The following is a 144,179-nucleotide window of genomic DNA, read 5'->3' as shown; positions in this document are numbered from 1 at the left end:
ATTTTTCTGTGGTGCTAACTGGGAAATCAATCTTATATCTTAAAAAATGCCATAGAAATAAAACCTCTATATAAACGTGGGGAACTGTCAAGTAGGGTAATTAGAGAACTTCTAGATCTGTGAAAGACAAATTCTACTTTCTATGTAGCAGCACAGAATTCAACAGTTAGCAGGGGATTTCTGAATTGCACCATGTTTTCACAGCTGAGATTCCCAAGGAAGAGACAAAGTGAGACAGATCCTTGTGTTGAACAAACAAACCAAACAACCAAAACCCCCTGAGGTGATGGTTTTCATCCCAAACAAGCCCCAATCAGTGAGGAAGTTGTGTGCACACTTGATTTTGGTTGAATGAGTGGTCAGTTAGGTACTGGAGCCAGGCAAGTGATGGTGTTCCTAAACTGAATTGGGATTTTTTACTGGTTTGCACCTATTACAGATATTCTTCATCTCTACTGTCTCTCCAGCCAGGTAGTTGGAGTTACAGATGCTTCTGCTGCATGTTAAAACCTATTGCTGTGTGTGGCCGAGCAGCCCGGTTTATATATCAGCTGGAAGCACCTGCAGGGTACAGCTGCATTTCCCATTGCACATCATTCTGCTGTGCTGTGAAGTATCCCTCAGATTTATTTTTTTTAATAAACATCACACATATGGGAAAAACTGCACATGGAAAATGCTGCTGTTTTCATTTACGCAGCCTAATGCAGTGACTTTTAAGAGAGAGATAAGGAAATTGTACCACTGTGTCAAAACTCAGCTTGGTAACAGAATCAGAAAATAATCACAGTTTAAGAGAGAACTGCATCAAATTCCGGGAATAAAGGACACCTTATTATGAGCTGAAGGTCTATGAATAATCCATTATCTGGAATCTGCAGAGGATTCAATAGGAAAGCCATTGCTGTATTTCCTTTATACTTGCTGGAATTCAATTTCATTTTGTATTCTTCTTTGACGTTAAAATATTGATGTTTACATCACTGCTACACCCAGATGCCAAAACTGGTAATGGGAAGACAGTGGACTGCAGATAACATGAAAATTAGGAGAAAAATAAGTTCTCTTCTGTGAGATTTATGGCTCCCCGTGGTTTCGTGGTGTGAGGTGGCTTGTACTGCTCGGGAAAGGAATCCTATGTTTTTACAGCTCAGGACGAGAATCTGTTCAGGATTTTAGACTTTGACTGAAAGAGCCTTGCACTCTCTTTTTAATTTCCTTATAGTCAAGGTTTCTGATCAGGATAGTCCTTGGATTTACAGTGCTAGAAAGTGTCATTGTTCTGTCAGAATAAATCGATTTCTGAGTGACACACATCAAACCTTCACCAGCCACTTCCAGGAAGCTCAGCCATGCCATGGGGAGGATGTGGCCCCTCGGTGCTGAGGTTCACCCCAGGCACTTCACAGTGGTCCAAGCCTGGTCTCAGGCTCCCATATTTCCAAAGGAGCCTGTTGCAGGGGGCCCAGCAAAGAGGAGACAGTCCCCAACTGAAAAAGAGTAGGTTTAGATTGGATATTAGGAAAAATTCCTCCCTGTGAGGGTGGTGAGGCCCTGGCACAGGTTGCCCAGAGAAGCTGTGGGCACCCCATCTCTGGAAGTGTTCAAGCCCAGATTGGATGGGGCTTGGAGCAACCTGGTCTAGTGGGAGGTGTCCCTGCCCACGGCAGGAGGTGTAATGAGTTGATCTTTGAGATCCCTTCCAATCCAAACCATTCTGTGATTCTATGACCTGTAGTCACAACAGCACCCAAGTCAACACTTTCTGACCCTAAACCTGAGCAACTATGGGCATTCAGCACATCAGTTCATCTCATCTTGATTTAAAACCAGGATTTACTGAGAATTTCTGATCACTTGTTGCAATGGTGAAGTGCCCTAGATGTTAAAAAAAATAAATTTTAATAATTTTATTTCTAATTTAATTTTTGCTAAATTCAACTGGCAATTTAATGCCTTTGCCTGTTAAAGAATCCTCTTGTATCAAATGTTCTCCCTATGCAGGTACTCACAAACTGTGATTAAATTGTCTCCTAATCTTCTTTCAATAAGCTTAAATGAACAGCGATATCAGTTGAATCTCCCAAAAAAGGCCACCTCTTGATAACTGATTTTCTGAAGAATCTTAAAGCCACAGGAAAGTGTTCTAATTCCTCCCTCTTCTTTTTATTTCTGGCCTCTACTAAATAAAAAACAAAATATGAGGCAAGGAATCTGTCTTCTGCCTGCTTAGTTGAAGCTCATTTCTAAGGCAGGTTGATGATATGACAAGTCAAAACGTGAGAAGTCTTCCATGGTGCCAAGGTGCTCTTAGCACTGAATTAAAAATGAATCTGAATAATGAAAAAATAGAAGGAATTCTGCAATATGTGGATAGGAGATATCCTCAAAGATATCTTGGAAGAGCTATTAAATGCTGACTGGTTATCTATTACCACTTTCACAAATTATAGCTTTTTTCCCTCTTTATGGCTCTTTTAAGAGACTGCTATTTCCCTTCCCTGGCAGCAGGTGAGCTCCTGCCAGGTGCTCCTTCTCCTTGCCAACAGCCAATGCTGCTCATGGGCCTGTGGAGAGGTGGGAGCATCTTTCCTAGGATCAGGAGCCCCTCCAAAACCCAAGAAGGAATCCACTGGAGACGTTCCCATGCTGCCCAGCCCCTGAGTGCTCATTTCATTGCCCCCAGCACCTCCCCACCTCTGCCTGGGATTCCCTGGCTGTGTGTCAGAGAGGGGCCATGAGCCTCCAGGAAGTACAAGGGCCAAGAACAGAGCTGGAATTATGGTATAATCCTGAGTTTTGTGATGTGGCAGGAGCTAATGCCTGGTATTTTATGCTCCATTTCCTCAAGGACTAGGAGGTGCTTTTTCTTCTTTTTGCCTGTGAGACCTTTGCAAGAGTCTCTGTTTCTGTTGGCACCGTAAGCGACACCGAGGCATCAAACACTCGGTGTTCCTGCCTCTGCAATCCCAGGGTAAGTGAGCGATGGGATCAAAGGGTATGTAAACATCAAGAGAGCTTCTATTCTCAAGACAGACAACAAAGCTCAGCATAGATATACAGTTCCCAGATATACAGTTTTGTCAATTGTTTTATTGACACCTCAGGAAGGGGAGCAGCCTGCTGACCTCTTCCACTTACAATCAATCCCACATCCCACGGCTTAAAACACAGAGTCGTTCAGGTTGGAAAAGACCTCTGAGTCCAACCTGTGCCCAATCCCCACCTTGTCAACCAGACCAGAGCACTGAGTGCCACGTCCAGTCATTTCTCTAACATCTCCAGGGATGGGGACTCCACCAGTTCCCTGGGCAGCCCCTTCCAATGCCTGACAACCCTTTCCATGAAGAAATTTTTCCTGAGAAAGAATCAACACTAGAGGAAAGTCCCCAGCCTGGCTGGAGGGCTGTGAGCTCAGTGTGCATGAACACAGCTGATGCAGACATCTTGGAAGACTTTTTTTTTAATCCAAACTTTAAATATTCAAATTTTTCTCCAAATTTTCAATTTTAAATTTCACAGCAATAGTGGTACCAAACAAATGAGAAATTTAGGAGCAATGGAGAGCTAAAGCCTGGATGTGAGCTTTGCTTTTCTGTTTCTTCTGCTGCCTTTGTCAGTCATTTTGTCAAGGTGTCAGAAGTGACAATGTCAGTGTATGTGTGAAGTCACACCCGCTCTCACACGTGGATGTCTGATTTGAACACCTTCACTGGGAATCTGCTTCCCTGTGAATCCCTGCACTTACAACCTCCTGCTTCAGCCATGGGTGGGATCAGAAAAAAGTATCTGCATGAGCTTTGAACAGATGGAAAACACTACTGTCACTGTCTCAACTCTTAACCTTCTGTGTGTTCCCAGTGATTGCTGCCATGAGCACATTTGCCTAATCTTCCAGGTGTTGCTGGGTTTTGAGTTCTTAGTTCTGCAGAGCATTACTTGGAGAAGCCAATCCTTTATAGTTATTGGTATTTTCTCTTTGACATCTTAACTGCTTCCTAAATCTCCAATGTATGAATGTAAATACATCCCCCAAAAAAATGTCTCTTGCTCTTCAACTACCAGTTTTATGTACTGACAGAGGCCATGCTGTGGGCCATCATCAAAATAAAACATTCATCGCCAGGAGATGTTTTCAATGCAAAAGCTTTGATGGAAAAGAAGGTCCATGGAACTACAAGTCTCAAGGTCTCACCTCTGTGTAGTCGAGGGGAGACTCCCCAGTTGTGCACATCACCACAGAGCAGAGAACACAACCTATAATCTGGCTGTATGTGGTGCCAAGTTGACAAGAAATTGCCACATTACAGCAGTTGCCAGGTCAAAAAGACTGTACTTTGGTGCAGATCTTCAAGAAACTCAGAGGGTTATCAATGAAACTGCTCTTGAGTTTAATATTTGGCGTGTGCTTAACTGGGCCTTACACTGCAGAAACGGCTGTAAACATTCAAAAAGTCAAAGATGTGCTGCTCCAAGGAGCTTAATAATATTTTGAATAAATTTCAGGAACATATGTCACTGCACATTGGTTTCCTTTTTTCTTGCTAATACGTTTCTTGTTGCCCATTCACCTTCTAATTAACAAACTCAGTGAGATAAATCATTGTTTCCAGCAGCTTAGTGAATAGTTCTGGGGACAATGGACTGGAAACACAGTACAATACTGTTTATCAGCTATTTCCCATACTCTGGCAGACAAACAAAGATCCCTGGAAAGTGTTGCTGTTGGTGTTCAGTAAAGTCTTTGCCCACTTCTTGGGGCACTATAAATGCCGAATCACCCACGCTGTACCTCACTGTTGGGCCTGGCAGGAGCTGTTATGGCTCCACTACTCATCCTCACCTATGGGCATAGCGATTATTTATACCCCAGCTGCCCTAAACCTAAAGCAGTTGAGAAAGTGAGGGAGAAAAGCAGTATTCCCAAGAGAATGTCTGAGAATGTCCTTCAGGAAATGAGTATTTGAACCTGTTATTCTTAAGGGAAGCACCTAATCACAAGCTTAAATTGTTTGCTGGATTTTCTGACTGAGAGGGAAAAGAAGGTGGGAGGAAAGAAAACAGCATCGAGGAGTCCAAAATAATAAAAGAGAAAAAAACAGTAAAGCATGACACACAGAAGAAATAGAGCTGCAAGGAGAAATGAAACATTAGGCATTAAACTGGGAGGGGAAAAAGGAGAATTCAGACTTAATTGAAGGAAGACAAGAGCAGCACAGGCCAAAAAGAAAACAACTCCCCAAATTTGGAAATAAAAATCAAAGACAATATATCCCTGTCTTAAACTTGAGTTAATATTCTAGTGAGTGAGAATAAATTATTTGTACTCTACAGCCCATTTCATGTTTTCCTGATATGCAGCTGGAATGTTTATTACTGTTATTGTTACGAGGAGTAGTTGGTTTCTGAGGGAGTATTGACACACCAGGTCTGTCCTTTCCCTTTCTCCTTCGTGCTCTGCCTCTGCAAGATGAGTGTGAATGAAACCAGGGCTCCAGCCCCAGCAGTGCCACCCACAGCACCCCGGGATGTGCAGGTGTGGCAGGTGAGGTACCTGAGTGCTCTGGTGCCTTTCCAGTGCTGCTGTCAGCGGGAGCTGAGCAGCCACTGCTGCTCCTCCCTGTGCCACCCATGCCAGCTAACTCAGGATGGATGTTAAAATCCCATCTGAGAGGAGGATGTGCTGCAATGTGCTGCTCTGTGCTGGGCTCGAGCTTATGCTGCGCTGCAGAGCAGCAGCGCACGTCATATGTGCAAACCCAAAGAGCATGAGCTGTAAATATAGTAACAGAGTTCTTATGCCTTATGTTCAAACACATTTCCAGGGTAGCACGTGCTGTGGGGTAGTGGAAGTTGCATAGATGGGATATTCGGGGATGTAGCAAGGGAGGAGAAGACACCCATTGCCTGTGAGGGAACCACATTATGGAATCACAGAATGATTTGTGTTGGAAGGAACCTTAAAAATAATCTTGTTGCAACTCCCTGCCATGGGTAGGGACACCTCCCACTAGACCAGGTTTCCCCAAGTCCCGTCCAACCCGGCCTTGAACACTTCCAGGGATGGGGCAGCCACAGCTTCTCTGGGCAACCTGTGCCAGGGCCTCACCACCCTCACAGGGAAGAATTTCTTCCCAATATCTAATCTAAACCTACTATCTTTCAGTTTGAAGCCATTCCCCCTTGTCCGGTCACTCCAGATCCTTGTAAAAAGTCCCTCTCCCTGTTTCTTGTTGGCTCCCTTCAGGCACTGGAAGGCCACTCTTAGGTTACCTTCTCTTCTCCAGGCTGAACAATCCCAGTTCTCTCAGCCTTTCCTCATAGCAGAAGTGTTCCATCCCTCCTCTGGAATCATTCCAACAGGTTGATGTCCTTCCTGTGTTGGGGACAGTAGCTCCTTGCTCCTGTTGGAACCTCCAATTGCCTCAGCAGTGTCTTACCCAGCAGGACACAGTGCTGGTGACACACTCAGCAGTGTGGAGAGAAGAGCTGCATTTGGCCCTGTGATTGCAGGGCTTGGGGGCAGGAGGGGAAGAGACATTTATCCCAGGACAAGAAAGTGCTTTATTATGGTCTTGAGCGTGTTCTGCTCTAGCACACACCAATTCTTCACTGCAGGGACCTGCTGAGCTGTAGGACTCAAAGCCTCATCCACAGCAAGCACACCTGCTACTGGAGTCTGCGATGCCAGAAAGAGTTTCTGAAGTTAGGAGGAAAGCAGATTTTCAGATCTTTTGCAGTGCCCTGTCCTGCTGGTTCTCCTCAGTACATCTGGGCATCCTAGGCTGGCTCTGCACTGGGGTTTATCTCCTTGCACCAACATGAAAACTCAAAAGGCAGCAGCTGTAGTTGCAAGAGGTTCAGCCCTGGGTGATCAGCACATATCCCATCACCCCAGAGGAGAAGGGAAAAGAAGATGTGTGACCTACTGAGGACAAGCTGAGCACAGTGAGGGGATGTGCAGGCTCCAGGCAGAGGAAAGCAGAGCTTGTTTTGGGAGCAGAAACTGAGCAAACCTCAATCAGCAGCACACGGGAGCGAGTAGAGGCAGCTCCCTGTGTCGGAGGGTTATGTATGATCCTCCCGTTGCCAGGCTTGAGGCTGGGGAATCCAGGTGGCAGAACAGCAAGGGAGCTGAGTCTATTCAGTTATTATTCAAGGACTCCCACAGCTCTGCAGGCTGCAGTGCCACAGGCAGAGAGATGCCTGCAGAAGGCAGAGAAGGGGGACAGGGACATAGAGAGGAGCCCAGGCACGGACAGTGCAGTGCAGAGCCAGGGAACTGCATTTCATCCTGAACCTTTAACCTTCTGGTGCTGTGCAGGGTCTAAACACCGAAACACAACTGGGAAAGCAGCAATTACATTGAATAAGGAGCTGTCCCCCAGAAGCCTTGGATCTGCCTGGAGCAGCCCCCACTCTCCTGTCTCAGAGCACCAGTCAAGGTAGAGAAACTCTCACAGAGGCTCTTTGCCCCAGGGAATGAGCAGAGAAGGACAAAGGGAAATGTTCCTCTAAACCTTGCACACTCACAGCCAAGAATTTAATTACATGCCATCTTTTGAGTCTGTCCCATACATTGCACCCTCAGGGGTTTGCTGATTTCTTTTCTCATTGAAACTAATCCCAATCACTTTGGATGGTTTAACTCCTTGGCTGGCCCAGATGCCTTATTGCTTCTGCCAAGATGCTGTTTCATTCTAAAATTCATGTTTCATGACAGAAGACTCCTGATGATACAGATGATTTTCCTCAATGAACAAGAGCAATTGGGAAATAAGGAGGACCAAACAACAGAAAAGAGAAGTGTCAGATGGGTCACAAATCTGGAGAATGGCCTGTTTCTGGATGTCTGTTTTCTCAGAGGACCTATATTGTGATGTTAAAGTTCCCTGGGTAAAACAGAAAGTCACGTCTAGGAATGTTTCCCTTCCATTCCTGGGGATTTGCAGTTATACTTCCACAGCTGTTGGGAAATAGCATCTTGTGAGCATCTGCCAATAGTGACAATCTGCCAATCCCAGCATGAGGGGGTGGGTGTCTGATGTCAGGGATAGGGGTAAAGATGCACAGATAATCTTCAATACGAGAACAGATCTGGGAGCCCTTTAGTGGTCCCTCATAGGCCAGAATTTGGGGCTATCCCCAATGGAAGGACTTTGGATTCCAGCTTCTTTGCTGCCACTTGTGACCCAGTGTGGCTCAGAGACATTTATTTCTCTCAGGGACATTGCTTTGTTTCAATCATTGTACATTTTATGTCCAGCAATTCTCATTGCAAACCCTGCAGGACTGCAAATTTGTTTTTGTTTTGGGTTAAAAAGTAGAAACTTAAGCTCTGACTAAAGAAAGGAAGCACTTGGAGAATTTTTCTTTGGGATCCATTAGTGAGCTCTTTCCAAGTGATGTCCTGGGTGGATGTTTAGTTCTCAGCCTAGTGTACTAGTCTGTGTGAAACTGGCTTTCTCTTGCCCTCCTAGTTTGGTCCTGGCTGTCCCTTCATTCATCCTCTACTCAGTCAATGCAGACTTCATTACAATCCTGGCTTAGGCTTCAGGTTTTGCTACAACAAGAGAAAGTGAAGGGAGACAACAAAAATTATATCCATGGGCCAGGGAACACATGTGGCCCTTGTGTTTGTCACAGCTGCTTAAAGAAGAGGGTCTTGTTTGCTTCATAAGTGTTGCAATATTCTTCACAGGTGGCTAATGCATTCCACCATCACAGGGAAGAATAATTGGGTAGCCACTTTTTTAAGCTGTATGTAACCAACCATATCAAATTTATCACTAAATGTCACATTTTATCATAATCTAATCACCAGAGAGCAAGAAAAATGAGCATACTTGTCTCCATCAATAAACAAGTGATTACTCAGACAATAACTAGGTTTATTTTCTTTATTTCTGTAAATGTTTGAAGTCTTATGAAGATGCTCTGGAGAAAGGATTATTATTTATTTTGGCATCCAGACGGTACAGTGATAGGAGGTTTAGAAAAGCTAAATATGTTAATTTAGAAATGCTCCTAAAAGTCTTACTCATTTTCATTCTGTGGAAGGAATTTTGGACATCAGATTATTTATCAGATTAAAATGCACTGCCTGTTCCATCTTGTACCATGCAAGTCCAATGCACAATCACATTACTGGAAAGCCAGTGACAAGGAAAGAACCAAAATTTCTACTTTAGCTTTTATTTTTAAGGTAACACGGGTGTTCTCCTGCCAATTGGCCCTTCTTCCATGTCTCATTTTTGGAAGCTACGTAGTATCAAATGCTGACATTGCCAATGACAAACCCTCCACAATAGTAAAAATAGTTTTGATCCACATCAGGGGAAAAAAAAAAGAATCTATAAAATATGACCTCGAGTCTCTAGTATGTTCTAACATGAAGGAAGTTATGGCCTGTCCCCAGGGGGATGACAAACTGCATCTCTGGTGGCTGAGCAAATCTGACACCACGTGGCACCCGTGCGCCCACCCGTGCCAGGGGACAGGTGTGTGCTGCAGTATTTCACACAAACAGATGTCCTCAGCCAATGCACCGAGCTGCCTGAGCCTCCTGTGAGAAAATAGAGATGTCAAGAAAGGAAAACAATTTCCTCCATGATCCATTTGCCTTCGCAGCTATTCCTCACGCCTCCAGACTCAAGAGCAAACATCTGATGGGCGTTCGGGCGGCGGCGGCTCCGCGGTTGTGAGGAGGAAGTGTATGAGGAAGAGCTGGAAAATATTTCTGTGACAGAAATAGCAATACATCAGCTTGAGTGAATGATAAGAGATAAGGACTCGTTTTCCTCGCTCAAGTGGAAATGCTAGCGACATCAGTCCAGGGAAGCTTTGCCAAATTTGGCTTCCAGAGTCCACAAGGTGCTTGCAGGACACTTGTGGTTAAGCAGAGAATCAGAAAATGGTTTGGGTTGGAAGGGATGGTAAAGATGACTTTTCTCTTTACCCGCAGAGAGCTACCAGTCTGAGAGCATTTCCCCTCGATTTCCTTGGAAATACAGGGGAGATCCCATGAGACAAGATCTTCTCTGTGAGTTCCTCATCCATCTCAAGTGTGTGTTCAGGGTGACAGACTGAAATCCCTGAGCAGGAACCCAGGAGACCTGGCTTCAATACTTCTTTTTCTCTTCACAAGTTCTCTCTCCTGCCCTGCCCTTTGAAGCTGATGCATCTCTCTAGACACAGCTTCCCAGCTTTATTGATGGGGAATAACCAAAATGACTCTTCTCTGTCCCTGCTCTATTTTATCACACTACACAAGAAGTTCCTAGCAACAACAAATTTGGATCTTTTCAGTGCTGCTCTAAAATAACAAGAAGACAGCTCCACATATTTCCTCCTAGGGTTTTTTATGTGACTTTCTGTGTCTCTGGTTCTCCTGGAAGAACCAAGGAAGGACTTGAGCTAGAAAATAAGCAGAGCCATTAGTCCTTAAAAAAAAGATTAACTGAGAACTAAGGCAAATTGAAATCTAGGTCTAGAGAAGGATTGTGACTTCACGGCTTGGGTCTGTAGCTGCTGGAGATCTCCTTTGAATATGTCCTTTAACCTCTTTCAAACATTCATTTTAAAGCCCCTGTTAGCTGACATTTCTATAATATGTCACTGCAAAATATCTTCTTAACAGTTGCTGCCAGCTCATGGTGTCTTGGTGACCTAAATGCTGCTTTTGTGCAACAGTGACCTGCAAACAGCAAATGCTGTGGATTATTTTGCATTTCTTACAGCCCTGCTGTTGGGAAGAGGGGAGGGGGAAACAGCAACAGCAGGAGGGACAGGCAGTGGGGGACAGGAGGCAAGGGACGAGCTGGAGAAGATGGATGGGGGTTCAAGAGGTACCGTTTCTGTGAAGAGAGAGTGCCCTCACTGCCCCTGGCAGCTCCTGCCCTGCTTCTGCCAGTGCCCACTCAACATCCCCTCAGCACCTTGGGCAGACCCCTGCTGTCCATTCTGCAGCAGTTCTTCTGCAAGATGAGATCTTGGCCAGCTACTTTTCCACTTATTTAACTGTAATTAAGCTGATTAGACCAGGGAGCCCAAGGAGAGCTCAGTCCTCTCCATACCTGTCACAAGAAGCAGAGTTTGAATCATGGGGCATCTCTCCTGGACCAGCAGAACAAAGATCAAGAGGATTTTTGTTTTCCCCTTTTTAATTCTTTCATGCAAAATGAGCTAAATATACATTTGATCTTCCTAGTGAACAATGCTTTTTAAAAAGGCAGATGGTGCTTTCTTCTTACCTTTTTCAATTACTGTTTACAATTATTTTCTGCTGCATTTATGAACTACTTCAAAAGCTTTCTTGGAATTCATACAGCCCAGAGTCATTTGGATGTAGTACAAACCAAGCAATCAAGAAAAAGGGGGGTGAAAAAATAATAATAATAAAAAACCCCTACTTGCAGGTTAATAAGATTTCAGATGGTAGAAAAAAAGCAATAGTTCAGAGCTGCTGTGTGAGAGACTCTGAACCTATTCATTTCTGTTCTCTCCCTTCTTATTTTAATGCATCACAGTTGAATTAGCCTTAGCAGAATTTACAGCCCTTTTAGTCTATTGGGTTTGCTGAGTCTTTAATGTCCCAAGTGGTCCTATGATCTGTTAATTACCTTATTGCCTGCAAAGCTCTATAGGGCTGTTTCTCCACAAGAATTCTTTGTCAGGATCAAATTAGATCTGGGGACCCCTTTCTGTGTGATGTTGAGTGTCCTCAGCTCCATGCAGGGAGTGTAAGATCCTCTGCTCATGGCAGGATGCATTCAGCCCTTCGCAGGATGAGACAGTGTGTGAAGTAAATGATCAAAGTGGCCCATTAGATAAATCCATGCTCTCATCATTAACCACTCTGAAAGTTGCAGCAGAATGGTTGACATTTTTCGTTCTGCATTAAGGCATCAGGCTTAATTTTGACATTCCCTCTCTTTTCAGGGACAGTTCTTGTGCTTGGCTCTGGAGGGCTGGACAGCAGGGAACAGCTGAACCGGGGCAGTAAAACATCATCCTGATTCTTCCTAATCCAGAGGAATTGTCATAAGCAAAGGCATGTTTTGAATGAATGGTGTTTCCATAATGGACAGCCCCATTCAGAAGCAATTAGTGAAAATTTGAGGTGCTGGAGCATGTCCAGAGGTGAAAACTGAGGTGCTGGAGCAAGTCCAGAGAAGGGCAACAGAGCTGGGGAAGAGTCTAGAGAATCAGTCCTATGAGGAGGAGCTAAGGGAGCTGGGGGGGATCAGCCTGGAGAAAAGGAGGCTCAGGGGAGACCTTCTCACTCTTTACAACTCCCTGACAGGAGGGTGGAGCCAGATGGGGGTCGAGCTCTGCTCCCAGGGAACAAGGGACAGGGCCAGAGGACATGGGCTCAAGCTGTGCTCAGGGAGGTTCAGGTTGGACATCAGGAAGAATTTCTTCACAGAAAGGGTTGTCAGGCATTGGAAGGGGCTGCCCAGAGAGGTGGTGGAGTCCCCATCCCTGGAGATGTTCAAGGAACAACTGGACGTGGCACTCAGTGCTCTGGTCTGGTTGACAAGGTGGGGATCGGGCACAGGGTGGACGTGATGATCTTGGAGGTCTCTTCCAGCCTTAATGACTGTGATTCTGTGATTCTGTGAACAGCCATTGCACCAAATAGTTCAGAGAGATTGGAGTTCTCCCTGTTTATACAATATCTTTCACCCCTGCCTAGCAGAAGTACCAGCGGATTAGGGACATTCACTTTTCCATCCCCCAAGCCCCATGCTAAGTTTGTTTGTCTTCACCCAAAACTATTGTCCATGACCTTCTAACATGGCAAAACACAACAAGGACCAAAACATCCTAACACTCTGCCCCTCACTGGAGTCTCTCCACCCGTGCCATGACCACACCTTATCTTCTCTGTGTCGGCTCCTTCCCACAGCACATCCCTCCTGGTGCCATCACCATAGCAATGGGCTTTCACCAGATGGGAGGTAAATTATACCAGGAATAGAAATGGGTAGGATTTTTCATGACTTTCCTTAAGGGAAACAATAACTGCAGTGGCATTCATAATAACAATAATTGTGCAAAGTTAAATACTGGATTCAGTGCTCATACATACAAAGAAGGACTATTCAATTCCTAAAAAAGAGGCCAATCCCAATTCTTTTTAGTAGCAAATCTGGAATGATGTGAGTCTAATGGCTAAAACTGCAGACAGTTTCTTTTTTTTAACTTCTGAAATACATAGGAAATACCCAGAAACCAATGTGGGTACTAATATACCCTTCACAAATGTGGTGGAGAACCATTTAACAGGATATTAGGAGACACTGAGAGAATTGACTTCTATAATCATTTAGAAGCTCCTCAGAAGGAAAAAACTGCTAAGTAAAATAAAATTAAGTCTTAATAAGCTGAACTTATAAGTCTAACATGCCCAGTATGGTGAAGGGAAGAGGTATATGTATGATATTCAGATGCAAGAGTAAACTGGACAGAGCAAACAGAAGGATTAGGAATAATTCACAGTGTATAACATCACAGTTGAGAATTTATATGAAGATATGTTTCATGATGACAGAAAGGTCAGTGTGAAAGATGTGTGAGTGCTGCAGAATTGGAATGTGTAGGGATAGTGAACTATATCATAGATGGACAATAGACTAATTGGTTCTAGTACCAACACAAAATGAGGACTATGTTGTAAATGAGACACAGGCAATGGCAAGAAATAGACAATTAAAAGAAGAGCGGGGGAAACAAAAACAAGGTGGTGTTTCCTTTTAAAAAAAGTGTTAAAAAGTAATGTGGCAAATTAAAGTCTTGTCAAAGCTGGATTGAAAGAAGAAACTACAAGTATAGTCATGTCTGTAGCAATATGCAAAAGAAAAGATAAAAGGTAGAAAGATGTAATCCCAACTCTGCAGACATGCTCCAGGGTGTATTAGTGGTATTACAGGAGGATGTGCAAAGTTAGCCAGAGGTGGGTATGAAGCACAGTGTGACAAATGAGGCAGGACTGAGCACTGGACACTCTGCCAGTATGAGCTACGTGTTACACTGTGAGCCTGACAAAATGATAGGGAAATAAGAAGATAAGAATAATGGAATTTCTTATTCATTGCTTCTCTTAAAATATTTCTTACAGGCTTGTAAAAAAAGATGAGAAGTATAAAAATTGTACCACTTAGAATCATAGGATCATAAAATGATTTGGGTTGGAAGGGACTTTAAGGAACATCTAGTTCCAACCCCCCTGCTGTGGGCAGGGACACCTTCCACTAGACCAGGTTGTTCCAAGCCCCATCCAACCTGACCTTGAACACTTCCAGGTTTTTTCCACTTGTTTTCACACATCTCAGCTCTCATGAAAGAGGTATCACACCAGACAATGGAGAAACTGGATCTACCAAGACTTTCTGAGAGCTGTACTGATGGCTGAGTACCCAAAACTTGGAGGAAAGCCTTTAACAGGATTTCTTGGCTTGCCTTGACCTGTGCTTGTGACCCAGTAACAGTCAGGGACTGATGATGACGACTTCTGTGTATGTCATGGTAGTGACACAGACTGGAAACACTGCACATTTATAGCCATTCCCTTTGTTCCCAGTCTGGTGATTAGACTCTGCTTCAGCATCTGGAAATGCCATGCTCAGCAATCCATATTTACTGGCTGGTACAATTTACTACAGCCTTATCCTCAAAGCCACATTTAGGAGCCTATGGAAGGTGCACAAACGTCTGATTTATAAACAAGAGAACCGTGACTGCATAGCCTTTGTTTGGATTATAAATATCAGCCGAGTGCTTTGAGGGTCAAGGCTTCCCACTGCATCCCTTTCTGAAAGGGACTCTGTTAAATTATAGATGTGCTTGTATAAAACTGGCAGCTTTTGCTGCAAGCTGGGGTAATAAATAGGTATGTGGTACAGCTGCCTGACTCACTTTAAAGGGTGTCACCTTGTCGTGCAGAGTCACTGAAAGCCAAAGCCAGGATCATAGGGGTCAGCTTGGGCTTGATTCTTCTGGGAGTGGAGTTTGTGCATTTTCTGTTCAGCTTTGAGTGCACAGCATTTGCAATTGCAGTCCTGGGGCTGTGATTTAGGGGTAGGATTTTAATTCACTCCCCCTCTCCTACCCATTTCATAACCTTAAGCTGTGCCAGGGGAGGTTCAGGTTGGAGATCAGGAAGAATTTCTTCATGGAAAGGGTTGTCAGGCATTGGAAAGGGCTGCCCAGGGGGGTGGTGGAGTCCCCATCCCTGGAGGTGTTTAAGGAATGACTGGATGTGGCACTCAGTGCTCTGGTCTGAGTGACAAGGTGGGGATGGGTCACAGGTTGGACTCGATGATCTTGGAGGTCTTTTCCAACCTCAAATGATTCTGTGATTCTGTGATTCTGTGGTTGGTGCTGTTCACAGCCATGTCCAGGCCCTTTAGCTTTGCCAGACCTCCCTCACTCTTGTCTCTCAGGTGGTCAGGGGTCCTCTCACCCTCCACCCACTGTGCTGCAGGCCCAGGAGCTGTGATACAAATACTGATCATGGTTATTGTTTGCTCTTTCTGCCTTCCTGAGGTTTCCACAACAACACAGGACGGAAGCACTTGATCCCCTCTAAAACACCCTCTGTTTGAAGGATTAAAGACAAGTCATGGCACAGTTCCCTGTCCCTCCTCCTCGATCTACTGCAGTATCACAGCCCAGTATGCAGATCCCATGACAAGTGACTTCTTTGGGGGGTGATTCCACCACTTATCCGAGGGCTGAAATACAACCTCCACAGGCAAGGTCATGTCCAGCCTCAGAGGGATAGGCAAAGCAGGGCAGGAATCTTCTGCTCTTTTGATTCTCCCTGGTACCCCAGTCAGAGCCCAGGCCATGTCCTGCCCACCCCTCTCCATCAACAGGCTGCCCTGGGGCTGCCACTGAACCCCCAATGTTTAGACAAAGGGTATTTCTGGAGCCTCATGAACTTCAGAGAAGCACAAATGCTTTTTAATATCCTGTATCTCATTCTGATTAACAGCTGGGGGACATTAGGGCTGATACAGTCTCTGCGTGGCAGAACAAAGGCAACAACAAAAAAAAATTCTTTCTCTTATTCCTAACCCCCCGCTGGGAGTGGGTGGAAAGCGCTAAACTTTCCGGTACTTGGAAAAAGGGAAATGGTGATATGAAAAGGAGAGTGTCAAAGGAACATCCTCCATTTCCAGCTCCTCCTCCGACTTTGTACTCCCCTCCACCGCCTCCTCCCCACACACGTGCTCTTGAGCACAATCTTTGAGAACTTTCAGACTTAAAAAATCAACTGTGCTTCAAAAAGAAGTAGTGGGAGGTTTTCCCAGAAAAGTGTGGCACCAGGCACAGAGGCTGGGACTGCACATCCTGGTTTGCCAGGGGAGCAGGGTTTGGGAAGAGGAGGCTCCACAGACTGGGAATTCTCCTCTGGGGAACACAACTGGTGAAGCTCAGTTTGAGACTCCCATGGCTGTGGCAAAGAGCCCAAGGTCAGAGGAAATGTGTCATTTCAGGTCACTTCAGGCCTCATCAGCAATCCTTTAAGTGCACTTTCCCTGTGGAATGCCAGACATTTAACCTCAAACATTAATGTAATTAATATGGGATAAAAGTGTTTAGTCTGGTACCTTGGTGTTTTGACAAAAGGTAGGTGCTGAGGGTAGAGAATAAAATACTTTAATGAACAGGAGGAATAATTGCTCTTTATTCTAAACCTCCCTAAGTTAAATAATTTCTTTTCGGTTTGCTTTGCTCCTGAGCAGGAAAATTGCTGAAAATGGACAAGACTATTAAAGAGAGTTATAACTGGCATAAACAGACCTTCAAGAGGAGAAATGATGGGACTATATTAGACAAACATATTAGTGCCGTCCAGTTTCAGTTTATATTGTAATTTTCAAAACCTTCAGGTGACTGCAGGAATACAGACAGGGGAAAAAAATCAGTGGTGTGAATTATTAAAAACCACAGGGCCAGATCTTCCATTAATATGAATTTGCTTGGTCCTTAGCATTGCTAGGATATATAGAGAACTACAGGGGATTTTAGCAAGACTATTTTGAAGGGCAAGACAAGAATGAGACAAAAACTCTCTCATTATAATTTAGGATGAGTATAGTATTCATTATTGGGAAGGCTGGGAGTAAATCATCCTGACTATTACAACAAGCTGAAGATTTTCTTCAGCCACTCTGCTCTGTCATATAAATTGTGTGTGGTAAATGCTTAACTAAGAACAATTTTAAAAATGTTTTAGAAAACTAAAAATACATCCTTTGTGCTATTTACTGCTAAACCCTAAAGTGAGGTTTCTCAGCATCAGACAGAAATCAAAGAAAAGCATTTGAAACACCTGAAATTACTTAAAAATAGTCATTTGGTACCTGAAAATTACCTAAGAAGAACTCTGGGATTCTAAGTCAATGGAAGATTTCCTTCTGATCTCCACACATTCAAGAACTGTGTTAAGGTAACATTCCCCACTGTGGGGACCTGGCACAGTGATAAGTGAACAGCAGCTACTCAGGAAGCTGAGACTCTCCCCCTCCCACTGGTGTGGAGATACAGGGAAGCTCATTCCAAAGAGTTCAGTTCCCCCATGATATCATGCCTAATTGTGGCTGTTCAGGTCTTCTGAAAATCTGGATACCCCCTTCAGAACTGAGAACAGCTGTGGGATAATTGCCTGGAATTATAGTGGGGTTTCTTGGAGAAAATTCCCCATTTCCCTTGTGAAAGGAAATTCTTCCCTGCAAGGGTGGTGAGGCCCTGGCACAGGTTGCCCAGAGAAGCTGTGGCTGCCCCATCTCTGGAAGTGTTCAAGGGCAGTTTGGACAGGGCATGGAGCAACCTGGTCTAGTGGGAGGTGTCCCTGCCCATGGCAGGGGGTGAAAAAAGATGATCTTTAAGGCCCCTTCCAATGCAAACCATTCCATGATTCTACAATTCTATGAAATGATGGCATTTGCAGAATTGGGCAGGCACTCCTGCCCCACCAGCCACGGGGACTCAGGGGGGTGGGACTGATGCCTGTTTTCCTTAAAGCTCTCAGTGGGCTTTGCCTTCACACAAGGAAAGGAAACTCCCCAGGAGCTGCCAGGCTGAATTCAAATCAGGGAGCAGCATGGAGCCAGCTGCTGGAGTGTGTAAGGACCGTCACCAAAAATCCCTGGGCAGCAACACTCCTCTCATGCCTCAGCAGTCACCACCCACCCATTTGCCATCAGAGCAATTTGGAGGTGGGATTAGTTTGGGATCCGTTTGATAGCCTTGGCAAACTCTGTATCCAGGGGGATCAGACAGTCACATCCTCTTATTTCTCTACAGAGCCATTTGTCAGCAGGTGCTCACATCGTTCTGGGTTATAGAGTATCTGGTCTTTTCTACAGTACACACTCATTACATTGATAATTAATCCGATAATGCCTATATGTCTGCGGTTATCTCGGAGGAGCACACAGCCTGAGCAGGGAGCCATTAACACACCTCTTTGTCTTACAGCAACAACAAAAGCTCCCCTATGCTTCCCTCACCTCCTTCCAGCCAGAGTTTACAGTAAATGCAAAATGATACAAAGGTAAGAGAGGTTTAAATGTGATTTTTTTTTCAATTCTGGAGCCAAGCCTTGTTCTTGTGGCTGGTGGTGGCATTCCCAGTCCAAGTGGATGGTATCCCAGGTTGAAAGATAAGTGAGAGATCCCTCTCCTTCAGCTTCTTGCTGTGAGCAGCCCTCACCAGCTCTCAGAACTAAAGTGATGCCTCTTGCAGCCTGGACAGGGGACATGTGGGTTGAAATGGAAATAGAAATGGTCTCAATAGATTTATTTCATGTCTCACAAATATTAAAAAATTAAGTCAAAATTAAGAAAATCCAGTCTCAGGTGAGATCATTCAGTGGGTCACTCGTGATCTTCACCAGGGAAAAGATGCCATCCCTGTGCCTGGCTTTAGGAAAACCCCCGATCAGAGCACCCAGCCCCCTCCAGGGCAGTTCACCCTGTGAGATCTGGATGAGCCACAGATTTTCTGTGCTTTCTCATTCCATGTATTTGAAGGAATTGGTGGCCAGGAGGCCACCTGGTTGTGACTGACAGGTGCCCTTTGCCTTCTGTTCCTTGGGCTGTATAAAGTCCTAATACAGGAAAGGAAAATAACAGATTTAGGAAACAAGGGAAGGGCAGCACAGAAGTGATTTCTGCTGAAACAAATGAAACCGTGCTGCAGCTAGGGAGGAAAATCAATTGGAAAAAAAGGAAGGAAGAAAGAAAGAAAGAAAATAAAACAGAAGGAGCATTTAATCTCAATTACAATGTTCTTCTTTCCAGTGGAAGCTGAATTGAGTGGTCTTCAATCAGCCCACAGAAATATAATTCAACTGGCACACTGAGGATCCCACTGCTGTGGATGGAGGGGGATCAGCCATTGGCTCTGCTCGCCTCCAGCTCCTGCTTGTGTTCCCACCCTGCCTTTCCAGAGGGTCTTACAGACCCTGGGAGCCAGAAACAATAATCCCTCTGGCAGCACGAGCCTCTACCTCTCCCTTTAACCTCGCGGTGTGTTTCTTCACCAATCAAGAACAACTGTGGCATCAGGCTGTTGTCCTAAATGGCTGTGATGAGGTTTATTTCTCTCTGCAGGCAGCTCCCAGACAAAAGCTGCATTGTAGGTAATCAGGGATCCCAGGACAGCAGCCTCACCACACCAGCTAACTTTCTCTCATCTTTCTGCCCAATTACATGTTGCAAAATGCTCTCCCTGAAAGTAATTAGGTTGTCTTGTTTAGTGCCTGCACAAGTGATTAGAGAGATTCAAACTTCTGTGAGTGCTGAAATTACCCACAGCAGATCCAGACAAAAGCACCCTCACTGCAGCCTTGGTGCTATTCAGGAGTCTGTTTGTACTGTTTGATTTTAAATACACACCAAAGCTTAAGCTCGTGTCACTTCAGTGCACTGCACTGTCCACACTGCAGGACACCTCCCTGCCTCAGCAGCTCCTAATAAGCAAAGGAGGACAACTGCCATTTGGTAAAGGGAAAAAAAAAAGAGGAAAAAATAAAAACCACCAGAAATGAGTGCACCATCATTTAAATGTCTGTAATCCCATGGGAGGCAGCAAATGTGACTCAGAGCCACCCAGTCAAAGGTTGTGGGGTGACCAGCATTCCTCACTTACAAATGGCACAAATTGACATTTTTTTGTTCCCATCTCAGGACTTAAGAACTCGTGTCAGGTTAAGGAGAGGGAGAGCCCCTTTCTAAAGGCAGAATCCAGGCAAAGGAGAGAGTGGGCTGAGTTCAGACCTGAGATTGAATACCCACACACATCACACCTGAGGTTCCCACCACACAACCAGATTGCCCAGCTGAAGTTCTCAGGCTTCAGAGTTGAGCCTCAGGGACACAGAAAGTAGAGCTCCAACAGCACCAAAATAAAGGCAACTGGTTGGGTGGGACACAATTTCTTGTCTGGTTTATGTATTTAATAATTGTTAGAGCTCTTCCTGACTGGGGGTCACCTGATCCTCCCCCTTCCTGGGGAGCTCTGGGCACGGGGGTTTTGCTGACAGCAGCTGCTCCCAGACTTCCCCTTGTGCAGGGCTGTGCCTGCTCAGCTCTGTAATCACTGCTCAGGCTGTATTGACCAAATATAGATATAAAGCTCTAAATACCATCCTGTAGTTGTTCTCCACATAAACTTCCCCCTTACCACCACTCTCCTGCATCTCGCTGTCTTATGTCGATTTTAAAGGGTCCCCCAGGTACAATTTTATTACCCGTGGCAGAATGGAGGCAGATTTAAACACACTCAGTCGAAGCTGCCACTCAGATTCTCAGAACAGCCTTTCTCCCCCTCATGGAGCTGTGGTTTCTGTTTGCAGGGCTCTCCCCGACGGCCTGGTTTCGGTGGGATTTGAGGTGGAGTTAGATAACAGAGGACTCTGCTGTCTGAGCATTATATAGAGCCTTTTTTCATAGATGTGCACACTTTAAAGGGAGGCAGGAAGGGAGGGAGGGAGTGGAAACCACCGAATCACTCAGATCATGCTTGGCTGTTCAGTACGGCGCTGAGGCTCAGCCCTGGCTGGTGAGGCAGGAGTGAGTGTTCAGCCCCACACGTTTCCACACAGATTCTGGGATGCCTTGGAATTGCACCATTTCTAGACCCCCCACACACACACTTTGTACAGGCAGTGAGGCTTTGCCAATGCTGTGTGCACTGGGCTGTAGCTGGTGGCAACCCATGGCTCACACAGACTTTTTCATTTGCCTTGGACAGAAAGGATGAAATAACCTGAGGAACAAATGGGAAGGCAAAAGGTACTGGAAGTGCAGAGGATTTGCCAAGTCAGGAGGTGAAAAGCTGCCGTTCCCCTCAAATAACTGTGTTCTGTGCATTTTAATCAGGTGCAATATTAGCTGTGCTGGCAGGGTGATGACCAAGGAAAATAGTCCTGGATACCCTTTGCTTTCTGAACTGACACTTCCATTCTCTTCTTGCCCAGAGACACACCATGACCTCAGGTACGTGGGGCTCATTGTTCCTGCAGAGTTCGTTCTCTCCTTACAATATTTGACCACCACAGTCACTGCCATTTGCTGAAGAAAAGGACTGAAATAAATAAAGCCTTGCTGAGACTCCCAGAAAAACCGAGAGGTGTGGACACATGGTGCCTCTCACTGCACAACTCCCCTGGGGCATTGAGCAGGGAGTCCTTTGTACAGCCACAAATCCTCTGGGCTTTAAAACCAGTTCACCTCCAAGAGGACTTTTCCCTGCCCAGTGAAAAGTGTCTGGTTCATGCTATGAGTTTGCTTTCTCACAGTCCTACTGCATTCAGGAATCACTCAGCCCTTGAGTGAGTTATTCCCCCTCTGTGCAGGGACCCACCCACCTCTGCAGTCCCCTTGTTCTGAGGCACTGCCTTTTGCCACTGTGTTCACAGAGGTTGCACAGGGAAACCCTGAGTTCGGTTAAGACTGTCATGTTTTCCTCTATGAAGCTATAAAACATACACAGGCCCCATATAAAGCCCATTTCTTTTGTAGCAGTAAATCCCCATTGAATCAGAATTAATTCTGGCAGGTGGATTATGGCTGTATGTGCCTTGAAGAGATAATAATATTAATGATATATATATGCATATATATGTATATATATATTTATGAAATATAAGATTTTACCCTTCACACTCCCCTGCCCCATCCCTGGAAGTGTCCAAGGCCAGGCTGGACAAGACTTGGAGCAACCTGGTCTTGTGGAAGGTGTCCCTGCCCATGGCACACATTAATATGTGCCTGCACAAACATCAACAGCTTCTCCATCATGTACATGCAAAATATTACTGGAAATAAAAGGGCTGAAGAGACAGCCAGGCATCCCTTTTTTATAGGCAGTCACTGCTGTGCAGATTGAATGCAGCAGGGAAAAGCAATAAACCCAGAGCTGAATAAGGCATGGAATAGATTTTTCACCCCTTCTTTGTTTATTTAGTTTGAGGAGGTTAAAGTGCCATGTCTTAGTTGTTTTTTTTAAGAAAAAGCTTCACTGATATTTTTTTAAGCAAGGTCAAGACAGAAGTGAGCAGATCGTGGGGTAGGTTGCAAGGAGGGGGGACAGGGTGGATGTGGAGCATGCAGAGATTAATGTAATTTGTATGAATCAAAGACTTTAACATCTTAATTACTCATTTTAGGGTCTCAGTGATTATGCCAATTGATCAAAACCATCAGAAAAATGCCTTCTCCAGGGATAACATGGAGCAAGGAGGGAATGGTACATCTTTAAACGCCAAGTGACTGCAACACCTCCATGAACTGGAGCCTGAACAGCGGTGCTGGAGCCCCACGGGAGCCACTTCTGCTGACAATGCCTCTTCCTCAGCAAAAATCATAAACCCACTTCTCTCCCTCTGTTGTTCTTTCCTAGACCTTCAGCCTGGGGATCAGACTGAGAAAATGGTTCCCCTGAAATACCCATTACTTGAGGTATCAAACTAAAACTCCACTCAGATGAGCTTCTGCACCCTGCAACCTGCTTGTAGCCATTGTCACCCCAGAGCTGTTGAGGGGGTGTTTGAATGCTGGTCCTGCTGAGACGTGTGGAGCAATCCCTATCCCCAAACCACTGCCATCCCCATGGATCCACTCCTGTGGCAGGAGCACAGAAACAACCATGGTGCCTCCCCCCAGCCACGTGTTGGGTGGACAATGACCACATCATTAACTGAATTTATGAAAACATATCTGGAAAAGATGGGGGGGGTGTTTCACTGTTTAGGTACCTTCATTTCTACCACCGTCATTTCAAAATTCCCTTCACCTATATTTCTTTTTCTTTAACATTCAAACTTGTAAATTCCCAAGGATTCTCCAGCTCTACTACAAAAATGCTACTTTTAGCAGAAGAAATCATCTCATTCCTCCTCCCCCCCACCCTGCAACAATTCCTTTTTTTTAATTGATGGTAGGCAGAAGTTGTTTTTACAGTGAGCCAAAACTCCATAATTCACACAGTAATTCAAATGGCTGCTATAAAAATAGCCCCATCTTCCCAGTGGATTAAGCTGTCTTGCACACCAGACTAGCCAGTCCGGACTGCTGCCAAATGCTATATTTACATTTCCAAACTAGAATCTGTTTCTAATACATTTTTATGGGGAGTTTTGACCCTTTATATTTATTGTTAATGAGCTTTCATCTCTATAATAGCATTTCATCCCAAAGGATCCTGAAGAGTAATTGCAATAACCTGGCATACAAAATATACACAGAAATCAATTTACCCACCACTGAAATGTGGCCACAACCGGAGGGGCTGGGAGCAAGTGAGTGTTTTGCAGAACCCTGGGCTGCTGCAGCTGCTTCCACCACACAGGGACAGGCAACCTGTGCTGGCCCTGCTCCAGGTGAGATATGAAGAAGATATTTAGTGACTGCAAGGCTTGTGAGCTTGGATTTGGGGGCTGTCCACAGGCCATGGGGAGCTGCACACTGACCCAGCAGGGACATGGCACTGGTGGAGCCCCAGAAACAGCCCCTGCAGGCACCAAGTGCCACCACCACATTCAGCAGTGGCTGGGAAGCTTCTGGCAAAGCTGGAATTCCTGCTGGGATTGCTCCTCTTCCTCCAGCAAATCCTCCCTCGGATTTGCACTGTGCAACCTGCGGGCCTGGACCTGTGGGCTCCAGAGGAGAGCTGGGCTCGCTGTGACCTCGCAGCCCCTCGTGGCATCAGTGTGGCTCTTTGTAGCCCCTGGGACTGCAAAGGGCTGATTCTCCTTGGCCATTTGCAGCTGGCAAACACTGGCCTTCCCCAAGCCCTGCTGATGGAGGAGGGCTGGGGAGCAGTGAGGAAAATGCCACCATCCATCCCCGACTGCCACGGGGCAAAGCTCCACACCTTCATTCGCCTAAAACACCACTGCCCACATGGTGCAAATATTTCATCACTGGCTGCTCAGTTTGCAGCGTTTTCCTTCCTGCTCACCCCAGTGGTGCTCACGCTCTGTGTTATCAGCAAGGGAAGTCACAGGGCAGATTGTTTCTGCCCCCTCCCCAGAGCCCTCGGTGGAGGGACGTGATGCACATCCCACATCCCCAGCAGATGGGTCCTGCTGCGGCAGTGGGATCAGGCTCAGGCAATCCCGTCATGTCAGGGCACTGGCCAAGCCAGGATGAACTGTGTAACCTGCTGTTAAGAGGCTTTTCCATGTCCTCTCTCTTTTTCCCAATCATCATCTGGCTGCTGCAGGACAAAAGCCTCTTCAGCACTAATCCTGCCCAGCCTTTCCCGGGCGAGGAGCGGGTCAGGCATAACACCACTGCACTTCCCATCCTTCCTGTGCTTACCAGGGATTATTTTCCAGGAGGGAGCAACCCACGACCTTTCAAATGACTTGTCATCCACCCTCCTGAGTAAAGTAACATTCTCAAACAAAAGGATTTTACCTCTTTTGCCCCTCAAAGGGCACCAGTCCAGGTGAGCAGGGGAGCTGAGTGACACAGACCCCCAACTTTGCTGGGCACTCAGTGTTCCCCGTGGGATCCCTGTAGTGCCCCTGCCACTGCTGGCAATTTAAAAAAGCAAAGGCCAAAGAGATGGAAGAAAAGAGCCTTTTCTTCCCCCATCCCTTCCTATAAGTCATTTTCCCTGGCCTATTTTACAGGAACTGAAAATCTATTAGAGGAATAGCTTAATCCGGTTTGACTGTAATAATTAGGGTGCTTTAAAAAAACCCTGACTAATCGTATAAAATGTGATTGTAGACAGTTCAGTGCGTGACCCTTACACTTATCACTGGAAGTATTATTACAAACCAGAAACAGCTGGCAAGCACGGAGGGGGATAAAGGGAATAAAAAAAAATCACACGTAAAGGGACAGGGAATGTTACTTTTCTGATCTGGAACCGGAGGCTCTGGCAGCACCTTGAGCTGTGTTTAGATCCAAAGCCCCAAGTCACCTCCAAAACCCTGTTTTGGCAGTGAGCCCCCCCAGCCCTGGGGTCCTGTCACTGGCACCTCCTTTCCTCACCCTGTTCTTGCAGGCAGTCCAAGATGACTGGAGTTCCCCTCAGGGCCCTGCAGTCAGCAGAAGTTTGGAGCAACAATGGGCGGCTTTTCCAAAACAAGACAGTCTGTGTCAGTCAAGCAGGATGCAGCGTTTTAGGGTCACTGGGTTACAGCAGAAAAGCAACTCTTGCTTCCATGCCTTGGCTGGTGGCAATCTCGTTTTCTCTTGCTTCCAGTCTTTTTCAGGCTCCAATAGCCATAGTTTCTTCCTTCACTTCCCAAGCCGAGACTGGGAGCAGCTGAGTTCCCACTATGGCATCACCACACCTTTAGTAAAGTTGGGGTTTGTTTTCCACGTGTTCTGCCAGTCATTCCACAGGATTGCTGCCTGTTCAGGATGCCCTTTCCCCACAAGATGAGCTCTTTCAGTGCTGACACTTCTTGTTCCACCCTTCCTACCACTCCAGTAGGACAAACAAACAGTCCAGGCACCCACCCCTGCATGACTGTCAACTCTTCCAGTCCCAGTGGTCCACAAGCATATTTTGGTGGGGAATTCATACTCTGAGCCCACTGTAGCACTCTAATATAATGGAGAATATTGCCCAAAGGGACTCCTGCTTCACCAGGGTCAGTCACAGATGGAGAGGTTGGAGCTGATGTTGGCAGAAGCACAGGGGAGGCTCTTATTCATCAGTACCACTCAGAGCTGAGCCTGAGCCCTCACCCAGACACCAGCTCACAAAAACACTGTTCTCTAGAGCCCATCAAGAGCTTTAGACTCCACAGAGAGATGACAGCCAGGATGAGTCTGTGCTATCACCAACACGCTACTTTAATCAGCATTGAAACATATGATCAACCTTGAAGGAGGCTTTTAAAGACTGAAATAATAAGATGATGTACTACAATTCCAATTTTCTCTCTCTCTCTCTCTGTAACTGTGATTAAAATACATGGTTGATCTTGGAAGCTCTACTGCAGTTTGTACAGAAACTGTAATAAGAACATTCACAGTGATGAAATTTGCAGCTGGAGTTGAGTTGTTTGGTTTCTTTTGCTCTCCCATGAGTCTTTCTTGGGTCTTTTTTTTTTCATTCTGCTCCATACAGATTTTGATCCTTCCCTTATTAAATAGGAATGGTTATCCCCACTGATTCACTTATCTAATAGAAGCTAGAACCTTTTAATTCAAATTATTTGATTCCTGGGTTTTTTCGATTAAAGTAAACGTACAGTTAGAGTATTACTGGGAAACTGGCAATAGAAATCCATGGTCAAATTATCCTCTGACTCAATCCTGCAAAGCACTGGATCCTTTTTAATACATTTTACAAGTACTCAGCAGTGACCTCTAACACCAGAGTGATTCCTCTCCTATGGTAGCTCAATTTCACAACTCTGAATACACTTTTTTTTTGGAAGGAAAGCCATCCAAAGGTTTTATAAAATGTTCTTTAGCCTTTGGGAATGAGTCAATTTAATGCCAGGGTATCATTTCATTTCGAAGAGTTGAAGGATTTGAGGAAATACAATCTGCTTTCCGAACCATGTGAGATGAATATAGTTGTGGTTTTGTTACAAACCAAGCTGCAGAGTTTGGATACAGAGCTCAACTTTTCCAAAGTTCAGCCATGGCTCTTTTTCTGCTGGACTTCCCTGCAGCGCTCCTTTTTCTAACAGCCCTTCCTATGAAGCAGCACCAGGAGCAGATGGCAAAAGAGACACTGCTCCCAGGCACAGTTCCTATCATCCACTGGTTTTAAAATGGGAAAGAAGGGAAGGTCCACTGTAAAGCAAAAAATCACAGCAGAAGATCAGCTTCATGACTATTTTTCTATTTGCAACTGAAAAATGGGCAGGAACACAGGGAATGAGAATGCCTCAAGAATATGCCTCCTGAAAGCCAGAGTCACCTTTGTTCTGGTGCAAGGGTGCAGCCTCTGCTCAGCACCACTCAGACCTCTCACCACCCACCACCTCCCAGCCCAGGGCACGAGGAGCCAAACAAACCTGCTGGAGCCACGGAGACGCTCAGTCACATCTAGCTTTATTTTAATCCCGTCAGAAAAGTTCAAGAATTACACCAAAAAATACTTCAGTCTCTGCTACCTACTGACAAAAAATACACCACAAAATTATAAACTGTTCAGTGGTTCTGCTGGAGTTTGGGTTGTTGGTGGAGGGGGTGGTTTGTACATTTTGAGTGAGAAATGAATTTACAGGTGGAAAGGGAAGGGAGGAGAGGAGATCAGACGATGGCATTTGGCACTACATTTTTAGCTACACTATACAGTTATTTATCATGATGCCTGTTAGGACTGAGGAGTTCTGCCCTCACACACTGCCTACTGTCTATGTACGTGACAATGAGGACAAAACTGCCCAATGCGGGGGGAAAAGGGGCCAGTTCCTAATTTCCATCCCAGTCTAGCCACGAATCTGAAAAAGCAGCCTTAGTCAAATGTGAACCTATGCACCCTGCTACTGCTGCTCGGCTCTCCCTGCCTGTGCTCCTGAGGAGCAGAGCTGCTCTGCAGCAAAGGCTTGCAGCTCTGAAAAAAAGAGAATCCTTGGGGTTTCTTAAAATCCCACCAGTCTCCACTAAATTTGTGGGAGATGATGTTTTACACTGCTCAGGACTGGATTAAGCTTGGGATCTGGTTTGTGTTTGCAAGCAGACAGACCCTTGTACTCTAGAGCTACAGCCACCCCTCTCTAGTGACCTGGAACGACATTAAATGCTGAAGTATCTGAAGCTGAAGGAGGGAAGCAGGAGCATCGCATTTCATGGGTGAGAGAAAACTAGGGGCTGAAAGTTAGAGGCTTAATACTGTTCTATACTATCACCACTTTTGAGAGGCTCCTCAAATCATAATGGCATTTCTTTGTCTCTTGGTAACTCTCAGGAGAGAGGTCCCAAAGGACAAAGCCTCATGGAATTGCCAAAGGTCATGCAGGAAACGTATGCCAGAAGCAGTAGGGCCCTGATCTCCTGACTCTTGAGTCCTGTGCTCAAAAGTATGTTCATGATTTCACTGCAGCAGCCTCTGCCTGCTTCCATCCTGCTCCATGTCCAAACAGCAATTGGATTTCAGCCTCAGAGCCCAGCCAGGATCACCAGCACTGTGGTGGCTCATTAGGAATGTGGAGATCTTTCTGGATTTACTTGGGCCACTGCACAGGGGTGTGGGCACATGTGTGTTTGCACGTGTCTATGTTTGGGGGACGAGGGGATGCCTGTATTTCTCTATCAGCGAATGAACACTGACACTAAATTCAATTTGACAGAAAAATATCCCCCCTTTGGCAACTAAACAACATCATAATGTCTTTGTACTGGGTTCTTTCCACCCCCTCTTGAAAGGATTTCAGCTCTTCCTTCACTGCATGTTGAGCCTCTGTCGCAGCTTTCCAGCGATGACAAAACTTTGCATGATTCTCTTTGCTGCTTTTATCCTCTCTGGCTGTTTACCTAATTTGCTTTTTTTGTTTTTTAATTTATTTTTCTAACAAATAGTTAAGCAATGATTTAAAAATATTTTTACATCGTTAAGGTACAGTCAACATCAAACATGCCTTTGTACAAGAGCTCGACTCGGTTACAAATCAACGAGAACAATGCACGAAAAGAAATATCCATTAAGATGACTCCTGCACTTGGGTTTTATTTATTCCTGCCGTGCTGGTGGCACGGCACGCTCAGCTAGAGCAGTATAGACACGGTGTTGTCCCCCCACCCTCCCTCTTTGCCCACCACCACTCGTTCCCTTTAATGACCTTCTGTCTTGGCAGCCTTGGCTTCGTGGTTTGCGGATCCCGAGGACATCCAGGGCGATACGGCCCGGGAGCTGGTCTGCTTGGCCATGCTGTAGTGGCTGATGACGGTGTAGAACCTGCCCCGGGAGTTGGAATCCTGTGCAGAGTAGTAGGCGTCCAGCGAGGCCGGGATGCACCGCTTGTGCTGGGGAGGGGGAGAAAGCAAAAGCAGAGTGACCCCAGCAGCCTCTTTCCAAAATCTCATGGCTGGCTGTTTGCATGGAGGATGTTTGACTCAGACTTGCTGCAGTTGCCTTTCGCTGCCCCTGGGAATGCACCAAGTCGGGCAGCAGCCTTCAAAACCTGTTGCTATTGGCAACCCTGATGGCAGGCTGGTTTCAGCCCTGGATGGGAAATGGGGCTGTGTAGGGAAGGTTTGGTGTGTTACTGACAAGCACAGAGACTGAGGCCCATTGCTGGGGGCCAGCCAGGGCTGGCTGAGCAGCTCTGCTCATGTGCTGGACCAAAAGCTCTGTAGACTCAAGTCCAGAATTAATCCTCAGACAAGCAGAGAGGACAGGCTGAGGCTGAGCAAGCAGCATATGAGCTGCTCTGTTGCAGGGTGTTCTCCTGACCTGTGGGATGAGCACCTTGGTCAGGAATAGAAGCAACCACAGTCCAACGGGCCAGCTTTGCTCGGAGGTGCAGATTTGATTCTGATTCTGAAATTCATGACTGTCCAAACTTCATTTTTATCATAGAACCATGAAATCGTTTGGGTTGGAAGGGACCCTAAAGATCATCCAGTTCCAAACCCCTGCCATGGGCAGGGACACCTCCCACTAGACCAGGTTGCTCCAAGCCCTGTCCAACCTGGCCTTGAACACTTCCAGGGATGGGGCCCTGCTCTCTGTCAGTGGGAAGCCATTCCCCCTTGTCCTGTCACTACATTCCCCTGTAAATAGTCTCTCTCCATCTTTCTTGTAGGCTCCCTTCAGGTACTGGAAAGCTGCAATTAGGTTACCCCAAAGCCTTTTCTTTTCCAGGCTGAACAATCCCAATTCTCCCTTTTTATATAACCTAAGTGAATAATTCACAATGACTAATACACCAACATCTTACTCTATTTTCCAGCCTACAGATCATTCCTAGTGTGGTCAAGACTCCTGTGAGTTTATGAGTCTATTCACAGTGAGGAGTCAGTGAATTATTTTGCAAACTTTTTTTTTTAATCTCAACAGACCAGGCAAATAGTTCTCTCTGAATATTCAATATAAAATCACTGGGCAGTGGGGTTTTAGCAATTGTTACATGGTTTTGTTCTTGATAGAGGCTTGAAAGCACCTAAAAGTGAACTATATCTGGGCAAATCTGGATTTCTTTCACAAAGGACACATGTGTCAGCACTCCAGGAGTTTGCTTTGCATTAAAATGTACGCCAGTAAACCTCAGCTACTTGAAAGTGTGGGAAGCAAAGGCAGGATTCCAGCTGCAATAAATCCATTCACAAATATGAGGGATTGTTCCTGAACATCTGTCTGTAGTGTTCACCAAATGCTAATCCCAACAATTACAGTGTAACAGTAGCTGATGGAGGCAGATGCACATCCACATTTCCCATAACACTTTTTCCATTTCAACACATTCTTGCCAAATGCTCTGTTTGGCCTGGTCAAAAAAAGGAGACTGGACTGTAACCATGTAGTCAATTAGAGTCTGTCATTAGCTCAGGCAATTCATCCATCTGAAGTTTCTTACCTTATAAACAAATCCATCTGGGCAACTGTGGTCGTAAGTAAAGGCTTTGTACACCACAAGAAACACTATGCAGGCAAGGAATGCAAGAGCCAGGCTGATGAGAATAGTGACCTACAAAAGAGGGATAATGTTACTCTACATATGTTAAAATGGCATATGAGCAACCTCATAATTAAATGACTTATAGGAACAGACATTCTAACAGACTGCAGCCTTCACTGCACTGTGCAGTACTTAACTAAGCATGGTAATTGAATGAATGCTGGATCCAACAGCCCTGAATTCTCACTTTATTCCCATTCCCTCATACACTTTCAGGATTGCACATTCCTGCATTTAACCCCTTGCAAATGTATGGATTTTGCTGAAGCATTTGTTGTCCTCAATGGCTTTGTGTTCCCATGCTCTTAGCTGTTGCACCAATGTCATCATCTGCTGGCCCAACAAGACCCCCCAGCAGCCAGAATTTTCATTTGGGGTTTGGTCTGTGTGGACAAACTGCCTTATAACCCCGGAAGATCCTGCTTTTCTGAGACAGAAGCAGGTAAGCAGAGAGGAGGAATGAGGCCTTTGTAGCACATATCCATTTGTGCCTTCTGGGTGATTAAACAAGGGCAAATTGTGCCTTGCAGAAGGAAGGGAGGGAGAAAGGGAATCCTTCTCTATTTCTCAAAGCTGTAAAAGGACAATATCCCAACCACTGACAAAACCCAGCATGGAAATCCCACATGATGTCCAAGAGCAGATGCTGGTGTTGGAGGTATCAGACACAAAACCCATTTTAGGGCTCAAAAATTCCCCCTCTCCTCATTCCCAGCAGGTTACCTCGCTGCACCATTCTGTTTCTTTGCTGTAGCTCCCTTCTCTCCAGCCCTTCCAGGTCCCTCCAAATAGTTCATTCAAAAGCAAGTTTTGTGCCCCTATTCCGTGTCTGGACTGAGGCCCTGACCCTTGATTTCTGCTGAGCTGTGTATTCCCTAAAGACTGAGCAAGGGTCTGTAAAGCACTCACGTTCTTCCCTTCCCCAAAGCTTTCCTGGTCTCATAATTCTGTGAATGCAGCATAAATGGCTCTGGACTTCCACTGCCTAAATTAGAGGTGGGTGCACCAGCAGCACGGATTTTGCAGGATGTTTTTCCTACCCACAGGCTCAATCTGTTTGCTTCAGAATTCCACTTTCTCACCATGGCACCAGAAGCTGAGCCCAGCGCTGCAAATTTTCCCCAGTCTCACCAAAATCCATCCACCAAGAGAACTTCAGTGGTAGGATGTGGCAGGGACTGTGTGCCTGACCCTGGCTAATGCCCCTGCCTGCAGGAATGCTGCCACCATTCCATGTGTGTGCTCATCCCCCAGATCATGCCCCCATTCCAGTATCAGCAGCGACCTGCACTAAAGGCATCGGTGTCATTTACTGCCCTGGCAAGGAAAAGCCACACACTTTTCAGCTCCATCCAGTCATTCAGGTTTCATTTACCCTGTTGTTGTTACAGTTATGTCACAATCTTCTGTATTTTCTGGTATGGGTGTTCAAGGTAATTGAATAATAGGTACAGACAGAAGTTGTTCCTTGCCTAATGTATAGGAGAGATGATGGTAGAAAGTGGGGAAAACACAGTGATAATTCCTACAGGACAGTGGACAGGCTTGACAGGAATAGCAGCTAATAAACAGCAAGCTGGCCACATCTCAGAATTCACCAACATAATGTTATTTTTATAACTATAACATTATGTAATATTATATCAATAAATATGTATTAATTGCTTAATATTGGTTCACACTGAAATTTGCTTTAATTCTCCCCCTTGATCATTACAGCAGCTGCAGTGCTGGGAGCAGTGGGACATGCAATCCTGCACAGACTCAAGGGGCCACTGTAATTGCTTGCAGGGCAGGAAAGAGTCTTCTCACCAACCCCACAGAAAGATGAACTGCCTGGTGAGATGTATTCCTACACTGCACACAGCACACTGGCACTATTACTGGAAGGTCCAGGGCTACAATTCTTAAGACAAAAAGGAAGAGAGAAGGTGAATCTGTATGCACGGTGTTAAATCTTACCCATCCTGTCCAGGTCAAAACTCAGGAAAGAGAGAGGTGTGGAGACTCTATCTAGCAGGAGAGATTCCTAAGTTCATTGTTAAGTCAGAGTATTATAGTGTAAAAAGGTAAGAAGATAGGGGCTAACAGGCTTCTCCAATGATGAACAGTTCACTGAAGCCTCAAACTGCCTTTTAGAATTACTGCTTGTATTAACCTCCTCCTTGGGGCCTAATCTGCTGCAAAATGGGTCAATTAAGCAAAAGGCAGCTACAGAGGGAGAAGCACTTACTGCTGGATCTCGTAAGAGAACATGTGTAAGAGAGTCCTGGAGTGTTGGAGAGGGATCTGGTGGAAAAGGAGTATAGTTGTATGAATTGCACTACTCTGACCAAAAAAATTTGGGATCCACCTCCACTCTATCAATGCCCACAGGGTTGAACAGAAATATTTCAGACCAGTTTTATGGTAGTCTTGGGTTCCCAACCTGGGGAAGTCATGTCTTTTTTCATGGTGATAAAGAGGAAGAAGTCTCAGCTGGATTCAAGGAAGATGGAAATGTAATTTCACGAGTTCTCATCCCCAGAAGAAATAATATTACACCTGAAAAAATTGTTAAAAGTCACTTTGGAAAAGTATAGTCAAAAGAAGAGACTTTGTGGATTAACAATGCCAGCACTCTCTACTTTTTTCCCGCAGGAGAATGGGAAAAAAAAGGCCCCTCCCTATAAAGAGTCATCACATCCCTGCTCTGGCAGACCAATGTGGAAGAGCACAGAATAAATGTCCATCAACTCCTCTCCATTTAAGAGGGGAGTGTGTCAGGCCTGGTACTTCCTCTAATTACAATGTAGGTACCAACACAACGATGACAATGACTCGAGTCTCCTCTGAGGTCAGTCTGGAGGCACTAAAGCCAGAAGCACATTTTGTTCTACCAAAGCCAAAGCTCAGGGGCAGCCCTGGCTAGAAATTCAGAAAAAAAAGAAATGCTCAGCTCTCCAGTTTGGCTACTCTGCCCCAAATACAATGTACAACGAAAAAAGAAATGTTGCTTGAAACCCAGCCTTCAGCAGAAGACAGAACTGAGCTGTCTGGAGTGAGAATGAATGTCCGTTCTTTTGTTGAATCCCACGTACATGCCCAGCCTATGGAAATGACCATTAGAACTGCAATTTGAGGGGTTCCTTTCCCCTTGTCTGCCCACTGAGTCCCTAAAAATAATAAATTCCCCTCTGTTCTGTCGCTCTGCTCTGGCAAAGTGCTGACATCCAATTCATTCTGTCCCAGGAGCAGGTCCTTCCGTGGAGCCCTCCCCTCCCTCCAGGGTGTAATTGAGCCCATCCTCACCCTCCTCCTGCCTTTCATACACTTGTAAAATTACAGCATGACAATATTACACATGATGATGCATGGTGTAAAATTGCTCTGGATGAAATGTCATGTAAGATGTTAAAACCCAGAGGAAAGGGAAGAAAAATCCACCCTCAGATATTTTGCCACGCCAGAGCTAAGATCCACCTCTCCAGCTATTCCAGAGCATACAAAGCTTCATTAACATTCAAAAACCAAAGAATCACAGAGCTGCAATACCTAATAAACCTCCACTTTTTTTTTTATGATTAACACGAACCTTGGCAGTCTCTAAGCAATATAAACACTCACAGAGGGGAAATAAAATTTAGTGAGCAGATAAAACCTAGAAGTGCTGCAGGCATGAATCTGTCATGTGTCACTGCTCGAGTGGGTAAAGGAAGGGGGGAATTTGCCTGCCCTCTCCTCAAAATCTTACATGATTCCCAAAGGTTCCCTTAAGAGGGGTGTGTCTGCTGGAACAGAGAACATCATTATCACACCAAAAAACTCCCCATACTCCCAAAATGTGGAAAGATCCATGAACGATGATGTCAACCTGCCATCAACAGCAGCACACTGGCCTTAGTTCCTCCCCTCTTCCCCACAGATGAAGAACACGTTGCATTATCACAACAGCATGGATGAATAAAAAGATCCATCCTCATCAGGCAACAGGACATCAGTTGCCACTAACTTTTGTGCCAGGGAGATAACCTGGCTTTCATGCTGCCCATGGAAGCATCCTTTCTGCTCTCTTTGATTTCATCAGCTGCCCAAAATTTTTTTTCATCAAAGATTCCCTTTTTTCCCTCTCTCACTACAATGCAAAGCTGTATTTAAAAGTCAACCAGGCAAGAAAGCCACATCCAAAAAGCAGGGTATTTATTCAATATCCTTTTCCATTGCAAGGTTTTTACATTTTTATTCCTGATCATAGAATCATTGGATTGGAAGGGCCCTCAAAGGTCATCCAGTTCCAACCCCCTGCCAAGGGCAGGGAAACCTTCCACTAGACCAGGTTGCTCCAAGCCCTGTCCAACCTGGCCTTGAACACTTCCAGGGATGGGGCAGCCACAGCTTCTCCAGGCAACCCAAGCCAGTGTCTCACCACCCTCCCAGGGAGGAATTTTTTCCTAATATCCAATCTATCCCTACTCACTTTCTTCTTTCTCTCTCAATTTTGAAGCCACTGCTCCTTGTCCTGTCATTGCATGTCCCTGTAAAGTCTTTCTCTATTAAGGTTGGAAAGACTTCTGAGATCATTGAGTTCAACCATTAACCATTGACAACCCAGTTAACTTGCATTCAAGCTAAAAAAACCCCCACAGAATCCCCCACGGGCATCCCAATATACATCCATACACTCGTGCGTCCATTTTAAGGATTTCTGCTTGACAGTGGAAAACTCAGGAGTGTAATTTTCTCCCCTTCATCCCATAACTTCTTCCAGCTGATAATCAGATGTAAGATCAACACCATTAGATCTCGACAGGAAAGCTACAGCTAAAGTGAAAGACTCAGGAGCACCTCCCAGCTCCCAGATCCAGCTATCCTGGCTGCCTCCCAACTGTATTCCAGGATGAACTCCAAGTGTGAACCACCCCATCATTTGAATCCAGGTTGCTATTCCAAGAAAACTCAGGTATGTAGGCAGGGAGGGAGCCACAGGCTGAGAGGACACTCAGATGGATCGAGCAGGGGGATGAGGAGTCTGAAATACAGCTCAGGAAGAGCTGCCCCACTGTTCAAACCTGAAGAACTGGTGCGGTGCCTCGCCCAGCACCCTGTTACAAAGCCTGATGCATCCTGATGGTAAAAATGATTTGACTGCACTTCTTTAAAGATGACATTTCATTCTCCATTGTTTAGAATGTTTTTGTAATAAGTTGCTGATTTTGCTGATCTTCTGGCAACAGCTTCACCTCTGAAATTTTGAAAGGCTAACTGAGAAAAAGTGACACAATTGGGTCTTCAGATTTGCTTAGTACTGTTCAAGAAGATGTAGGATTTGTTCTTTATTATTACAGCACAGCTTTATTCCAGATGGTGTCCAGATTCTCAAGAAGCATTTTAAGGTGATGCTTTGTGAGAGGGAAATGTCCTTAGTCATGTATCTAAATGTTCAGGGTTATGGGAAAATGCTCCTTAGTGCTGCGAGGCTTCTTACAGGAAGTTTTACTGTGGATGGGTTTTTTTGGTCCTGTATCTTAGAATTCATAACCATGAAAAAATTTGGCCCCAAATTCTCATGAGGACACTGAACACCATCCATGAGGATGGGATTAGAAACATCTCACATCTGCTCCTGGGCTGATCCCACAGTGTGGGCACTGTGAGACCCCCCCCTCTCAGGTGAGACCCCCCTGCAGAGCTGCCTCCAGCTCTGGGGGCCCAGCTGGGACACAGACTTGGGAGTGAGTCCAGAGGAGGTACCAAGATGATCAGAGGGATGGAGCACCTCTGCTATGAGGAAAGGCTGAGAGAATTGGGATTATTCAGCCTGGAGAAGAGAAGCTTCGGGGAGACCTAATTGTGGCCTTCCAGTACCTGAAGGGAGCCAATAAGAGAGATGGAGAGAGACTATCTACAAGGGTCTGGAGTGACAGGACAGGGGGGAATGGCTTCAAACTGACAGAGAGTAGGGTTAGATGGTACATTAGTAAAAGAAGTCTTCCCTGTGAGGGTGGTGAGGCCCTGGCACGGGTTGCCCAGAGAAGCTGTGGCTTCCCCATCCCTGGAAGTGTCCAAGGCCAGGTTGGATGGAGCTCTGAGCAACTCAGAGGTATCCACTTGTAACAGAACTGGCTGTCTCCGAGCCAGTTTGCTCTCCCAGCCATGTCCCATTTGGCTCTACCCTTCCTACACACACCACCCCACCATAACACCACCAGTGAACCTCTCCAAGTTTGTTAATCTTAAAAAGAAATATCTATTTCCCGAGATAACCATGTACCCACCAGCAATTCCTCTGCTCTGTGCCTTTTTATAAAGCTGTGAGTGCAGCTCGAGTGTGGAACGAGAACACCGTGTTTCTAAGCAATTTGTCAAATAATTAAATTATGCACACAATAACTAGCTGGCTCAATTATATTAGCCAGTCTCCATCATGTAATATAATTTCTAGTGGCTGTTTAGGCACTAATAGCCTCAGATCTTTTTAACTGTGTCTGGTGCCAGCTGCGGTCTGCATGACGTCTCTCTGTGCCAAGTCAAACCCCTTGAATGGAAAATTCATGGCTCGGTTTCCAAGCCCCCGTTCCTTATGGAAGTTCTAAATGTCATTTTCAATAAGGATGCTTTTGCCAATGAATATTAGTGAATTTCCACTTGGGTAAATAAAAAGCTCTGTTTGGTTTGCTTTCTCTTTTCTGCCATTTAATGCCATAAAAAAATTCCTTCATCAAATAGGCTGGTATAGTGAGACGGAATAATTTTGATTTTAGCAACACCAAATAAATACACGACCTTTTTGGCAGACCATACAGGTGTTTAAAGGTCTTTTTCTTTCTTTTTCAACTGTCCTAGGCCTTTCCTCGGGAACTAAATGATCTTTGAAGTGCCTTCCAACCCAGGCCATTCTATGTCTGACTCTGCTACCTTCAAAAGAAAAGAAGCAAACACCCCAAATTAAAGTGGGGGGACCCAAGAACACTGCTTATAAAGGTGCTTTTCTTCCCAAACCCACAGCCCTAAGAACACCTGACATACCATTTCAGGAGATGAGCAATGCTGGGAGATGCTTCCTCCCAGATCACTAATTTGCAATGGTTTTGCAATTAGTGGGACTGCAGCAGACAGAAACATCATCTCCAACCCCTCCAGAGGGACATGCTGCCATTTCCCACTGCCATGTGCAAAGCCTTGGCTGTGACATTTCCTCCAGTCACTCCACGTGGGACATGACCATGGATAACTCAGCTCATCAAGGGCCTTTTTTAAATGCATTAACAGGAATACAAGATAAATCAAGTCATCTTTGCCTGCAAGACTCAACCCCCTGAAGAGTCTCCTGCATGCAAAATCCTCCCTTCTCCCTCTTCCCTCATGTTGGAATTGGTGTGGGGAAAGCATTAGGAGCCCTGAATAAGAATGGGTTCAGGGATTAGCACAGAGAACACACCTGAGCTTGTGTTCCTTGCTCTGCCACTGATTTTTTTGACACCTGACACACCCCCAAGTCCAGCTCCACACACACTCCAGAAAGAGCCACCCAAAGCTGCAAGCATGTAAGGTCCCCAAATCTTGGCTTTTTCTAGGACAAAACTACCCAAACACCAACACCATCCCACGGCCAAGGATCAGGCTGGCTCTAGGGAAAAGCTGAGGTGAGTTTGCTTTGTGAAATTATCTTCTTCCACAGGCAGGGCAATTTTCAAAACAATTTCAAACTTGAGTATTGATGTAATGGCCTTATCCTCCAGCCCTGTTTTTTGTGTATTTGCCTCTCCCATCATTTTCTTATAGTTTGATTTTCCATTTTCCTCATGAACCATCAACCACAGAAGACTGGATTTAAAAATGCCCAGAATAATTTAAGGACTTTATATGCCAGGGCACAAGATATCTTTCCCCCAGTCCCTTGGACATCAATAAAATAAAATCAAAGGTCAGGCTTCCACAAATTAAAACCTCTTTGTTCAGTGCAGTCTTGTGGTTAAGAAAAAAAAAATCACTTGGAAGACTGTTCCTTCAAGAGGGCCAACAAATTCACCTGTATTTCAGCATCTATGTCTACCATCATGGGTAGAAAACAGAGCTAATAATATGCCTGCATTCATGGTCCAGTACACCCATCTCTCTTAAAAAACTTATTATGTGGGTGCTTCATACGAGGACAAAGTGAGGACTTGGCGAGCAAAGTGTCCCCTGGGTAACTCGAGAATTAAAAGCCTTTCCATTTCGAATTAGAAATACGAAGCTTTATTGCTGCAAATGACTTACGAGATCTACTCTTTTAAAAGCGAACAACAAAAATGAACAATCGAGCTGATTATGATGCCTTCAAAGGCACGAGGCCAGTTCCATTAGCTGTGGATCTGACCCAACAGGCTTAATACATCTGCAAGTACCAACAAGAGGGAGCTCAGGTTTGTTTAACATTCAATCACAGCTGGTGCTGCTTTAGAAATAGAGAGTGAAACATTACATGGAAAAATATGTATGAGTAAAGCATTTCACTTCCCTGACTATTTATTTTTTTAGCATTCAGTGGTTTGGCTACAAATGCACTTCAAAATACACTTCATGACACTCAATAAACTTTGCCTTGGTTTCATCAGCTGAAAACTCTTTCCTCCTCCTCCTCTATCCTGTTCAGTCCCTTTAGCCAGAGCAGCATTAAGCATCTTTCTTTTCACCTCAAATGCTGACAAGAAAATTACCCAACAAGCAGGGTTTCCAGCAGGTCTACCCCACAAACCCATAGGCATGTGAATATTCTCTGTGACTTCCATTTTTAGACATTTTCTGCATAACAATTCACTTTCTTCTTCTCTCCAAAAATCAATTAAATGAAAAAAAAACCCAAAAAACAAATCCACAAACAAATCTCTTCAGCTGATTACTCTGGTAGTGCTTGCAGATGGCAGAAATAAAATATATTTTGGAGGGTTTTCCTGACTTTGCAAAAAAGTCTGTCTGTGTGTGTTTCTGTAAAATCTAATACAAAACAAGAATGCATTATAAGGAATGATCCATTTCATATAAAAGCCAAGTTTTGGGTTTTTTCTTTGCTCTGTTAGGTGGTCCCTAAGCCAGTTCTATAGAGCATTGTAGTTACATCAAAATATACTTTTCTTGCATACGTTTTAGACATGGACATAACATTCTTGGGACCTTGCCTGTACCAGAAAGCCAGGTATTAGCTGGGAACTCTTACAAAATCCACAGGGGGAACCTTGAAGGGTTTATAGTGTCATACCTGGGGATGTGATCAGAAATATCTGTTCTCTGGCAGCTGAGCCACAAATCCACATTCGGTTCACCCTCACAGCTCAAAAGTGCCACTGATGATCACAAATGGCTCCATCAATCTGCCTCCATGCAGCCTGTGAGGCCAACTGGGACAGATATGACCTGTTCTCTTCTCTTCCCATTACAGCCAGAGGAGAAGAATGATTTCTGAGCTCAGGCAGAAAGATGATGAGCAACATTTCTCACTTGCATACACACCACAAGTGAGAGTCTGAATCCACACAGGTGTGACATTGCATTAGACAGAAGCAGACAGAAGGCCAGGCAGGGATGAGCAGTGTTTTTTTCAGAAAGGAGAAACTGTGACCCTCTGCACTGCACTGGGAAATATTCAACCTCCAAAGATAAGGCAAAGCTTGGGCTCCAGAAACAAGTGACTCCACCACTGTCTTGAGAAGACTCTGGTGCAGTGAGAGCTGATTGACACCCCCGCAAGAACATGCCCACTGCTTCCGAGCCCGTGGGAAAGGAGGTTCCTGATGACAGCTGAGAACTCCCAAAGGGAGGGAATAAGCCTCCAAATCACTCCCTGGGGACTCAAATTAAGCCTTTCATATTGACACCTCTCCAAGCCCCTCTCTGAATGCAAGTTTCAACAGGAAAGCACTGCACCAGCCCCAACACTACTGCCACTGCTCCCCTGTGCCTGCTACTGCTCCCCTGTGCCTGCCACCTTTCTGGGTTTCCTCTGCTTTGTCCCTTTTTCTCCCGAATTGGCTCATCCAAGTGCTGTGCAACCTGGAAACAACATCTCAGCCACAGCAGCAATTATCATGAAAGTGAGAAAAATCTCTGTGCATGAGCCCATGTTCCCTCCCTGGAGCACCACTCACATTAGTGAGTGTAATGGGATCCTTCAGCAGCCACTCTGCATCTCCCAGATAACCGATGTGATGTGGCAGTCACCATGGTAACACTGTTATTGTTAGTATTCAAAAGCAGTACAGAAAATTGTCCTGCTCATACTCAGAGGAGTCCTTTCTCCATGAGTTACTCCTGCCCTGTGGTACCTCAACAATTATAGGAGACTTTGAATTTATCTAGCTATTGAATGGGCACAGTGAAAAGCCCCACACCTTTTTTCCTGGGATTCGTTTCTTTCCAGGTCAGAGGAAGAACTATGAGAATACAGCAACGGTCTACAGGTGAAAACACAACACCCCATGGAGAAGTTTGCAGGAACCAGGGCATGGAAGGGGAGTTTTGGAAGTAGGAGCAGGAAGAGAGGAATGCCACATTTGGGGCTCTGTGTGTGTGTGCAGCAGAGCAAGGGACAGTTGCCACCTACACAGCTGCAGTGATGTGCCTGTTAGAAACAAGGGCACAGTGGGATGGCAGAGAAATGCATGGATTTGAGGGAAAGGAGGTGTTTCCCACAGCTGTGCTCAGGTGCAGGCATTTGACAGGCCAGAGGTCACACACCAATTCTTCACCACACTGCACAAGACACTGTACAAGACTCCTTGTGCTTATGTCCCAGATCTTACCTATGGGAAGAACATGATCCAGACCTGCTCCCCACCTTTCTCCACACACGCCCAGGACCTTCCTTTCCTCTAAATTGTCATAGAGAATCCTCCCACAAGATCTAACTGAATTACCTGGGGGTTTGCTGGGTCACCTTCCAGTAGGGGAAGCAAAGGAAGCATCTTCCATTTAGCAAAGCTGGTACCAACAGGAAATCAAGGCCTGGCCCTGGCCCAGAAAAATCCTTCTCAGTTAGGAGCCAAGTGTTTCAGATATTGGCTTGGTTTCGATAATGAACAATTATTGCATCAATGTCTGGTTTGCAGGGTGTGGCTGGACACAAACCAATTTTCTTCTAAATCCTTCACATTAGGTCAGAGGAGAATAATTGTTTCAGTATGAGCATTTCAATAACAGCAACATTTGAATGGGTTCTGCTATATTTTAAGAACCTGATGAAAAGTGTGGGGAATAATTACATCCGCTAGTTCCTGGATCTGCATGTGTCAGAGCAGTTTCAGAGTGGAGGGAGGAGAGGGCTGATGTAATGATAAGAGATAGATTGTCATTGCACACTCAACAGGAACAGATTACGCAGCTGGTGACTCTGAAAATGCATCTTGCCAATTTGTAGCAAGAAGAATGAAGTTCACAGCCTTCTTCAGTGAAGCAATGATCAATACTTGCAGATGATTTTTCCAGGTAGATAAACTGCTTGTAAGAAAACATCTTAAATATCTCAACTTCTCCCCCGTACACCCACACCCAACTTGTTCTGTTAAAGACAAGTACAGAGTTTAATTATTCCAACTCTGAAAGACTGAAAATTTCAACTTTCTTGAGAAAAATGATCCATGAAAAGGAAAGAACTATTGAAGAGTTGTGAAGTCAGGTAACTACGGTAGGTAACTATCACCCAGCTAACAGCCATTAAATCATTGTCTCCCTGAAAATAATGAATAGCTCTGTGGCATTTAGTGATAAAGGACTCAGACTGGTTGTATGTGCACTTACTTCTGTAATAAAGAGACCAATTTGTGTAAAACCAGTAAGGGACCAGCAGTTACACGTGTCAACCCAATACTCCATAACCCTACACTTAAAGACCACTCCAGTACCATTTCTGCTGCTATTTGAATAAATAAATGCTTCTGGTTGATTTCTGTGTTATCTGGACTGGCTGGAAGAGAAAAGGAGTCCCTGGAAATCCTGTTCTCCAGAAGTAACACGACTCCATTTGATGGATAATCTGCTTGAAAAGCAAAAGAGCATTTGATCTCTTTTCAGTACTGAGAGAAAGAAATAAGGGCAGAAACTCACAGGAACGATGATACTCACATATGAGAGACTGTTCTTATGAGCTGTAAAATAGGATATCACTGGCAAAAAGAAGCAGTAAGCCCTACCTCAGATGCAAAGGGTTAGACCTGTCATCCCACAAAGGAATCATAGAGAGAGTCATCACATTTGCAGACCTTCTCTAAAGCACCTCGGTGTTGTCACTGGATGGCAAAGAATAGGAGGAACGTGAGCTGCCTTCAAAGCAAGCAGAATGAAAGGCAAACACCAGGCACCATTCCTCTTCAGACTGGGGAGCCTCGGAATATAGCATGACTGCAAAGATCTTTGCAGTTCAAAAACTTCTGAGAGGAACACACTCTAAAGGTATAAACACTCTGGAGAAGGCAAGGTCTATAAATCACTGCCAGTCAGCTTAGAAAAATGTTGTCTTTGCTTCTCTGTCGAGAAGTAAAACGATAAAAGAAATTTCTTTTCTGTATGGATGGCTCAGCCATGATGCTATTTTAACATCAGTTTCTTGTAACCCATCTACACACAACTATTTAAACACTTGTTATAAAGTATGCATGGAGTGACTCATCCAGCTGAAGAATCAGCCTAATTGGTCAAAATTTCAGGACACTGTGTGCTGAGCTATAGAGAATCATAATCTCATCTATTAGGGGATGTGACAAGATGCAGGAGCTATCTCAAATTCCTGGAAGAGCTAGTGTGGAATAAGAACCGTTGCCTAGGGACAGTCTCTTCTTTATGATAATTAAAGAGTTCAGATCTGTGCTATTCTGGATGGTTGAAAAATATGCATGCATAAGCTTAAATTCTGGCTTTGGCTTGTTCATGTGAGAAAGTTGTCTAATAATTCATTAGTCTCTTCAATAAAAGATACCCAAAAGAAAGAATAAAGGGCATCTGTGGATTTTGCTTCCAGGTTCACATGGTCCCAAAATTTCCCCCAGATATTCTGCTCTTCCATATCACAGAATATCCTAAGTTGGAAGGGACCCACAAGGATCATCAGAGCCCTGCACAGGACATCCCCACAATCCCACCACGTCCCTGAGAGCATTGTCCAAACACTCCTTGAGCTCTGTCAGCCTTGGAGCTGTGACCACTGTCCTGGGGAACCGACCACCCTCTGGGGGAAGGACCTTTTCCTGATATCCAACCTAAGCCTCCCCTGACACAGCTCCAGCCATTCCCTGGATCCTGCCTCTGGTCACCATCTACCTGACTCAAAAAAAACCCCCAAGAACTTGGGGAGAGTTTCTTTCTTCCCTGAGAATATTCCCATACCAGTTGACAAAAAGTGGAGAGAAGAGAAAGGCAATTCATAGACTGAATCAAAAATGTTAAAAACCTCTCCAGAAAGGTTACTAGTGGGTGGGGAGCACAGGCATAAGTAGTCCAGCAACATTTTTATACACACACTCATTAATGATATTCAGTCTGCCACATTTCTGTTTGAATTCATGATAATTCTACCGTTTGGGTGAAAAATAAAATATGAGACATCTCACTTTGTATTCTCCAGTAGCAGATAGGAGAGAACCTCTTGGATATGTCTTTGCATCCCCTTACTGTCCTGTCTCTCCCCAGCATACAACTACCATGTTCTGAGATGTTGCTTCTCACACACAGATCACGAGAGCTGTAGAAGCAAAATGGCTCCGTAGGAAAACCCTTAATTTATCACTGCTGTGGACTCACACCAGTTGTACATCATTTCCCATACAGCTCTCAAACATTCGGAATGCACCAAACCAGTGGACCATCTATACTTCATCTACACTTGGATGGGCTGTTGGCCTTTCCCTCCAGCATTTTCTACCTGACAGGAGGCTGGAGTCAGGTGGGGGTCAGGCTCTGGTCTTGGCTACCAGTGAGAGGACAGGAGGAAAGAGCCTCAAGCTGGGCCAGGGGAGGTTCGTGTTGGACATCAGGAAGAATTTCTTCATGGAAAGGGTTGTCAGGCATTGGAAGGGGCTGCCCAGGGAGGTGGTGGAGTCCCCATCCCTGGAGGTGTTCAAGGAACAACTGGATGTGGCACTCAGTGCTGTGGTCTGGGTGACAAGGTGGGGATGGGTCAAAGGTTGGACTCGATGATCTTGGAGGTCTTTTCCAACCTCAGTGATTCTGTGAAATTCTCTGAAATCATCTCTCTTGCAGAATTGAATGGGGTGATTTCCCTGCTTCTGCCAGTGTACAGATACCAACAGCCCAGCTCATAACTTTCCTCAGCATGTAAGCAAGACGTTGTGGATGGTATTCCCAACACACCACACACTTAGAAGCCTATACAAAGCAACCAGCCAAAAAAAGAAAGTTTGATGATCACAGTTTTATCATCTTTTTCAAAACTTTTAAAAGTGTAGCCAAACTGAGATCATAAAAGTTAAGTATTTACTATGATTCCCTCTTACAAAAAACAAATGTAAAATGATTTCATCAGTACCAGCTAATTGGCCAGCTTATAACCAGAGGGCAGGATTTTTTAATAACTTCACTAACAATATGCATTGGCACAAAAATGTGGCGCAGTAAGAAAAAAAAAGTACAAAAGGTAATAAATATTACCTATTAGTTCACTTTTGTCAGGAAATAATACTACAAACTTAATGGGATACATGGAAGCCTTATGAAAAGCAGGTTGGGAGAGGTTTATGGTCTTATCCAGTATTAGACGGGAGGCTGACTGATTAATAAGTTGACATTGAAGAGCAGAGAATGAAAATCATATGGACTTCAGGGAAAGGAAATAGCTTAAAAATGAAACTGTGATGCTGCCAGGCTGCAGAGGAAGAGGCCCAGCTCCCACTGGCAGCTCCCAGTGTGCAGGGAGGGGAAGGCAGCTCACACCTCTGCCAGGGCTGTGCTCCCAGCTGGAGCCTCTGGGAGAGAGCAGTGGGAGAACTGCACCCAAAACAGGAAGGGGAGAGGAAAAAATACATGAAAGGAGAGGTCTGAATACAACAGCAAGTTGGGCATTTCAACAATAGGAAGAATAAAATACTCTATAGAAGAAGTAGAAGAAATGAGATTTATCCATAGCAGTGGATGAGCTATATATTAACTCAGTGTGTAAGGGTGAGATGTTCTTGATTGCTTTTTTAAAATTACAGGGCTGCAGGATTGAGTTTTAAATACCCAGTGAGGCACCACTACTTACAACATCAACAATGCTATTTATTGGAGCTCCCAAACCAACAGATCATTTCCAGGAGACTCTACATTTACTGTTGTTTCTCAGGCACATCGTGTCTGGTTTTGATTTGTATGTTGCTCACACTGGAAAATGTCTGCTGTGGTCTCCAAGACTGAGATTTAACTGTGGTTAATTCACTGCTCCCTTTAGTAGTGACACCAATGGAGAGTTACCACTGGTGGTAAATTGACAGTACACACATAATAGGATCAGTGAAGAATTCAGTCAAAATCAACAGCATGTAAGGCCCTGGTAAGTAAATTTAAATCAAAACGTGATATCCACTAAAAAAAAACCCCAAGAGCCTATAAACTTTTATTCACACACTTTTTAGGAATAAACTATGGGTTTAAGTATGCTGGATAAAAGCAAAAGAGTCATCCTTGTGAAATATATATAAGTGAATTTCTAGAAAAAACAGAAATAGTACAGTTCTGTAGTGCTTCAGGAGAGAGCAGCTAAACATTTCTCCTTGTAATAAGCTGGACAAACCTTATCTTGAAGCTTATCAAGGATGAATGGGAACAATTTTTCCTGTATCACACTGCAATTTTAAAAGCAATGGTTTCCTTCTAAATTACTGGAAAATAATTATAATAAACTTCTTTATTTCTTGCGACTAAGAACAATTTGGGCAAATGAAAGACCATTCAGTTCCTTGAGCCAGTTCCTGTTAATTGTTGAGAATGACACCCTTTCACAAAAATTCCTAAGCCCAATCCGAGCTTTCCAAGGAGCAGGACTATAACCAGGCATTGCCTACTTTCTATGGTTTCTACTCAAATCACTGGTGTTTCCTCTGACTTTGAAAATGTAAAATTAGGTCTCACATTTTTATCACTGCCATGCTCTTGGGCTTAGGAGAAGCACCAGGTCTTCCAATGAAAAGGGAGATAATACTGGCAGCTACACACTTGGAGTCTAATTTTAGGAGGAACTGAGCCATTCTAATATGCTGCAGTCAACAGGAACTCAGGGCACTCAATAATTCATGAGTTTCTTTCCACATTTGAGTAGAGCCTGTTGAAAACCTCTCAAGGAAACATTTTCCATCAGAAAATTCCAATTCCTGTGAGTCAAAATTGTTTACAGGACAGGTTATGCTTGGATACTTCTCTAATATCTCTTCTTCTATGCAGTCTCAAGTGGCTTTAAATCTCTAATAATAACATTTTAAATGTGAAGAGGGTTGTAATTAAAAGGTGAAACAAACTGTTTCAATCAACATTCACTGTGATTTTTTAAAATTCTTTCTAAACGCAAAAGCTTGAGGAGAAAGAAGATTCAAACTTGTTTTACTTTCAGTTTGGGCTTGTAAATATTTTCATAATTTTTCCTGGGAAAGAAAAGCATTTCCTACTTTAGATGTAGTTAAGAAGGTATTTTTATGCCCATCCTAAAAAAAAAAGCTTTACACTCATGCAGATAAACCTCTCTTTGACCCTGGTGATGAGTGGAGTGTTAAATTTGTTATGTCTTTACTGTCACTTTGATTCAGTTGTTTTACAATGAATGGCATTTGCATCAGAAGGCAGCAGAATAACCATCTCTTACCTTTAGTCTTTCTGTTACACCATCAGTGAAGCTGACTGTGAATTCAGCAATTTTGGGCACTCTGAGTTTTCCTTTGTTCTTCTGGTCAGGCTGATACTCTGTTCTTGTTTTCACAATTACCTGGAAAATATCAACACTTTTAAGGTTTCTGCCCACAGAACAAAATATTTTGGATTTGTTATCTAAGCTTTTCTATATAAACCATCCCCTGGACTTACACAAGCACCATAAATTAACACAAACTCATCATAGCCTCAGGAATAAGAGCGACAGATAAACAGTCAGGCAGATACACAGAACTAGGACAGTGAGCTTATCACACTGAGTCTTAAAATAGCTGACAGCAAAATGTTTGACACCCACTTTTGTTTAGGACTAGGCATTTAATTTTTATATCGTGTTCAACAGGCACAGTAACAGCCCATCCTAAAGAAGAGCTTCACTAATTAGAAGCTCCAACCTATCAAGCTCCACTGAAGCCAATTTAAATTTAGGCCATTTGATGTCTCATTCATTCAGGCTCGAGATTATCAATATTAATCTGATATTATCACCTTGGGCTTTCCCCTGAAGATCTGTGTCAGTTGCTGATTTATCCAGGTTCTATTAATCTTATAAAAATGAGGTGGTTTATGCCAATGGAGAAACTGTAAATGGCTTTTAAAAGGGTTTGGTCAAATTCCCTATGTTGCATTGTCAATCTACACTGAATTTAACTGTGATCTAGAATGACCCTAAATATTTTTGGTGAAATGCACCCACTGCAAACACAGTGAAGGTAACAGCTAATTCCAACTGCTCCCAGAAGGGATGAGTGCCAGGGCTATTCTCAGAAACAGCCCTTCAGAGGAGTGAGTGTATCCAACCCATTATGCAGGAGAATCCTGAAAGACCACCCATCCATGAGCCCATGCAGCTAAAGAGTGTCTGGAGAGCATTCCAGCAGATCCACATGGTCTCACTCCAGCTGGGAAATGCAAAAGAAGACAAAACAGGCTCATCTTCAGCACTGCCAAGACCTGGAGCTCATCCCTGGAGAAGACACTACTGCTGAGCTTCCGCACAGGATTCCCAACCCAGGGACGAGGTCCACAAAGCAGCCGATGGTTTGGTGTGGTTTGCAAGGTTTGGGGAGGTTAAAAAAGGATGGAAAGAACATTGTGGCTCTTGATCCCAGGACCAACACTTCCACTTTTTGGCCCCCCATTCTGAGCTGCAGGATGTGCAGCCTGGTGAAAATTAAATACTCCAGGAGTGGTGGCTGGTCCAGATTAGAGTGACAAGAGTGATCCTAAAGCCCTTACTTAGAAACAAAAACACTGTGAAGGATTGAAAAAGATTAAGTGATGCACAAGGTTGAGTTCCCAGCTAATCAAGGATTTATTTCCAAATGAAGACAGCAAAGTCTGGTTTGGACCAAAGAGAACCCCAGGTATTTAATCCTCCTGCACTTAATGCATGTGAAAATCAGAGTGACAGAAAACCAGTGAGGAGTCATAAGCCAATTTTCTGCATTCAAATGCAAATCATTAAAGACTGATGAATATTTACATCCTTCAGTGAATCCCTCTCAACAGTATTTATTACAGTAGCATTTGCAATATTAAGACTTGGGAAGAAGAGAGGACAAAAAGCCACTCAAATACATTTATATCAGCATTTTGTAGCTCAGGGTTTCAGATGGCACAACACAGATGATGGGAAATGACAAATAGGGACAAGCTTGATTTGACAGGTTTGGGATAAATCCTAGCACTACTCTGAACCCATTACTGAATCAAACCCCATTTTGCCCACTATGTCCAGCACGCTGCGGCCAAAATAAGGCAAATCTCACTCTCCAACCAAGACCATCTGGCCCAGGTCAGCTCCGAGTTTCAAACAAGCAATAACCTCATTTTCTCCCTCAAAAGGAGGTCAGTGCACTCAGGACTCACGCAGCTGGCCAGCCTTCCAGTCTTCTTGCAGGCCTTTTGTAAACCCAGTATAGAAAATTACAGAGTCTCAGCCAACAACACCTGCCAACCAGTGTTTAGAAATTGCAGTCATTCTGTTTTCAAACAATATCCAACTTCCCCAAATTCATGCTTCCTGCTTGGTATAAATCTTAGCTGCAGACATAATTTTTAAATTTACATGAGGGCTTTTTAACAAACCCTAACACTGGGTCTTAAGGAAGGACCATGAAGCCAGAATAAAAGAAAGAAAATCAGATTAAAACCTTACTTGTTTCTACATACAATTTAATTTTCTTCCATTCTCTGCCATCAACACCAGTTTTCCTATGGATATTTTTTCCACTGTTGTTACATTCAACCAATACCCTATAAACAGGAAAGCCTGAATTATGCTGTCTGCAGGGATACAGCATGAGACTGAAAATAAACCCACACAGCCCCTTACAAGGCATCCAATTCAGGTCCAGCAGCAATTCTATCATGTCTGTGAATAAATAACCAAGCTCAGTCCCCAGCCAGATCAGAAGCTACTTGAAACAATTTGCTGACTGTGCCAGCAGTGAAATGTGTGTGCACAGAGCCAGTCATCCTGCTGGTCAGTGTTTTTCAGAGAAATTTGCAGAGGTATCAAAAATCTTTAGTACAAGAGGTAAGAAGTACCTTTGCTAAATGCCTTCTGGCACTGCAAAAGCTAAAAGTCTGCTCTCCAGAAGTATCTTTGTCAGACACCCGGTGGAATTACTCAGCAGAAGAAAGACAGGGCAGTCAGTGAGGTCTCCTCTTTAAAGGAGAGCACAGAAATCAAATGACAAAGGTCGAAGAGAAAACTGAAAACCTGCAGTGGGGGGGAAGCATTCAATATTGTGCCAGTAACGATAAAAATGCAATTTTGCTGAGGGCATGGGGTGTACATTTAGAAGAACAGAGCTACCTCTTGCTCAGTCCCCTGTAGCCTAAATAAATCACCCTGAGCAAACTCTTGCAAAGTTAAAAGTGCAAATTTAGAAAAGGAATCATAATCTTATAGAGAAAACTTTTCTGTATTTTTAGCATTATTGGGGTTTTTTACTATTTTTGTTGGTTGATCTGTTTTCATTTTCCAGTTTTCTGTTTGAACTGGGTGGGAAGGTTCTGCTTTCCCCACCCTCACCGTTCCCTGCCATCACTCCTTTTTCACCTTTTCTTTCCATTTTGTCAGTGAGAAAAAAATTCCTAGCAGTAAAGTTCCAGAAATGCTACCCAAATTGCTGTTGAATGTGGAGTAATAAACCCCCCCTGACTCCACAGTCGGCGCAATGATCAGCGTTCATTTATCACCGGCTGCCCCGGGGCAGTTCCATCCCAGGATCCCACTGTTTCCATGCAAACAAGGTACATTCATCTCACACCACGACAGGCTTCCTGTGAGAGCTACCGGCCTTTATTACAAGCCACAGCAAAGACACTGATCCCCATTCCCTCTCCTGTGGGTTCTGCAGCATTGCTGACTTGGGCAGAGTCTCTCTGGATTGAAACCAGTGGAAGTGAATATAAAACTGGGCTCCTGTGTAGGCTGCAATTCAAAGCAAACTGAAGTGAAAGAAATGCTCATCTCCTCGTTCCCTTCCCTGGGATGCTCTCACTGTTGGAAATGAGCTGCTGAAAGGGGGCAACTTTCAGAATTGGCAGCAGCTTGGCTGTGCTCGGGCCTCCCGAGTACTGACAATAAATTGAATCAAACCAATGCTTAAATGGTCAAGTAATCTCTAGAATACTCACAAAAAAGACAATTAGCCCCTTCTCCACTCCCACTGCAGAAACAGCTCTCTGCCCATTCTCTGCACTTGTCTCCTTCAGCTCTCAGCTCCTGCTGCCAGCTCTGCCAGGCTTGTCTTAACTCAGTCCTCCTGGTGAGAAGGGTCTGGCTGGTCTAAGCTGGCATCCCTAACCATGAGCTTACTGGAGTAGAGAATTATTGTATTATTATTTTTATTATTATTTATTTAATTTATTGTTTTATTATTTTGGAAGCAACCTGCACACCTGCAAATGAATATTAAAAAGCAAGAGCAGTCCCAACAGCTCTTTGAATTGTCTGAGCCTTTGCGTTTGCTGGATAAAAACCCTTAGAACCCTTTTGGACACTTGTCAGCCTCTGTGTTTTGTTATCTAGGCTCTGATTCAGCACCAGCTCATAACTCTGCCCCACTTGGTGTGCTGTGATTGTCCACCAAAGACAGCAGCCTCCCTGCCAGTTTAGTCCAGCCCTTCTGTAGTGCTTTACAGTCTGTGCTGGGGATGGAGCCCAGGTGAACATAGCTCAGGGGATCTCCCTGCAAATTAACTTGCTGCTGTGACTTGTTCTTAAAAGTTTTCACACTATTTCCCAGAGATCCTCTACCTTTAGGTTGCAGCGACTGTGCTGTTTATGGCAGATGCAATGAAGGGGACACAAATAAATTACCTGTGACTTTCTTCATTTTACATCTGATATAAAACTGTTCTTTGAAAGCTGCCTCCGAGATGAGGTTTGCCCAGTGACTGTAAGAATACAAGAGGAGAGAAAAGGGCTTCCATGGACCACCAAAAAGATGAATCTAATGCCAGGAATCCACACTGCAGTCCTTGAAGCTTCCTCCTTAACCAGGTTTATCTGGTATTCAAACTAATTAATTACCAATTCAGCAAAGCACTCAAGCATGCAAGTAGTCCTATTAACATCAGCAGGATTAGCCAGATATTTAAAGTTAAGTGTGCATTTAAGTGCTTTGGCCGATCAGAGCTTCAACTGGCTTGAGGCACCTTCCCACTCCAGTTCCAACTGGGGATCCTGGGGAATTCTTAGTCAAGTGCTCAAGGCACTGTGCACACCAGCATGACCCCAGGATCCCATATTACTGATAGAGGAGGAGGCAAAAAAAGGACAAAAAAAGAACTTCAATAACGTGCTGAGTCACACCAGCATTTGGTGGCAGAGTCAGGAGTTCAGACCACAGGTTGCTGCTACTTACAGTGCACCGTGTTTCTCAGGCTTTCATTAATGACTGACAATAGCAGCTCCAGCAGATTTTCCATACAAATATAACATTCTTGGGATTAAGGGCTAGCAAAGTGTGACTGGGGTGGGAGGGAAATCATATGCTCTATGGAAAATGGAAGCTCTCTGCAGAATTGTCCTTCTCAGCCAGAAGGTCAGCAGATGTAATAACACTCCCCATATCTGGAAAGGTTTTGACTTTCTATTCTTTTTCTTGCATCTTCTGGTTCCTCATTCCAATCCCTCATTCTTCTGGAAGAGCTCAAAGCAGTCTGTAGGGAATGGCCTGTGAAAGCTATAAAACCCCAACACAACAGGACCACAAGCCATATCCATCACACTGCTCCACACAAGCAAGATGTTTGTAATAATACTGTTTGCTAATACATTTATTGAGTCCTAAACCTAAATGCACTTATTATTCCAGGCTTAATGCTAGTGCCATGACTGGAATCAATAGGAAACCTTTCCTTGGCTTTAATGAATGCAGGACCAGGCATCTTCTCTGTAGTGATGCTTTGGAAAATTATAGGTGTGCTGAGATGAGAAACAACAGATGAGAGTCTGCCTACACCAGCAGGAAATCCATCACTGACAACCTTGAGAAGGTAAACAGTAGGAGAGTGCTGGGAAATCTAGAGATTTGGGACTCTGAAATGAAAAAGAAAGCAAGCTTCTAACCAAGTGGGTTATATTAAAAGCATTTGCTTTGAGGAGGAAGGAGCAGAGTAGACGTGAAATGTGACAAATGGAAAAATATCGCATTAAGTGTGGAACCTTAAAAAGGATTTTCCTGCAAAGGGATGAAGTAAGTGTTTCAGAAAATGAACTGATATGAATTCTGGGTCTTGTGTCCAACTGGCTAAACTTAACATCATTTATTGCCACTTTATATTTGCGTTTGAGCTCGATGGTTTTCCCTGAAGAAATGAGTAATAATATTTAACATAACAGGCATTGTGAAAACTTTAAATTATTCATTTGGAAAAGGACATGTTGCCCTGCTGTAATTCCCACTTCACTGCCACGGTGCGTGTAATATATTGTGGTTCAGGTGCTGCAAAGCACAAGCCATAAAAATTTAAAATACTACTTCCTGGGATTATTAATAATGAAGAGTCTCTCACTCGGAGTGGCTGTCGGATTGACAGAAGAGATAAACAAAATGTATTTTTGCTACCAAGGAGAAAGGTTTCTTCTGAGTTCAAAGCTGGACTTTGTAGTTCCACAAAATGGTTGTAACACCCCCAATCAGATTCCATGTGGATTAGTCAGGCTCTCTTTTAAATGAAAATGAGACTCAGCTTCATTCCTTTCCCCACCTTTCTTCATTCCTTGCAGAGAGAGAAGGAAAAATATAAACTCCTCACTGGCACCAATGTCATGGTTTCCTTTGCCTTTGTTACCCAACTGAGCATCAGTAGCTTAGCAGGACCTCAGCCTGAGTCCCCCATGCAGCACCTGCCCAGGTGTCTGGTGACAGCAAAACGTGACCTCCAGTCTGGCACTGAACCCACTGTGACTGAGGCAAGTTCTCTCCTCTTGTGCTCCAAGACAAGGAATGGCCAAAATTCACCACCTGCTCACACAGAATTCTCCAGTGACCTGCAAGCCTTAATCCTCACACAGAGCCAGCTTCAAAGAGCAAATGAGATGTACACAATACTGCTAAGTTAAAATACTTAGCAGTAAAAGAATGTAGGAGAAGAGATGGAAAAATCATGTTTCAGGGCTTAAAACAATCCTTTTCTTTGCAAGCTTAGGATGAAACATTGCTAGGCATGAGCAGCTCCATGTAGCATCTCCTGTACCTCCTTCTGACTGTTGCCCTGGCTACTGCTAGGAACAGGACACACTGGAAAAGGTGAACCAATATTCTCAGACTCCCTGGCAAACACCATGCTGCAAATTCACAGATTTTTAGAGAATCAGGTCTTTAAAAACTTTCCCAAATAATTACAGTTATGTCCCTTCCCATGGGATAGACAGCTATGCTTCCAAATCTATAGGATGGACACATCTCAGCAGGCAGATTTCCCAAAGGTTAGTGTTAAAATCGGCATCTGGGATGTATGTAATGGTAGTGCCCATACCATCCCAGCCACTATCTGAATACATAACATGTCTGAAATATCAAGCAGCAAAAGGCAAAAAAAAGAGGAAAATTTAAGAAAAAGGTCCCTTGGATCAAACCCATAGTCAATGGAGAAAGCCAGGGTCAGTACTCTGCTTTTTTTACCCCTCATCTGTGTTGTGCTGGAAATGAGTTTCAAAGAGGCTGGTAGGAAGAAGTGGTCTCCTGAATCAGTGCCAGGAGGATATTCCAGGCATAAGGAACATCACAAAAGGACAAAGACAGCAAATGTAATCAGCCCTGGCATCACCAGTGAAAGGCAGTGCAGAATGCAAAGGCTGCGCTGGGAGCTGAAAGCAGCTGAGAAGGAAAAGGCACGGCTCCAAGCACAAAAGGAGCTTGGAATTTATCCAGCTAAGTCTTCCTGCAAATCCCTAGGTGACTGTATCCAGCAGGAACCCACAGGAGGCTGGGAAGGGGTGACAAAAATTGATTTCAGTAGGTTCATCCAGGAGAAGGTTTAACAAAGCAGACAAAAGAACCAATCTCTCAATTGTAGTGAGGGCAAATTGGCCGGGGTAAATTAGCAGAGCTCCACTGATTTCCTCTAAACTGCTCTGATTTACACCAGTCAAGGATGCAGCCCAGTTTTCCTTTCCAGACCAGTCAGTAACTGGTATGTGGGGTTCATTTCACAGTCTTGCTGAAATGCTTCCACCCTAAGTAACTGGCTTTCATGTTAGAGAAGGGAATAGACTGCAACAGGCTCAGCCAAACCTCCATACCCTCACACACTTTCCCTGTGTCCATTCCTGCTGTTTGTGCAGAATGCAGCTCCAGGAATTGCAGTGCAGACATAACTGAGTTTAAGAGAGGCAATGGAGCTCACAAAACCAGGCGGCTCTAAAGCCCCTCACTCAGACACTGATGGCAGTGCAGTTAAGGAGGGAGATTTCTGCACAGGCTGCAGAAATCCTGGGATGCTCAAAGTGAAGCTGTGCAGCAGCAACACGTTATCTGGATGCACGGGAGGCCTCCGGATGCTGCCCCAGGTGCCTGTGAGCAAAGTGCCTGGATCGAGGCACAGCCCCGGATCACCTGCGAGCCGAGGGGTTGGTGTGTGAGGGGAAAGCCAGAACAGCAGCAGCGATATCCAAAAGAGAGGAGCATGAACTGCCAAGAATCACAAGCAGGGCTGTCCAAAACACGCAAACATCAAATAGGTTCCCCCAGAAAGCTGCTCTGCCAGAGAGTGAGATGCTGCAAATATTTATTACAGCTTAACGAGGTGGTGTTTACGTTCAAATACACATTTAGAGGACAAATGGATTTGCACAGTGTAGGAGAGGGACAATGTCACAGGAGAGGAAGCTCAGACTTTGGCATTTGTGGGGATTAGGTAAAGTATCCCAAGTGGAGAAAGGAAAGGATGGGGAAAGGCAAGACAGCCTGCCTGCTCCTTTATATTTACAATGCTGTCTTTTTATTCCCTTCCTTTCTTTTATTCACACTTTCTTTCCCTTTGCATCCTCCTCCTCCCTTTCACTCCTCCTTCCTCCACCTGCCACATCAGTATCCCTCCCCCATCCCTCCAACCTCACCAGCTGATGAACAGGAGCACAGCAGCCCATCCCCAGCTATATCTAAAGCCCTCCCAGACACTAGCAGGGAAGGCTGAGCTGCCTCTGGCCCCACCATGTGCAGCAGCTCCCCAAAACCAGCTTCACACACCCCAAAAACAGCCCCGCACACTCCAAAACAAGCTCCACACTGCCCAGACCACGTGTGCCTTCAGCCTGGCCGGGCTTCACAGAGGGCAGGCTGACATCAGTGTTTCAGGACAGAGCTCCAAGCAGTCCCCGAGGTACAAGAGCACTCATCCAGCTACTATTAATTATTCCTGCTCAGCTGGCCAGGACCAAACATTATTTTCTGTTAAACCAACAGGGACAGGCTGTGAACACAAGGGACCCCCCTGATTTTCAGGAACTCTTGATTGCTCTGTGTAAACGCGTGGCCTCAGCCAAGGGCAGGAGCACAGGGCGGGAAAGGCATTTGAAGGGAGCAGTTACATCTATTTTTTTCTTTCTTGGGTTGGATGGCAGGAATTTGCCACTAGAGAAATTAATTCTCGAGCCTCCTGATGCATTCAAAATAAAGAACAATGGACCACATGATAAGCCTTCTGCAGTCTTCACCACAAAAGAGATGCCGGATGTTTTTTCCAGCCCTGACAATAGCTTTCATGCACTTTTGTGTTATGTAAAATTAGGATTTTTCTGCCAGAACTGAGGCATTTCCTGCTGGATTACACTGAAGTGAGCCCAGAGACCAAGGGGTTCCCAGTTGTTGGTCTCATTTAAACAGAATGGTCCCTGAAAAGCTGCACATCTTTTAGCATTATCATTGCAGAGACACAATTACAGCTGAAGCACTTTGTCAGAAAACAAGGCAACAGCTCGTCTTTTCCCCTTTGGTCCTAAAAGATAAAAGGCTTGGTGGTTTTTTTTTGCTTTTTGAATCAGAAGAAATGAGATTCAGATACATAAAAAGCCAGGTCAAGGGCTTGTCACTGGTGATGGGGCTATTGCTGGTGTTACATGGATGGATTTCAGCAAAACGGCCGTGCAAAAATTATTTAAGAGCACCTGTCTCTGCCTTCTGGCCCAGCAAGAGAACAGGGGACGAGGGAAATGATTGAAGATAGTCAATAAATATAAATACACAGCAGGTTTAGCACCCTAGGGGGGAAATTACAATCCTGGGTACATTTCTGCCCTCGCAGCCACACAACTGCTGACAGAAGGACGAGAATGCTGATGCTGCAGGAGGAACAGCACGAGCCCTGGGAGGGAACATCCTCGTTTGGTAGAAAAAGAAATAGTCCAGTGGCCTTTAATTTAAAAATAAAAGATTCCCAAATTGAATTCCTCATTAATTCCTGCCTGCATTTTTCCAGCAGCATCAAGGTGGAAGTCAGAGGGAGCTGCTAAGCTCACAGTGCTTTGAGAAACAAGCCTGTTAGAAAAGCACCTCCAAAAGGACAGACAGTAAATTCAAGCACACCTTTAAGAAAGTGTTTTCCCCTCTTCTTAGAGTCAAGGAACTATCTGAAAACAGATGGGCTTCAGGGATTACATTGCATAAGCAAAAGCCTCATTATTTTTGTTCTTTCTCCCTATCCTTTTTCTGAAAGGGGAGCCAGACATAGAAAACACTTTGAAAGACATCATGGAAGCTGTGGTGAAACACCTACAGAGGTTAATGCTGAGAGTCACTCAAGTTACAGAAATATCCTTAAAATGAAGGAAAATGAGGTATTTAAAGCCCTTCAACAACAATTTTCAGTCTGTAAATGCCATAGGCTTTGTGGGGTGCTTTAAGGATCTGACAAATAACAGGTTTGATTTTCTTCAACCTGCATATAGCTGTCTAAAACTCAACTGAAAAGAAAAGCCTATAAATGAACAGAGCTTGCAAATATACAGCAGGTGAAGGCATTATTGCACACTGGCAGTGACAGCAGGTGGGTTGCTCAGCACAGACCTTGTACACTCTTGGATCACCATCCGAAGCTGTTACTACTCCTCCTTTAGAACAGACTGAAGTCAAAGCAAGGACAGAGCCCCAAACCTCCTTGCCCTGGTTTTGATGCACCCTGGATTGCCCTGACCCCAAGGTTAAGATCCAGGTCGAGAGCTCACAGTTTCATAAAAGAAGATCCCTTCTAAGGGCAAAGAGAAGCTCAGAAAGGGGAGTATTTAGCAGGGTTGGGGTTCTTTTTAGGTTTCACTCACAGGAGAAGCCAGGACAATGCCCAGCTCTTTGTTGAGTGCCGAGGCAGGAGCTGGCCGGCAGCATTGCCTCCCTGTGGTTGCTGTCAGCAGGACTGGGTTTGCATTGCAGAAAACCTGTGAGCCTTTAAATCCCCGCTGAGCTGTCGCCCAGACCCCAACACCAGGGCTGGTTTAGCTCTGGTCACTCCTGCAGCATCCCATGCAGGAGGCACAGAAAACACCTTGCCTTATGCTCTCACTCTCCCAGGCTAAAAATCAATTGCTGACAGGTTTCAGGAATAGACAGAAAAAAAGTCAATTTTAGGTAGTTTTATTAACCTTACCTCCTGACTGCCAAGCAAGAATACACCCTGAAATATTTGAAATCCATGTCGACTCCTCCTCAGACTCACAGCCTGACTGAATTCAGCAGCAGCTTTGCTTTCCTAAGTACAAAGCTGCAATTTCCCCCTTTCACTTAACCTCTGCCCAAGCTTTTCACCTGAGGCTCAGCTCCTTATTAGCAGGTCTTTAAACAGCCCCTCTGCCCTGGAGTGAACTCACCCCAACAGAACCTGTTCTACAGAGAGCAAAGGAAACAGATTGTGAATTATTTTGCTTTTATCATAAATAACCTCTCTTCCTAGTGAAGGGATCTCCAGCCCGTTAACTCCAGGCCTGCTGCACACAGGAGCTGAACCACAGCCTGCAGAAATCAATACCTCTGACTCTAATGAGTTCTGAATCACGCTCAGCACGCCTGGAGATACATCCCACTCTTCCAGCAAAGAAAAATATGGATGTCAGTAGATGCATTGACAGTAATGTATGCTAATGAAGGTAATGTAACCTAACAACACGTGAATTATTGATGTAAGCATGTTTAAACAGAAAAATCAGCAAGGAATCACAGCAGACCAATACACTCCAGTGTTTGTTCATCAACAGGCAATTGGAACATGGTGGTCGTGAGAACACTCATTACCACTTTATCAGGCTGAAAGAATTCTTGTTGGGTAATCCATGTCTCACCTGATCCACGAGTCATTTAAATTTCACATCGTGTGGCACTGGGTGATCTCAGTGTGCCATTTGTAGTGGCATGAAAGGAGCTACTTCTACTTCTACACACCTATAGTTTCCTCTGAGGTTTTCAGACATCTATGACAAATCATACTGCTTTGCCTGAATTATTTTGCTTAATCTTATTTATCAGTCATAGGTAAGGGCTGGTTTAGCCTCTCATTCACAATAGTTTTGGAAATCTAACTCCCCTGAATGCAGCAAAGTTGCACCTGATCGTCATGAGGCACATGGAGACTGAAACCAGCTCCTTTGTCTGGCACGGCTCTGGTTCCCAGGATGTCAAGGCAGTTGACTCAGCTCTACCATAAAATAAACACAGTTTGTCTACCTAGGCAGGTTTATCACATCCATCATCATGTTCTCCTAATGTTATTTAGGGAAAATTCATTTTGTACCACCGTAAAAACAGGATATATGTTTAATAAACATCAGTGTTAATTTTGCTATTATTCCATTATCCTGTGAGATTTAATCATTCTGTCTGTACTTTGGGGTGAGTTGGCTCCACCTCTGTGGTATCTGGGAACTACATTGCAGACAGGCTTTGTTTTGGTAAGGACTGTTGGGGCATATGGATTTTTACAGTCTCATCATGTCCTCACCAGGTTATATTGATGTGCATCATCCCTGCACCAACAGAGACAAAAGATTTCCTAGTACATGCTGCATCCAAAAAATCCCAACCACAACCCACAGCTAATTGCCAACACACATTCCTGGACATCTTAGTGCTGCATTCAGGTGTGAGAGAGTTGAGAGGGCAGGGGAGAACTGTGTCCTCTGGCCAGGGCCAAACAAACCCCTGGGCTGCTCCCCAGGATCTCAGCCACTCTCCTCAGAGAAATCAGCATCCTCAGTGCCCAAATAAGCTTTGCAAAGCCACGGAGAAGAAAACGGAGCTTAACTGAGATAATTAAAACAGCTGCTTATTTCGGAAGAGTTATCACATTACTCTCAATGCAGGCCATTAATCTTACTGATAATAACACATTTTAAATTGCTCCTCAGTTTCTTCAGCAAGAGAAACACGCTAAGCTTTTGCCAGTTGTATTTAAGAATATTTGGGAGGGGAGGGAGGGTTTGAGGAGGGAAGGAGTTGGGGGATAGTTGTGTGCTTATTTGCCATGTTAAAACAGGTAAACACACTATGAAAGATAGCCCCTTTTTATTTATTGAATAAATATGCACAGTTCCTATCACCAGAGCCCACTGAAAACCACAGGGCACATATGTGTGCACAACCATGCAGGAGCAGCATCTGATTCTGCTTTACCTTTTCCGGAGCCGGGAACTGCAGGTGATTTACTTCCAAAGGTGTGATCAAAGGAACTGTCTGAAAACCATCTTCATTGGATGGTTGTTTGTTGTTTTTGTCGTTCAAATTACTCCCCAGCTTCACCATCCTTGAACCTTGCTTTCCAGACCTAAAACCAGGAAGGTGATCAATGTCACGGGGGCAGTGGGAAGGGGAGGATTCCTGCCTTTCCCTGCTCGCTGTGGGGTGATGCATCGGTCCCTGGCTTCCAGGGAACAGGACTTCACTTCACCGACACACTTGCCTTACACAGACATCCCAAACACACTCCTTGAGCCCCCCGAGCTGTCAGCACAGACACGGCGGACCCCACACCACCGGGAATGCCACCAGCACGGCTGGGAATGTCACCAGCATCACGGGGAGAGCCACCAGCACCACTGGGAATGTCACCAGCACCAGCAGGAATGTCACAAGCACTACCGGGAATGTCACCAGCACTGCCAGGAGTGCCACCAAGCACCACCACTGCCACAGACGCGCACGGGGACACAGGGACACGGGGACAGGGGACATGGAAAGACAGGCACAAGGGGACGGGGCGCCATCTCCCACCGACCCTAGGGGTGGTTTCGATCCACCACCCCCCCCCCAATTTTTGCAGCCCCTTCGATGGTGCCGAGCCCCTCCCCTGCACACCCCGGGGCACTCGGGGGTCGCCCCTCCCGGCTCCCCCACGGGGCGGCGGGGCTGGGGGTCGGGGCGGGGGGTTCCGCGGGCACTACTTACTGCAAAGCAGGCGGCGAGAGGCGGCGGCGGGGCCGGTTCCCGTGCGGTGATCCCGCGGGGGGAGCGGTGCTGAAGGGACAGCGCTGCGCCCTGCGCTCGGTGCGGCTCCGGCAGCGACTGAGGGCGGGCGGGGCGGCGGCTCCCCCCCCTCAGCCCGCACCGCCCGCACCGCCCGCCGCGGCAGCGCGCGCCCCCTGGCGGCCCCGCCGCGCACCGCGCGTGGGGCGCCCCCTGCAGGCCGCGCGAGGGGCCGCGGCTGCCCCGGCGGGAGGGGGGACGTGAGGGACGGGTCGTGTCCCGGGGGCACAAAGGATGGAGAGGGACAAGTGGGAGCTGGGACACTTCCACAGCGCTACCCGGGCACAGAGATTGGGCACAGAGAGCACCGAGGGTGAAGATGACCCAGGGCGGCTGCACGGAGACGGGACCCCCATTGCCTCCCTTTAGCCCCTGGTGACATCAACCCCTGTGTGCTTCACTGGGGCATCACTCGATGTCATAGAATCCCAGAATGGTTTGGGTTGGAAGCAACCTTAGAGATCATCCAGTCCCACCCCCCTGCCATGGGCAGGGACATCTTTCACTATCCCAGGTTGCTCCAAGCCCTGTCCAACCTGGCCTTGAATACTTCCAGGGATTGGGCAGCCACAGCTTCTCTGGACAACCCGTGCCAGGGCCTCACCACCCTCACAGCCAAGAATTTCTTCCCTATAGCTAACCTAAATTTCCCCTCTTTCACTTTGAACCTATTCCTCCCTGTCCTGTCACTTCAGTTCCTGATGCAGAGTCCCTCTCCAGTTTCCTTGTCAGCTCCTTCAGATCCTGGAAGGGTCTCCACACAACCTGCTCTTCTCCAGCTGAACAGCCCCATGTCCCTGTAGAGAAGGTTCCCCAATCCCCTTAGGAACTTCATGGCCCTCAGTCACAGCTCCCAAGTGCCCACTCAAAGGTCAGTCTCTCTCCGTGGTGCCCACTCAAACACCTGAAAAGATGTTGGAGCCACATGGGGATCAGTCTCTTCTCCCAGGCAACAGGAGACAGGACAAGAGGATACCCTCAAGTTGCACCAGGGGAGCTTCAGATTGGATATTAGGAAGAATTTCTTCACTTAAAGGTTGGTCAAACATTGGAACAGGCTGCCCAGGGCAGTGGTGGAATCACCATCCCTAGAAGCGTTCAAAAAACATGTAGATGTGGCACTTATGGTTTAACAGTGGAACTGGCAGTGCTGGGTTAATGGATGGACTTGATGATCTTGACGGTCTTTTCCAGCCTTAATGATTCTATGGTTCTCAAATGATGGAATAACAGGACAGGACCAAGCCCTCAGCCCTGCTCAGCTTTGTACCGGACTCGCCTCCAATTTCCAGTAGCCAGACTGGTGTCACATCACCATGAACAGTCACAGTCCCACCACCAGCATCCCCCCAACCACCAGCCCCTGCAGTGTGAGGCTGAACATTTCACTTGGAGACAGAGGATACTTTGGGATGACTTTAGCCTGATTTGTTTATAAATATAGAATTTGCCTCCAGAGCTTGCTACTTGGCATCTTTCACAAGACCTAAATATACTCCTTTAAGGCGTGAACTGTTTCCATAATAAAGCCTTTTAGAACTGACTCGTGAAAACTCATTTAAAGCCATATTTTGGCAGAGCAAGGGGAAGTGCTGAATGCACTTCATAAAGCTTGCTCACAGTACAGAGGGAAGAGCTGAGAGGCAGCTAAAACTACTTGCTACTAACATCACCTTACATGGTCCATTAAAGGTCCTGTTTCCAATAGTTTTGCCAGTTTTTAACGCTTGGAATTTAATGGGTTGGAATTTTCTCTGCCACATTTCTGCTTAAGACTAATCTCTACAGTATATTTCATCCGAGAGAGTTTTTCTGGGATTAAGAATAAGGCTCTGCCTTATATAAAACTCAACTTTGAACAACTTTTTCTTGGAACATTATAAATTTTTGTCAGGCAGCTTTTTGATGTTCTCAGAATCATCTGAAAAAAATCAATCATGCCATTAGGTTTTGGGAGTTCACATTCAGGAAAGATTTCTTTAGCTCAGTAGCAGGAATTCCTGCAGATCTAATCCATCAGAGGTATGTTCAGCTCAACAAAATTTCCACTGAAACTACAATTCCAGGTTGCTGCAGACTAGACCAGGTGTAGAGCCCTACAAAGAAAGGTGGCAGGTTGCATCCCACAGATATGGGAAAGTGTAGGACTTGTGCTCTGTAGGTCTGAGGAATCACATAAAAACCCATTCACTAAAAATTATTGATTAAATTACTACAATATAATGTTTTAATATTGGAGTAACACCAGAAATCATCCATCCATGCCCACCTGGGCCAGGATCTGTGCAAATACACAGCAAGTTACACACCCTGCAAAGTCCTTGTCTCGTGCTCTGCACAGAGATGATGGTTTGGCTCAGAGTCATCATTAGGACCTTCAAAATGTGGAGGTTGTAAGAAAATCCAAAAGCACAGACTCTGCAAATGATGACAGAAGCCCAGTCTCATCCCAGGCATTGTCGACTCTCCAGATCCAAGCTAGACAGCGCAATTGCAGCAACTCTTTCCCAAAGTTTCAATATATTACAGACTATATCATCTGAAGTGATTTGACCATCCAAAGAGATTCACAGATCTATCGCCATCCGTGCATTGCAACTCCATAAAAATTGCATTGTGGTTTTCCACCTTTACCTGATAATTATCAAATGAGTGCTTTGTTGAAAAACAAAGTGATGTCCTTCATAGCTTGCAGATGCATCTGTGATCTGAAAACCAAATCATTTCCATCCACATCAACACTGGCAATGAATATCCTGCTTAGCCAAAATATTACATTAGTGACACCTAAGCAGATCCTTTGACGTGAGAGCTTGAGCAACACTTCACAAACACACTGATGTGAAATTTCCAGAATCACCTGTGCAAGCCTATGGAAACTGTGGTTACACAATGAAAAATAAGGCTGTAAATATGATTACCTGCTTGTTCCACATCCCTACTCCGTTGAACACACTGATATGCTCGCAGAGTTAATATATTAACTTTTGTTGGTTATACTTGAATACCCTTCAGAGTAACAAAGCTAAGGGGCAATGAGGTGAATCCCCTTCCCTCTTGTGCATTGCTACCACTGTAAAATACCTTTCATGTAGCTGCAAATCTACTGATAACTAAACAGAGCTTAACTCTGCTGCAGTTACTCTACATAACCCAGAGAAAGCAGCTCAACAGGGCCAGCACTCGAGCACTGGCACTTGGAGCCACTTTCCCGCTAAAAGGCTTTTAGTTCTGAGTACCAGCAGCAAGAACCTGCAAGAGATGAGCAGGGGCTGCTTTTACCTTATGACTTTTTACGGTAAAAGCACATTTTAAGCAACGTGTGTCAGTGGCACCACCTGAGAATTTTGGCAGTGTGGTGGAGGGAGGTGTGCAGGGAGATACTGAAACTCTCAAAGCCTCTTACATCCAGAAACTTCCATTTCCTCCATGAAACTGAACCAGCCCTGTGACTACTTAGGGTCAGTGTGGCCCATTTCAGTTTGAAAATACCTCTTTGCAAAATCCCTCTTTCATAAACAAACAAACAAACTACCAGGAGTAAATTTACGTAGCAGGATGCTTCATGGAAAAAAGAGATGCCTAAAGTTGCCAGCAAAAGTGAACATTCTGTAGGGACAACATTAAAGCAAACCCAACTGAGTATGAGAAATCAGAGTAACACACAGATTTTCTTGCAGAGCCAATACAGAGTCTGACATTTCCGCCCACACAGCACAGCTCGGTGACAGGCAATAAGACACAGCAGCAATATGAGCAACATGAGACTCCAGAGGAATAAACAATATATTTCTTCTGTCAACAAAAATATATGCCTCTCTTTATTCCTCTAATAAGTCTCCCACAATATATTAATGCATTGGGTTTCTGTGGTGGGGGAAGGGGGCTACAGGGGTGGTTTCTGTGAGAAGCTGCTGGAAGCTTCCCTCATGTCCGACAGACCGGTTCCAAGGGGTGGCACCTTTGGGATAACAGATTAAGAAGGGGGGGGGAAGCTGCACAACTGCAGCCAGGAGAAAGGAGTGAGAATATGTGTGAGGAACAACCCTGCAGACACCCAGGGCAGTGGAGAGGGAGGGGCAGGAGGGGCTCCAGGTGCCAGAGCAGAGATACCCCTGCAGCCCATGGTGCAGACCCTGGTGAGGCAGCTGTGCCCCTGCAGCCCATGGAGGTCCATGGGGGTACAGAGATCCACCTGCAGCCCCTGGAGGACCCCACACTGGAGCAGGGGGATGCCCAAGGGAAGCTGTGACCCCATGGGAAGCACATGCTGGAGCAGGGTCCTGGCAGGACCTGTGGCCCCATGGAAAGAGGAGCCCACACTGGAGCAGGTTTGCTGGCAAGGAGTTGTGACCCTGTGAGTGACCCAGAGTGGAGCAGCCTGTTCCTGAACCCTCCTGAACTGTGGAGGGATCCATGCTGGAGCAGTCTATGGAGAACTGCAGGAAGGACTCACGTTAGAGTTCATGGAGGACTGCCTCCCATGGGAAGGACACACGCTGGAGCAGGAAAGGAGGAGTGTGAGGAGTCCTCCCCTGAGGAGGAAGGAGAGTGTGATAATAAGCTGACCACAGCCCCCATTCCCTGTCCCCCTGTGCCACTGGGGGAGAGAAGGTAGTGAATTCAGGAGTGAAGTTGAGCACAGGAAGAATGGAGGGTAACAGGGTTAGGGTACAACATTTCACTGTATTGTAAATTCTACTATTCTATTGTAAACAAAATGTCAGTCACAGTGGAGTTCAGCCTCTCCCCACTCTAAGCCTGAACACATAAATCAACTTCTTTTAAGCGTTAATGAATATTATTTTACTTACCTGCACTTTGATCTATGAGACTCTTATGTTCAGTCTCACTTCATAAAATACATTTCCTGCACACTATGCATTTTTCCCTGTAATGTTCCTGTTCATTATTACAAGAAACAATATTTTTGTCTGTTTTGATATATTGTAAAACTGGTATCAGGCTTTCAGTGAAAGAACTGGAAAATGTGTGAACGGGAAGTAGGAATTACTAAGAAGAGCAACTACAAAACTTGAAGACACCAGGTGAGAACAAAGTCTCAGGAAGTCCCAATAGTTGAGGTAGGACAATCCTAGGAGTAACATCATCCACCTTGGCCTATTCTACCCCAAAGATCTTGTTTGTTCCTCAAACATTCACAGTAATTCATTTCAAAATTAGTCTAATATAACAGTGAAAACCAGTACAGAAATTCAGGAGATGGTTTAAGCCAAATCCAGCCCTGCTCTTAATTCCATGACTTAACAAATATATACAGTCAGAATTCAGATTTTCCTGGAGAAAACACCATGATGTGGATGGAAAGTAACTTTAGACAGAGCACAGCAACATGGGAATGAATCTCACCACAACCTCAACCTAAACCCAAAATGTGAGACTACTGCCACTAAAATGTCTGCCTGAGGGAACTGCAGAGGTGTAAAAGGAGAAGTCTCTGATCCTTGTCCAGGTTCCAAACTGCTCCTTATTGCTCATCCCCCATTTTTGGCTTAGTTTAGGACAAAAAAATCAAGCAAGGAGGGCATTTATGTTCTTTTCCAGATCACTTCACAGACAAATTAACATCATAGTCAAAATTTTTCACCTTCTATGTAGTTGAAGGAATTTAGAATATCAAGAGATGTAAAAAGTGATCAGGTCCATTTTAAGTTAAACTACTCGTAGTCCTTGCTGTGAGGAGCTCATCCATTTTACAGAATTACATCAGCACCACTGACTTCCTGTCACACACTCATTAGGAACAAGAAAATAATCATAGAGCAGAACAGGGGGAAAAAAAGAAAAAGCCATGTTAATTTATTATTCATTTCAGAATACAAGAGATTACAAAGATTCTGGAAGAGAAGGAGAATTTGTTAGTGCCTTACTGAACCTTCCTGCACAGCTCTTTGAATCTGCCTCTATTCCTCCTGGATGCAGGAGGCAATAAATCTCACACAGTCAGAGCACAAATGAGTTCTCGTCATGGCTTCTGGGAGATGACAGAAATCAGACATGTTCACAAGCAGCCCAACAACATCCACAGTTCACCTGAGACACTCGGGTGAGACACACGTGTGGGTTCCACATTTAGTGGAAGAAGAGGAGATCCTCTCATTAATCTGCTCCATACGCTCGGCACAAGAGACAGGACCGAGCCCAGTCTAAGAGGTGCCACAATCAATGGGAGGTCAAAGTACCCAGCACCTTCAGCCTCCCTGGATCAAGGCATCCTCCCTTTTTCCTTAGGGGCCTCCATAACTTTTGCTTCCAAGAAAATTGAAAGTGCAGCTTCACACATTAATTTTCACTAGGCAGTAACTTTCAAACGTGGATTTTTCTGCATCAGATCAGAGGCTCCTGATGCTTTCACTAATAAATGAGAAACTTCCTGTGATTATTTATTAAAAATCCACTGCAGCTTTAATATACTTCAATAAAATTTGCTCTTTTCCCCCTAAAGTAAACTTCCACTTAAGTGATAGGCTCTCCTGATACTTCAGTTTGCTGGAAAGCCCATGTTAAATCCCTCCAAGTATGGCTGCTTTGGTTTTTATGCAAATTCCTACCATCACAGTTATATAAGTGCTTATGCAATAAAAATATACGTGATACACAAACCTGCCCATGTCACTGAGAATTATTTACAAGAGCTATAAATCAAAGTTTCATCCTGTTTTGCTTTATATTTAAGGACCTACTGCACACACAAAATGTCATATAAGCCCAAAGTTTGCTTTCAGCCACTTCCCCCCAAAAAAAAAGAAAACTAGAATTCAACTGCCTGCTGAAGGCTATTCTTTAGTCAGAGTCCATGCAAAATTGTATTAGAAGCTTTGAAGTTAAAACATGAACATTGACTACCAGAGAGGGCCCTAAAGACAAAGACATTTACTGGATGTAAATGTTCAGTGAAGACAAAGGTCACTTTATACTTTCCCAAAATCTGACCATGTTGGAAACTCCACATCCTGTTCTCAAGTTTTGCTTAAGAGTTGAAATCTTTTCATTGAAGGAATCAGCAGGGAAATATTATTAACCTTGGTGATTGAATACGTTGTAATGGCCAGGTTATGATAACCTCAGTGGTCATGGGATGGCAGAACCTCAGCTGTTGGGGCAGAGAAATCTGTTTCATCCCAACTCCAGAGCAGATGGGGCATGAGCAGAAGAACTGCCCAGCAAGCCAAGCCTCCAGTCTGCAGGAAATGTGGTTTTATCTGAATTGGTGGCTTTGGTCCAAATCAAGCAGGAAACAAACCCTTTTGAAAATGCCCACAAACTGGAAATTCCCAGAAAGGTCACTCCAGAAATATCCAAACACTTCCAAAACACAATTCCCAAGTTCCCAAGCCTGTGGTTGATCAGTGACATAGTCTCTGGCAACAGCAGCAGCATCTGCAAACACCAGCTCCACACAGTAGCTGTGGGAGCTCCCAAGCCTCTCTGGCTCCCGTGCAGCCTGGATGCTGAGGACACCCTGGGAAGCCTGCCCAAAGTCACAGCTCCATGTCAGGGAGGGCAGGAGCTCCTGCAGCCCTGCTTCAGCCAAGCCTCTTACCACTTCCAGACATGGAAATCAGCATGGAGTTCAAGCTCCCAGGACTTTCTTGCTTTTAGCTGTACAGCAGGTTGGAAGTGGTAGCCCAAGACCACCAGCTGGAGTTTCAAGCCTAAAAGCCCTGGACAGTCCTTGGTGACAATGGACAGAGAACTCCAAGACTGAGTTGCCTGGGCTGACCTGCCAAGAAGTGCTCCAGGAACCAGAGGAGCTCAGTTTGGCAAGAACTCCCCAAATGGGATAACTTCAACCAAAATATTTCAGGCCCAGAAGATGTGCTATTTCCAGCTAAGCTGTGACCAATAAATCTCTAACTAGCAGGGAATAGTGATATAAACCCCAAAGGCCTTATTCTCCATTGCTTACCTTCATACAGAGTCATTTGTATTTATGAAACACAGGTAAGAAAGCACTTATCCAGACCAACTTTTAGACCTTGAGAGAAGTGACTTACACCATTGTTTATGGATAACAAGAATTCAGCAGCAATGCCTTCAGCTGCTCTGTGTGCCCTGGCTATTTCCTCCCCCACTCTGTACCACAAGGAACCTCCTCAGATCTCTTGGCAACTGTTCACTGAGCTGAGATGAAAAAATTTCAAACTTTTAGAATAAGCTAGAGTTTGTGTTCCTTTTAGAAAGGTAAATTATGCACTGAGAGCAAGGCAAAGACAAAGTGTGACCTCTGTATTTGCACATCTGCTTCAGTTCACACTCCAAGTGAGATTTATTATTAAAAACTTCAGGTGACTGATCTGTGTTTTGAAGAATGTGAAGGAACAACAATTGCTGCCCAGGAACCACAGCAGGACAGTATGATGTGACACTTGCTTTTGGTTCTGCAGTGATGATTAAGGACTTCAGAGGAGAAACAGTTGTTTTCTGAATCTCTGCTATATGATCCAGTGCCCTCAGGTTCCCTTATTTATTTCTGACTCCTTTTAACAAAGAGGGCTTAAATAAAGTTTTTCATGTATAAACCAACCTCTTTTTTTTCCTTGTAAAACATGTTGCTTACTTGGACTGTATACGATATTTTAATGCAACATTACAATTACTTTTCTTTCGCAGTTTACACTTCAGTGGTCACATGGATTAAAAAAAGAATGCCCAGGGGTCCAGGTGGATGGGGATGGCTGTCTGGTTTGTAAAGCTTGAGCTGGGTTCTTCTCCAGACCCTTTTTTCAGCAGTTTAACTGCTCTGACTACCCTTGTTCCCAACTGTACCTTTGAAATCTGGTCACTACAGTAGAAAGCTGCATTTCATCACACAAGTTAGAAATGGAACCTAAATCAGCATTTTGCCCCACTGCAAACAGCTTTTGTGGCCCAAAGTCATTTGAAATGTAAGAGCCCTTTCAAAGTACTGCCAGCTGAAAGTTCTTTTCAATTAATAGATCCAAACCAATTAATTATATCATCATCACTGTACAGACCTTTTTAGACTGCAAGAAGTAAATGGATAGGGATGATCTAGGGCCATATTCATCTTTCACAATTTCTTCCTTTTAAAATGATTTAGCATAGTCCCACAGACAGAGGTCTGTATTTATCCAAAGAATCTTAATGTGTTGGCTAAACTTCATTCAGAGATTAAGGTTAATGCACCTCATCTATCCTGTTAAAGTAGCAATTATGCATCTGGAAGAAAAGCTCTGTTTCCAAGGCCCCTTAAGTCTGTGCCAGTAAAAGTACCATCTGCAGCTGTGGTTTACAAGAAAAGAAACATTAGAGCAACAACTCTCCAATTTACAAACCAGGATTATAAACTAAAAACTCCCCACACAAATATTTCATTGATAGAACTGTGGGGGCAGGGAAACCATCTCATTTAGTCAAAAAAAAAAAACCACCAAAACCCCATGTGTGACTCCAAACATGTATTTTGAAAATACCAAAGAACTATGACATTTTTGCTCTGCCAGAAAAATGATCACATCTTGATTGAATACTTTGCCTTCTCATTTCCTTTTCCAAGCTGAAATGTCAACTATTTTAAGTAAAATCAGAATATTACTCAACCACAAATCAGAAAAGAACCTTGATGCCAGAGCTGTCCTCAAAAAGGCACATTCAGTTATACACCTTCAGTTTTACTATTAAAAAGCAGAGATGAAACCCTTCCAAATGCTTTACTGCTTAATGACACAATCACCAGCATGTTGTTAAAGCTCAACACTCTGACATTCCAGTCTTTATATCTGCAAACACCAAGATATTATGCCATGAGAAAACAAATCTTTTATTGAAACTAAGGATGTCTAATTGTGACAGGTGAATGTTTCAGCTTGAGAGGTGAAATCCATATACATAACTATTTTTATGCAGTTTTCATGTTCCATTTACACAATTTGCTGGTTTAAAAGGCTTTAACAGTCAATCAACAGTTCAAGTACTAAACTGCATAACACAAAAACATTATATTGTGTTATTGAAGTCAGATAGATAAACAACACCTTCTGATTATGATGATACCATTGTGTGCCTCACAGTGAACAGTAACACAGAAAACATTCACCTGGTTTCACATTCAAAATACTTGCTGAGATTCATGTATAAATGGATGAATGAACAGAGAGGGTTATTGTGTAATATTTTAATATAAGAAAGTCAAATTTATTCAAATCAGTAAGAAAAAAAAGTAGGGTTTCTATCATGTGTGGAGTTCTGCCTTACTGAATTTGTGTTTGTTTATTATTCTGACAAGCTACAAAAATAAAAGATATAAATACAGAGACAACACTAAATGTGTATCTTTTCTTTTGCAAGAAAACTGTCACAATATTATGCTCATTAAAAAGCTTTCGAAAAATAATAGCTCGGTGAAACACTAGACTTAATGGCTTGAAATAAATATCTTGCAACAGAGCTGTTTAAGCCACTATAAAAACAAACCTCTGAAACAGCAGAAACACAAACACCAACCAAACAACAGAGAACCTGTGTTCACTGAAGTCACTTGCAGTCTCACCACTGACTTCAGGAAGAACTAGATCAAAATAAGAACTTTCACTACTTTTACATTTCCTTTTGGACTGAATCTTCCTTCATTTTCTTGCTACACCCAGCCAAAGATGGACTCCTCCTGGAGAAAAAAGTGACAAAAGTGAAGTGGTGCATTCCCTTCAATAGGAAAAACTCTCTATTTAAAGTGTGTCAAATAAAGAATATTCAGATTCCTCAGATTTCATTTTAGGATTTAGCACAATAATAGGACAAAATCCACCTCCCCACCTTGGCAAAGCATACAGTCCTTCCTGTGAGGATGGAGCTGTTCTAGTCCCCAAACACCATTGAAATCTTGAAAAAAAATTGAGTCCATTGTCAATAATACCTAATTTTCTAACTGGCACTTATTATTATAACATTAAACAAGATCAATGCATCTTTTTTAATATTAATTTATTTCTTTTAGTATTTAAGCTTGCTTGGCAGTTAATGGACTGTATACATACCCTGTCCAGGTAGGCCCCATTCTGTGAAGTTTGGTTCGTACCAGAGCCTGTGGGAGAACATTATGTGGAGGGAAATCATCATTTTCAGTCACACTGAATCTAATCTTAATTGCAACATTCCGAGGAGTAAATAGGGAGCATTAGAATTCAAGTAGACTTTTTTTTTTGTCCTCAAGAAAACCATTTATATAGACAATAAAATGCAACATTAATTTTCTGGCGTTATTAATCCAGTAAAAAAAAAAAGATAAAAATGAACCCACTTTATTCAAATTTGTTGATCCATATCTAAATGTCTGCTCGTATGATTCCATTTGCTTCTTGATTAATGAAAAATTCAGATCAATAGGAGAATTATCTCCTAGATTTGATGTTGTGCAAAATCTGCTAATTAGAAAGAAGTTATTAGACTTGATGCTTTTCACCTAAATAGGGCCTAATAGTAGATTCTCAGCTGAAGCTCCAGAAAAAGGAGATACAATTACAATTACAATTACAATTAAGGACAGAGTAAGTGGAGAGGGGAAAGGGGTTGGTTGGTTGGTTGGTAGGTTTTTTTAAGTCACTGGAAATTATCTATAAAGAAAATACTCTCCCTCAAAAAACAAATGAGTGTCTGAAAAGGAAACAGGCCCTGTCCATAAATACAAGCTTAAGCAGCACATTGTGTATCCATAACAAACAGAGAAACCATTATGGTAAGATGGTAAATCCACCCAGGATGTCATATATAAGCCGAATTTTGGGTTGGATTTTTTTTTTTACAATAATTTGAAATGTTTGAGGCAATAACCTGTTGAAGATTTCTCCTCCTTTTTCCTTGTCCCTTTTTCTTGATAGCAAAGAAACAAAAATCCAGGAAGATTTTTTTTTTTTTTAATTCACTATCCTGCATATCCATAGATCTGTGTATCTTACATATATGTCTTTGTCCAACATATACATTCATAGCTGTGCACAAACACTTCTGCAATGATCTAAGCTATAGGAGAAAGCATGTGGAACAGTTTCCTTTAGAGGAGAGATTTTGGTAGACTGGAACTTTTTAGCATAGAAATATGACAGAGGTCAATGGAATCTCAACTGATATAAAAAATATGAATAGCACATAACGAACACCCAGCACGTCATAATTCCAGAATTAATCAGGAATTGGTTTTAAAGCCAAGAAAAGAAATGCTTTTCCACATAATGCAGAATATTTGCAAAATAATTGCAGAATACATTGTCGAAGTACTGTGGAATTTCTTCTCCTGTTCCAACAACATCCACTGTAGATTGCAGGGGACATTCACTGGGGTAGAGAATTCTGTTCTGAACCAGAATTGCACTTCTTTTTTCTCATGAAGAAAATTTTTGAGGGAGAATTTTCTTGCCACCTACGTGGAAATCTAATCTAACATTTTACAAGATAAGATACTGGCAGAAATTGGCCTACATTTTGGGATATACCCTAACTCCATGTGGAAAACTTCCATCAACACAAATGCAAGCGAAGCAGAAGTGTTGTGGGTGAACATGTCATTTTGTAACTTGCCTGGTAACTCTTCATGGATTAGCATATTCTTTTTCCTCAAAATTCATCAGCCTGTGAGGCCAGAAATTCCAATTCCATTTGTAAGCATACACTGTATTATCTTAAATTGTGCAGCAACTACAATGTCTCTAATTGAAGTTGGCTCAATGCACAGCACCAGTTTTAATTCCCGAGTCATTTTCCAGTAATGAAACAGCTGAATTCAGTGCACAGTGTGAGAACATGTTCAATGGTTATGTTAAATTGTGTTACAGCAGCCTTTGGGGAGCATCTCATTTATTTATTGTCTGTATGAAACCAAGCACTATTTTCCTACGTGGAAAAATAAATTGTTATTCACACAAGTAGTGCCTTGGACCGATCTGTGAATAAGTTCACTTACACATTTCACATGTTCAGTAAAACTTGCAGATGTTTTATGTTCATGTCTTTAATGTCAGATTGCAGCAAACACTTCCACCATCCTTCCTCCAAATTAATGCACAGAAGACCCTCAATGAAACATAAGGGGCTTTTCAAATAAGGCTGGAAGCGTCTAAAGTATGCAATGAATTCCATTTGTGAGTTGTAAAACCTACTACCCAAAACAAACAGCTGAATGGACCTTAAACCTTGGGATCTTGAGTCAAACCAGTTGTATTAATAATTTGTTTTTTCTAGTAAAATAAAACACTATCAGTTTATTTCCTACCTTCTCCATCCAACTGACTGCAGGCCATCAGTCGACTTCTGAACCTTTCATTTTCTTCAAGCATTTTTGAAATGACTTTCCAGACCTTATGCCAGACTTTGGACTGAAAGATAAAATGTGAAGCATATAAAAAGTTTGTATTAAAACATCTACTGGGCAGAACTTTAAATTCTACACAATGGCTCTGAAGCCCAGCTGTTGGGTTTTTTTGTTGTTGAGGATTGGGAAGGAGGAGAAGTGAAGAAGGGATATATATGTGGAATACTGGAAGAATTGCCTCTATTTATAAGTTAAAGCCATAAATTCCTCCACAAATTTCCACATGAGATCTCCCCCTCCTTTCTCGCCTAGAACTCTGTGTTTATCCAGGAACTTGTGAAGTGCCCTTCTAGATAAGTAAAGCTTATGAAAATGTGTGTAGAGCCATTAAGCTCTCTTCAAAGCCATCCAAAATGGGGGGAAAAATAAGATTGTTTATTTTTCCAGGAGCAAAAACTTTCCCATGTGATCCCTCAACAGCAGCATAACTTGGGCCCCATGCTCAGGTTCCAGAATAGTGTTGCTTATTTCCTATCAAATCCATATTAATCTGTTTTATAGATGTTGATAACCTTTATTTTAGAGGCATAAAGCTCTGTCTGCAGTCGGCACATTTCAAACTTGTGCCTTGAAAAGATTAAATTGGAACTGTTGATAAAGGCACCCAGACAGAGGTGGCCTAACAAACAGAAATGGCTGTTGATACACTGAAGTTTGGACTTTTGCTGGACCCCATTTGTGAAACTAGTTTAAAGATAATTCCTTTCTCGTGGACATTTATTGCTAAAACATATCACATATTCTTCATTCTTTTTGAAGACTATTTGATGTACCAGCAGAGTGATATTCTAGGATGTTATTAGCTGTTCCTCTGCAGTCAGTAGCATTTTACTGTTTTCAAATCAAGTATCTATGACATTACTCTATTCCAGTCTGGCTGATTACTTGTACTTCACACATTACAAAATCTCATAATAAGTTACTGTTTAATAAATGTCCCTTTCAAAATTTCAAGCATTTGAAAAACTAATGAACAGGAACAGAAATACATCTGTGAAGCAGAAAGCAATTTTGCATTGCTACAAGGATGGTGTTAATACCTCTGATTCCTGCCTTCGCTTATTTGTAACCTGTGGGAGTTCTTTGTTTAAAACATAAGAGGAAGAGGAGCTGCAGAGCTTTTTCCTGCTGGGTTTCACCCACAAGGTGTGCAGTGCCCTGGCCCAAATCCAGCAAAGCATTTCAGTACAGGCTTTAAGTCAACAGCGTACTCTCATTTTTCAAGGTAAGCACACACTTAAGTGCTTTATTGAATAAGAGCCAGGATTTTAAAGCCTCCAGAGAGGGAAAATAATACCATTTTTTCTTTTCTGTAAGTAAGGATTTCAGTAACAGGCTACCAACTCCATCTTTTAATCTCCCTCGTGCTCTCTCACACACAGAACAAGCAGGAAGCAGTTTTCTCAAATGGCAAGGCAACTAATTCAGCTCCCCCATTTTATACCTTTTTCTTCTTTCGTTTTATGACTTTATCAACATGTTTTGAAGGGATGGGAAAGTCAAAGGTGTGAGCCTTAGCTTTAGCCTCTTGGTCATCTAGAAAGAGAATTTAGAAAGCATTTTTTGAGTACTTACAATATATTCCTAAGGAAGCAGTTGATCACTGGAAGTGTTCAAGGCCAGGTTGGATGCAGCTCTGAGCAACCTGGTCTAGTGAAAGGTGTCCCTGCCCATGCAGGGGTTTGGAATGAGATGATTTTTATGGTCCCTTTCAACTCAAACCATTCTGTGATTGTACATTCCTATTAAATTTTTCACCGACCTAAGTTTAACACCCAGTCCGACTGTGCTGGGCACATTAAATTACAGAATCACAAAATACTTGAGGTTAGAAAAGACCTCTAAGATCATCTAGTCTGAGCTTCGATCAAATACCACTTTGTCACCCAGACCAGAGCACTGAGTGCCACATCCAGTCATTCCTTGAACATCTCCAGGGATGGGGACTCCACCACCTTCCTGGGCAGCCCCTTCCAATGCCTGACAGCCCTTTCCAGGAAGAAATTCCTCCTGATGTCAAACCTGAACCTCCCCTGGCACAGCTTGAGGCAGTCACACTATTGCTGATACAGACAATAAGACAATGTTTGAGCCACCTCCACCCCTCAGAGAGCGAGGGGAGCCCCGGTGGGACAATATCCAAAGCCCACCTCTGGGAAAGGGGTTCCCCACACACGGGGGGCACAGCCCTGTGCTGTCCCGTACCCGGGATCTCTGATACCTACCGGGGGGGCGGCTGCTGCCTCTCCCCGCACGGCAGCTCCCCGGGCCGGGGCTGGGCTCGTCCTGCGGCTCCGGGGCGGCCCTGGGGCTCCTGGCCGAGCCCGGGGGACTGTGCCCGGAGCTCCGCCGGGAGCCCCGGCCCAGGCGGATCACGGAGCCGCAGCGGTGCGAGCCGAAGCTGTTCACATACACGAGGGGCACGGGAGGGCGGCTGCGGCGGCCGCGCTCCATCTGCGGCGGGGGCGGCCAAGGGGGGCCGGGGCTGAGGGGAGCCGGGGGTGAGTGAGGAGAACCAGGGACCGAGAGGCGATGAGGGGAACCGGGGCTGAAGGGAACCGGGGGTCGGTGAGGGGAACCAGGGACCGAAGGGCGATGAGGGGCACCGGGGCTGAAGGGAGCCGGGGGTCGATGAGGGGAACCGGGGCTGAGGGGAGCCGGGGACTGAGGGTGGTGAGGGGAGTTGGGGGCTGAGGGGAGCCAGGGGGTCAGTGAGGGGAGCCGGGGCTGAGGGGGGTGGATATCCCCCTTCCTCCGGCCAGCACTAGGGTTTAGCACATAGTGCTGCTGCCCGAAGCCATGTATTGATACATTTCATGCAAGATATTGATCTATTCCTGCCAGTGATAGGCGGACTCCGGGCTGAGGGTTGGTCGGTGCGTTGTTTGTCTCTACAGCAGAGGAACCAGCGGCACCTCCTTGGTGCGGGTGCTGCTGCAGATCCTGCACTGATAGAGTGAATTTCACCCCAGACAGTCTGCCTGCTCCAGCCGCTTGCTGAACAGTAATGAAACATTAAATACCTGTTGTCGTGTTGTCCTTCAGGCAGCAGCAGCTGCGCGACACCGAGAGGATGCCCGGCGTGGTCAGCCCAGCCAGTGCAGGTGCTCAGCAGAGACGTGTCCCACTGCAGCAGTGGGGTTTTGCTGGATATGGACTGTGACAACTGGATTTCTGAAACCACTTAAGAGCACAAGTCACAGAATCATAGATTGGTTTGGGTCGGAAGAGATTTAAAGATCATTTCATTCCAATCCCCTGCCACAAGCAGGGACACCTTCCACTATCCCAGGTTGCTCCAAGCCCCATCCAACCTGGCCATGAACACTTCCAGGGATGGGGCAGCCACAGCTTCCCTGGGTAACCTGCGCCAGGGCCTCACCACCCTCACAGCAAAGAATTTACATCAAGTCCCATTTATATTTTCTTTGACACTGAAATACTGCTCTGGATTATTTCCCAGAGTTTCAGCACCCAGAGGAGGGGCAGCATCGCAAATTAGAAACAATAAATTCTATGAAAACGCTTTTTTTCTAATTGTTGTAACAGCACCAGCAATATGAACGGTGCTGACAATGTGTCACCCTTGGGAATGGATCCAAAGAGGCAAACTGAGGTCCTTCCCAGACTTTGAGGAGGCTGAGGGTCCCTGTGTGTGTCCAGGAAGGGCAGGGGAGCTGGGGAAGGGTCTGGAGTCAGTCCCTTGAGGAGCAGGTGAGGGAGCTGGGGGGACTCAGCCTGGAGAAAAGGAGGCTCAGGGGGGACCTTCTCACTGTCTACAACTCCCTGACAGGAGGGGGGAGCCAGATGAGGGTCGGGCTCTGCTCCCAGGGAACAAGGGAAGCAGAAAAGAGGACAACAGGAGACTGCCTCAAGCTGTGCCAAGGGAGGTTCAGGTTCAGGTTGGACATCAGGAGGAATTTCTTCCTGGAAAGGGCTGTCAAGCACTGGAAGGGGCTGCCCAGAGAGGCGGTGGAGTCCCCACCCCTGGAGGTGTTCAAGGAACGTGGCACTCAGTGCTCTGGTCTGGGTGACAAGGTGGGGATCGGTCACAGGTTGGACTCGATGACCTCGGAGTTGTTTTGCAGCCCCAGTGGCTCCGTGATTCCAAGATCCCGTGTTCCCGGCCGGTGGGTGCAGTGCGGGCGGGCCCCGCCAGGTGGCGGCCGCTCCCACGGAACCCGCCGCTGTCCCGGTCCCGCAGCTCCGGCCCGGGAAAAATCCCACGGCACCGTCCTGCCAAGTATCCCTGGATTCCCAGCTATTGTACACACTGTCATAAAAAGGCATGTTGTGTATGCAGCTGGAAAAGAGAAAAAAACAACTCGCAGAGGCACAGCCTGACAGTTCGCCTGAGTAATTTGTTATTTCCCAATTAAAAAAGGGCATCTCCTGCAGGCTCCAAAGGGTACAGACTAAAAAGGAGGTTGTAGATACGACACAGCCACCGAGTCAGAAGCCTTGAGATCAACTGTGACCTCAAATATCAACTATGACCTCCTATATTAGGAAAAAATTCTTCCCCCAGAGGGTGGTTGGGCACTGAACAGGCTCCCCAGGGCAGTGGTCACTGCCCCAAGGCTGACAGAGCTCAAGGAGCATTTGGACAATGCTCTCAGGGACGTGGTGGGATTGTTGGGGTGTCCTGTGCAGGGCCAGGAGTTGGACTTCGAAGATCCCTGTGACTCCCCTCCAACTCTGGATATTCCAACTGATGATTCCCAACTCCACCCCTCCCCAATCCCAAAACTCCCTCCTCCTCTGCAAAGACCTGTCCCAGTGAGGTGGCAGCCAGCAAGTTCAATTTGGGGCTATTGAACCCCGAGAGAAGCAACTGAAAACCTTCATTAAAAACCAGTCCTGGTGTACAAACTTTCCCAGGTCCATCAATCACACAGCCCTGGCCAAGAAATCCCTCCTCTAGCTGAAATACATCTCAGTACACCACAACCCCCCACTGAATACTCACACATAAACCTGACCAGCCCCGTATTCATTCCATGACTGTCCCCACACTGTGCAGGGACACTTGCTGCTTTATCTTCCCGGGCAGGAGCTGCCTTTGCCAGCTGGCAGGATGCTTCCTTCCTCCAGCCTCGTCAGGGCATCACAGCTGCCAAATCAGTGGTTTTCTCAGCACCTGTATTTATAGAATATGCTTCCACCCTGCTAATGCAAACACACATGCCTCGTGTGGCACATTTTGTCCACTTTTCCCAACAGCACATTGCCAGGACTTTGATCTCAAATGCAAATTCAGCTCAGATCCCTTTTAGGATCTGTTGCTACTCAGAAAAATCAACGTCACCTAAAATCTATCTGCAGATCTGTCAAGTTCAGCTATTTTAGCTGCACGCTGCTCTTCATCCACCTTTCCACACGTGTGAATTGACTACCAGCTGGCCACTATCTCTGTATTTATCACTGAACAAACATCTCAGCTTTTCACCACAGCTGCAACTGTCTAGTTAAAAATAGCTCAGATTCCAGCTTTCAGCCTGCACCTCATCGAGTTTGTTTTGTATTCCAATGTCAGCTCCTCCAGCTCAGAACTTGTGTTGGTTCCTGAATTCCATTGTTTCAGTTTTACTTTGGCCAAGTATGTGCCAAAGTATCTGTGAACCCTTACAAAGGTTTTAAAATGAGGCAGGTTTTGGTGGTAGCAAACCTACAGCTCATGCCACAGAGAAGGAAGGAGCTGATGGGATATTGCTGCACACACAGTCAGTGATTCCCTGAATAAACCTCACCCTTCTGCTGCTGGTGGAGATTTGTTTTTCTCTGAGCATTCTTTGCAATGGAATTCAACAAAGTACTCACATGATTCAACATAATTCATAAAATCAGGCAATGGTTTGGGTTGGAAGGGACCTTAAAGCCCATCCAGTTCCAACTCCCTGCCATGGGCAGGGACACCTTCCACTAGCCCAGGTTGCTCCAACCCCTGTCCAGCCTGGCCTTGAACACTCCCAGGGATGGGGCAGCCACAGCTTCTCTGGACAGCCTGTGCCAGGGCCTCACCACCCTCACAGGAAAGAATTTCTTCCATACATCTAACCTGAATTTACCCTAAAATTCAATATAACTCAGGCAAGGCCAATTGCTCATTAACTGTTACATTATCTTGATCAACTGCAAACAGTGAATACATGTGAAATAGGAATCTAACACTGTGAACAGGGATTTTCACATGAAAAATGTGCTAATTCTGACAACAGCTACACTCAAACCTTGTTAATTATACCCTCAGCAGTAGCACAAACAATTAATTCTATCACCTTCATTTTCACAGAATATTTAATAAGAGTCACTGGCATGAGGTATTTCATTAGAATGTGGTTACTCTACAGAAGACACTGGGGACCATTTATTAGTGTAACCAGGAATCATTATAAAAACAAAAGTCACCACTTCTGGTAAGTCAAAGCAATGCATTTGCCTTCAGATTCTGCTTACTTGTAGAATTTCATCATTTACCATGGCTCTCAGTTAATTGTGTGAGCAATGACTGGGCAGCAGAGAGAGAAAATGGCCAACTGCCCTTGGAATGCACCTGGATTTCATAGCCATGAACCTGCACATCTCCAACTGCTTTACAAACCGCACACATGGGAATCACTTCCTCCACACCACTCCTATGGAGAGGCCTATTTTCCCATCTCTTCATACTGTGCATAAAATTATTTAGCAGACTGTAAACTACGTTTGTTACATAAAAGCCTGAGCCTCACCTTGAGAGATTTCCAAATCACCGAGAAGATCCATAGGCTTTATAATCAAAACCCAAGTCAATGAAACCAAAACCCTTGGCTTAGAAGAATTTCATGTTACAATATTTAAATAGAGATTGCCAACTGGAAATTAAACTATGGGGAAAACTCAAAAAGACAAAACAAGCCCTGAAATAACACCAGAAGTGAACAGCCTGATTTCCAGGGAAGGTTTGTAGTCAAGTGGATAAAGCAAAAAGCAGGAAAGGATTTCAGTTGCTCTGATTTCATTTTTCCACATAAATGTGCAAGTTATCGGTATTAAGGGATGACATCCTTTGTTTCCAAATCAGAGACAGGAAAACTTTACCATATTTTAGGCTGCAGAGACTATGAAATTAAATATTAAAAGTTACTCCTGCTATTCTGGGGAATGAGCAGTCAGACCCTGTGTGAACACACGGCTGAGAAAGTTCAGTGACAAGGTGGGGATCAGTCACAGGTTGGACTTGATGACCTTGCAGGTCTTTTCCAATCTCAATTCTGTGATTCTCAGCAGCGAGGCCTCTCTGTGATAGCACTGGGGCCTTTGCAGAACTCAGATACTGAACATTCCCTGCCTCCATACCCGCAGGGATCAGGATGTTGCCAGAAAAGGAACTTGAGCAGGGCTCCTGTCTCCATGGATTGCTCACTCTGCAGAGAAAATTGAAGCAGTCACTGCTTTGTTCTGCCATCACATTCTTCCAAAGACACCCCCCCTGTAAAAGCAATGCTTGAGCAAATTTTCTTGCCACTGACTGAAGAGCTGAGTTGATTTTGCCAGTGTGTACAGAGCAACATCTGCCTGTGCACAGCTGGCCCGCTGAAGCAAAGCTGGGGGCTACTGCCTGCTGCTTAATGAAGAGAATTCCTCAAAAACCTAAGAAATTGCATTTAAGTCACTGACAGAAAATTCAGAAACACTTGGCATGAGCATACTCCAACCCAAACCAGCACTGGGCACAAGCTTAAAGCCACAAGCACTGTCTTGCAAAGTGACACTCCTAAATTGACAACTTAATGCATAGCAAGGCCTAAACAATCCCTGAGCAAACTGATCCTGGTCCATGAGTCAGCAGCACTGTCAGATGGTGATTTACAGTGAGCAAACACTTTTTCAAGCTTTGGCTTGGAGAAGGCTGGCAGAGACTTCTTTTTTCTTTAAATGCACTGCCCTACTAGTGCATTGCTACCCTTCCACAGATTTCAGATCTGGGCTGTTATTAAGGCACACAGTGTGTGTCCACTGCATATACCCCATCACTCTGCCATTTTAAAACTGTGTTCTTCAGCCCCATGAAAAGCAAATCAATTCAACCTTCTACAGTTTTGGAATAAAAAAATACCACATAGCTGAGAGCAATAAAACTAGGTCCATTTTAAACATTAAGAATAATGGAAACTCAAAAATGTGTCCTCAGAGTTACCCTTTATCTGCACTGTGTTCAGAGGATTTAATCTCAGCTTTCATGACTTACCAAAAATAAATTTCTGGAAGCATAGTCAAACACAGACTTTATATATTGTTATGTTTCATATATACCAGGAGTACTGAGAACTTTTGACCAGCAGATTTTGTGACAGAACCTTAACAGAACATGGTCTCCCAAGCTCCATAAACAAGGTGATTGAGAAAGCTTCCTTTAGTGATAGATATATTCAAATAAATCAACATTTAGTATCAAATTGTCTCTCTGACAAGCTCTACAAGAAGTCAGGAAATTATAGTTCCTGTGTCATGAAAACAGGTGATATCTGATGGCATCAATCAGAGCATCAGGATTCAGGAAGACTTTCAGTGATGTATTCAGAGCACTGATTCACCCCCTTCAATTTCTATGACTGCATAGACAGCTGTGAGTATATTCTTATCCCACAGGCTGTTTTTCATACTGACAGACTGAATCAGCTTATTTTACACAGAGGAAGAGATGTCAGTGTTTTTCCTCATCTATCCTTTCTGAGGCTATTACTTGTCCTAGATTTCCTGTAGGCAGGCACTGTGCATTTTGGGCTGGGGCTGAGCGAATAAACAGCAGCTGGAGAATCAGGACTGGCAGAAGAAACTGTCCAGCAACAACCTGACAGCTCAGAGACTGTCTGGAAGATACACCTCAGCCTTTAAATCAGCACGAGATGGGTTATATCCACCTCCAGCCAATGTGGAATGTGGCAGCTCATTTAGTGCAAGGAGCACGGGGAGAGCTGGCAGTGACTGTGCTGGAGCAGCTTCTGCTGAAAGGAAAGAGCTGGGATTCCATATTGTAGAAATTCTGGAATTTCACCCAGCAGGCCAACCTCCATCTTCTGGAGTCTGCCTGTACCATTTATTTATAGCTTCAGGACACACTGGAACCCAAAAGGGATTTGTTACGTCATCTGTCCTAGAAAGTTACTTCCCAGCAATTCAGAATCAGCAAAGGCCATCATGTGATCGCTACCAACAGTGATCATTTGGAGTTTTGAATGCTCCAGAGCTTTGGCATTTCACCTTACTGAGTTGAATGTTTTAGATTCTGCCTGTATAAGAAAATTTCATTTATTAAACATTCACAAAGTATTTTGCAATCTTCAGAACAAAAGAATTTTAGACTGAATATGCACATCCCCAGCTGTAAATCAGATACTGGATCCTGATAAACACCTCTAAGTTTACAGCACTTTGAATTGAAATCAGTGAGGGAGTGCCTTGTTTGTGAAGGACATTGCTGATTCCACCACCATGGCTTCCAAAGACTTAAACCCTCCATGTTCCAGGACCAAATTTCAAGTCTATCATACTTGTTAAAAATCATCAGATAAGCCTCTGGTAAGCACCATTTGCACTGGCAAACAATGTCAGGAATTTGCTAACACATCGGAGAGGCTGAACTATGACTATTTTCCTAACAATCCCGATGCAGAGAATGGAGGGATAACACTTTCCAGCCAAGTCACACTGGTCACTGCTGTCTGGTGCTGCTTGGCTGGCCCAAAGGGCAGCACTGAGGAATTCCTGACTCACTGGGCATCTCCAGCCTCTCTTTCTCATCCAAAGCATTCCAGCTTTTCTGTTTAAACACTCATTTTAAGGGATTGGAAGTACGTGCACCGAGCCACCAGGGAAATTTTTCATTCTCGTTAAAAACTAGTTTCTAAAGGCATTAGCTCCTACTTGGGAATCGTCTGAAGCCAATGGCAAGTGATGCAATCAGCCTCTGGCAGAACTAATCCCATCAGAGCTGCAAGATCTGCATTTCCTGGAGCACCCACACAAAAGAATGATACTCACCATCTACTTAACATTTACACCACCATTCCTTCCCTGATGGCACATGAGATTAGCAACAAAACTCTTGAATTCTTTCAGCACAGTTCCTGCTGAATATCCTTGAAGAGCAAACACATAAGGTTGGAACTTTTCAGAATTTCAAAATTTAGATATTTTAAATTAAAGACTGAAACTAGCAAGCTCTTTAAAATGCCAGTTGTCCTCCTTCTGTTTCTATCAGATCACAACCATGAGACAATTTAAAAAGAATCCTTGTCTGTCCATGCCTTGCTGGGCTCTGCCCTGGCCCCAGTCTGGTTATCTGCTTGTCCCAGCTGCACAGTGGTTTCTGACTGACATGCTAAAGAGAATTGGGATTGTTCAGCCTGGAAAAGAGAAGGGTTCAGGGTGACCTAATTATGGCCTTCCAGTACCTGAGGGGAGCCGACAAGGGTAAGGAAATTGGAGACTACTCACAGGGGCCTGGAGTGAGAGGACAAGGGGGAATGGCTTCAAACTGACAGAGAGTAGGGTTAGATTAGGTATTGGGAAGAAATTCTTTCCTGTGAGGGTAGTGAGGCCCTGGCACAGGTTGCTTGGAGGAGCTGTGGCTGCCCCATCCCTGGGAGTGTTCAAGGCCAGGCTGGACAGGGCTTGGAGCAACCTGGGCTAGTGGAAGGTGTCCCTGCCCATGGCAGAGGGTTGGAACAAGATGATCTTTAAGGTCTCCTCCAACCCAAACCATTCTGGCACTACCTGTGCCTCAGGGGTTCTCTCCTCACTGAACAGTCACCTGCCCAGTTACCTGGATTTCCCAGCTGTGTTTTGGGTTTCACCTCTCTGGATGAGCTGCAGAGAACACTGAGCACAAACAAGTGACCCAACTACAATCACCTGGCCAGGCTGACACACTTGAGGCTGTGCAAAGAATAGGAAGGGCAGTGCTGGAACTGCTGAAAGGCTTTTCCAAAGCTCCACGAGGTTTCTACTGAACACTCAACAAGCACCAAATTCACAAAATTAAACCCTTAGCATGCAACACCTGGACCCAAGCAGTAGAGAGGGTTCTTCAGAGCCTGATTCAACAGAGAGCAGCTCTACAGCCATCCAGACACAGCCCTTCCCAGTGTGCAGCTCTGCCCATGGCTCTGGCACTGACTGGGTGCAGCGTTCAGGGCTCTCAGCATCTCTCACCCTCCTTCCTCTCCCCAAGGAAACCTCACTGCACTTTTGTGACCAGAACAGGGCACCAGAACTTCCCTTAAAGCCCTTTTCACCTCACACAGCCACACATGCACCATAGCCTCTGTCGAAATCACGTCCCCAAGCCCCAGGAGCTTCAGCCACAAAGGAACAAACGTCTACAGGAAGATCAAAATAAAAAGGTTAAGGAGAAACATTGAGTTAAAAGTTTTATTCATTCAACATCTCACATTACAAATATTTAAAAATTATATGCATACTGGTATAAATAGTCATTTGCAAACTATTTAATAACATTAATTTTCACTAGCACTTCAACAAATGAACTCTTTAAAAAAAGTAACTTGTGTTATATAACTTAGAGTAGAACATACAAAAATATGAACTTAAACGTGAAAATGACTTTAATAAAAAATGAATTACCCTTATTTAAAATGCTATAATAAATACTACAACCTCCCCATACACAGTAAAAACTATATGGAAATTCAGCCAAGTAGTACAATTAACTGACATACTTAAATAACTTTTCCTTCTGATAATATGAGCAATACATTGGGGGAAAAACATATTAGGGATTAGTAAAAACTAGACACCCACTTGCTAAAAGTTTCACTTCCAAAAAATATAACAAAAAATCTGATGAAAATTATAAAAACTAATTATACTTTAAAATTTAAAAATATAAAAAATAAAACAGTTGAATACAATATTGTCCCAATTCTTACAATGCTATCACAGTAGCTTTAAAATAAGATAATAAAATAAAGCAAATGACCAAAACCTTTTATTCCATTTTTTTTTAAAAATAATCTCAAATTTACATTAGTAGAAAGATTGATTTCTGATTCTTTTCTTTAGAAACACCAGCAAGAAAGAGGATTTACTAGAACAGTAGAAAATGACATTTTTAAATGTCTGCAATTAAAAACAAAGAATTACACTGCAAAGATCTTCCAGAAGTCTGAAATAGGTATTGCACATAACTTGAAGTTAACTTGCCACAATTCATCACATTCAAGTTTTAAATCACCTTTGAACAGAAGGTTTTAACTCTTCAAAAACACAAGGGGTGAATTATCAAGTCTTTCCAACAGCATCCTTATAAAACGCTAAATTCAGTCACTGCAAGGTTGAAATTTGCATTCTGCAGAGGTCTGTGTATGGAGAAGTAGAGACTATACCAAAAAGCACGGGGCAGTGGGGTTCCTTTACATATAAAATAATCAGAAACACTTTATTTTACATTGCAAAAATAACCATGTAATTACTCTGTAACTACACTGGAAACGCCTGGGCGGTGCCAGGCCAGGGGGATCCGACTCCACGCTCCCCAACCCCGCTGCTCATCGAAGGGATACCCCACGACTGGTACCTAATTACACGTTAATCACCTCTGGAGCTACATGGTAACCCCAAAACTACAAACCCCATGGAATCAGAAGGACATGTCATCACTATTGAAGCACAGAGTAATGTATATAATTGTTTATGCCCTGTAAATCGAAGTGTAACCAAAGGATCTGTAAACACGCTTGTCACACAATCACAAGTGAATATTAGTAGAATAACAATTTCTTACATTAGTCATGCATACTAACATTACATGCCTGCCACCCAGCAGGCTCTCTTTTATTCTTTAAATATAATTTAAAAGAGCAGACACATTTCTGCATCAAACACCTAACATCGATTCTTTATTAATAATAAAAATGGCTAAACATTCACCAAAAACGTCTGCATTTGTGTATAATTTTTAAAAACTCAGTAAGAAGCGGTAGACAATTTTGATGGTTCTTGACTTTTAAATTTCTACACTATATTTATGCATTTAAATTTCATGGGTCTAAAGACAAGTGTCATTTGTCACTTTCATGCTTTTCTTCTTTAATTCTCAACTTTACATATACTATTTCTTAAATTATATGTACACCAAATACCTGGTGCTGGGCTAAGATGTTTAAGCAACATGCTTTCTTTTCTCTGCAGATTCTAAAATAGCATTGCCAGTGCACAACATCCATAATTCAAAATGTATGCAGAGCACTGAAATGTATAAAAAGCAGAATATAAGAAAATAAAATTTATTAAAATTATTTATATTAAAAAATGAAGTATATGAAGATCTCTCAGTAATAAAAGTACAAAAAGCTACTCTTTGCAATATGAAAAATTGAGGTATTGCATAAAGAGATATCCCGTCAGTGAAAAGTGTGCCTAAAAATGCTCACTGTTGGAAAAACAAGATATACAAAAGTAGTGCATAACAAATATACATTATGTGCATGACAAAATAAGTTAGCTACAAAAACACTGTACCGAAATTCAGCAGGTCATGTACAAAGGGAAAAAATTATTATTCAAAGCTAGTTCTCAAACAGTGTTATTTCTTGTAATGGAAACCCACCTCACCTGTTTGCTGGGTAGGATCGGCACAATAGCACACCCCAAGCCACCTACAAGCATTAAAAAAATTAAAGGAACATTCCAACTATAATTATGTACTTCAGAGAAAAAAAAGTCCCTGACAATCTACACAAGAGCACTCTGCATTTGCATTACTGTTGTCAATATTTTCAGGGATTTCAGTAAAAGCAGCTCCCTTGCTATACTTGACTAGTAGACAGCAAATGTCTCCATTTTGACCTTTGGAACTTGGTAAGGTATAAGTTCATTAAAGCCTGTATTGAAAATAAAAACTGCTTCTCATATAGATAATCGGGGCTGGGGGAACGGGATGAGGGGGGCCCACGAGGGCTTCTAACGGAGCAGATGTTTTCCAAGCAGTGCTGAGGCAAGTCTTTGGTTTGGGAGACTCTGGGATGGTCCCAGGCCACTCAGAAGATTGCCAATAAATCAGTTTATTTGCACACTGCTACATCATCTTTTGAGAAGTTGGCCAGGGAATTAGTTCAAAGGTAATAAAAATAATTTTCAGAACTACTCCTTCATTCGACTATTTCAAACTAACCCCCTGCACAGCTCACATGGACTGGGTTAATGCTTCTCAAGGTAGAACTCAGTTACAATAACGCCGGCATTAACTTCGCGAGGTTGGCACTTCAAATACCTGCGTGTCTTTATCTCCCCATAATTAGTTCTGAACAGGTGGAATCTTAGTTGGGATCTTTCTACAGGAAGAGTAAGAAAGGCATATGCACACTTGCACCATTCCATGCACAAATTCAGAAAATAGTGCAAAACAAGATTTGAAACTCCTTCAGTTCATGCCGTCTGTTACAGATAAATTTGAGGGGATTTTAAACTAACTTTACATGGGAAACCAATAAACAGCCAATTTGAGTTTGTGTGCCACAATGGAATATCAAAACTTCAGTAAAAATCAGTGATATCCTTGAGGTATCTTTAGGTTTTCTACTTTTTCACGTCAAAATGGAGAGCAAAAGCTGGCCCCTGATGAATGTTAGTATATTAGGATATAGAGTTATATATAGCCATCAAAAATAAAATCTATATATTTATCCTTCAGGAGAGGAAATGCCAGTTCACTAGTTGTCATTACTCTAGCTTTGGTAGAATATCTAGGGCTGTAACCAGACAATTGAGTTCTCTCAAAGAAAAAAAAAAGTGCACTCCCCCCTCAGTAGTAACTTTACTCAACTTTTACATTCAGGAATTCTTAAAATGTAATCATTTTGATGAAAATATAGTAAGCTCTGCCTATCTCGTTAGTAATTTGGATGCGGGTGGTAGCCAGAGGCACGGTCAGATACACACCGAGCTAAAATTTCAGCCTCAAAACTCTTAAAAGATTTAAAAAAAAAATATAAAATCATTATTATAGTGCTGCTTCAACTTTGCTCATGCATTTTTGTTGCTTTAAACATGCTCTTTCCTGTTGGTAAATGCTAACTTCATCTGTTGCTGGAAAAATCCAAAGTCCAAACAAAAAAGAGAGGCAAAAACAGGCTTCCCTGGGGGAAAAGTGTCAGAACAGACTGATAGTGTTATTGTTACATGGTTATTTAATAAAAGTATTATTATGTTATTTATTAACAATAATTTAATTAAAAAACCAAAATACTCTATTGTTTCAATTCTCTTTTCTTAATATTTTTCTCTCCTCTAAGAAAACGTTGCAGGAAATTAAGTGTTCTCTCGGTAGTAAAGACAAGAGAATGCAACTCACTTGCAACATGTTATCGATACGAAAAGGAGTTCCCAATACAGTTTTCAATGACAAGGTTCTATAAAATACCCATATTATAGGTCATTCTTTCATTATACTATTGTTAAATTACAGACTACTACAAAAGGACATGCTGTGTGAGTAAGAGACAGGGCGGGGAGGGCTGGGGGCAGTCAGGAGAACAGAAGAGTGCACTTAATTGGAGGCCTGCAAATGAGCACTGCAGTGATCCTTTAGTTCCAGCGGAATGAAATATGTCTCGGGCGATCTCCTCCCTCCTTCACCAGGGGCTTGTGGAATTCCCTGCCAGCGCGTGAATGGATAGCAGCCCAGCAATATTCACAGTAATACTGCAGACAGGTAACGTTAGCACAGAAAAACGGAGCGAACTTGCCACCGCAACGGGCCCCCTGACATTCATCACAAAGCTGATCATCCAAGACATATGGCTTAACTTCCACCTGCGTTCAGAAAACGAGAAGAAAGTTCACAGTGCTTAGTTACAATGTAGATAATGACAATTCCACACCACTTGCTCTCTGTGTTGTAGCAGGATGGCCATCAGAGTTCTGTAGCAGGGAGTTTACCATCAAGAATTTCCACCCTGATTACACATGATCACGGCTGTTGAACACCCAAAACTCCAGTCACTTGAGAACAGTTCTGCTCCCAATCCCTGATCCTTAAAAAAACCCAGAAACCAATGCTGACCATCAGCATCACACATGCTGTCATTGATTTATAGAAAGGCCCAATCAACCTATTGCTGATACACACACTGCCATCAAACCTCTGGAAAATCCTGAGGGGTTATTTTTAAACACGGTGATGCCCAATTAAGATCCTCCCCATTCAGGCAGGAATGGAAACTCTTTATACAACACTATAACTGCAGATTAAATATGCATGTGGTCTGCAAATTTCAATGTTGGAATTCCCAACATTAAAAAAAGTCATTTATTATCTAAATAAATAGCTCATGTCTGTATTTTTTTTCCATGACTTAGTCCTCTCAGCAAAGGAAATCCACCTGATCTTGTTGGGATACAATGAGAAGCTTAACAGGGAACTGATTCCCGCCTACGCTGTTGGCATTAAGGGCCAGGTGATGGGCTGTAATTCAGTGCAACAGAAACAAATATAGGTACAACTTCCTACCCTAGAAGTGTATGTGACCCTTCTCTGAAGCCCATTTAATTAGATGTATTCACAAACATTTTCAAACATCCAGACTTCAACTGGTATCTCTACTGTTATCTCTGCATCTGCCCCCGGGGTGCTCCTCTCTGCACCTCACAAGCCTCTGAAATACCTCAGTCAAATAAGGACATTCACAAGTTCTTGTGTTTTAAAACTTACCCAATTTTATCACAGTCCAGACTGCAGTAGTTTGATGTCATTTGTGCTTACAGGAAATATAAGCTACTTAGAGACAGCACAGCAGCCTTTTTAATGACCTCAGTTTTTCTCCTCTTCCAGTGCTCAAGTTGCATTTCCCAAAACCCCTTTGTGCCAGCTCAGAAGAAGGAATTTGTAGAAGAGCAGAACCAGACAAATATTCTCCATCCCCTAGTCTGCTATGCAGTGTGAGGCTGGGAATGTATTGAGGAGTGTTGGCTTCTCAAAGTGCTAAAAGGACGAAGATGCTACACAGGCCTCGTTCACGTGGTGATTCTGCTCTGTTACCTCTGCTCAGCCACCTTCAGAGGCCAAACCACAGCACAGGTGACCTCAGCACATTTATTCAGAGTGTGATAGGAGCTGCAACTGCTCCCTGAGCTGGTTACAGAGAGATTTCCCAGCTCCAGAGAAAAAGCTGCATCGGGTCCACTTAGGGTGGCAGCACTTGGCAGCAGTGCAGGCCACTGAACACTTCATTTGCATTATCTCTGTGAGGGCACACCCTTTAGCAGCACCTCCTTGCCTAATTTTACAGGAAATCCCTTATTGTTACTAATTTTGTTTTTATTTTTACAGAAGAATATTATTAGAAAATTCTTAATAAATAGTACCTTATTAATAAAAAGCTGCATTGCCACTGTTGTACTTTTACCTTCCTCATGCACCCAATCCCTCCTACAATGAATCCTCTGAGCACCTATCTCCACACATTTATTCCGAACCACACAAAAAAATGAGGAAATAAGGAGAGTGGGAGGAGAGAAGGAAGGGGAAATGGATTGCAAAATCTTTGCTAGAGTTCACAAGTACTTACTTAAATTTGTAGTCCCACCAGCTTCAATGGACCTATTCACCCAAGTGTCTGCTTATGCAAGCACAAGTTGCACAAGGGCGGCCCAAATTATTTGTTCAAAGCTGTTCAGAACTTATTTCAGAGCCAAGATTAGAACAATGACATTCCAATTCACAGGCCCTCAGTCAAATTGTTGTTACAATTCTTCTACCCAAGCTTTATAGCCAAAGCAGGAGTGAAATGATAATGAGCTAATCAGCCAAGTTTGGAGGGTTTCCGCTGTATTAACTATAAAATTAAGATCAGTAGTGACAGTCATGTAGGAAAAATCCAGGGACAAAGGATGAATTAGGCAGAATAGGAGATGTGAGCATCTGAGTTTCTCAAAATTGTGGTTTGAAGATCACTGTAACTGGCATGTACATTTTATAGAGATGAAGAGGGCAGAAGCAAACTGCAGATCCATTTGGCATATTCCTCTAATTTAAAAAAAAAGGAATAAAATAATAAAGGAATAAAATAACTAAACACAGCCTTTACACAAGCTGTGGGGGATGACTGTGAGGCTGCAATGCACACAAACAAGTTTAAAGGGCATTACCATGATGGTCTTGGATATGCAGCATACACTGTGTAACTCTGGGGTGGTTCTGCCCTTCTCCCAAGAGATGCAGAGCAGGAGTAAGAACTGCTCCATCTTTGGCAGATACCTCACTCCCTGCATTACACAAACACTACAAATACTTGCAGTGGGAGCATATGATGAGTGCAATATTCTTATAAAAGGGCAAGGCAGCTGACACGCTTCCCACTGTGCTCAGCAATTCGAGAAAGTCTGTTTCACAGTTGCCTCCCACGTTCCAGAACCAGCAGCTCTGTACCACTCCTTCATCTTTATTCCGTGTTGTATCTAAGTGGCACAATCCAGCCCTAAATATGCAATTAATCTGATCTAACATTCACAGCCTCCGCAATGACACGTGTTTACAAGGAAGAGCATTTCTAGAGGAAGCGCGGAACGAGGAGAGCAGCCCTTACCCGTTTATCAATCTCTCCGTGCTGCAGCTGAACAAAGCGAGCGCTGATAGCAGCAATGTAACTCTGTTGATTAGAAAATGCAACCCGCCCAGCTCCTTTGGGGTACTTCAGCTCGGGGTCTGTGTCGATTCCAGCATAGCACACCCCTCCATACAGCCGGTCCATGATCATCGCCAGCTCCACTAAACCACAAAGCAAAAACAAACGGCGCTGTAGAATTGGCAGGTTTTTTTTCTAAAAGCATCAAATCGATCAGTCCAGTTGTGTTCACATCCCCCACTTAATATTCCCTTGCTGAAATACTCGTTTCCCCCACTGCTCCCCAAATGAGGCTGCACATCCAACATGCCCAGTGGAACACGCAGTGTGTACCTGCTCGTAAAGGCCGAGGAACACCACCAACAAAAATGGTTTTTCTTGGGTCAAGAGGCTGTGAACCATCCATAACAAAATCACTATCACTAAGGTTCCAAGGCCGGATCTGAACCTATGGACAAAAAGCCTTTTTTTTTAACCATTCACAATTCAAAGTATCTCAGCAATATAAACTAAAACAGTGTCCTACAAAGAAGAAAACTTCTTAAACAGCCGTACTTTGTAAACTCGGTTTCTACTTGTTCAGCAATCATTTCTCAAAATGAGTGGTAATAAGCTCTCTTAAGACAACCATTTGACTGTACTAAATTTCAACACTTCCTTGTTACCCAAATTTCTGGGAAAAAAAGCTCACCCTCTACTTACACATTTACTTAATCATGACCGAACTGCTCTGTACAACTCCCCCCTGGTGCTCACAGATCTACCCTGCTCATATTGTCCCAGCCAAATGTGAGCACTAGACCAGCCTTATCTCAATGCAACAGGCTTCAGAGTTGCCTGTTTATTTACTATGCTGCTTTATATTTGTCTACAGCTGGCCAAATTTGAAGCACAGGAATACAGCAGAATTCTCTCCAAACTCTTAACAGGCTTGCATCAGCCCCCAAGCCATTTGTACTAATAATTATACTTCAATGCCATGCTGTGCTTTTTAGGATTTGTCTCTGTCAAAACATGTTACCTACAACACTCAAAGACATTATGAATTCTACATTTTCATCAATAACAAGCATAAAATACCTGTCTGGAAATACATCTTTTTCTAACAAAAGTATGCATCGTAACTAGACTAAAAAATTTCATGTCTAGTTCAAAAATAAGTAAGTTGGTCTCTTCTCTTTGAAAACTTAATTTGACACCTTAAAAATTTTAAACACTAATATTCTGAAGACAGAAAAGATGCATCTGAAGAGACCAGTTTTTGGTTATCACCCAGGAATTGTGCAGGCCCTGACAATTCCACCTACCGGTTTGTCTTTGATAGTGGGGCTGGAAACACAGAGATAGAGCTTTCCATCTTCTTCAATACATGCATCAATCAGTGCCTGCACAGAGCTTTCATCTTGGAACAGCAAAAATGCATATCCTACCAAAGGGAAAACAGGCACATAACTGGTTTTGCCTATTTGCCTATAGGATAATAATTTAACCCAGAATTATGCTTGACAAAATGTCATCACACTGTCACACAGTAAGGGACGAGCTTCAAGGTGCTCTCACACATTTACAGCCCTCAGGTTGATCATATAAGAGACAAAATCCCAGCTTCTGTGGAAGCCATTTAGTCCCTTTAAAGAACTATTTAGGGTTAGGTTAAAAATGAAGAACAACAGGGAGAAAAAGCAAAATGGAATAAAATAAAAACAGGAAGCTAAGGAAGAGTTCTTTTAGTGAATAATAATTGCAAAGCCACACTCTAAACTTCACCAGTTTATAACAATCCCAAGGACTGATTGCTTGGATTTTTTTCCCCTAAACATTGTGTCATTGTAAAAACAGTCTTGTCTAAAATGGAGTCTTATAAAGAAAAATTATTCTGAAATGGTCATACGTTGTTGGTTTTCAGTTATTTACCTTTAGGAGGAAAATAAGATTTGCTCTCTGCCTTGTGTGGCCAGTCTACAATCAAAGGTCCAAAGCGACGAAAGCTAGCAGTGATCTCATCTGTAACAGGAGAGAGGAAAAGGCATGAATTTAAATCAAAATAAATTGAATTTAAGACATCTGAAGAACACTGATTTCAGATAGCTTCATCCTATAAACAAACATTCTGTGACCCTCAAGGTTCAGCTGCTCAAAGCAATGATCAGTAGCTGATGAGGAATCTTTATAACAAGAGAACACTCATTATGAAACAAGACAGACCAAAGATCAAGCTTTTCTTTCTATTTTTAATAACAAATAAAAGTTCATAACCCACTAATTCACAGGAATGGAGTCCCTGCATCTCTACAGTTATAACAATCCAGCTTCAACTATTCTCCCACAGAGTTTAGAGGCAATTTGCTGACTTGCTAGTAAGCAATCAGCTCTGCCAATATAATTGTGGAGGACTGGAAACAAATAAAGGGCCTATCCCAAGACCCAGCCATGCCTGTTCCCATCACATGCCAGTGCCATATGTGCACACACCATCTGAGCTTGGCCTCAAACTAAAGCAGAGTGAACCTGGAGGACAGTTAGGGAATTTTATAGGTGAAATGGCAAGAACATGTTACTGGATCAAGGGGTAATTCTTGTATCCATTTCAATTCTGCCCTTGACCTCAAATTTCTGGTAGAAATTTGCATATGCTAGTTCCACAGAAGCCTTCTACTTGGGATTTTGTTCTTGAATTTGAGTAATTATTCCCTTTTCCTTCTCCACAGACACAGCTGAACCAGCACCAGTTAAAGTTCTCTGGACATAAATTTTTCATTCAAAAACTGAAACAAAAGGAATAAACTTCACATTGCTGAAGCATCACCTAAGCTGGCAACTGCTCAGCTCTACTCTGCTTCTGTACCAGCTTTCTGTACCAGCACTGTGGGGGTTCCTAATACACAATTTAGTGGATTTTCACCATCATATGCAGTTAGGAAGCTGAAAAGGTGTTGCCAATTATGTCTTTTTCAGTTTGGTTACACGATTTGATGACATTGCTAATGAAATAGAGACTGACAAGCTTCTCAGGAACACCTCCAGCAATGTTGTGTGTCAGGGTTACACACTGATGAAGATAGAAACCAAGAAGAACAATACTTGCACTACGTATCTATTCTTAAAATAAATCTCAGTTCAGAGCAGCACTTAACCCAAATTTAGTGTTAAAGCATATACATGAAATGCATTCTAGAAACAGGATCAGAAAAACCTTAAAAATTCAACTGTGGTGCAGATTTTAAACTGGATACTCCTTATTCTAATTCGCACTTGTGCAGTTAACAGGATGAGCCCTGACAGAAGCAACTTGGAAATTCAAGCCACTCTCCTCGTACAGGAATATCCTGTTCTTCAATATTTGGGATCCAGAGACCAAAATATTGACATGCTCCTCTGCTTTTAAACCCACAAAGGTGACAAAGCTAAGAAACAAAACCCAAACAACAACAACAAAGAAAGAGAGATGACAAGGTCATTTTTCCTCTTGTAAACACCATGTTATATTTGACCTTTTAATAATAAAGTAGCTCTAATGTTTGACGTGAAATTCAGGTTGCCATGTCACAGCAGTGCACACTGCCATACATTATGAGCTCTCTGACATAATTAAACAATTCTGTGATTAAAAAAACTTCTCAGATTTATTCCTGCATTTCTTTTAACCACTATCCCAGCACACTCATACATACAGAACACAGAGCTCTGGTCAAACAAAGCTTTACGACATGTGTGCATGACTTTCTTTATTTTATCTTTTTTTATAACAACTGCAATGTTCTGCCACCTGTGTCTGTCTGATGGACCCACCACAAATTCCTGGTGCCTCATGGGATGCCTCTGCACAGATTCACTCCTGTCTGGGTTCTCCCCATGCACATGTTTGAAGCTACCACAGGACACAAGCACTGCTGGAAACAACCTCAACAACCAAACACAGAGTTAGGACTTACTGTCCCATACAAATTTTATAGAACCCTGAGCAATACTTTTCCTACTACTGACTTTGGGGGCCTGTAAAATAATTGCAATGGATTTCTGAGTTTCAAGAGGTGATATTTGCTTGTTTATTTTTGCACTTTTATACTTTTCATACTGCTGAAGTCAGGTAAATGTGTGGTAATGTGATTTTCTTCTTCAATGGCAGAAACACGCTACAGTCTAAACTGACCTGAATTATCTCACATTTGGGACGGAATGCAAGTGGTAAATGCAAAGATCCATTTCCGTATCAAAGAGTTTGGAAAACAATAATTCCTGACCTAGCAGACAAAAGGTTTCACACTCCAGTTTTCCCATTAAAGCAGAAGCAGCTTTTCTGGGTGAGATTTTTTGGGTGTACCTTCATCAATATCCGGTGGCAGTCCCCCGACAAAGACTTTACGGGAATATCGCTCCACACGCTCTCCGTTCTGGTGGGAGAAGCAGTGAGGTGATCCCAAACCACTGTGCAGAGTCTGATCCCCACGTCCATCATCCAAGAAGCCGTCTTCCATTGGAAACAGTGAAGACTGACCTGAAGAGGGGGTTAAAAAAAAAAACAGGGAAAAAAAAAACATACTAACAGAACAAAGCACACACTGTTTAAATAATTGGAAAAAATGCACCAGTTGCTGCATCAGCAGAACTGTGAGCAATCCGCCCTCTGAACGAGCAGTTATGTTCTCAATTTCATATAACCCTTTTAGTTTTCAATATCATTCAGCAGCTCAAATGCATTATTTTCTACCTCCTTCATAACTGCACTGCTGCTAAGACAGACTTGAAACAAACTGGTATTTCTAACAGATGCTCAAGTTCACCATTTTCTATATTTCATGTTTCCAATTAGGCAAGTCAAGCCATATATCACATTTTCCAGTGAACAGCTTCTTACAGTGAGTCGATACAATTTCATGGTGCAAATGGGAAAACAAGAATTCTACCAGCTAAATACATCACACATTTAAATTAACTGATATCAAAGCCACCCACTTGTAAATAACAAGAAAACAGAAAGACCCACTGTCATTTACTGCAAAGACTGAAAACTGTCCCCCCTACAAGTTTACTTTGATGTTATGACAGAATTCCATTAATGGAATAATTCTAAGAGAAAATGTTGTAAGCTTCCCCTCACAGTCCAGCTTCCCTCTATGATAATCCTTTATCACAGATTTCCTAATAATATTTATTACTTTCAAATAATATCCTTTTATTATAAATGCAACTGTATGACATCATAAATAGAGCACCTGCTGTTCTCTTCCATGAATTCCCTCTTTAGTTACAGTATTCAGGAGCTACACAACAAACTGAGTAGACTTCTACTCATTTAAGGAGCATTTTAGGAATAAATATATATAGGGAAAGTAAGCAATGAGGTGTGCTACAAGTTTTAGGATACATTTCCTTTTGCCTATGATGGGATATACTATGTCTGCTTTTTCAGGATTCATCACAATCTACCACAGAAATGTACTGGTGAGGTTAATTTATGCTGCTCTTGCTTCCTTCCTTTGAAAGAAATTGATTTTAAAAAAGAAAACATCTTGAGAACAGAAAATTTGACCAATATCCAGACATTTGCCATGCAAAAAATCAAACAGCTAACAATGTGAAAGAAAAAAAATATAATAAAATCCACTGTCCATAGAATTTACATGAATAAAAAATGGAAGGCTTGATCAGGTTGCTTTATTTGCAATTTCAATAACATTTTATACACCTTTAATTAAAATAAAAGTCAAGTATAATCAGGCCTATTTCTGTAGCTGGGCAAACCTGCTTCCTGCTCTGAGAAAAATACTGTAATATTGACTTAAACACTGCTTTTCCCTAATGAACTGCTGCACATGTCATTTGTTTCATGTCTTAAGACCTCAGTCCTGCAGGTACTGCTGGGAGGGAGCAACTCCCCAAACCTAACCAGCCTTTTCAGGTTCATCAGCTGCTGTTGGGTAACTCAACACTCACGTTTGCAGGATCTGGTTATTGAGCCCAGCAGGCCAGGACAAACATTCACCATAGACTATGTTCCATCAGCACCCAAAATAAACTTCTCCAGTATTGGCATTCATAACATACACACAAACAGCAACACAGCCCCCCGGGGTAACAAATCATACAGGTGATGTCCACTGTGAGAACTGTGACCATTTCAGCCTCAAGTACTCCCTAATTCAGTTAAAATGTTGATTTATGGCATGCAGACTATGTAAACTTATGTGAAACTGCTCCTTTATCATCTTAAATTTTGGACTTTGCCCTCTAGTAACAACTTAAGGTTATTTCTCCCATGAGACATTGTCAACATTAGAAAATTAAATAGGAATATTGTTACCTCGCCTTCTCCCATATGTCCTTGCTGCATGTTAAATGAGAAAGAAAACAGCCTTTCAATCATTGTTATAAGGACCAAAAGACCTTGTTTTATCTCCTTTATACTGACTCAGTGATTCTCAAGCCTTTTCATATCCAGGTCATTTAAAATGGTGTTCACAAGCTGATCCCCCCACCCCCCATGACTTCCTCACACCATCTCTGTTACGTACTGATAAAACACATTGACAGGAGACTGACAAAGTGGATATGGATAATGAAAGAGACTTTTTGAAAACAATTTTAGTCCTCAATTTGCACATTAATTTTTATTTATTTCTTTATTTTAATCTATGTCTAGGTGTGTGCCTATAAGCAAATGGATCTTTTCTCATGCACCAAGTTCTCTGCCTTGTCAGGTTGCAGAATATTCTAACACTGATCTTCATCTGAGCTGGAGGAAAAGCCCTGACAGAAAGAAAGGGAAAGACTATTGGGTTACTTTCTGTTTTGAAATTAGGTTGATGTAAAAGCTTTGCACAACCCACAAAATCCTTGGTTAAGTTATTACTGGCAAATAACCAGCTGAAATACTGACAAGTCAAAGGAGAAAATGTCTGGGCCACTAAAATTGTCTTCCAGACCCTCTGCAGTCTGTGTACAACAGTATAGATTATCTCATACTAACTCAATACACTTTGCTGGAATAATTCAAGTTACCCACTGGTTCCTACTTTTCATGTTTCAGAACAAATCAATTCTACCACTAAAAACCACAACATTTTCTGTGCTGGCTTCCAGGACCCATTGTCAGAGCATGGCCAAACTTTCTAATCAAACTTGCACATTCTTTCTCTTTTAATCTCATTAAAATCTGTTTCTGAAAGCAGGCCAACTGTTTTCAAAACTTGGATTCTCCTGGCAAGTACTATGAGAAACTCTGAGCACATCATGTGTTTTATTTTGCTTCCCCATTCAAAACTGAGGCCGACAATTTAAGCATTTAAATATTTGTAAACCACAACAATACAGGAGTTGTTTCCTCTTTCAAAATAAAAACTATATCAGTCCAATTCACTTCATGATTATTTAACATCTGTAAGATCATTTCACTCCTCTGATCTTTTGCAGGTAGAGGCACTTACAACACCAAGAACACAAAATGATGAAGCCTCGGTTTTTGGACCGGAGCATATTCTTGAGGCACAGGTTTTAGGGGAGAATCTTAAAGGCTGAGGGCCTTTACAAGTATAACTTTTCCATGGTAATTTTGAATTATACAAATCCAGGATGCTGATATAGTCCTCAAAGCAGAAATTTACAGCTCTTTCACAGAAAGCAATCCTAATCTTACTGCATCCCTGACAAAACTCAGCAGCCTTTGCATGTTTTAGAGAACATCAAGCACTTTCAAAAACCAGCTCTGCCTATAAAGCCATAAAAATCCTGCTTGTGGTTTCTAAATTACTAACAAAACCACACAGCCTCCTTCACTCAGTACACCCACTCCTGGCAGCAGAGATGGAGCACAGACCCGATTCCCGCTGCGGATCTGTGACCACAATTCAGGTCAGAGGACTCCTCACACCTTCATCACCTGTGGCACTCAAGGCAAGAGGATTTTTCTGCTCTACCAGAACCAAAAACAACAAAAAAAGGTTCAGCCACCAACTAGGACATATTTCCAGTGCCAAATACTACTGAAGAGGTTTTGAGAACCAAATACTAAGATTTTTTTTTTCTTCTTCTACCTAATTTGCTTCTTATTTTCTGCATTTGCTTCATCTAACCCGCAAAATACCAACATCTGACAGTTCAAAACATTTCTCAGGAGCCACAGTTTATAAACTACCCCAGTAGAGCACAGATACAAACTTTCTCTGCTCACTGAATGCAGAGTTCATCACACGCCATTAATTTCACACAATGTGAAACTTTGTGAAATACAAACAGCATTGAAGTGAAGGAATGTTCTTTTGGCAAGCCAGGAAAGCAGCTGAGTTACCCTTTCTGTCCCTGGCTTTCATAATTTCATATTAAGAGAAATCTTTGCTACAGGAATACCCCAGCTCAGCTGCTACACAAATGAAGCCTTAAAATGCTACCAACCATGGAAAAAGATTTAATTCCGGATACACAACACTTGTCCATCCCCTAAATGAGACAACTACAAAGTTGGTTTGGGTCCCTCAGATCTGTTTTTCCCTTTCCCATTTCTTCAGTGTTTCAAATAATTGCATAAAGGGCCTAGGACAGATTTACTTATCTCACAAGATGTTTCAGCAACAATTATGTTACAAAACCTAAAAAACACAAAGTGTTTGTGTAACTAATTCATCTGCTCATTAATAACAATTACTTTGTCCCCTCAGCCCTCCCTGCAACACTCCTTTCTATGTCAGAAATAAAGCCATACAGAAAGTCAATGATCTTTTGCAAAAATCTGCTGCTTTTACTGTCTGTCATTTTAAGGAATATCATGAATAAGAAACCCACTCAAATTTTTGTGTCTTCTCCTCATTTGAGCCCATTTCCCTCTCTCCTTTCTTTTCAAAAAGTCATGTATTTTATGTCTAACATACCTCCAATTAAATATGCTGAGTTTTCTTCCCTCTACAGGAAGCACTGAAAAGACTGTCAGGATGTTGTGTATAATCCCACATCCCAAAGACGTTCTGCTGAAAAGCATGAAAAATATCTGCAGGAATCCTAAATCACATCCTGAACCCCAAACTTCCTACAAGCTTGGCCTGCACAAAGTGTGTCCAGGTTGAGCACCTGGTTCTTGCTGCCTTCCCACCTGCAGAGTGATTTCAGGTGTATTTTATATCTATACCACCATCAGCTGATGGTTAATTATCACATAAATAGAGAAAAGTGTAAGAATCCAGATTTTTTTTTTTAAAGGGGTATAATAAGGTTTTCTTTATACTGAAACCTTTCTGTATTATTAATGGTAGCTGGTCATAGGTGACCAGTTGCTTATATTGAAAAGCAAGTATGACCAAAACCAAATATGGCTTCAAGCTTTCACTCAAACTGTACATACACTGAGAGGCATTTTCTGCCCCTAAGCAGAAGCAGGGAAGGTGACTTGTTGCTAGGCTATTTTCTGTTTTAGTTAGGACTTAAATTTTACAGAAACAGAAGTATCAAAGTTCCACAGGATAATTTCTGAAAGTGAGCTAGATATCTGTTGAATCTATTAGAGAAAACATTTACACTTGCCTTAGTTTTACTTTTAAGTTATAGAAAAATAACTGAAATACAACCTGGTTTAGCCATTATAACACCAAAGCCTTATTTGTACATTTTTTTACACTGAACTATATTTTGCAATTATAGCAAGATTTACAATGCTGTGCACAAGGCCATTAAAACATGAACTATAATATTTTACTACCTTTTTCCCCACTACTCCCTGAGGGCAGGTAGGGTTGACTGTAACTCAAGAGAGAGATTTTATCATCATTTCATGTTTCACAATGCCTTTCAGATGTTATGCATGGATCACATGTTTCTACCACAGGTAAGAGCACATTTCACAAGAGGTTCTATAAGGTCACCTCCAGCCCAATTTCACATCTCTATAAACATCTCCTTAACCAAACCAAGAGCAGAAAAAGAAAAATTCTAAAGAACATCTATTTTTAACATACCTCTGGTTAAATTATCTCTATATGAGGGCGCAATTTAGAGACCCAAACAGGTATTTTGCAGAGAGGTATATATAGTTTCTTAAATTAGAACATAAAAATTTTATCTACCTATATATTATATACAAAAGTATTTCCTTCTATTTAATAGAGGCTTACAACTTGAGTCTTAGATGACATTTTCAACATGGAAGCAGATGACTGACTGTAGTGACAGGACAAGGGAGAATGGCCTCAAACTGACACAGAGTAGGCTTAGAGTAGATATTGGGAAGAAATTCTTTCCTGTGAGGGTGGTGAGGCCCTGGCACAGGCTGCCCAGAGAAGCTGTGGCTGCCCCATCCCTGGAAGTGTTCAAGGCCAGGTTGGACAGGGCTTGGAGCAACCTGGTTTGATGGAAGGTGTCCCTGCCCATGGCAGGGGGTGGAATGAGATGATCTTTAAGGTCCCTTCCAACACAAACCATTGTGGGATTCAAAGGCAGTCAAAAAAGGTACTCTTTTTTATGCATTCTTTGATTTTAGTTCTAAAATAGTATGGACAAAAGAATTAGGCTCCAGTTCTATGACTGTTAACATGAGCCATGTGCCTGTGTGCAAAAACATTGCCCAGTTCAAGCCCTTAATCTCATTCCAGTCAAATTCTCCCAAGCACATGATATGCTGACTGTAGAACAACAGCCAATGCATGGTAGAGAGTGGCACCGACCCAGGATACCTGATCCAGCAGAAATTCTGTCAATACAGAATAAATGGAACAAAATTTTTAACAAATCTACACTGACAGTGAACTTATTCCATGTCAGACCTTTGCATCTTACACTCACAGCCATCTTTGACACTCTCAAATGAGATTCCTGTTTTAAAAACTGATGTGCTGGTTTAAAGGTAAAACAGTAGGGGAAATGAACTCAACTCCAAAGAGAGATTATAAGTCAGAATAACAATTTAATAAAATAATACAATAAGTACGATTATACAGACCAACAATTGGTTTTAACCCAAAAAACCCACATGTATAACCCAGCACCCTGGGGCATGAACAGAGTGGTGTTCTTTGGGCCCCCCAGTCCAAAGTAAAAGGAGAGGGGAAAACCTGTTGGTGAGAGGTCCGTTGCAGTCTGGTTGAGAGTGGTGGTTGCAGTTTGGTTGAGAGCAGTGATCTACAGTTTTCCTCTGGATCCCACTAGTGGTTCCAAAAGTTCCAAGACTCCAAGATTATATATTCTCCAGTTCAGGCAGCAATGCCCAGGACTTTCCTCAGGTCGGGGAGTTTCACAAAGTGTGTGAGGAACAGGGAGGCACCCTCTTATCTCGCAGGCCTCTTAACACCTAGTTTATAGCCTGAGGGGTCAGGGTTGCTCTGGGCAGAGGGTTTAAATAGTCTATTGAAAACAGTTTCTGGGAAATGGCATGGAAGGCTATAGAATACACAGTTTTGGGTTACACCCATCCAGTGATGAACTGGTCCCAGCTGTCCTAACTAGGACAACTGTTTTCCAAAGTAAGCCACTAAAAGGGAATATAAGAGATTCTCTTTTTTTGGTAGATTTCAAACACTACCAAACTTCAAAGAATGAAAAACATTCCAATAGTACTTTCTTAATCTTAAACAACCTTAAGAAAATTAAGCACCTCTATATATACATCTGAAGAATGTGTATTTGTCACACTTTTAGCAATGTCAAAGCCAGCATTAAACCAGCAACGTAGCCTAAATCTGGCTGCAGAGTGAAATCAAGGATTAGCACCTTTGGAAGTACTGATTTTGCAAAATTAGGCAGCAGAGATGCCAAAACCTGTATTTCTCCTCCTAATATATTTTTAAAGAAATACAATTTAAAAAGAAATTTTTGAAAGCATGTTATAAGAAATATAGCTCTAGCTTATGTCCAAAATGTCCAAACAAATGCTGAAAAACAAGAATACTATTGTAGATGCAAATATTATGCTTTATTTCAAGTAAAGCCAGATGCCTTAAGACAAGTATTTACCATTCCTTCTGTCGAGAACAGTAACAAAATGAATTTTGTGTTATTCCATAGCATTCAAGTACAGGTCTGACTAGAATCTTTAATTTTAAATTCCAGGTCACTGTCACAAAACAACTGACAGACTAAAAGCAAACAGGTTTCTTTTCTTCAAAAACCCTGAAGGGAATCTACCTACACAATCATTTGGTAAGTAACACTGTTTTACCTGTGATTATGTTGAATTAATTGGGTTCACACGGTAAAAAGGTAGAATCTGAGTGAATGGCACAAAGCAGATTCTCAGCATAATAACTGCTAACAGTGAGTGTTGACAACTTTATACATCAAATAACTGGGGGATGGAGGAGGAGAGAAGCTGAGAAATACTCAAAGTGAAAACTACAGTTCCCAAGCCTTGTGCAATGAGCTTCAAATTCTTGGGACTTTAATCTGCCTAAAGCAAAACTGCCTCACTGAAGAGATGGTGCAGTTACAGTCAGAAAAAAATCATCTTTGGGGGGAAAAAAACCACACTAAAGGCGCTCATTCTTTACAGGCTGCCCAGAGAGGGTGTGGAGTCCACCCCTTTGGATTAATTACAAACCCCCCTGGACTCATTCCTGTGTCACCTGCTCCTGGTGACCCTCCCTTGGCAGGGTGTTGGACTGGATGATCTCCAGAGGTCCCTTCCAACCCTGACAATTCCAATGGGATTCCTGGATTCGCAAGCACTGCCCATCCCAGCTGCAGTGGCAGGCAGGGACAAGAAGCCACAACCTGCTTCCAACTCGGCCACTCCAGCCCAGCCCAGCTGCAAATCCACCTTTGTCAGGAGCTCAAATGAACTTGATTGGGCAACTGAGACAAAAAATCCTAGACATGATTCCAGCATGTAATTACAGAACCAAAGAATCACTGAGGTTGGAAAAGACTTTCAAGATCTTCAAGTCCAACCTGTGACCAATCACCACCTTGTCAGCTAGACCAGAGCACTGAGTGCCAAGTCCAGTCATTCCTTGAGCACCTCCAGGGTGCTCCACAATTCAAGCCTAAGTCTGAAGGGGAAATGGGAAAAAAAAAAGATTAACTATGAAATTCAGTCTGTGTGAGGGCTTTAAAACCCACCACCACTATTATTGCTTTGCTGCTGATGCTCTCAGGTCTGTCAGACTAACACAGGGCCACGTGGGCTGAACCTCAAGACATGATTTTTCTACATTTCAACAACCACTTAACTACTCCTGTAAGGTGACAAACCAAATACAGTCTCCTTCATCTCAAAAATACAAAAGCTTCAAAGCCAACTTTGAAGTTTTCTTTGCTATCAAACAGTAGAATATAAAGAAATCCTCTCCTAAACCAACCTGCTATAAATCCTAAACAATTCCTAAACATAATTACAGCTTTGTCTACAAGGTATTAGTATTTTTTCCCTAATTCCAATTATGTTACAGTGGGATACTGCAAATCAATTTAAGTGAAACCCTTAAATATCATATGTATTTGAACATTCTCTTCTCCAGGAACCCCCACAGGGTGTGAGATAAGAAACCACAAGCAGAAGAACAAATCATGTAGCACAACCCTCAGCTGGAGACTGGATGTTCGTTGGAATTATACTGTATTTCAGGAAAGCAGGCACCCTACTGCTGGTGGCACTGAGCTTTATTTTATATTCATGTATGACTGCTGGAGAATAGACAAGAAGTTATAAAAACATCCAATCTTTTGCCTCAAATACATCTTCCAATTTATGATATGGAATAACTGGCAGCATTTATCTTTTGAACACTTAAAGTGTTACTACATTCACTTTAAAATTTAAAAATGAAGGCAGAATTTGCAACTGGGAGAAGGAAAAGCATTACACAAATCAGCTTCTCAGCCACAAAACTACTTCAAAGGTGGTAACTTCAGTAAATTCCAAACCACATATTAATGATGGACTTTCTGACAGAAGGAAAGGGAAGAATGTGATGACATATGCTAAAAAATGTATTTTTTAAGTAACAAAACAATTTATCACACCTATTATAGAATTTATTGAACAACTTATGAAAACATATGGAAAAGGTGCAAAAACTTCCCACATCTCCTATTCATAGTCATAGTTCATATCACTGTGTTCCTGGACTCTTCATACGTAGCATTTCACCCCCAGAGCTGCTGGTATCTGCCTACACCATCCCACCAATTCCTACACCAGGAATTGTGCCTGTGCTTTACTGAATCACCTGCATGTGACTTGCAAGAGCTGGATTTACACCACAAGATTTAAACCTGGGGTTCCTGAAGTACAATAATAGGTTCAACGCAATTTATTTTTGTCTGTGGAAGGAATGATCACAAGACAGCCTGGAATGCAACATGAGGGCTTTGTTCCTTTTTTAACCATCCTCTTACTTCACTCCCAAAAAATAAGGGAACAGTAACACAAGTAAGTCAACATCAGCCTATGAGGAAAGGCTGAGAGAATTGAGATTGTTCAGCCCGGAGACAAGAAGGCTTTGGGAGGGCCTAATTGTGGCCTTCCAGTACCGGAAGGGAATTTACAGGAAAGATGCCAAGAGACTATTTAAAAGGGCCTGGGGTGACAGGACAAGGAAGAATGGCTTCAAACTGAAGTGAGGGTGGTGAGGCCCTGGCACAGGTTGCCCAGAGAAGCTGTGGCTGCCCCATCCCTGGAAGTGTCCAAGGCCAGGTTGGATGGGGCTTGGAGCAACCTGATCTAGTGGAAGGTGTCCCTGCCCATGGCAGGGGTTTGGAACTGGATGGTCTTTAAAGTCCCTTCCAACCCAAACCATTGTGGGATTCTACAATCAAGCACTGTCCAGTCTCTGCAGCACAACATTTCCCCATTTTTCATTTTTACAGTAAATAGCTTAGGTAAGACACTAATTTTTCCAGTTACATAGGTGAAAAAAAATGTACTATACACTTCCCCACATCAAATCCAAATGGGATGATAAACAGAAAACTATACTTTAAAAGAATCACCATTTCTTCTGCCTCGATTAAAAAAAATGGTGCACAGGACCAGGCACCAACAGTATTTATGTAAGTATCCCCACATTCCATCCACAAAATTTATCCTTTCCTCATACCCACCCAATCTGACTGCTGAGCTGGGATTCTTGCTAATGGGATTTCTAAGTAAAGCTGAAATATCACTCCCTGCACTTCACTTGACATGTGCATACCTAGAGACAGCCCATCACTACCCCACTCACCTGAAAGCCCAATTACCAACATTATCGTGGAAAAAACCTGGCATCACAGCTGACCAATCTGCATTCCAACACACAGTGCATTAAACCAAGTACAAATCTACTGTGAGATGTATTTTCAAATTTGCCTTAGCAATAGTTCTTATCATTCTACCTAATGCTGAATTCAAATAAGTAGATCCTGAATACACAAATTCTCTATGCCTCGCAATTCCTTCTAAACACATCTAAAACTGATGCAAAAATCAAATTTCAGGGTGCTGCATAGTCACTTCTGGGTATATGCAATAACTGCCCACTACTAAAAAAGTGTTTCTATTGTAACTTTCTTAGGAGCAAATTTTTCCCCTTTACACTCACACCTCAGCACTCTTTATTTTTCCACAAAACTCAGCACCATTCTCATTATATCCATTTCTTCCTTATCTTCAGTTTTAAGAAAAGCACATCAGGCTTTTCTTTCTGCTTCTTTCATGCCATTTACAGCCTCATAAACATGACAGTAGAGAGCATGCAAAATGGGGCTAACAAAAGACTCAAATGATTCAACATCAAGGCAAAATGTGAACAAAGTGAGCAAAAAGAAAAAAGACAGGTAGTTTGAGGAGTTTGGGAAGGGAGGCAGGGGAGGTCTATGTCTTTTAAAACAAAGAACAGACACTACTCATGAAATACAGCTCCAAATTAAAGGCTGCTTTGAAGATGATCCAGAATGGTCAAGGATTATCAAAGCAAGAATTCAGAAAAGACAGAAAAACCCCAAAACCCACTCAGTGGACAATGATATTAAACAAGGCAGAAGATTAAACACACATCTAAAAAAAGGGACGGAATTAATTTCACAAAGACACAAATTTAAAAAAGAAAGAAAGCAAAAAAACCTTAGAAAGGTTTTAATCAGATTAGCAAGGCTGCTGTCATGGCATTCAGAACGATTTTGTTGGCTGTACCACTCTTGAAGATCAAATCACTGAGTTAGACATGAAAATATTCAGGAGTATTTCAGTGTTTTGCTGTGTTTTAAAGATCCCTAAATGCCACATCATTTACAACACATACATTTTTAGGAAATATCTTGTCTAAGGAGTACAAAACGCATTTAATTTTCCACACGGCCTCTGGTGATGGGACAGCACGTCAGGTCTGCTCCAATGAAGTTCACAGGAATCCTAACACTGATTCCCAAATTGGTTCAAGATCAGAAAGCCCTGGGATATTGTACTGCTCTGTGGTGGCAGGGGAAGGAATTTCCTGGCCTCCAAGCGTGGTTGCATTAATACCCTTTAGTTTATTGCTCAATGGCTCAGTTTTGGACAGAGCAAAGATCAAGGTATTGCTCTTCCATTAATACCCCACCTCAAAATCCTGCAGTGGTGAAGGAAAAACATCGAGTTGTTTGATTGTTACTTGATATCTGCATTATTAAGACCCACATTTCTATAATAATCAGCATTTCTCAGGTATTATCAGAAAGTTTAAACTACTCAGGTAGCCCCAGCATAGGTAACCAACAGTATCTGTTTCCTTACCTTGTTTTCTTTCAGTACTATATTTAACACTATATATATTTAACATAAGTCAAACCCCAGTTCTGAATGCAGTTCCAAAGGCACATAAATGTCAGCATTTTGAAAAATTCCTCAAACTCTGAACCTACAAACTACTTCCCACACACTTAAAATTAAGAATATCAGTAAATCCTGGTGAAGTAATTTAACGTCAACAGCAATTCACCTCTTCCAGCTGTTTTCCACCACTGAAAACAAATACTAAACTGCTACATTTCAGTACATAATTGGCTTGTGCTACTATTTACTAAATTATTCCAGACGATTGAAAAAATATTTTAATATACCTTAAATGTCACTTCCCTATCCTGGGATTTTTTTAATTTGCATTGTTATATGGGAATTTGCAGGAAATAGTAAAACTAACAACAAAAATTTAACTACTGCTTTATTTTTCAATATGCATCCCTGTACACAGATACAAAGCATTTAAATTATTTATTGGCAATTATTGGGAATGCACAATGTTTTCTGAAATAGTGTAAATGGGTCTTGGCTTTTTCCTGACACCTGTAACAGAAAATTAAGGTGAAAAGTCAAGGAATAAATATGGCATTCAGTGTTCTGGTCTAGTTGACAAGGTGATGATCAATCAAAGTTTGGACTCAATCTTGGAGGTCTTTTCCAATCTAAATGACTGTATTATTCTATGAAAAAATTCTCAAAAGTATTAACCTAAATTACACTCTACCTTTGCCTCAGGGCAACCTGTATCTCAGTCCACATGTTTTCCAAAGAACCAGCAAATTCTCATTTCATTTATATCCACTTAAAATTCCAGACTGCTAAAAAATTTAAGACTTTTTTTTTAATTGACCCCATTTTCTTATGGCATACAGCACCACAAATCCAGCCCATCACTGGATAACTTAGCAGTCAGTCTAGTTCCAAGGCTTTCCCTGCCAGAAATACCCTGTGTAGCTCCACATTCCTTCTCTGGCTACACACAAACCCCACACCCAGAGCTCGCACTGCCGGTGGGGGGTTGTAGGTAAGGAATCAGAAGCCTGAATTATGGAATGGGGGAGTGCCTGGGGTTGAGAGGGGCCTCTGGAGATCATCCAGTCCAACCCCCCCACTAAGGCAGGGTCACCCAGAGCAGATGACACAGGAACACATCCAGATGGGTTTGGGATGTGTCCAGAGAGGGAGAACAACCTCCCTGAGCAGCTGTTCCAGTGCTCTGCCACCCTCCATGCAAAAAAGTTCTTCCTTATTTGAGGCAGAGCTTCTTGTGTTTATGGCTATTGCTCCTTGTCCTTGAAAAAGTCTGGCACCGTCCTCTCGACACCCGTCCTGCAGGTATTTGTATGCATTGATGAGATCCCCCCTCAGTCTCCTCCAGACCAACCAGGCCCAGCTCCTGCTGTCTCTCCTCATCAGAGAGATGCTCCAGACCCCTCATCCTCTTTGTGGCCTCCACTGGACACTCTCCACTAATGGCAAAGTCTCTCCATTGCAGTTTAACACCAGATCAAGAGGAGTACGCCAGCTCCAGGAAGCACAACACTCCTGGTGACCTTTCCATCCCAGCTCAGGGATAGCAGGTTCCAAACAAGTCCTGTCAGCTCCACCGGTCCCAAAACCAGCCGAGGTCCCTGAGCACTGCAGGTGAGCTGGGAATTGGGAGGGACCGGCTGGGAAACGTGTGCCCTGGCAGGAAGAGCTGGTGTGTGTGTGTGAATTTTCCAAATTCTGCATCTCTTCCAAAGAATTTAGTTCAAGCCACAAACCCACATATCCATTTAAATGAGAAAGCTGGGAGTTTACGAGGTAATAGCTAATGAGTGTAAAATCATACATTATGTATGGCTTGTGTCCATTACTTCTAGGTCAGGGTAGAATCCAATCTATGAATCTGATCTCAGTGTTTATTAATAGAAGATTTTAGTTTCTTCCTGTTGCCCAGGTGATTTTGTTTTCTTACAAGACTGTTGGCTGTTTCTAAACAAAAACTCTGATAAACCCCAAATAATGGAAAGGCAGGGATAACTCAAACACTTCAATTGCCACGAGAGGAACTGGGAGGGGAAAAACATAAAAGATTAAAAAATTAAAATATTGAGTACTGCCCCAAAATTTTGAATATTAGCTATGTTTGGAAAAAAGTGTGCCCTTGCTTGTCAATATTCTAGAATATAGAATAGTAGAAATTATAATACATCTACTCTAATCCACCTGATAACAGCGGTGGCAATAGGAATGGGAGCTGCTGATTTCAAATCAAACACACACCGACTGCGTTTCCCCCATCCCGGCTCCCTCAGCATGGGTTGCAGTTTAGTGCTATTAGACCCAGTTCAGCAATATTTTGAGATAGTAGAACAATTGGTTTTCCTCTTAATTAATATGCACTCAAATCTGCAAATCCCATTAGCCTTTCCTGGCATAGGAGGTAAAATTCAGGAAGATCCTGAGCAGGAAACATTCACACAGTAATTCATGACAGCTTCCAAAGACAATTAGGGCAAACCTGAACTGTCTGCAGCCTGGTGCAGCAGAAGGGAAAGTTTTTGTGCATTTTATTTGAGGCTGGATATATTAAAAAGTTGCAAATGAAGAACCCTTATCTAAGACTGACCTTCTTGGTCAGAACAACCACTGATGCTGCTCCCCAAAGTCTGAGGTACGACCACCACAGCAGCCTATGAAAAACCTCAAAATCTATTAAATTACATTTTAAAGTAGGTCAGATTTTGTCCTGTGCATATATAAAGGACCACTTCCCTAAAGAGAATGTTATTTGGCCCTTGGCAAAAATTGGGACTGATTCTCATCAGATTCTCATTAATTTTCAGGATAATATAAAAAACCAAATGGCCTGTTCTTCTCAAATAATATGAACATGCTGCATAATCCATATGACTAGAAAAGAATCAACTAGTTCAGATTCTTAAACACTATTCAGAAAATGCTCTCAAAACTATTTGGATTCCTGTCATCCAAGAACACTTTATAAGGTTTACGTACTTTCTTCGATTTTGACATAGTTTTTCAGATCCATATTAAGGGGCTGATGATTGCTTTAAAAATACAGCTCAGACTATACACTCGCTTGGAGAAATCCTGAATGGTTCTCATCATTCTGGCTTTCCAGCTCTAAAATTTAGAGCTGGAACAAAAGCTAAAAAAAATAAAAAATGCTGTTTGACCCTCTCTCTCAGTGTCTGTGTGTATAACTCTGACCTTAGTCTGCTTGTAAAACCTTTCCTTTTGTGCACAAGTATGTTTAGTTTTTAAGACTCTGTCACACTCTCAGCACTCATGCAGACACTGAGCTGTTCACACCCACATTTTTACAGGAGTGCTTTGCAGTGCTAGAAGCAGATGGACTGGCCTGCTGCTTTAATCCATTCCACCTTGCATCATTTCCAACCTTATATTCTCAACTGAAATATAGGATATTTCAGTCATAAAGCAGCCTGCGGTCATAAAGTATTTAAAGACATTTCAGTGTCACTTAACAAGGAAATATTTAGTCAATCTACTACTATTACAGTAATGCTCAAATTGCCATCTGGAAGACCCAGATTCAAAAATCAGTCTCTGGATTCCAGGCTCAGCTCACGAAGGCCGAATACATTGTAAAGAAGATGCAATTAGTCTCCGGGGAAAGGCTTCTGCAGGCTGACGTTGGCTGTGCAGCACTCAGCACACTCACTCGGGTGGATAAAAATAACATATTGAAATGGCAGCTGCTCAGCAAAGGAAGAGGATTTGAGCAGGGATAAAAATATACCTTAAAAGAGGGGGGAAAAAATGGTAAAATGCCTATCCAAAGCATTAAAAGGTAATAGTGAATGTAGTGAATCACTGATACTTAAGGTTCACCTTTTAACCTCACACAGGAAATGCTATTTATTTCATAAAACAAGACAACCTAAGAACATAATTATTACTGTCCTAAACAAATCCAAAGCTAGCACAGCTTAATCACCTCAGCCATAAGGAACACACCGTGAATGGATTTTGTTACATTTTGAAGAATTCCTATTTATGATTTTATTTCAGAACCCACAGCCTGCTGCTCTGAACATATCATTGAAAGATAGAAATTATTTCCAAGAGACAGCGGGTTCCAAACTGTGACTGATGTCTATGATCATGTCCATACTCTAACTTGTTTTGAAGCCACATTTTAACGTAGTACCTCTTTCTCTTGAAGTCCATTACAGCATGAAGGGAGTGCTGTTAGTGCTGCACACTAAACTCATCTCGAGCCAGTATTAAAGCCTCTCACAGACTCACAAGATAGCAGTGAGACCTATTAGATCATCTAAATTATTTCCATGCCATTCTGAGATCGCTCTCTCCAGTATGTTTTATTAGTGTCTTGCCCAGGCTATTTTTAAAGTCTCAAACCCAGAAGCTTTTCCTTTCTGAGAGTATCCAACTTTAGTTCAAAGCACTGCATGCACTGATTAACCCATTTAAAATGCAAACCGAAAAACTCCTTATGGCTCTGCTTATTTAAAATGCAGGTGTTTGAAATGGCAAGCAAGATTTAGCTGACAACCATCATTTGTCCTATTTTAAGATTTCTAGATCCAAGGTCTAAATAAAGATGGGGCAAGAAAAGTGAAAACAGGAGAGACAGGATCTGTGTTAAGACAAAATCATACAGATGGAAAATAAACACAAAAGGCTTGTGATCACGAGCCCCACTTCAGGCTTGATGTGGAATGTTTTGTACCAGCAAGTCACGATTTTTTTCCAGCTGTATCAGTTGGTTTAACTAAAGGTATTTCCTCTCCTTACAAACCCCACCCTGCTTAGGGATGATCTCTGCAGCATTACCACGGCACAGCGGATGCTGGTTTGAATAAAGATCCATTCCTAAATATATTACAGGAACTAAGTCACTGTGTGCTGTGCCAGAGCAGCAGCAGTCAAATTCAGTGTACTGCACATTTCACTATAAGCAAACTTCATGTTCTTGCCAAGGAGACTCTTGAAAACGAGGCTTCACAACGAAGTATTTCATGTAGGATCACTTAAATTTCTCATCTCTGTTTTGAGGCTTTTTTCTATATAGTTATATAACTATTAACCTTGAAACAGAGTAATTTGCAAGAAAACTAAGAAAAAATTCCCAGAACAGGACCTAATTGATATCACTGTGTTTCAATCAGTCTGAGACAACACACACAAAACTTTGGCCAAGCCACAGATGACTCTGCAGAGGGGATTAACAACCAAGCTAAAGCAGGAATTAACGAGTATCAGAACTATTTGTATTCTTTGCTGACATACTTATTCCATCATTCTCAAAACATGTTAAGCACTCAAAAAAAATTTCCAATGCAAAGAATCCTTTCAAAGCACTTAAACGAAAAATCATACTGCTTACAGAACTCCCCTTGCTTAGTTGCTGAATATAAACACACGTGGAGCTGACTTTGTTAAATTCAAATTTAAAGGGAAATTTTATTTGTTCTATGGCCAGGTCACCTTGGGCCAGATTTCAGCAGCTGTAACCTGGTTTGGGATGGCCTGGCAGTTGAATAGAAGGTCTTGGGGCGAATCCCAGGAGCTGCAGTCAAGGAAGGGCACCTGATTGATGGTTCTCTATACAATGCTGGAGGCATAGGATGCTGCCAAGACAGCATATAAACCAAATGAAAGCTATTAATACGTGTCACTTATAAAATCCTGGTCCCCACTACGTAAGGAGGGAATGTATTTTGGGGTTTTAATTCATTTGGCATTCCTTTTATCTACAGCAGGCTCCCCTTGTCATTTCAATAGGAAAGAGTATTTCGTGGTGCTTCTCATCACTCTGAATGGCTGCACAGCACTGGGGATGGGAAACTCAAGCTGCGTTTCCAGACCACAGCAAAGGCAACAAACACAAGTTATTGCCAGTTTATCAGAGGTTGGTCTTCTGAGCAAGAATCAGTATTAAAACAAGTCAGATTTCATTACCACCACAAGCCTTGATAGCAAAAGAAATTTACTTGCAGAAACCACAAGCGCAGGTTTGTTTTTTTAGTGGTCTCATGACTGGTAACAAAACTGAATATTAGATAAGAAGTGTGTGTGAGAATTTGACTTCTCTACTCATACAAAGAACCACTGAACTGAAATGGATTACTCATTCTACAGAACAAGAAACTAGAGTTCTGAATTGTAGACCACAAGCAGTTTCTATTCAGACAAAATTATACGCAGACAATATTTTGAATACTTTGTAAGTTGAGGTATTTCCAAAGCAAGATTACCTTTGCCAAAAAACCAAAAAAAAAATAAAAAGAGATAAATTCCAAATGCATGTCAGTTCAACCTCCCTTTTCCCAATGGTACCAAAAAAATCTGCAATTTAAGGCAGCACAGAACTGAAAAAAAAATGTACCTGTGTTGCAACAGCTTCATCTACAGACAACTGAGAGAGGGTGCCCACCCCAGCTGACCATGCAACAGGTGCACAACGTGACTTTTCCTCATCAAAACCAAAGTTTCTTATTCTAAGTAAGCACCTCTTCCCAATTATTTACTGCAGGAAATAGTCTCTTTCTAAATTTACCTTTCAGTGAATCATTTTCAGCCCTCATTATGTCAATTAGTGAGTTCTCCAGTGAATGCATGTCGAAAGTCCTCGTGCGATCCTGCAAGCAAATACAAACAGAGCCAGGTTAGACAACACACAGCGTTAAACGAGACCATCTGAAACATAAAAACTTCAGTTTTCTTCTACATTACTACAGCAGAATTAAGCAAAAGCCATACACCAAAGGCAGGCTGATACAGGAATATTAAAAATTAGAATATTCTTAAATAAGAATCTGATCTATAGTTATCGTAACCAATCATTTAAGAACCCAATTCAATATTTAGTTTGCATTCCTTTCTACACAGCAAAACTTTGTTAAAAGTAATTTCACAGTTAAGAAGTAAAGATCATATCCTGGGAGACAGAATTGCAAGGACAAATCATAAAACAGGTATTTCAGTCCAAATTTAAGAAATTTTAAATTCCAGAAACATGTAGAATTTCCTCCACCTAAACAACTATCTCAACACCTGAAATAGTTGAATTCTGTGCAGTCAGTTCAAATTCTACATAATTCTAAGGTATTCCACACAAGCAAGAGTGTTCCAAACAGTCTCATTTACTGGGTGACAACTTTGCTCTGATTTTTAATTCTGTGAATTCACAAGTTTGGCATTCCAAGCATTTCTAAAATTAAAGGAGGACTCAACAGATGGGAGGCACAATGTCTCCTGTACTTTACTGTTTCATTACCTCCAGCCACCTGAAGTGTATTACCACATATTTCTGCTTCCTATTAACCAAAGGCATCATTTAACACATGGGTCACACTTTCTCAATCAAACAACAAATTCCACATCCTATAAATCTGATGTTACAGCAACATAAAATATCCTGGCACTGCCTTATTTTAATTGGCAAATTCAAAATAACTGAAATTTCTTGTAAACTCTGAAATCTTTACAGTACCATATAAGGTCACAAAGGGAAGCAAAAAATCACCGTAGTTCCCAAAATTATTCATTTATCCATGGTATCTGTGTATTTATACATTTGGATTTGGAAAAAAAATTATACAATTATATTAATCCACCTTTAATTTAGTTTTTTTCTGTCCAAGAAGCACTCTAACATCAATTCTAAAGATTTTATTTCATTCCTGTTCTAAGGAATCCCCTCTGAACCAAGATCAAGCATTAGGAAGTATATGTTCTAACAAGAAAACAAAATGTGAGTAGTTTAAAACAGACATTTTTTGCTTCAAGCTGCTTCTCCACAACTATTGTTATTACAGCTCCAAATATGTTTTTTGTCCCTATCACTGGCTGTGAAGCTGAAATTTCTCCAAAGCACACAGATCCTGCTTGGAACATTTTTAAAAAGCAGTGGTGAAGTAAAAAAGGGTATTGCAGAGGCTGTTGTGTATCAGGTTATAATGGCCTTTACTCCAGTGCTGAAGCAGCAGTGACTGCGTGTTGCAAGGGGGGTTCTTGATATCACACAGATCAGATCCAAAATGATCAGTCATTCTGGACTTTAAATATCTCATACTATTTGAAGAGCAATGACACACCAGCTCCTAGAGTCCTGATCCACTTCCAAGTTGTAAGTTACATTCTGACCACTAAAAAAACACTGGTTTTCAATTAAATTTCCTGGTATTTTTCCTCTCTTCAGAACAGTTTATTACTGAGACAGACCAGGCGACGTATTTCAACCCGGATGTGCTGCATTTCAAATAGCATTAGAAAGCCCAGGGTTTGGAACCAGTTGCTTTATTAGTCTAGCAAATATCAAATTTACTATAGAAAGCAAAGCACTGTCCTGTCTCTCCTCAGTATTTATTTCCGTGGTCATTTCTATTACAAGATAATTGAGGCACCTTAGAGAAACCATCGCAGGCATTTAAATTCTAAAACTCAGTGTTTTACACATTTTTTCCTTTATAAGCAGCATTTAGTTTATTGTTTTGACTTCTCCTAGTTCATAACTTATTTCACACTCTAGTTACATTAAAATCCTTTAGCAGGACTGAGTACAAGTCCTGGGGTCTTGGATCCATTAGGATTCAACAGCTGGGAAACTCAGGAATGGGCACTAGAAGACAATATCTGCATTTCCAGCAGTCCTCACAACAGGACAACAGAAAATAGCCTAAAACACAGGTTGGAGAAAACCTGACATCCCTCAGTAGCTTCTCCTTCCTGCATTCCGGCTTTCAGTGTATTGTATTAACATCAAGTGCACCCCGTGAACAGCTACAAAATTCTTATTTCACAAAGTGCAGAACCTCAGTATTTCCATGTCTTTGTGGAATTGTGGCACTTAACATTTCAGCTGTCTGAGAGACATGAAGGGAGTAATCCAGGCCAAGTAATTTCCAGTTTATTGTGCCCTGTATGTGCTGGAACACGTGAGCCAAAGCGAGTCTCTTCTCCCTAAAATGTCTGCGTTGGTTTGGGTTGAGCCGTAGTAACAAAGGCTTTGCTGCAATGGTAAGTTTTCAACATTGAGAACAGAGAATTTAAATATCTGAGGGGAGAAAATGGAATGGAACTGGTTAGCTAATAGGGACATCACGTTCTCCAATAGAAGCTTTTTGTGGTGAGGAGTTCACAGTTTTCCCTTTCTGAGGGAAGCAGCAAGGTGTCACTTTTTCAGTGTAAGGTCCATAAGCTGCAAATCACACTGCAAACACTTTAAAACATGACCCTGTGCACTGATACAAAATATTAACTGGTCAGCAGCTATTGGCAATCCCATAAAAGGAGGAATGGCTAAAATGTGGCCCACACTTAACACTCTCTAGTGGTTCCAGTCACTTGCCACAGCACTGGAGATTTCCAGAGGCTGGAGCACCCTCAAAATGCTGCCATGTTACTGTCTCTTGCCTATTTTTCCAACTTTCCATTTCTAATAATCATGGTCAATGCATGGTGCTGAATGGCCCCTGGGAAGATAGGCTTTAGTCTTGGCTTGTTGGAGTTTGCTCCTCCGTGTCTTTGCTTATCAATTAGGAGAGAGCAAACCATGTTAAACACAACTATTGAATTTTGACATATTCCTGAAAGTAATGCAGCAGTTCCCCTCTCTGGAAATGCAGAGAAATTCAAGAATTTGGTATGTCAGTAACCCTGTGTACATCTAGGCAATGAAAAGATGTCAGTCCTAAATTAAGACCAGCCAAAACGCTAAGCTCAATTGGGTCAAAGGTTTGTACAGTGCTTATTAAAAAAAAAAATGCATTAATTTAGTTGATTACTTGCCCAGATGATGAAAGTCACCACTGGTAGTTTTTAGAATTTTTATACAAATTCAAGTCCTTTTATAGCAAAAATGTTTTGAAAACAGCAGCCCGGATTTCGTCGGTCTTAACCTCCAAGATGGCCAGTGCATTTTATCAGAAACACATCTGAAATCTATCCATGTATTATATACCTGAAGTGAAATTAAAGGCTGGTAAAGGCTAATGGTAGTGGCCATATCACTGAAGAAATGCTTAACTCTACATTTCACTCCATAACATCAAAAATAGCTGTAACAGTCAAGATACTGATCCTGAACTGGTAACTAGATGTGATACATTTTATTTATGAGTTATAAAGCACATAAACCACACTGTGCTCAGGAAAAAACTGATGTTTTCTTTAAAAGACTTCATGCAGAGAGAATTAATAACAACATGGTGGTGGTTTTAATGAATCAATTCACAAAGTTACAATGCTTTCCATGGAGCTGAACTGCTCACTGGATACTTATTTATTTATTTAGAAAATAAATAGGGGTAATGACTACCTTGGACTAAAGCAGAGGGTGCAAACTTCAGTAACAAAATGTGGCTACCATAATACCTGGTATTATTTCCCTGGCTTGATCGCAATAAGTTGGGCTTTACACAAGTTTGTTCAGGGCATCTAAAATTTTGCGTCACGTTAAACATAAGGCCACCAAAAAATAAAAAAAAACAAAATAAAAAAAAAAAGAAAAAGAGAAAACCAAACCAAACATACAACAAACCAATCAAAGAAACACCACCACCTCCGAGCAACAAAATGAAAGAAACCTGCAGTCTTAATACATGACTATGTTTAAAATTTCAGCCACCATTTCAAAAGACATTCATTACACATGATTTCGAACAAACAGTGCTGTTTTCACAATATACAAGAAGTGACAGCCAGCAGATCTGGTTAAGAGCGAGCTATTGCGACTCTGAATGTTCTACAACAACAAACAAAACAGTTTTGGACTATAAACTGGCCATCTCTTTCTACAGAAAAATTAAATTATTCTGATTCTTCTACTGTCTAGAAATAATTTCTAAGTGTGTAGACTGTTCCTAATAATGCAACCTCACTGCAAAGAGAGAAGAATTCAGGACTTTCATGTCATGACTTTGTCCTTGGACTCCCACAGCCTGGGCAAACCACCTCTTGACTACAGGGATCTCCCCTCCAGCACCCAGATTATTTTATATTTAGAGGTCTTGTAAGAAATGGAGCCACTGGTACAGAGTAAATCATTAAATTCTAATCCCTATTCTAATTTTATTTTTCCAAGTCCAAAAACATTTCATTCCAAAAAGAAAGTCACTTGGTGCAAAGCACATACGAGATATACTGGGACATCCTCCCATGCAAAAGAAATTAAATGAATTTTTCATGCACAGGAAGACCATACTTTGCACTTAAAAAGCTCATGCCTAAATTCTCTTGCATGTCACACAGATGTACATTCAACTTAGCTATGAAAGTGCAGATTTATTATATTTAATCTGCACCCACAGCACCACCATCACCTGAACAATTAAGATTCCAGAACCTGAGAGTTTCTATTCAGCACTTCCCATGAAGGGCCTCCCAGGGCTAAATACCAAAATGTACAAAAAGTCAAGCCTGGCAAGGTATGAGCTCTTGCTGGTAACTAAGTCTGGGCCTGATCTCTTAAAATAAGGTTTATCTGAAGTCCAGGGCATCAATAATAATGCCAAAGATGCCACTGCACCAAGTGATTTACTGAAGGTGACTAAGGAGCATTTATGGAATAGCTGCAAGTGGGGCTTGTTTCATACATTTAAATCTTTGTCAAACCAGATTATCTGTGCAAATCAAAAACCTCACAACTACATTTGTACCCTCATTATAGCACAAGAAGCCTGAAACTTTCTGAAACCTTGTTCCTGTTTCCCACAACTCAAAAGCTGTGTGTCTCAGGCACAGTGAGGTGTACAGGGCGAGGCAATATCATCATATTTATCATCATAAATACAAGTTCCACATTTTTCTTTTAACTGTAAAGCAAATTTGGACTTGATTATGCTTCTGGGTAAGCTTCTCCTCCTTCCCACCACCCTGCAAATGCTGTATTCCAGCTTCCAGTTCAGTATCCAGTGAATTAAAAGCTTTGAATAAACAGGTTTTTCCTGAAAGGATGTTGCTGTATTCTGCCCAGATCATCTTTTATAGCTTCACCAGGGAACAATAAGAAGGAGCTGGAAAAGTTAAGTGGCACATGAGACAGGAGGTTTTTTTGGGAGAGCACAATTCTGGTTTAGTCAAACTTGAACTTTTTAAGTGTTAGAAATGACAGACCTTTATATACATTTCCAGTAACGAGTCTGATTCTATTTTAGCCATAAATTAAGTTTTCTATGTATCTTCTAGAAAATACTTCCCATAATATCTTGTGTTCTCACTCTCTCACTTTATGCTGGGCTGCTAAGTCTGCAACTTTCAAAGCAAAATGCTTAATAAGAGTACTCCTTTTAATCTTAGGAAAAGACAAACATAATTCAAATAGCTTCTAACAAAAGCTCTCTTTAAACAGAAACCCTGAGGTCAAAAACACACAGGAGGGCCAAAGCCCAAGTATTAACGTCAGTAGTAAGTTTATAAAACAAGAACAGTGTTAACTTCCACAGCACTTAACTTGTGCATGTCATACCACATTAGAGTGCTGCTAATCCCACAGATCAGTAGCTGTGGGGAACAGCACACAAAACACTAATTACTACACAACTGATGTAGTTATAGAAAAATGGGTGAACAGGTTTAAAAGTCCAACTTTAAGTATTTATTCTATTTTCAAATGATAGCTTGAAATTTCTTGGAATAATTGCTGTTGCTAGAATAAAAATGAAATTCTGCAAAACAAATAACCTCTTTTTATGCAACCAGCTCTTGTGAGTTATGAAAAGGTTCCTCAAAACCAACTATTAAAATAAAGGGGCATGGTAAAGAAATTTACTTGCAAAATCCTTTCAAGAGGAAAGTTTAGCAAATGCATTCAAGAGGTTATTTTTTAATTCCAGTTCTCTGTGAATTTGTTTAATGCACTTATTAAACCAACCCATTTCTATGGGCAAACAAATGCTGACGTACAGCTCAGAATTCAAACACGTTTTGTAATCACGTATGTGTTTTCTCAAACATTCCATATCTGCCTGGGGGAAGAGCAAGTCTCTCTGGCACAGCCCCTGGATGGATTTGGAAGGAGTTATATACCTGGAAACCAGCCACTGTAGAAGAAAGGAAAAAACATTTTGAACAAGTGGATATAATGAACTGCTCTCATGTACGAAATTCTTTGAAATGGGCAGTTCTTTTCAAGCCTGATTCCGGGAAGAAACACAAATTATTTTTAAGCATTTTTACAGAACGCTATTGCTTCACTTGCTTGTGTCTTCAGAGACCAATTTAAAAAACATCGTCACACATTGAAGATGAGATCTGGAAACCTGGAAATGCCTATCAAAGCAAGATTTATGCATTGCATAACAGGCAGGATGTTCCACTCATGAGGAAGTGCAAGTACACAGCAAAAGGAAAGCCAAAACAATCTTGAAGGCAGTGCTGCCCTAAAACACAATTACTGAGCACCCAGTTTGTCAGTGCTGCTGGGAGACAAGTAGAAGGAATTATTTTAAAAAATCAATAACTTTGAAAGATGCAATAGTCACAGTCAAAGCATTTTCATGTATTAAATCTCAAGGAAGGCTGTCAGAGTCAAAAGACTTCATTTTTTTTCTTTTTAATTTTAATTCAGGAACCATTTTTTCATTTGGAGACCATTTCCTTTTCAAATGAACACACAAAGAACAATGGCTTTTCTCTTTTCAAAAGACCTTTGAAGGGGGAAGCCTGCCCAGTGGCTAAAGCACAACATCAAAACTTAATTTCATTAACAGATCTGGTAAGTCTTCTCTGACCTTGCTTCCAGTTCCAAGACATTCCTACAGACATGCTACTTCTGAAACATTAGGAGACAGAATTCCAAATGGAAAACACTTAGAACAGAAAGCACAGGGTTTGCATGCAGCCCTCCATACCAAGCACGGCATCATCAAATTGCAAGGTTATCTAACAGATCACCACAGTATTTTCCTTTCATCTGAACCATTTGGAGCACCCACTTCATCCCAAGAATCAAAGGGCCACGGGCAGAAATGTTTGAAGTGAGCAGGAATTCACATCAGTGGCTTATAAGGATATTATGCAACATCGTCCTCTTCAAAGAGGAAACGAGCATTTACTCCTGGTTACCCGAAGATTCCCATCAAAACAGACAGAATTCTGTGTGTCAGCAAGCTTTGGAGGAGGGACAACCTCTGTGAAAAAAAGAAAGTGATCCCCAAATATTTGCAGTTGCTGGTTTGCATTTTGCCTTCCAAAGAAACTAATTTTCACTAGAATGCAGCAACACTCGTTAATGATTTAAGCAGCAAAACATAAATATTAAATGAAAGGGATAGTTGTATCAAATTACTCCATTATGTTGCTGCAGCAAAGACAGCTTTCAACTATTTCCTAAACAGGAATCTAAGAAGATTCCAGTAACAAAATACCTTGTCCAGTACATGATTGCTACCTCGTCTAGTACATGAAGGATACTTCACATAAAGATAGATAGATGCATGAACACAAATATATAATATGCTAAAGTCCTTACTCTGCTTTGAGGCAGGCATAGAATCAGCATAATCAAGGAAAAAAAAAAAGACATCAAAGGTCAAATTTTACATCATTTGTTTCCAGCAATTCAAGAATTCACTGTGCTTTCAACACTCAGCTAAGTGACCAAAGGAGCTAAAGATTTTATACAAAAAAAAAAAAGAAAGTTATAAAAAGCAGTTGTCCATGATGGTTTCAAAATTAATCAGCATCTTTCTAGGGCTGCAGTGCTGAAGTCCTGTTCTGCTGCCCTGCCCTTTTCCTCACAGAAGTGACAGTACCTGACTGGAAAGCACTTCACTCCACACTTTCCTTTTCTTGGCACGAAGGAGTGTCAGACTTGGTCTTGACATGTACAGCTTCATCCGAGTGTTTATGTAAACAGACACCAACATGCTACACAAAAATTATTTCTTTGCCGTGATCAAACTACATGTGTCTGCTATTTTATGTCTGGAACGCCATCCACAAGTCAAGGTTGACTTTGCCAGTTTTCTCTAATTTCCTTGATGCCAATCCAAGCACGTTTCTATCCCTGTGTATATATTTGGGGCTTATACACAGCAGCAAGGACACACTTGATCTCATTCTGTCACTCTGAACATCAGCTACGTGTCAGGGTACAGAGTGAATCAAACCCTGAGCCAAGTCTCGCTGCAGTGAGGCTGAAAAAAGACCAGCTCCAGCTGTGCCCTTTTTCTAATGGTTTCAGTGTATAAATTCCATATGCTGGATACAGGTTGATTATATTCATTACAAATCCTGACATTAAAATCAATTATTACTATATGCATTCTAAATTTAGAAGGGCTCTACCTGATATTGAACCAGCCAGCAGCTCTGCAGTAGAAAAAAGGGCCCTAAAGGAAAGTTACTGCCAGAGCTGCTGTGCTGTCAGCAGGCCCTGCACAGCACCAAAAAACAGCAGTTTGCAAAGAACCCAACTATCCACAAACCCACAAAGTCATTATTAAATGTATTTCTGTTTCTTTACACCATGAGACATATTGCACAGTTTTTAATCTTCGAAATTATTTTAAAGTAGGTCACCCTGGGTGTCTTGCAGCATGGCCAGAAATACTGCAATCACGTTGAGATTTTTACTTTTGCCCTCATTTGAAGAGCTTGAAAAACAACCCTGGAAATGTAATAGAGCTCTTGGGTTGTTTAATTCAGCCTAAAGGAGTTTACAAAAGGCGCACACACACATAAAAGCTCGGTTTAACTAGTGGTCAGATGAAAAGAAGAGTACTTCTGGTTTAATTTCTACTGTAAATTAGGTTCAACATTATACAATTCTTTTCAAATTCATAACAAGTCAGCCCCGAAGGAGAGGCTGAATTGCCACTGCCTCCTGCCAGGAGAAGGCCATAGCAAAAATATAGGAGACCACCAACTGACACTGGTCCAGATCTAATTTTAGTGATGATTTAATGACTTGTAACCAGAATTTGCTGCCATTACTGAGGAGAGCAAACTGCACCAATTACCATCCTGTATAAAAAAATCAAAGTTTAAAAAAAAAAAATGCTACACAAACTATGTTGCACTGCAAGTCCATGTGATACTGGAAAACAAAATACACTTTTCTCAGATGTGGTACATTCTTGAGTATTTTAAAAGGCTTCAGATGTTTCATACTCCAACAAACAACACTTTTTTTCCTTATTCCTTTTTGTAGATACTTGCTGCTGGTAACTAAATTTCTTCATTGGCTATTTCTGTGTGTTAGTATTAAGCTGAAGGAAAGTGGCTAATACAGGTGGCTGGTAGGCAATAGATATTTATCACCATCACTATTAAAAACCAACATGAATCACAGCTTGGAGGATCATTCCCATTATGACATTTCAAGTTCAATATGTTTTTTTTTTAAGTTGCAAGCACAGAAATCCTACAACCAGGCTGTGCTGTTCCAACACACTGCACTTCCCAGAGCATTTTAATGCACTTTGGGGTTATTTTTCTTATGGACAGAACAGAGTGTGCTCACCTGAAAGGGAAAAATGTTGTCAGCTCTATTCAAACTGTCTTCCATCCACGATTTTGGAGCGAAGGCCGAGCTGGGCCGGGCGTACTTCTGCAGCTGGATATGATTACTTGCAAAATTCTTCTTTAAGGGCGAGATGGAGTTCAAGGGTGTTATCCCTCCGTTCAGTCCCCGGCGGTGGTCTCGGCCTTGGGACCCTCCCCACCCACCGTATCCGCCGCCGCCGGGGCTCCATGAGGATGGTGTGGGAGAAGGGCTTTGGTAGCTGCTCCATGGAGAAGGTGGCTTGTTAAGATTATTAGCCAAATGAGGCAACTGATTAAAAGCAGCATTTCTGTGTGTGAATGGAGGTGGGTGAGGACTTGCAGGAGACCTCCTCTGTTGCTGATGCTGATTGTGATGATGCTGAAAATGGGGGTGATGAGGGTGGTGCTGAGAGAGGGGTCCGATCTGGGGGGAAAAGCTACCACCAAAGCCAGGGCTGACGTGATGTGGAAAATTCTGAAACAGCAGAGCACCATTATTAGCTGAGGCAGTAGGGACCCCTCCCTGATGGAAAAAACTTGCATCTTCATTGATTATTGTAGAAGAAGAAGGAGGAATAGCTGCAGACCAGTTACTAAAACCAGTCAGAGAAGATGCAGTGGATGTCAAGGGCTGTGTTGAAGTGCCGAGCCCCGAAGCCTCTTGATAATCAAATCCTGTTAACACCGGCGATTCTATTCTGATTTTCTCCTTTCCATTGCCATTCTCTGAAGAATTATCACCCTGATTTTCTTCAGTTTTAGCTTTCTCAGGTTCAGAGAGCATGCCTGCTTCCTGACTTTGACCAGGGGAAAGCTGCTGTTTTTCTAGGGACTCTTGCTTTTCCTGTTGCTGAGTTTTAGATTTTTCTGACCCCAGAATCTCATCCTGAATATTATGGGCAGCTGGAGCAGGAAAGAGCCAAGCTGACCCAGCACTACTGCCATTGGCAGCTGTGTTATTATTTATAAAAGCAGCAGGGCTGGGGGTTGCATTTTGATGATGGTGTGGAGGCTGCAGATGTGGATGAAATCTGACTGGAAAAGCTGACTTATTTCCAGTGTTGTTTTGCACTAACACTCCAAACCCGTAATCCCCCATTTATTATATTTAGGGTTTGAATCCTCCCTGTAAGAACAAGTTGATGTTTAGTGTTTAGCTTGTCCTCTTCTGAGGCAAGATTAGCAAGTATCCTGTTTTTCACTAGATATTCCAGTTTCTCCCTCCACGCTATTTGTTTCAGATTTGGATAAAAATGTTTGTTTTTTGCAAAAGATAGATTTTCTCAACTATTTCAATGTGTCAATTTGTGTCCGTTTCCTTCCTTTGGGCAGAAGGAAGGGAAAAATAAATCTTTGGTTCACAAAATAAGAGGTTTCCTTTTTCGAAAGGAAATGCACAGCAATGAGAGAAAAAGCATCTGGCGAATAAGGATAAAGAGATTCTAACTATGCTGTTTTTTTCCTCCTCAGCAGCCTTGACTCGCCCATAAATGAGTTAAGAGGGAAGAAAAAAAATACAATGACGTCTGGTCCCTCAACCCCTTGGCAGCAAAAAATAGATTTAAATCTGGAATAATTTAATACATCTCTATAATCTAATATATATTTGTGTCCTGTTTAAAAAGAGTCTTTGCTGTGGACAAGGGAAAAATTTACCTCAGGATCTTAGCATTCAGAGGGTGAAAAGGGTAAGTGAGTTGCAGAAGAGGCTTTTTCCCTGTGCTGCTGGGTTTAACCTATTATATTTAGCAATAATATACACCGTGTGTGTGTATGTGTGTATGTGTGTGGTTGTTTAAAGGGGTAAGATCTTATCTCAGGAAATCAGTATTCTATGTGTGCTGGGTGGGGAGTGAGTTGTGCAGGAGAAGGGTGGATTCTTGATGCTGCTCCTTCTGGGCTGGGTTTCAGAGCTCGCCAGACTCGCTTCTTATTTATGATCCAATATTTGCGTGTCCTTCATAAGAGTCCTGGCTGTCCGAGGAGGGAGGTTTTCATCTCAGAAATCAGCATTCACCGTTCGGGGAAGGGAAGGGAGGGGACAGCGCAGGAGGAAGGGGAAGGAGGTTTTTCCTCGCTCTCTGCTGCCGGGAGGGTGTTTTGTGGTGCGGGGCTCGCCTCCTTCCCCGGGAATCTCGGCTTTCCCGCAGCCCAGCGAGCCCCTGGAGACGCGCTCCCTCCTCAGGCTCTCGGCGTCCAGCGGGGCCGGGCCGTGGGTGCCCCGCGTGTCCCCCCGCCCTCGCTCGAGCCGGGGGAGGCAGGAGGGGTTTTACCTCAGCAGCGCAGCAGCCTCCGGCAGGGAGGGGAAGGCGCGGCCGGCCGGGCTCCTCTCTCCCCCATGGAAGTGTTTAAGCGGCTCTCCCGGATCGCCCGGCGGGGTCGGGGCGGGCTCTGTGTCGGGGCGCAGCGCTCGGGGCTCCGGCGGAGGCTGCTCGGGGCGCTCGCTGCCCTGCGGCTGCTCGGCTCGGCTGCGGGCGGGCCGTGCCCCTCATGGACCGGCCGCACCGGGGGGGGGGTTCTCCGCGGGGACGCTGCTGCGAAGATCTGCAAGGACCAGGAGACCGACAGCCTTCGGTAGCCGGCGACGTGTCCCCGGCGCGGAGCCTCCGCTGCCACCGCCTCGTTTCGCGTCTTTTTTTCCGTGTGTTTGCTGCCGCCTCCCCCGCCCCCCACCCCCCCGGCGGCCGCCGCAGCCGGTGCCTCGCTGGTCCCCGCGCGGCCGCTGCCCAGCCCGTGCCGCCCGGACCGAGCGGCCGCACCAAATGACAACCAGCTGGCGGGGGCCGCGCGGCGCTTCCGGGGCGGTGGCGGCCGCGCCCCCGGCCCGCCCCCGGCCCCGGCTCCGCCCGCCCGGGGTCCGCTGCGCGCCGCCATGTTTGGTAAGGGCAGGAACACCCCGGCTGGGGCGGCCGCCCCGGCGCTCGATGCGCCCGCCCGCAGCGCGGCCGCCATGTTGAGTGTGGGCAAGAGGTCAGGCGGATGCCGGCGGGGCCGCCATCTTGGAGTGAGGAGCGCGGCGCCCGCCATGTTTGTGCAGGGCAGGCCGTCACCTGTCACCGCGCTGACAGTGTGTCTGTGGTGTGATATAGAGGGGTCTGGGTTGGAAAGGGACATTAAAGATCATTTAATTCCACCCCCTGCCATAGGCAGGGACACCTACCACTAGACCAGGTTGGTCAGAGCCCCATCCAACCTGATCTTTTAACACTTCCAGGGATAGGGCATCCACAGCTTCTCTGGGCGACCTGTGCTGGAGCCTGAACACCCTCACTGGGAAGAATTTGTCCCTATATCCAACCCAAATTTTCCCTTTTCAGAGGGAATGGCCGTTCCCCTTTGTCCTGTCACTCCAATCCCTGATGCAGAGTCCCTCTATGGTTTCTTTGTAGCCCTATCAGATACTGGAGGGGGCTCTGAGGTCTCCACACAACCTTCTCCAGGCTGAACAATCCCAATTCTCTCAGCCTTTCCTCATAACAGAGGTGCTCCATCCCTCTGATCATCTCGGTGCCTCCTCTGGACTCAGTCCAAGTCCGTGTCCCAGCTGGGTCCCCAGGGCTGGAGGCAGCTCTGCAGGGGGGTCTCACCTGAGTGGGGCAGAGGGGCAGGATCCTCTCCCCTGCTGCCCGCGCTGTGGGATCAGCCCAGGACACATCCAAGTCCTTCTCTTCAGGGCTGATCTCAGCCTCATGGCTAATATCTAAAACTCCATGAAAGGCTGCCTTTTTGTAACATCCTTCAGCACCCCTGGACTGCAGCCCCTGCAATGGCTTGGGTTGGAAGGGACCTTAAAGCCCATCTTGTTCCATCTGCTGCAGGTCCAGTTTATACAAGAGTTCACTTTGGAGATGGGTGCTCTTTTTGCACGTTTGCAAATTAAAATATGCTAATAAAATGTAGTTAAAAATAAGCAACAAGATCTAATGAAATTAAAATAACTATATGTAGATACATCAGTAGAAAAATCAACTGTAAAAGGAAACATGCAGAAACTTTTCCTCAATAGTTTTCATTTAGTAGTGGGGTGTCCACTATTACTTGCTCCAAGACTTTTCTGCCCACTCAGTCATCTCATTGTAGGTTTGGATGATGCAGATACTTTTACCAAACCAAGTATTTCCCAACAATTTTATTAAATAAGCTTTTTGTTTGCAATCGTAGATACCTTATTTCATTGTGTGAAAACGGACTTGTTTACATATGGTGAAAACATCATTATGAAAATATAATTACTGGGTTATAATTTCCCCTTTTGTTTACTGCTTGCAACCTATGTGATCTAACCCATCTGATACTAAGTATTATTTTCTCTGTATTTTTCTAGTCATACTGTTATTATCATCATTATCATCAGATTCAGGGTTAACAGGCACTTCTGTCAGGATGCCATGAACTTGGCTCTAGCAGCAGATTGCTATTCCATGAATACTTTGGGAAAGACTGAGTAGATGGCCTTAATTTAATTTCAGGCACACCCTTGCAATGCATTAGGGTAGATGCAGATCCACTAGAGTGATACGAGCAGAACAACTTCCAAAATCTGACTGTAATCACTTCACTTGACAAACACGGTTTGCTCAAACCATGGGAGGTTTCTTAACAGCCAACACTGGGATGGTATCAGCTGCCCAGCAGCATTTGTGTCAATTTATTCAACCTCTGAGAAAAAGTGCCTGAACAGTGTGCAGGGATTGCAGCCACCGTAATAGTTACACAGAAGAATAAATCACTGAAGAAAGTCAGAACTGTCTATAAATAAGACAATCTGTGAGGGAGTTGCCACTTTGGTGGCTGGATGATGTAACGAGAGTCTCAAAGAATGCAAAGCATGACAGTGTCATAGAATCACAGAATGGTTTGGATTGGAAAGGACCTTAAAGATCATCTCATTCCAATCACCTGCCATGGGCAGGGACACCTTCCACTAGACCAGGTTGCTCCAATTTTTTTAATCACTCAAGCCATAAGCTTAAGCCCTTGTGGAGTCAAATTAACCCTTTATCAAATAGTGAGTTACACGTTGATTTTCCTGTAGCTTCTACCTTGACCTAACTTTTGGATGAAACTTGAAACATGAGATCCAAATAATTAGAAAACCCCAAATCCTTGGGCATCAAAGTAATGTGAAGCTAACTAATTTAGAAATTTAATCCTAAATTTCCCTTTACCACAACAATAAATATCCAAGACTATTTTTCAATGGGAAGGAAAGGGCAGAGTTTTCTCAGTAGCATTTGCTCACACACAGTGGTGAGATTCATGCCCAGATTTGCTGCCACATCCACTGAATAGGTCCCTGTAGCTCAGTCCTGATGTACCCAACACTTTTCACCTGAAAGAGGTTTCAGAATGACACTTGAAGTGCTTTAAGTCATCATGGTACCTTCCACTAATCACTACCAGCATTTAATGGATTCATTCCTGGAAGCACTTTAACTCTTCTGGGTACCTTAGAAGAGAGGATTCCTCTGGCCACTCCAGCTGACATCATTAGGCAGCTTTAGCTGATGACTGCCAATGGCTCTGTGCACTAAGCAGGCTCCCCCAGAATCAATCTCCAGGGTCACAAAATCCTTAACAACCTCTTCACTGCGAGACTAAATCACAAGTGGGAACATGTTGCTCTCCTCTGAGGATTAGATTTCTTAGCCTGCTTTTATTCTGACAATATCACCATAACACATCATGCAATAAGTCCTTGACTGTGACTCAGGTCACAGGAAAGACTGAGGATGGCTGAGCTGGTGTAGAAAAATCTGTGTGCTCACTTTTGCTCAGTCAGAAATAATCTTGAGATCTATGATTTGCTCGGGTCTGGTGCAGGGCCTGCTCTGTCTTTCAGTGTTACATACAGTGAAACGCAGCCAAGGGGAACGTCTTCAATTTTGTCAGGTGTGCTGCGTAGTCTTGGTAAGGTCATATGCCCCCTGAGATGTGGAATTGCTAATGATAATTTAATAGATTTGCTCACAGATAAACTAAACCTGAAAGCAAATGGAATCCCCAAGAAGCCTCTCCAGCTCAGTCACACGGCTCGCCCTGGGAGAATCTAGGAGAGCAGATGTGCCGTTTGTGATACGCTCTGAGTGTTATCAAATCAAGGTCCCATTGAGCTAAGAAGTGAAAGGACTTACAGAGCTGAGAAGGAACTCCTTATGGAAATGCCTTGCCAGCAACCCTCTTTTTTTTTTTAAATCAAAGTACCATCAGCTCTCACGCATCTGCTGATTGCAGCTGTCACGGTGTCATCCAGAGAGAAAGGTGAGCCCTCGGTGACTCAACACACGAACGTCAAACATTAGCACTGCACACACTGGAGGAACATCACATTGATGCACCTGTTTTGCACTGTTTGTGGGGAAACTGAGAATTCAAGTCTCACAGCTGTGCAGTTAAAGTCATATGCCTTAAAAAAAGGGAGCAGAAAGAGGATAAGAATCTCTTTTATAGGGGCAGCATTATCAGCTGTATCTTATGTATCAAAAACCATAACTGCTGTTTTCTTGAATGTCAAAAGGCCTATTAGGATGTTCAGATCTCCAGTTTTATACTAAAAATCATTGCTGTATCTTGCCCACACAACAGTCTATGGTGTATTAACACAGTTTAGTAAATCAAATTTAAATTCAAAATTAACACTATACTTACAGCACAGGGACTTTAGGAAGAGTGCAGTGGGATATACTGAAATACAAAGGGATCATTCATGGGATTATTAGTCACTTAGATGTTCCTCTACATTACTTTAGGTCTAGTGTATCACAGCAGACACAGGACTTGCTCACAGTCAGTGGTAATAAAAGCAGCCAACAGATCTGAAAAGCTGCATCAACATTTTATCCTAAACAATTGCTCCAGGAAGGCTGAGCTAAAAACTTCAGGCAAGCTGTCAGTAGCTAATATTAGCCTACACGTACAGAAAAATTTTTAATTTCAGAGCAATTTTCAAAGACTGCAGAAAATGTTCTCTAGGCTGCAGAGAAAATCCGACAGTTCATTTTTGTGCTGATGCAGCTGCAACTGCTGTTTGCTAGATCATATCTCAGCTTGGTCATTGCAATATCAAAGTATGATTTTATAAACCTTTTAACTCTTGTGTAAAACACACTATACATGCTAATGGCTTCATTTGACTAAGCTGGCTTCGTCATTTTGCTGCATCTGGGTGAAGGTACTATATATTGATATACCCTCATATGTTAAGCAACCCCTTAATGGAATACATTGCCTTGGAGTCTTTAGTCTTTATGAAAAAACCCTTATCACTGCCCAGAGAACTATTTTGTGTGCAGTAATTATGTAATATTAATGAACAGTGTTACATACAATTTTTTTCTAGCCCTATTCTTTGTATGGAATGTACTTCAGAATGACCTGACACTGCAAAAATGCCTCTAGCTTCCATGGCTCATGTAAAATACAATAAATACGTAAATAATTTAGAAGAGGAAATAGGTGGTGTTGCAAAGGCAGTGGCATTCTTACCACCGTGCTTCAAAATCCGCTGATGTGACCTTTGCAAACCCGTTTTTCTTTTTCCATTTAAGGATACTGCTTCCTCAAGATGGACAAAAGAAATTCCACACAGACATGGAGTTTTAAAAGGCCAATTTGAAGGCTCACTTTATAATTTTCTTTCTGAAATTGTAGGAGGAAAAAAGCACACGGGGAGGTATTTACCTGCCCACTGTAGCCTTTCACAGAGAGCCTAGCATATCTCTGTGCTATGATGGGATTCCTGGAGCTAGAAGTTCCTAAATTTTGAGCCAGGGTGCTCAAAATCTGAGAGGTTGAACCTGAACCCAGTGGATGAGCCATCCTCAGACGTGCCAGGACAGCCTGTCCAGGGACACCACCCATTGTCCAAAAGGCATCTGGAAAGCAGTGGCCACTCAGTGGTCTTCAGGAAAAGAGGCCTTTTATGCTATGGAGACTTAGCTTCTCAATCTCTTGGGGTTTAGGAAGTTTTTCCTACTTTGAAGATAAATAACTGCTTATTTAATTCCTGTTAATAAAGGAGGAATGGTGGGCTGTTGCAGGGGGCAATTAGTCAGGGCTTGCAAAGTACACTTGGTGCCGAGTATAATTTTTACTGCAACTTGGTGACACCTTCATTTCTCAAAGTAAGATTTCATAGCCCGTTCATTTACAAAGTGGGCTAGTGCCTTTGGGTATTTGGGAAGGGCAAAAAGACAAATTGAAAAGCATCAAATCATTTAATTTGAAAGTGCATTAAGCACACGCCTTCCAATTTTCTGACTAAAATGTTCATTGGCTTTTTCCAAAGAGGTTTGTATTCAGGGCACAGAAATAGTTTATGGATTTTAGATTCCTGAAATACTTAACAATGCTATTAAGAGGAGAAAAACACTGGCTTCTTGTCCTAAAAAAAACCCAGATTCACGTGCAAAGTGTTAATGAGCCCAAGTGACAGCTTAAGGATAAATATAGCATAACCCTCACCCCCCAAAGTTAGCTAATCAAACATTTTCTAGAACAGAGTTTCTGAGAAATGTGGAATATATAATAAAAAAAGCAAAGCAAACAATATTAAGAGTCCAATTCAGAGTGACCAAAATGAGGTAGGTCTTTTTTTCCACTTGGGAGCCACAGTATCCCCAGCACCTGGCGCAGTTGGATCCTTTTGGAGCATTGCTTGATGGAATCTGTAGTCTCCAGGCTGCATCTCCATTATTAAAAAGGAGAACAGTGGCAATCTGCTCCATTTTAGGTAAATTAAGTGCAGCTCTTTGGCTCCTGGCACATTCCCAACGCGGCTTTGAGATGAGCATAATTCCACAAAATCCATAGAATTCAGAGCCCAAGTCTGCTACTGTTCCCCCTTCCTGTGCCTTGCAGATAATGGAGAGTCCTCTGTTGGGGTCTTTGCAGGGAAGAGAGATATTGTACATCTGCTTAATGAATATTGGGTTTCGGTGTGCTGAGGGAACAAATTCAGAAGAGACTTCCAGTTTTTCCTTTGAGTTCCCCACCTGATGGCTTCCATGTCATATTTCCACTGGCAAGGGAGGGGGGAATATTGCATATTCCATGTTCCCCTCCTTCTGCCTTGCAGGGGAAAGAGGGTGTGTTTCCACCGGCAGAGTAGAATGAACTCATGCTTTCCAGTTTTTCCCCATGTTAGGAAATAGGTCCTGTCTCATTACTGGTGACAGCACATATTGGTAGGTCATAGAGCAAAGGGAGAGCCTTGCGTAGAACAGCTGGGGCCCAGAGCCAGAAATCTCATTAAAGTAAGCTGCTGCTATTTCCAGCCTGTAATAGAGCTTTGGAGCTTGATTATATTCAGTGAAAGCAGGTCATTACAAACACAGTGCTTTTTGCATATTATCTAAATTGAAATAATAATATGTTCTCTCCTTTCATGTGCTATATTGATAAATCCCAACTTATGAATGAAACATGTTGATTAGTTAGTTAAAAATAATTAGTTCCATATTATGCCTCCAAGTTTAAGGCTTGATTAGTGCAAACAAATAACTTTTCTAGATAATAAGTCATTTACAGAGTATTCTCTTAAGTGGAGCACACAGGCATAAAAATAATCTGCAGCAATAAATTGTGTTATTTGTTCTCTCTTTTCTCTTTGACTTGAAATATAACAGTACTTTGAGAACTTGAGAGACAGAATATTTATATCTATATGCAGATTCTGATCTCAACAGCAACTGCCGCCGTGCATCTCTGGCGTTATTTGATTGAGGTGGCAGTGAACCAGGTAAGAATGTGACCCACAAGTGTTCTTTGATTCAGTTTTTCTGGCCACATAGCCCCAAAAGAGGAACAATCATTTCTTACAGTGACTGAGAATATTGCTCTGTTTAGCTTCTTGTTATTTAACTTGCATTTAAATATTCTGATATTTGCATCAGAACTGAGCTAATGAGTGGTTTTCCGTAGCAGTGGAAGTTCTTTTGAAGGAAAACAAAACCCTACATGGACATTTTTTTCTAGTCATCAGTTCATGGAATCCAGAACTATTCAACAATCTCCATAAGCCTGATCCTGAATATGAACATTTTCCTGAATCAGGGCTTAGGGCAGTCATATGGAAAAAGTTTTTTTTTTTAGCTCCCATAGGGTTCTTCTCACACAGGCAAAAGATGGTTCCAAAACTGTGTACAGGAGACATCCCTTAAAGAAAGGTTATACATTGATAGGATTATGGGGTATACACTGTAATAAAATTAAATAACATCCTGGTAAAAAGCCTCGACTCTGTAGATGCTGTCTCTGCTGGTGCTCCCAACTACAGAGCCTCTCTGATGGAAAGTTATGGCTCTCAATTATCACTGTGAAAATCCAGCCCTATTTTGGGAGTGCTTATAACTTGTAGCAGTCATCGAAGTGTGGGAGTTTGACGGCATTGTTGGAGAATAACAGCCTTGGTGTTTAGGCGCTGAAGCATGACAACCCTGGATGAGGCAAAAAGACGCTTTTGAAAGCATTTTTATAAAACTCTTTTCCTTCCCGGTTGACAGGAAAACTTGCAAAGACTGGGAAGAGAAGCAGACTGCCAGGAAGGGAACTAATTTGATAGCAGGAGTTGTGGATGGACACTTGTCCACCACTGACTGAAACCACCAACTTTCCACCTATACATAACCACCAAACAGCCAGGAGCTATAAATGGCTAAATCTCTTACTCTTTTGTGAAAGAACTGAGGTGACTTATTGGTTAAAAACTCTTCAGTCCTTCCCAGTCCTCTCAGAGGGCACTTACTGAGAAATGGTAATGGTTTACAGTCTCAGAGTGCTTTTAAAGCACTCAGCGTGAGAAAAAATGGCATTAACCCACTCTCCTCCCCATATTCTGGACCTGTTTCTCAATGCTAATCAGGAGTAATTTCACTGAAGTGAAGGGAGTTATACAAGACCCGTGTAAAAGTGGAATCAGATCCATGTATCATACATTTAAGATTCCTGGCAAAATATGCTGTATTTACTTGAGGAAATTAAAACATTTCAGAGTTTGGATGATTTAAGGGCTAAATTCTTACTTCCTAGAAATTAGAACAGTACCTCATGTAATCAATAAGTGTATAAAACTGTCTAAAATGCAAGCATTGCAGAGGTCAGGAGTGGAAAAAACACAGCTGAAATCACTTTACATGATATACTGGAAAAGCAACATTATTTTTACCAATAGCACTGAGAAGCCATTGCAAAAGGCAAGAAACTGATTTAATGGTATGGCAAACAGCATTTGTTTAATAAAGTCAATTTTTACCACTTCCATGGCAAATAAAACACAAAATTAGACTGCTCAGTTGGCTCCAACCTCCCTTGAACTTTAAGAAATTCAGTGAAACAAGCTCTTGGGTTGGACCCATCTGTGTTGGAAACTCCACACTGCAGTCATACCACACTATCAGTATTATTTTTACATCAAATCACAAGTACCAGGCAGTGGGGGAGTGTATTATGTCCTCGAAAGTCTGGAATAGAAATTCCTCAGTTACATATGAAACCTCTCCAGTGTCTTCCACAAGAAGTGGCTCCATTAAGACTAATGAAGTGCTGATTCTGCACGAGAGATGCTGCAGATCCTCCAGGAGAGCTGTAGGAGAGAAATGGGCTCTTAAACACGTAGGGAGTCACTCAGCTTCCACCCTTGAATCTGAAAGAGCTGCTTGAGGAGTTTTCATAGAATCATAGAATATCCTGAGTTGGGTGGGACCCACAAGAATCATCCAACTTGTGACTCTGCACAGGACACCCCAACAATCCCACCATGTACCTGAGAGCATTGTCCAAATGTTCCTTGAGCTCTGGCAGGTTTGGGGCCGTGACCACTGCCCTGGGGAGCCTGTTCAGTGCCCAACCACCCTCTGGGGAAAGAACGTTTTCCTAATATCCAGCCTCAGCCTCCCCTGATGCAGCTCAGCCCCTTGAGTCCTGTCACTGGTCACAGAGAGCAGAGATCGATACTGCCCCTCGTGAGGAAATTGTGGGTTTGATGAAACTTGGAGGTGAGCAAAAAATTGAAGGAGGAAATATCCTGGACTTTGAAAGCATAAATAAGCTGCACAGTTTTCTGACTTGTAATAGCTCACTGTATCAGCTCCTGGGCTACTGCAGGAGTACAAGGAGGCTGCTAGAAAGAGGAACAAACAGTCCTCTGTGCTGCCCCTTCCCCCTGCCCTACAATACTCCAAGGCTTGCGATGTTTGGCCAAAGAGTGGCGAAACCCCAGAGCAACTTTGGACAATACATACTGATGATCCTGAGTCATTGGCTAATGTTAAAGGCAGACCTGCAGTCAGATGTGCTGTGTGAAACAGGGGCTTTGCCATCAGTGAAGCTGCCCTCTGCTTTATGCCTGATCTGAATTTTGCATCACATGTGCTCCTAAAGGCATTAAAAGAAATTTCTGTGAACATCCTGTGAGGGGAATTGACCTCTGCAGAGTCAGCCTCGGTTTTGAATGGGTTGGCTTTTTTGGCTTGTCACATCTTCCTAGTCTCTAAACCTCTGCCTTTGTATTATAATATGTTGGGCCATAAATATCTGTAATGGAACGGATTACATCAGCTACCTTAGTGCTGCCAATCTCAATATTAAACTCTGCAGCAGCAAGGAGCCCTGCTCAAAGGACTATGACAAGTATTCAGCTCCATTTATATTAGAATACAAAGTACAGAATAAACCTATATAGTTTCTGGCAGCTGATGCTACCTGTCAGATAAGAATGGCACAGGGGAGAACAGTGCCAGGGCATTGAAGTTCCTTCTTAGATTAAGAGGATACATGCCCTTCCTGAATGTGGTGCAGGTTAGTAATTTTTTTTTTATTTTTATCTTTTAAATAGTAAATCCCCAATACCCAAGCAAAACCAAAAGGTAGTTTTGACTCTGTTAAGGATGTGCTGGCTGCAACAAGGGATAGAGAGAGGTCTGGTTAGATTTTAATGTATTTTCACCTCATTTCAGATACTCAAACGACACTGGTTAAAATGCTTAAAAATATGTTCAACATTTCCTTGCAGTTTCTGTTCACTCAATCAGCTGCACATTGACTGTACTGTCCTCACTACAATTTCAGGTTTGCTTGAGGTTGTTTGGGCCAAATAAAATCTCATTCCTATGAGTTAAGCCAACATTAGTTTCCAGGGAGCTTGACCAGAACTATTGCCCCCATGTTAGACTGTTCATCAGAACTTTTTTCTTTTCCAGCCCTCATCATGAATATTCTTGGAAAAGACTGCTCAAAGATTGAGGTAGCAAGTGTGAAATGATTAGACTCAGTGGAACACAGGTTTTAAAATGTGGGAGACATGATTCAGCATTTCAACTTTTCAGCATTAATGATTTGTTGTTTATTTTTTGAAGATTTTCAAGGGAAAAACTGGACTGACTTCTCTGCATGGGACTTAGAGATTCTGTAACTGGAAAGATAAAGAAGTTGGCAAGAACTTGCTTTATCCACCATGCTGTTCTCTGACTGCTTCTAGCCCCACAGAGGTGGCTTCATTCCATTAATATTTACTGCCTATAAATTATAAACAGCATGTTGAGATGCTCTGAGGAAAAAAGCAATAAAAACACAGAAAATATGAATGCTCAAAAATTGTAGGAATATGGAACCAGATCCTTGGGTCCTGTGCCTTTATTTCAGTGAAGGAGCTGGCCTATTGTTTCTATTTAAAATTGGTTGCCATGGTGGTATCATCCGGGCTTTCACCCTGATGAAAATTGTTTGCATCTGTGACGCAGAAGCGCTGGCAACCCAATGTTTGCATCTACCTCCAACACAGGGGTAATTGTGGAAATGGAACCTGACACTTCACCTGTGCAGAGTAAATAGGTTCCTTAAACAGCCATGTACTGTTAAAACTGTGTGGAAGTGGAAAAGCAGGTGGTTTGATCTTCTGCAGCTCTGAGGCTGCAGAGACCTCAGACAAAGTGGAAGTGTTGAAGTGAAATTCCATGGCCAGGCTGACCTTTCCCCTGGGCGTGACGCTGGTGCACGGTTTTGGTTTTGCAGCACCACCTGAAGTTTCTGGGAAGTTACAGGTCTCACGTTTTTAAAGTGATGGGAAGCCCTGCTTGACATTCAGATCTGCTGATACAAGGGTCTCTCTCTTCCATTTTCTAATGAGCCTTGATCATTAGCCTCCTTATGTCACAGGCAGCTACTGATCCCATTAATTAGGTGAATGGCAGCCACCAGGACACTCACAAATGTCTAGGAACAAAAGAACAGATTAAAAAAGAAACTCTTCATATGCATTTATCTTAGGTGGCAGTTCAACTTCTGACCCAAACTTGCTATGGGCTTAGGTTTAGGGCACCAGAATCTCATGAGGGCCCTCCAAAACTTCCCCCTGCTTCCCACTTGGTGCTGATCCTGTAGGGCACATTCACAGAAACAAACCCCAGACAGTCCTGGGTCTCAAAGGGACTTTTAGGCTTAAAGCTTTCTCTTTAATTAAAAAAGTTCTTTTGGAATACTAAACCTCCTACAAGGAACAGATGGGGTTAATGCTCCTCCCTGCATTAGCTGTCAGCACTATACTGTGAACAAAACAGCAGCAGATTTACTAGCTAGAGTAGTGCTTGTTAAATTGAATTACATCTGGAACATTAGTATCAATCCCTTCCCTTTACCTTTATTGGGAAATCCTCCTTTCCAGTATGAGTGATAAGTGGGGGAGGAGGAACTCAGGAGCAGCTGTGAACAATGAACAAGGACCAAACGTTATCAGCAGGAAAGAAAACCTGGTAGTGCCAACTGCACAATGGCAGCTCTCCCTGTGCAGAGCAGGGTCGGCCCAGGGTGCCAGCTCTATATTCCCTTCTAGTTTGCAGATGGAACAGCCAGGCAGTCTCCTGTCTGTCTTTCCAGCATGGATATTGTATTTCAGCTGATGTGCCTGCAATGCTGATTTTGCTGAGCTGGAAGGGAAGGATCTGCAGTGTAAGAAATTATTGAAGGCAAGCAAGAACCTCGTTGTCTTTTGGCGATGTCAGTGCGACCCTTATCAATAATTGAACAGCTTTTCCAGGAACACAATCGAGAGAGACCAGAGTCCGTGCTACCACCTTGCTGCTTCAGTCAACTGTTCCAGGAAAGGCTGTTCTCCAGAGGCAATATTGTGCTGTTCCTTTATTCCACAGGCTCACGATATCGGAGCTGAGGCAGTGCTCCATCTGATACATCACTTCCCACCCACGCTCTCATACTTAAAAGCATCACAGGCTCGAAACAGGGACCATTTTAAAAGGGACTGCCCTGTCTGCTGCAGCCTGGAGCCCAGTGGGGTGTTTGGGGGGAGCTGAGGGTCTTTCACAGTCCCGTGAACCTTTTCCATTGGAAAGAGGAAAGCTGCAGGTCAGAGCTTCACTCCATCGCTATCACAAGGACTTGGCAATAGTCATATCTGGATCCTAAGGCCAGGAGCTTTGTATAATAATTGAGAAATGGATTCCTGAAAGCTCTCTGTTAAAAAGCTGGCACCTGAAGGATGGGAGAAGCCAGGTGACTTTGTGTTTGTACCACTCCTGCAGAAGACATCTTTATCTTAAACCCTTCAAATTAATATGCCACTCGAAGAAGGGGCCAACTTGTAATAAATGCTGAAAAAAATCAGCCTATGAGGGGGGAATATCAGAGGTTGCACTTGTTAGGCCTTTCCTACATGTGTAATCTGAATGATACAAGGTGATAGCTGTGCTCTCCTGGCAGAAGTTTTTGTGGGACAGAATTTCACCCCTTACCTCAGATCTTGTGGGTTACTCTGAAGGCATAAAGGGGGTAGTCACTGTGCCCTGCAAGGCTCTGCTATCCTGGCATACTATGGATAAGGCCCTGGCCCCTTCTCAAGCTCAGCCTTATCATTACATTGCAATCAGGAGAGGCGAGAGAGATTTCTGCAGTAAATATTGTATCAGGCAGTCTGGGCTGCTTCAAATGAGAGCAGCTCATAAAGAGCTACTAAATATAAAATCATCCTCAGGGCAGCTCCAGTTTAAGCCAGGGCATGTCAGCTCTCAGAGAAGCACAGAATCTTCTGGGATGTAAATAGGATAAAGGCAGGATGAGGAGGAGAATTAGAAGTTTACAATTAAAATTCTGAAAAAACAAATGGAAGATGTGCCATGTAAAAGGAGAAGAACAAAAAAAAAACCCATCAGAAACATGAAATGTCCAGTATCTGCAGTCCTAGAGTTTGGAATTTCAAGTGTCCTGCACCATAGTGTCATGCATTTCTCAAACTAATCACCCATCCTGCAAACCATGGTGTCCTGTCTACCTTGGAGGAACTTTTAACTCATTCTAACCCTTCTCTCCCCTCTGCTTTCTCCAGACCATTTCTTCCCCTATGTTTCTACATAACCCACAACATACATGTCCTAAAAGCTACTAGCAATAAACAGAAATGCAATAATTAAATCTTTCACTGGCAGAACTGAGTCTTCCATCACTGCAGTCTAAACTCCACTTACTAAAAAGGCAGCAGATATTCTCTGTGGTTTCCATTTTGTGTCTGCTGGTTCTGTGGATGGCAGATCTAGACCCAGTTTTACACTTTACATGGGTGTAGCTTGGCCTAAGGAGGGTGCAAGGCAGGCAGATCTCCGAAACTCCCAAAACAGACAGGGTAGCTGGTGGGGTCAGGTTCCTGCTGGATATTATTGAACTAGTTCAGTGATCCATAACTAGATCTGAACTTTGCTGCTCTGGCCTATATCTGACAGAGATGAAAGATTCTATCTATATCCTCCAGGCCACACGAGTCCATTTCTGAGCCGTATTGTGTTTCCAGGTTATATTACCAACAGCTGACTCTGCTGACTTTTTGCATCTGAATCATTCCTCCACTTTTATCCATGTTTTCAGCTGCAGAATATAGTTAATTCAACAATGTATGGAAACCAACAATTATCAGTAAATGCCAAAGTTTAACGAGGTGACAGCAGGACACACTGACAAGTAGTTAATCGTATGAGCCTGACCATGCTGACAGGTTTACAAATACCTTTGCTAAGCTTCAGTGTCAACAAGATTTTATATATTACAGACAGGTCCTCTCTTGCAGGGTACTTGCACCATCCTTGAGATGGGTGTCCTGGTACTT

The 144,179-nt window shown here is 43.0% G+C and overlaps 3 protein-coding genes across 4 annotated transcripts; all 3 read right to left on the bottom strand.

Moving 5' to 3' along the window:
• Positions 1-27,533: 27,533 nt before the first annotated feature.
• Positions 27,534-62,003, bottom strand: NSG2 (neuronal vesicle trafficking associated 2). The gene is made up of 5 exons (XM_027682747.1): positions 61,873-62,003; positions 61,102-61,252; positions 47,919-48,038; positions 31,022-31,132; positions 27,534-29,468 (listed from the first exon to the last, which is right to left on the bottom strand). Exons 2-5 carry the CDS (start codon positions 61,228-61,230, stop codon positions 29,277-29,279), a joined length of 552 nt encoding a protein of 183 aa, XP_027538548.1. The 5' UTR covers positions 61,231-61,252; positions 61,873-62,003; the 3' UTR covers positions 27,534-29,276.
• A 9,726-nt stretch (positions 62,004-71,729) lies between these two features.
• On the bottom strand, positions 71,730-77,808 carry CUNH5orf47 (chromosome unknown C5orf47 homolog). The gene is made up of 5 exons (XM_027682852.1): positions 77,521-77,808; positions 76,740-76,831; positions 75,197-75,299; positions 72,969-73,015; positions 71,730-72,598 (listed from the first exon to the last, which is right to left on the bottom strand). The coding sequence occupies exons 1-5, from the start codon at positions 77,747-77,749 to the stop codon at positions 72,572-72,574; spliced, it is 498 nt and encodes a 165-aa protein (XP_027538653.1). The 5' UTR covers positions 77,750-77,808; the 3' UTR covers positions 71,730-72,571.
• An 8,888-nt stretch (positions 77,809-86,696) lies between these two features.
• Positions 86,697-129,777, bottom strand: CPEB4 (cytoplasmic polyadenylation element binding protein 4). 2 transcript variants are annotated; one of them, XM_027682979.1, is made up of 9 exons: positions 127,056-129,777; positions 117,147-117,228; positions 100,223-100,246; positions 98,243-98,416; positions 95,836-95,925; positions 95,229-95,347; positions 94,255-94,369; positions 93,883-94,064; positions 86,697-91,111 (listed from the first exon to the last, which is right to left on the bottom strand). In XM_027682979.1, the coding sequence occupies exons 1-9, from the start codon at positions 128,175-128,177 to the stop codon at positions 90,884-90,886; spliced, it is 2,136 nt and encodes a 711-aa protein (XP_027538780.1). In that variant the 5' UTR covers positions 128,178-129,777; the 3' UTR covers positions 86,697-90,883. The 2 variants fall into 2 exon arrangements, with proteins under 2 accessions (XP_027538780.1, XP_027538781.1); XM_027682980.1 differs by lacking the exon at positions 100,223-100,246 and having other exon boundaries at positions 127,056-129,775.
• Between the last annotated feature and the right edge of the window lie 14,402 nt (positions 129,778-144,179).

Source organism: Neopelma chrysocephalum, unplaced genomic scaffold, assembly GCF_003984885.1.
Source record: "Neopelma chrysocephalum unplaced genomic scaffold, ASM398488v2 Primary Assembly neopelma1_63, whole genome shotgun sequence".
Taxonomy (NCBI): Eukaryota; Metazoa; Chordata; class Aves; order Passeriformes; family Pipridae; genus Neopelma; species Neopelma chrysocephalum.
This window is presented reverse-complemented; position numbering and strand designations above follow the sequence as displayed.

Coding starts and splice junctions, on each gene's coding strand:
- CPEB4 (XM_027682979.1), bottom strand. CDS start 128,177: ATGGGGGATTACGGGTTTGGAGTGTTAGTGCAAAACAACACTGGAAAT. Junction 117,229..127,055: donor ACAACATTTTTCCCTTTCAG/GTGAGCACACTC, acceptor ATTTGCTTGCAG/GATCGCACGAGGACTTTCGA. Junction 94,065..94,254: donor TCCTCGGCCTTTACGAGCAG/GTACACACTGCG, acceptor TTTGTGGTTTAG/TGGAGCTGGCGATGATCATG.
- CUNH5orf47 (XM_027682852.1), bottom strand. CDS start 77,749: ATGGAGCGCGGCCGCCGCAGCCGCCCTCCCGTGCCCCTCGTGTATGTG. Junction 75,300..76,739: donor TAAAACGAAAGAAGAAAAAG/GTATAAAATGGG, acceptor TTTATCTTTCAG/TCCAAAGTCTGGCATAAGGT. Junction 73,016..75,196: donor CAGTCAGTTGGATGGAGAAG/GTAGGAAATAAA, acceptor GTTCTCCCACAG/GCTCTGGTACGAACCAAACT.
- NSG2 (XM_027682747.1), bottom strand. CDS start 61,230: ATGGTGAAGCTGGGGAGTAATTTGAACGACAAAAACAACAAACAACCA. Junction 31,133..47,918: donor GTGTAACAGAAAGACTAAAG/GTAAGAGATGGT, acceptor CCTCTTTTGTAG/GTCACTATTCTCATCAGCCT. Junction 29,469..31,021: donor CAGATGGATTTGTTTATAAG/GTAAGAAACTTC, acceptor CCCCCTCCCCAG/CACAAGCGGTGCATCCCGGC.